The following is a 144,179-nucleotide window of genomic DNA, read 5'->3' as shown; positions in this document are numbered from 1 at the left end:
CTTTGTTTCCTGTTGCTTGCAATTGCATCAATTTATGTTTAAATTTTAATTCTATTCTCAAGAGGCCATTTATTTCCCTCTTAGTATTACCTCTATAATCTGGGTGCTCTATCAGTACATGAATCACCAGCTCTACTTAGAGTATTATGGCTCGGCCAATCTGGCTTCCTCTAAGAATGCTTCAGAAAAATCACTTGACTATAATATCCACCCAGTCTTTGCATTTTAACTCGACTATGTCAGAATCCCTGAAGACGCCTTCCCATATAACATGTGCCCATATATTATGCAACCATAGATAAACAACTCACAAACTACTGAACCAAGATGATTTTATCCACAGGTTAGGCCACCCATTAGATTTCTTTCCTTGGTATTTGAAATTTGAATACTGAGAGAGATTGAGGCATTAGTTAGCAAAACAGGGCATGGGGAGAAGCAGATACAGTAAGTACAGACAAGTGAAAATAAACTCAGAGAAACTAGGGTGAAGGTTCACAAGATCCAGTCGCGGGGCTCCTGGAACTAACCCAATTTTTGACTATCTAAGGCCTAGTTTTTCAGCATTTGCAGATTTTTGTGAGACTGTTGTAACCTCCCCCCTTATTTGAGCAAGCTTGAGTGGATGTCTGTTCCTTATCAATCAGAGATCAACTGAATGATCCCAAAGACTCTAAAATATCATTTGTTCAATTATCCTGTTGTGTTTGTGTGTATAATTTGTGTGAATTCTTCTGTTTTATATTTTTGTATATTTTGTGTGATTTTCTATATCTTTCAAAAATACAATTTATTTTATTTAATTAAATGACCAGAAATAGTATACAGTACAATCAATGTAATAAATAAATTTTGCTGTTTATTTTTTTGTGGTGGCTTTGGGGGTTTTGTTCATTTATTTTTGTGTTTTAAAAAATTTGGTGCTTTTTATTACATAGTAAAATATTTTTTAGAAAGCCTGAATTTCTCCTTAACTTGAGAGTATAAGGTTTGTTTTATATACCAATTCCTCTGTGCTTTACTTGTCTCTTAAGTAATCTACGGCTGGAAACAGCCTACCTGCACAGCCTGCACCACCCTAAACTGGCACCAGGTGATAGCTTATAATTGAAAGCACAGTAATTAGAAAAGTATTGAAAGTTACTCAATAAGGAAATGCCTTATAATCAAATCCTGAAGTCAAACATCCCCTGATGTCTAAAAGCCTTGAGCAGCTTCTCTTAAAAGAAGAATATTCTGAAGCAGATCTTTAGGTAGCATAGGAATTGTCAATTTGACTTGTTTTTAAATTATTATTTCAACATCTTGATTAGAAATACAATCTCACACACAGCAAGTTCATCTAAATAAACCGGTACCAAAGGTAAAATGTAACGTAATCAAAGTAATTGTCTATATGACATCAAATATTTGGATATTTAAGGCTAGGTATAGAAAACATCTAATTAAATAACCAACAATGTCACTTTATATTCAGAGTGTTACATAAAAGTATCTCCATGTACACTGAGATTGTAAAAAAAAAAATCACTATAAATGTAATTCTGCTGCCCAGCCCATTTACTCATATGTATATTGTTTCAATCATCAAGTGGTTCTCAATGTGTGGTTCCTGGACCAGCTGAATCAGTATCACCTAGAAACTAGTTCAAAATAAAAATTCTCTGTCTCTACCCCAAACCTAACTGAATTAGGAACTAAGGGGTCAGAGTCCAGAAATCTTCTTTTTAACAAGCCTTCCAGAGATTACAATGCAGCCAACATTTGTGAAGCATCGCTCTTGGAGAAAGATTGCTGAGTAATGCACATTGTACCAAAATGTAGAAAATCAGATAATTTACAACATAATAAATGGTCAAACTAAAAGACAATATGAAGTCATCTTCTCACAAAATAGAAGTCATTTATTTGAAGTTCATTTGATGTTTTTAGATTGAATGCTGCTCCAATTACAACTCAAAGGGAGGTCCTTCACATAATAATCTATGTGACTGGTCCCTCCTACAGATGTAGAGATGGCACAGTCCAAATGACAAAACACTGGTCCTGTTGTTAGCAGCACTTCATGAACTCTATTCTTCGCCTCTCTGTGTGAGGCACAGTATTAAAAAAAATATATCCAAACTGTGGTAAATTGTTGTGACATGATGTCAGGTCATCAATTTATTCTTATTTCAAAATTTTAACGTTAAGCCTCTTTCATTTTGAATCCATACACGTTAGTGTTCAACTATTAGGTATGTAGACTCTGTGTGTGTGTGTGTGTGTGTGTTTGTGTGTGATGTATGCATGTTCCTTATATAAGGATTTACTGAAAGTCCTTTTCTGTCAAACATTTGGTAAGATTGAGAAAAAAAAAAAATCCTTCATGTGACTCTTCCCTCTTTCTGTTTTGGGGATATTTTAAAATAATAATCAACTTAAGAGAGTGGCTATCTGAGTACAACAATCTAGCATTCAACACAAGCCTTGGAATTTCTACTTTCTCTCAATAACAGTTTGATGAGGACAGGATTTGGCTGCAGACTCCAACACTCCATATGTTTGATTTAGAATATTTTCCATGTTGTCACTATTTTTTCACAGATGCACAGATGAAAGGCAAAGTAGATTAAGCTGCCATAAAATACTAAGCTGTATTTTACAACAACCATACAATGACTACCAATGAATCTCTGCTGAAAATTGTCATGGGCAGGCCCTTCCTTTTCAGCTTTCTATTTAAGTAGCATAGAAAGAAAGGGTTGGAAGCAACCCAAAGAAGTCATTCAGCATCTTATCCTGTCTCTAATAAAGTCTATACTTTGACCTACCCCAAAAGAAAGTTAATTTTTTCTTTTGCTTTGAAGTACACAAAAAGCAAAATTTGATAACATTCTAGTTTAAAAGTACTCAATTTGCTTTCACACCTATTGTTTACCTATGCCAGGTATGTACAAAGAAACTTAAGTCATGGTCCTTGCCCTTAAAAAATCTCATAACAGTCCCAAATCATACTTAGCTAAGAATAACAAATGTCAAATGCATTACACATTAAAGAAGGCTTCACAACATTCCTGTAAGATAGGTGTTATTATTATCCTCATTTTAGAGAAGAGGAAATTGATTTTCCCAAACATACATAACTGAGTTTGCAGAGTTAAAATTTACATCCAAGTAATCTCATTCTGAAGCCCATTCTTATTCCTCTACTCCACATTTCAACTTAACTGATGCTATTACTCTTCCTGGTTTTCACAGCAGTAAAAATGAGCAGTGAGTTGGGTCTGGACACCAACATGAGGCAGAAATAGTTCTTGAATATGTCTGACTCTCCAAATGTGACTTCTGGAGTCTAAAACATTCACTGAAAATGCATACAATTATAGAATTCAAACATGATCTAATCCACTCTACCTCCTGAACTCATGGTCTTCATTGCTAATCAACCCCAGTTTAATTAGCTAGATGGGAGGACACCCTTCACAAAGAATGCATATATCAAATCATCATGATGTACACTTTAAATATCTTACCACTTTGTCAATTGTACCTCAATAAAGTTCAAAAGAAAGAGAAATTTAGCCTCAGATTCTTTATTCACAAGAAGCTGATGGTGGCCATTACCAGAGCTTCAGAATTAACATATGAAATGAAAACTCTTTGCTATGCTTAGACTAGTCTAAATCTTATTTCCCCAGGTTTATAGTTAAACTGAGTACACTACAAATCCTTAGTAAGGTATATAGTACTATATAAATATTAAGTTACAAGTCCTGTAGAGTTTATTCTCAATCAACCATCTTTTTTGCTTTGTTGTAGAAGAAAATAATAATGGTGTCATAAAATAAATTCTTCATGAGAATTTCCAATAATGACTCCTCCTCTGAGTCAAGTAACCCTCTTCCTTCCTTGTCTTAGGGGGGATAATTTCAACAGGAGATTAGAGGCAGAATTTAGCCCTCATCAGATTGAGCCACAGGTAGTGGTTTTGAGGATAGAAGTATTGAGTTGAGTATGTATTACTCTATTTAGAACCTTTAATCAAAAACTCTGTTTATTTGGAGATGCAAACCCACGCAACAGGTGTGAATTTATTCAAGAATAATCGAATGTAAGAAATGTCATATTTTGAAGCAAGTTACCCTGGCTCACAGCCCTCCGCAGGTATTTTGCAGCCATTCCCCACTGAAATCCTGCCAAATTGCAGAGTAGATTTGCATATAGGAAACTGATCTCCAACAACCCTTAATCCTCACAATCCAAGAATCTCATTCTTTGCCCAGATCAGGCTTATCCCCTCTCTCTTCTCTCTGCCTCCAACCTTCTAGTGTTGTGCTGTGCGTTACAGTGGCCATTAGCTCCATATAGATATTAAGTACACAAAATGTGTCCAGTCTGAATTAGGTGTTCTGTAAGTACAGAAAAACAAAAACAAAACAAAACCAAAAAAACTGCATTTCAAAAACCTCCTATGGAATTAAGAGTCTTAAGTATGTCATTAACAATTTTTATTTTGACTACATGTTGAAACAATAATATTTTGGATATATCAAGTTAACTGAAATCTATTATTAAAATTATGTTTACTCTTTCTTTTTACTTTTTTAAAAAGATGGTCACTAAAATATTTAAAACTGCATGTGTGGTTCACATTATATTTCTGTTTGACAGGGCTGCTCTAAGATAATTTCAGCTAAATTTGTTGATGGACTTGTACTTGTGAATAATGCCCTGGATTGTTACTTATTTTAGAGTGTTACCCCAAACAAAAAGAATCAATTATCATACATTCTCTCACCCCTAGAAGAACTCAGAAAGGCACAATTTTGGCTGTCCCAGGAGAGGAAAAGAGAGAAAAACACTTATCTCTCTTTTTCTCTTGAGGAACTGAGAGAAACACACAGTTAGCGTTTCTCAGTTAGAAGTATCTCAGAACTATCAGCACTACTGTGAGACTGAAACATGGATCCAAGGTAAGAAAAATAGTTTCTCCCTGTGTTACAATAAATTATGTGTCATAGCATTACTGTTCCTAGTTACTCTGGGTTTCAGTTTCCATATCTCAAACATAGAACAGGTCATTAAGCTGTTTCCCATCTAGATCTCCTGTACTCAATGGAAACCATGACTTTCCATGTCTTTAAACAGACAAATAACATGACTGAAGTAAAGAGAACCAGGTTTTAATCTTATAACCACATAGAAAGTTTAACTCTGTATCCTGACACAATTGACCATACCACATCTAGATATATTGGGTAAGCAGATTATGGCAAAACCAAATTACTAGACCATTAGTCATGACCCAATTATTTTCATCATTCAGAAAAAGTTTCCTTCAGTTTCACTGACATTTTAATCTCCTTCTCATAGAAGAGGGCTCTGCTTTGTACCTGACTCCCTTAGTATCATTTCAATCAAGGGATTTTTACATCTCTGGTTCTACCTGTGAATTCTGCACCCTCTTGGGTTTCATAAAATGGTATGAAGTTTGTGACTTGGGTGGTGAGAAACACAATGTTCTGATCCGGTGCCCAAGTTAAATACTATGGAAAATGACTCTTTCCTGAAGATGGGTACTTTTGTTTACAACTAAATTTGATGATAATTTTAATTGCCATTAATATAAAGTCAATACTCATTTTTGAAAAACAAATAGAAATGCTTTTCATTGAAATTAGAAATGCTTGAAAAAGTCTGATCTTAATTGATATCTATGGTCTGCTAACTTATGCCTGAAAAATATGCCAGAATCCAGTATCTTGACTGCATTTCATAAGATCTGGGTAAAGGCTTTGATTTTAATTTCTTTTTACTGCTTAATTTTCCAGAAAACATTACATTTCTAAACTGATATCTCATATTGAAAACTGTACCGGAATTGACATGACTCAGCCACAATTCAACAAAGTAAAATGCTATCCAAAAATTTCCTTCTCAGGAGCTCTACAAAAGATACATGGCTCTCTAATTCAAAAAGAGTCATGTATCACAATGTTCATTGCAGTTCTATTACAATAGCCAGGACATGGAAGCAACCTAAGTGTCCATCAACAGATGAATGGATAAAGAGGATGTGGCACATATATACAACGGAATAATTCAGCCATAAAAAGAAACGAAATTGAGTTATTTGTAGCAAGGTGGATGGACCTAGAGACTGTCATACAGAGTGAAGTAAGTCAGAAAGAGAAAAACAAATACCGTATGCTAACACATATATATGGAATCCAAAAAAAAAAAAAAAAGGTTCTGAAGAACCTAGGGGCAGGACAGGAATAAAGATGCAGATGTAGAGAATGGACCTGAGGACACAGGGAGGGTGAAGGGTAAGCTGGGATGAAGTGAGAGAGTGGCATGGACATATATACACTACCAAATGTAAAATAGATAGCTAGTGTGCATAGCACAGGGAGATCAGCTCAGTGCTTTGTGTCCACCTAGAGGGGTGGGATAGGGAGGGTGGGAGGGAGATGCAAGAGGGAGGAGATATGGGGATATATATATATATATATACATATAGCTGATTCACTTTGTTATACAGCAGAAACTAACACAACATTGTAAAGCAATTATACTCCAATAAAGATGTTAAAAAAATTAAAAAAAAAAAGATACATGGCTCTCCATTAAATTAAATTGTTGTGTTCTTTCTTTTTTCTGTCAAGTGTTTACACTGGCTAATTCCATTAGCTAGTTTATTTATGTTTTACAGATCAACTTTAATATATATTTAATTCTAATGACATTCATTTTTAGATATTGACATATTTCCATTAAAATATTAAGGTCAGTGGTTATTAATATTTCATAATAAAGAGAGGTAACACAGGAATAGTCTTCAAGTAGGCAATAATAGAATATTGAAAAAACTCTTCTATCTTGGAGTTATATTAGAGAATATGAGTGATTATACAACGGCCTTCTCCAGATATATTTAAGAATCAGGTGGGTGACTGGGTGGTTTAAGAATAATCTTGCAGAAGAATATTTTAAATCTCTCCTCTATTGCCTTCACATTCCAGAGTTGTGTTTTTAATTTCAGAAATATGAAAAAATATACTGTGCTGTATCCAAACAAAAACAACTAGCTACACAGTATTTTAATCAATTGGGTTGATGAATTGTCCAGTGTTATCTGAAATAAATACAGCAACAGTTTTTATTAACCTTCTAAATAGACTAATCTATACTAACTATCTCTACTCCAATATTTACCAACTCTATCTATTGCTTCTGCCCCTAATCCTCTGGTGAAATTATTCACAATAAGACCACCAAGTCACCAATGTTCCCCTAATGTCAAATACCAATTTCAGTTCTGCATTTATTGATGCCATTGACACATGACTGGAGTTTGGCTGCACAAGGGCTGATTAGCAGTACTTGATAAGGGCCTTTCCAGCAAGGCTGAAGAGAGTTTTCCTGGAAGTGTCTTTTCCAATAGACAAAATCTCCAGTTTGCAACGTGTGATGCTTAAGGTCTTCATCTTCTGGCGTGCACTGTGAAAAGATTGCTTTACCCAATCATGGTTATTTTTAATAGAGGCTTAGGCCTTTGCAACATTAGAGTATCTCTCCTTTTATCAGTTGTAGGTCAAAAGAAGCAGGAGCCAAGTGCATTGGAAGTCCTGTGACTGTCTCAAAGGGTGAGAATTGATGAGTCCCAGAAAGGATGGATCTGAGATTCAGAAGGACCAACAGCAATGCTTGTGGCCAAGGTATTGGAGGGCTTCTACAAACTTTTCCAATCGAGACTTTTTTTTTAAAATTAATTAATTAATTAAGTTATTTTTGGCTGCGTTGAGTCTTCGTTGCTGCCCACAGGCTTTCTCTAGTTCTGGTGAGTGGGGGCTACTCTTCGTTGCGGTGCACGGGCTTCTCATTTCGGTGGCTTCTCTTGTTGCGGAGCACGGGCTCTAGAGTGTAGGCTCAGTAGATGTGGTGCACAGGCTTAGCTGCTCCTCAGCATGTGGGATCTTCCCGGGCCAGGGTTAGAACCCATGTCCCCTGCATTGGCAGGTGGATTCTTAACCACTGCGTCACCAGGGAAGTCCCCTGAGTCTTAATAATGCCATTAATGTGTTTGACTAAAGCAGAGGATTGAGGGTGGTGAGCACAGCGAAAGTGTAAAACCAGCCAAACAGCAGAGACTTGCAGAAGCACCTGGCCAGTAAAATGAGTTCCTTAACCACTGTGAAGTTCAAGAGGAGTTTCCCAGGTAGGGATAATATCTTCCAAAGGGACTTTAGCCACAGAAGAGACAACAGCCTCTCTGAAAGGGAAGGCTTCACTCCAGTGTGAGAATATAAAGACCATGACTAAAACATATTTATACCCATTAGACAGAGGGAGTTGTATCAAATCTATTTGCCAGACTTCAAATGGTCCACTAGACAGTTTAAAGTGTTCCAGGAGTAGTAGGAACAGGCTTCCCTGACTTGTATTTTGGATAAGTAGGACAAGTGGGGTAGGTCATTGCTGTGGCCTTGTTAATGTTTCCCCACCAACAGCAATTCAAGAAAGCTATCATTTTGTCCATAAACGAATGGTTTAATGTGTGTATAATGGTGAGGAGTGGGAATTTTAGAGTCTCCAGTAGGCCTGGGTTGTTATTTAGCCTAAACCAGAGCTTTCTCTTTTTGTCAAAACAATTGTCAAGTTTTCAATCTTGTTTTTCCTTTTCTGCGGTCAATTTTTGGGCCTCTCTGGACAGTTCTTCCAAATTATTATTTGGGGAAATATCCCTTTGGACCATGACAGAGGTTTGGCTGCTCTTGGTCCCCTGAAGGGTAGTGTTCCCTGCAGAAATATCAGCAAGGTGATTTCCTCTAGCTTCCTGAGAACCAAGTTTAGAATGCCTTGGAATCTTAATAATCACTAAAGTGGCTGGAAAAGGTATTGCATCTAATCATTTCTGAGCATTGGGGCCATTTTTAATCCTATTTCTACAGAAAGTAAGAAAGCCATGTTGCTTCCACAACACTCTAAAATCATGAACTATTCTGAGGGCATATCTACTATCGGTATAAATATTGGCAGTTTTGTCCTCGGCCAAAGTACAAGCCTGTGTAAGAGTGTATAATCCAGCCTGTTGAACCAAACTAGCCACAGATAAAGATGTTGCCTCAACAACAGTGTCAAAAGTATTTATAATAGCATACCCAGCACAATATTTGCCATTGTCACCTTTTAAATAGGAACCATCAGTGAATAATGAGAAGTCAACTTTATCCAATGGAATTTCCTGTAGATCATTATGAGGAGTCAGGAGGTGGTCCACCAGATTTAAGCGGTTGTGATGGACTTTGTTGGTGACAGAGGGGAGAAAAGTAGCCAGGCTAAGGTTATTAAAATGTAAAATAGGGGACTCCCCTGGTAGCACAGTGGATAAAACTACATGCTCCCAATGCAGCGGGCCCGGGTTCAATCCCTGGCCAGGGAACTAGATCCCACGTGCTGCAACTAAAAGTTCACATGCCACTACTAAGGAGCCTGTGTGCCACAACTAAGGAGCCCACGTGCTGCAACTAAGGAGCCTGCCTGCTGCAACTAAGACCTGGTGCAACCAAATAAATAAATATTAAAATGTAAAATAGTTATCTGAGGGGCATTTAATACAAAGGACTTCATAGGAGGTGAAGTGGCTGACTGAGAAATGTTGAGTGTCATGAGAATTCACGAGAGTTTCTACTGCATGAAGCACAAAAATGATTAAAGGGAACAACAATTTTCCCACTGGCCTTAACCAAAAGGGCAGTGGCTGTAATGTCTCTAAGGCATGTGGGGTATCCCTGCACTACAGAGCCCAGTGGCTGGCTATAGGATTGATGGTGGTTCCCATGTTTTGGGGTGTTTACCCAAGGGCATTCCCTTTCTTTTCACATCTAAAAAGGGAAAAGGGAATCTAATAATTGGGATACCCAAGGACACGTGGGTTCATCAAACTCTCCTTTAAGGCCCTGAAGTCTATGTCATTCAATTCTTCCCATAAAATTGGGTCAGGCTCGTTATTGTTGAGTAAAACATATAGAGGTTTGATCATAAGAGAGAAATCTGGGATCCAATTTTGGCAATAACCTACTAGCCTGAGAAAACCTCCCAGCTGGCATTAGTTTGGGGTTTGGGGAAACAGGACACTGTGAAGTCTATCTGGATCTAGGTGTAGCCCTTGTTCTAATATCAGATGGCCTAAACATCAAACCTGGATTTGGGCAAACAGCAATTTTTCTTTTGTGACGTTACATTTTTCTAAGGCTAAAAGCTTTAGCAAGTGGATGCTGTCTTCCTGTGAGGAAGTTTGAGAAGGAAAGCAAAGAAGCAAAATCATCCACATATTGCAACAAAGTAGAACCTCTAGGGAACTTTACATCATCCAGGTTAACCTTCAGGATTTGCAAAAAAATAAGGACTCTCAGTATAACCCCGAGGCATTACTGTTTCCTTACTAGTGAAAGGAAAAGGGTATTGTCTAGCTTCATCAACCGGAATACTAAAGACGGCACTACGTAAATCATTCAAGTAAAGAATTTACTTCCAGTGGGAACGCATATTAGTAAAATATAAGGGTTAAGAACAACAGGATGTCGAGGAATAACAGTGTTGTTCATTGCTTAGAGCAGGGCCCAACCTCTGGACCTATACGGTCCGCAGCCTGTTAGGAACCCAGCCGCACAGCAGGAGGTGAGCAGCGAGCGAGCGAGTGAGCAAAGCTTCATCTGCCGCCCCCCATCGCTTGCAATACCACCTGCACCGTCCCCCCAGTACACACCCCGGTCCATAGAAAAACTGTCTTCCACGAAACCAGCCCCTGGTGCCAAGAATGTCGGGGACCGCTGGCTTACAGGTCCTGGACAAACCTCCACTCTCAGCCCTTAGGTTTTCTCACTGGTAAAATAGGAGTGTTACTGGGCTAGTACAAGAGATAATGAAGCTTTGAACCTTGTAATCTTTTATTATAGGCTTTAAGCCTTGAAGGGCTTCATGTCTTGAAGGGCTTCTTTACTTATAGAGTATTGATAAATTCTGGGGTTTTGAGGGGTCTCTGAATTTTTATGTGAATTTTGCCAACATCAGTTGGCGATTTTGCCCATAAGGAAAGTGGCAGCTGATTCAATAGTGACAAGTGATCAGTGTTTTCAGAATCTGCTCTACTACCATCAGAGACTGAACCAAAAAAAAGATGTCAAAGGGTCATTTAATTCACCTGGTGGGTTATTTTGATAACTGCTGTCAATTTCTAGAATTATTTCCATTTGGGAAAAAGAAAACCTGGCATACTTCTCTAAGAAGTCTTGGCCTAATAAGTGGATAGGGGTGGAGGAACTAAGGAGAAAATGGTGTGCACCTCTCAAAGGGCCTAAACAAAAGGGAATAGGTTCAGAGACTGGAATCACTTGAGGTTTAGTACAGACCTCCATTATTCAAACGTTTTTATTACTCTGAGACAAGGACGTTTTAGAGTAGTGGGGTTGAGCACCGAGAGGTTCATCCCCAATCTGAAGACATGTTTCTCCAAGACAATTAAGAGAGAGGATTGGGAAGGGCCCTTGCTGTTCCTTGGGCCACATGGTTGAGAATTGGGAGGACACTGGAAAGGCTGATTAGAGGTCTGGAGGCACCTAAAGCATGTACATTTGTAACAATCTCTCTTCCAATGTCCTGGCTCATTGCAATAGTAGCTGAAACTAGGAGGGTTTTGCTTTCCTTTAGGAGCCTTCATTTGTTGGGAGTTGAATATTTTGGTGGTCTTCCTTGGAGGTAACTCATCTAAAGTACCAGAGAGTTGATTTGCCAGATGAACTAAATCTGGAGCAGACACAGTTTCCCATTTTACACTGGTCCTTTTCACTAGAAGGGAGGGGTCCCAGTTCATCCCATTAACAAACATAGAGTTAAAGAGTACTTGGGTGGATTCAACATCTGAAGGAAGACCAGAATTTTCTTTAAAAAATAATCTGAAGTCAATTGCAATAATCATGAATAGGTTCATCAGATTTTTGTGTGCAGGCCTGAATTTTGTCCCAATGACCAAGCTTTGGAAAAGCTCTTGATGAAGAGCTTGATGAATTTCAATTTCATCAATTTCTTGATGAAGTCACCCAGCGATCACCCAAACCTGATTGTATAATAAGTTAGTTACTCTCAGTTGTAATTCTAGAGACCTCTCAGAACTTTCCCAATTAGTGGTTTTTATCCAGTGCTGGGCCTGGCCTACACGGACAAGCATATGAACTAGCTGATATAAATCAGAGAAACCAAGTGAATAAGTTTGAGTGACTGTGTTAAATTTCTCAGCAAATCTGTGAGAATCCTCAATTACTTTGGGAAAACCTTTGACTATGGCTTGCAGTTCAGCTTTAGTCCAGGGAATACAGTAAGTCCCTGTCTTTGGGAAGTATTCCATAGAAAACAATATTTCCATTTCAAGCCAATTTAGTTACGTGGCCCACTGGCAAAATAGATTTGTATTATATGTGTAGCAAGATATAGTTAAAGTTTCTTAAACCTTAAAATACAGTAAGTCCCCTACATACGAATGAGGTCCGTTCCGAGAGCACGTTCGTAAGTCCAATTTATTCGTTAAGTCCAACGAAGTTAGCCTAGGTACCCAACTAACAGAATCAGCTATATAGTACTGTACTGTAATAGATGTATAATACTTTTCACACAAATAATACATAAACACACACTAAAAATAAAGAAAACATTTTTAATCTCACAGTACAGTACCTTGGAAAGTACAGTAGTGCGGTACAACAGCTGGCATACGGGGGCTTGCATCAAGTGAACAGGTAAGAAGAGTTACTGACTGGAGGAGGGAGAGGAGGCGGGAGATGGTAGAGCTGAAGGCTCGTCAGCAATAGGAGACGGAGGGCAAGCTGCAATTTCACTCATGCCTGATGTTGATGGCACAGGTTCTGGTTCCTTGCTGGATTCAATTCTACCCTCTTGAAAAAACGATCCAGTGATGTCTGGGTAGTAGCTCCTTTTTTCTCATCATAGATGACACGATAGCACTGGATTGCATTCTTTTTTTAAAAAAACTTTTTATTTTATATTGGGGTACAGTCGATTATCAATGTTGTGATAGTTTCAGGTGCACAGCAAAGCAACTCAGCCATATATATACATGTAGCCATTCTCCCCCAAACTCCCCTCCCATCCAGGCTGCCACATAGCATTGAGCAGAGTTCCCTGTGCTATACAGTAGGTCCTTGTTGGTTATCCATCTTAAATATAGCAGTGTGTACACGTCAATCCCAAACTCCCTAACTATCCCTTCCCCCGACCCTGGTTTGCATTCCGAACGTCTGCTGCAACCTTCATGTACCATTCTACGTTCGGGTCCTGTGCCTCAAAAACTAACAGTGCCTCCTCAAATAAAGACAATTTCCTGTGTCATGAATCTCTTCACTTCTTCAGCTACATCACTGCTTCCTTTACGCTTGCTTCCGGACGTCCTGGACTAGAAATAAAGATACTGTACTACTGTACTCTACACAGTCCTGTACAGTAAAGTACACAAAAGCACAACCACTTGTAGAGGATGCACACATGTGACAATGTACGCCGGACACGTGAACTAACTTATGTGATTGGACATGTGAACACACGTTCGCATCTTTGAAAGTTCATATGTAGGGGACTTACTGTATTAAGAAATTAAGAGTTTAGTCTCTGGAGCCTCAGAAGGATTAAATTTAAATGGACAAGTTCTGACAAGTTCAGAGGAAAAGGGAATGGGGCAAGTTTTGAGAAAAGGGGAAGTTTGGTGTGATAATTATTGCAGGGGAATTGTGGGAACAGTGAAGGCACAGGCGGTGTAGAAGGGAAGGAAGAAGATGGGGCCAGTGACAGTTTCAGGCCAGGAAAGAGCGAAGGGAGAGAAACAAGATGGCTCTGGAGGTGGAGCCTGAGGCGAAGAAGCCAAGGAAGAAGAATCTGAGGCTTCAGGAGTTATTTTATCTTTCTTAACCATTTGTTTGCCTCAGTTAATATTAAAATCTTATTTTGCAGAGAGGCAATTTTAGACCCTGATAATGTTAGGAAGTCTCAAAATACCAACCAAAACAAGCATTCCACTCAGCTCTGAAAATTTTTGAGTTATTGTGGTCCAATTTAGTATTAAGGAAATTAAGTTTGGGGATTACAAAAGTTCCCCATAATGACCAGTGATATTCTAAATTGCCTTTGGTCGTGTTGGTCCATTTAGTTAGAAATGCACGTAAGGAAGGACCACGGTTTTTAAACATAACATTGGCCACAGTCCATGTGGGTGGGCACCCTCAAAATATTTAGATACTTGGGGTCCCATTTTCAGAGGTTTTTCCCTCTACATTAAAAACAATTTTCAAGCAGCTCAAACAGCTTACAGCGCAAATGGCTCAATTCAAACAGCTTGCAAGCCAATTCCAGCCAGTCCTAAGAAGACAGCTTGGTCCCGGAAGGGCCAAGGCAAAGGCTTTTTTTTTTTTTTTTGCCAGTCTGCAGAGGCTAGTCTTTCCAAAGGAATAGTCTGAAGGCTGAAAAACTTGGCACAGTTTCTTTTGAAGCAGTCCCTTCCTGAAGGAATTGGGCCAACAGCAATTCCAGCCACTATCAGTTGAAACAGTCTGATCTCAAGATCAGCTTGACATGCCAACCGAGTACTAGGATACGGAACAAGGTCTTAACCAGAAAGTCAAAACCCTTAATAGATCCCAAATAACCTGGAGAGCTTCAAACACAAAGACGGTGTGAGCTCAGATCCAGGAGAAAGACATACCTCCAAAGCCCAGAGTTGGTAAGAAAAGCAGTGAGCGACAAAGGGCTCAAATCTGCTCACCAGCCCCAGAGCCCTCAGGGGTCTTCTCTGGTTCCCATATGGGTGACCAAAATGTTGCCCTGAAACAAAGAAACTGCCAGATATTTCTCCAGCAAACGTGGGTTTATGCAGGATCAGCAGAGAATTGCAATTCAGGGTTTGCAACATGGCAAGCCATGTACACTTTCCAACATGGCAAGGGAAGAAGAAAGCTTTTATATAAAGGAAGTTGAGAGGGTTCTAGTAAATAAAGAGTCCATGGTTTTCACTGGCCGAGTCCTTGCCAGGAAAGAAGAGGAGTCTTTCTTCTTCCTGTTGAGCTCTGCTATCATCACAGGACATGAGAGCTCCCCCTTCTGGTCTTTTGACTCTGCTTAGTTGAGGTTTCTCTTTATTCTTTTTTTTTTTAACAGCAGACAGAAAGTCAATGATTTCTGGTTAAAATTAGCAGAATCAAACACACACACACACACACACACACACACACACACACACGACTTTACTATTCAATTATCCCTAGAAATAAAGTAGTCTCAAATTGCAAACTATGAGGAAAAAAAAAATCTACTAACATTTTGCATAGCCAAACTTTTCTAATTTGATAGGTAAAGAATGGAACTTCATGTTAATGTATATTTTGTAGTAAGGTTGAACACTGTACTTAATTTTTCCATGTGAAATATTTACTGGTTTACTTTTCCACTTTTGAGAAGAGTTGTTGGTATTCTCTCTTACTTATAAAAGCAGCTTATGATTAAATAAACTTTGTCAATTATGTTGGAAACATTTCATCCTGCCTCTTACCAGAAGCACCAACTATTAGTATTTTCTTATATATTCTTTCAGAAATTTTCTATCCATATAGAGCCAAATATATGTGTGCTGTTTTCATATAAGGGATGTATATTCTTTAACACACAGGGAAGCTTACAAAACTCTTCACTATTTGCTTACTTCATTTAAAATATATTTTTTCATTTATAATATATTTTTAGAGGATTTTTCCTTGTCAATACATATTTAAATCGCTCTTTTTAAAGGCTGATAACATTGCCTTTGTATGTATGTAATATTTTGTTTAAAAAGGTCCCTTACCCCTGATTGTTTCTGGTCTTTTAATATTGTATATATCACATTGTACATATATTTTTAATGTATACCAGCCATCTGTAGGAAATTATTGTGTTGAAAGATATGTGCAGTTAGACTCCTGAAAGTTCTTATCAAGTGGTTAATCAAAGAAAATGTGCCAATTTACATCCCATTAACAGTAAGGGAGTACCTGTGTTAACCAAACATTTTAACTTTTGCCAACAGAATAGACCAAAAATGGAACATCATCATGTTAATTTGCACGTCTTTGATTACGACTGAAGTTGGGATGTTTCAAATTTTCATAAGGCATTTGCATTTCTTTTCTTCTATAGACTATCTGTACATACGCTTTGCTGGTTTTATGTGTATTTGTGTGTAGGTATGTGTATTTATATAAAATATACCTTATGGGATTTCTTTACATCCTTTATATTTCAAAAGTTTTGTTCACTTGATCTTTTGTGGTGTGAGAAAGGTAGACAGATCAAAGGAACAGAATAGAGAGAACAGAAATAGAAGCAAATGCATATGGGGATTTAGCAAATAGCTAAATGTGGCATTTCACTTCAATAGGGAAAAGATGGATTATTTTTTTCTTAAAGTGTTTAGAATGACTGCTAGTCACTAGGAACAAATAGAGCTATATCCCAATATTATTATCTTTTACCAAAATATATGTTATAGATATCAAAGTAGAAAATGTGAAAACTAGTCTCATAGGAAATAGAAAAAAATGAGTATATTTATTCATTATTTTAGCGTTGGTAATGACTTTTTTCATGAGACATACAGCTCAGAAACTATAGAAGAAAATATTGTTAAAGTTGCATATAACAAAATTATTAAATGTCAGTCCAGAAAAAGTATTACAAAAAAGTAAAAGTAGCAAATGATAAACTAAAAATAGGGCTATGTCTCCTAAAGATATAGGGCATTTCTACACATTAGAAAAATAACTCAACAACCCAATAAAAACATGGGTAGATTATATAAAGAAGAAATATCACCAATTTATAAACCTCTCTCATCATCAACAAAATGCAATTTAAAACAAAAATCTGATACCATCATTACCTTCCAGGCTGACAAAAGTGAAAATATTTATTAATATTCATCCAAAAATCTCAAATGCTGGTGAAGACTGGCTCCACTTCTTTGGAGAACAATTTGGCGATCACATAATTTAAAAGGCACTACCAAATGTACAATAGATCGCTAGTGGGAAGCAGCCGCATAGCACAGGGAGATCAGCTCGGTGCTTTGTGACCACCTAGAGGGGTGGGATAGGGAGGGTGGGAGGGAGACGCAAGAGGGAGGAGATATGGGGATATATGTATACATATAGCTGATTCACTTTGTTATACAGCAGAAACTAACACACCATTGTAAAGTAATTATACTCCAATAAAGATGTTAAAAAAAAAAAAGAAATAAAAGGCACATATTTTCTGGTTTAGAAATTTTACTTCTTGGAATTTATTCTTATATATACATGTGCACAAAAATGGATGCACTGACATTTATTAACAATGTTGTTTTCTGTCAGTATATTGTTAGTGAGGAAAGTAAAGCACTGAACAGTAGGCTGGGAAGGCTCCTATTTGTGTTGACATGTGGGACCCAGACCTAAACTGGAATGGAAACCTCTTTTTTTATTGCACACGTGTTCAGATGAGATCGGGCGCGTTCAGGGTGGTATGGCTGTAGACTGCACACGTGTTCAAATGTTACCATTTGAATTTGTCATTTAATTAATAATAATGCAGGTGATCATAGGAGTTTTACTATCTAATATCCTGAAATTTAATATTATGGTGGGATTTCACCAATCTCAGATGGACTGGTTATCCAGGAGTACTGAAATTTTAACCTGCACTACATCACCCTTCTCATGAGACTATACACAACGAACAATATCAAATGGAAGAAGGAAGCTTTTGGCAAAAGCTATATTTGGCCTTAAACCTCAAAACTTGTAATCATTTTATGTTGGAACTTCTGAAGCTTAACCTGTCACCTTCTCTATTTCACTCAAACTCTCCTCCCACACACACCTACTCAACCTAAGGCAGGTTTTCAGTATTATCACATTTCATGGCAGGAAGAGGCAAAAAATATGCAAAGAAAGAAAAAGAAGTAAGCTTCAGGGTTGTTGAAATGGCCGAGTTTCTGAACTATAAGACTCTAGGAGGCATGAGAGAAAAATTCAAATGGAGCTAGCCATTTGATACACAGATTAATTTCACCCATTGGTTGTTACAGCCTTTTCAGTATTTGACATCCAATAAACAGATTTCTCCTTTAGGAGAAAAAAGGAGAAGCATATGAGGGTGGAATCTTCAAATCTTTCTTTCCCCCAGACACTATAAAGCTAACAATTCTTAAGTCTATATTGCAAACTCATTCCTTTATTCAGAGGCCCACCCAGACTGTATTTCTAAGTCAACTAAATTTCTTAATTTGAATATCCCACCATCATCTTAAAATTAACTTGTCCCAAACTGAACCTATAATTTTCTCCTATATCTGTTCCTCTTGCTATGATAATCCCTGTCCTGGTTAAGGACCCCCCCCCCAGGAACCTAGACACTTAAGGTAAAAATGTCATGGTGGTCCCCCAAGCATCACTGAAGCAGGCCAAGAGGAACCCTTATGCCAATCCACACCCTTTAAAAAACACTGGATCTCTGTCTCTGTCTCTCTCTCTCACACACATACACAGGCACACAAGGAGACACTATTGAGGAAGTCATGGGCACCTCTGTCCCTCTGAGTCTGGCACCCAGACTGGCACAAGGTGAACTGTGCCACCAATATCTTTCCTTTTGACAAGTACCCTTCAGTTTCCATGACGATGTTTCTCGCATCTCTTGCCCTATATTTTTGAAACAAATGGGAACTACCTCTGAATGATGGGAATGTGTGAGGACTGTGTCACTTCTGACTTCAGAAAGGGGCCTTGCTGTGGAGGAGAATGAAGATTTCAGCGGTGGATGTGCTTAGGTAAATGAAAAGACAAATTAATGAACCTATCAAATGTTCCTTCAGATGGCATAGGTACAGTGGATTCTGGCAATAACTTCTCACTAGTGAGTGCTAAGCATACATTTTCATGTTCTCTTCATGTTCCAATTTGTAGTTCCAGAGGTACTCAAGCATTAGTATCATATTACTAACTGTTCAATGGAGGCTGTGGAATATTTAGCAATATTAACAATTCATACTGATTTTAAACTTGTATCAGTAAAGGTCTAGAAGAAACAGGAATGAAGTATGACACCAATTCTTCACACTGGCAACCAGCTAGACATTAAATACTAGAATTGTCCTTTAAATATAACATTCATTATAATTTGCATTTCACATCTTAATTTTAATAGATAATTGGGTTGCTTTAGATGAAAAATCTTTCCCAAAAGTATGAAAAGTAATTTTTTAAAATTTACTTCAATTTGCCATTTTATTGAAAAAATATTAAATTACATATACTTTGAGTACAAGTACATTTTAGCTTTTAATCCCTTAAGCCATTGTTTTCATGAAAAATTCTTGACCAGAACACTCATATATGTACTATAATAATTAAATTTAGCTATTGTTGATATTTTGCCACATTGTTATATAAAAATCACAGATTAACACTATAGTGAATCTGTCATTACAGAATTATATTTTTCAAGATGGAAGGACAGAACATGTTTTAATTACTGGATTGTTAACTTAAACTTTTAAAAATTTGTGATATGTTGGTCGGCATTGACTTAGGCACTGGGACCTGAAATATGAGGGGCCAGCCCGCTCCTTCTAGCCCCCTCCTGTTCTCTCACCTCTAACACCAACCCTTCACCAAGTCCTGCTAGACCAACCCCTAACCGCTTCTTGAATCTTTCCCCTCCCTTTGTCCACATCCTCATGGATTTAACTTGGATGATAACAACAGTCCTCTAACAGGTCTCATCTCCTCTGTTCTCACTCTTATCAAATCTATTCTTCACAATACCAGAAGTAGCTTTTCTACATATCAAATAAGCAATATCACTACTTTGCTTTAAATACTTAAACACCTTGACGGCATTATGCTAAGTGAGATAAGTCAGGCAAAGAAAGACAAATATTGTATGATATCACTTATACATGGAATCTAAAAAAGCCGAACTTGTAAAAACAGAGAGCAGAATGGGTTACCAGAGGTTGGGGGGGGGTGTCAGAATTAGGGAGATGTTGTTTAAGAGTGCATACTTGCAACTAGTAGATAAAGAAGCCCTAGAGATGTACAGCATAGTGATTATAGACAACAATACTGTATTATAAACTTCGAAGTTGCTAACAGACTAGATCTTAATTGTTCCCACCACAAAAAAAGAACTGATAATTATGTGACCTGATAGAGCTATGGTGGTAATCATATTGCAATAAACAAATGTATCAAATCAACACATTATAAACTTACACAGTATGTCAATAATATCCCAATCAAAATAAATTTAAAAAAATAAATATATAAAATGAAGTTGGTAGACATTTAGAAAAAAACACCGTGATTATTAGGAATCAGCACAAATAGACATAAGAAAACAATATGTAAAACTAAGCCCATTCCCACTGCAGTAGTTGTGGTGGTTGTAATGGTGGTGGGTGATGGAAGTATCAGACTGAAAATATCTCAGTCACTCTGTGTTAGGTGAGACTTTCAGTAAAATCAGAGTCTCAAAGATGAAATACATACATACATACATATATAATCAGCCCCCAAATAACTTTATTAGTAAAATCTGAACCTGCTATCACAATATTTAAGGACACTGCATAACTTCCATGTTTAATTTTCTGTCATTTTCTCACATACCTTATTCCTCTAATACTAGATGTTTTTGTTTTTGTTTTTTTCCATAGGCTCTATTTTTTAGATCAGTTTAGTTTCACAGCAAAATTGAGCAGAAAGTACAGTTCCCATATACCCCCTGACCGCACAGATGCACAGCATAGCCTCCCTAGCTATCAACAACCCTCACCAGAGAGGTACTTTTGTTACAATCAATGAACCTACACTGATATATTATTATCAACCAAAGTCCACAGTTTACCTGAGAGTTCATTCTTGGTGTCATACATTCTATGGGTTTTACAAATGTACAGTGAGACGTATCTACCATTATAGTATCATACAGAGTAATTTCATTTCCTAAAAATCCTCTGTGCTCTGCCTATTCTTTAATCTCTCTTCCTTAATCCCTGGCTATCACTGATCTTTTTACTGTCTCCATTGGTTTGTCTTTACAGAATGTCATACAGTTGAAATCACACAGTATGTAGCCTTTTCTGATTGGCTTCTTTCACTTAGTAATATGTATTTAAGGTTCCTTCGTGTCTTTTCATGGCTTGATTGCTTATTTCTTTTTAGTGCTGAATAATATTCCATTTTACAGATTTACCATAGTTTATTTAACCACTTACTGAAGTTCATTTTGGCTGTTCCCAGGTTGTGACAATTATGAATAAAGCTGCTATAAATATCTATTTGCAAGTTTTTTGTGGGCATGTTTTCAACTCAGATGGCTATACACCAAGGGAGTGTGACTGCTGGATCATATGGTAGTAAGTTTAGTGTGAGGTTCCCCCTAAGCCTGGGTCTCCTTGATGTTTTAAACCTCAGGCTTGCCCACACTGAAACTCTAGCAATTTGTCAATTATAGTTTAGATTTCTGCTCCAGTAAATTGTGATTTTCTGTGTCCTCCTGTCTCTCTCTCTAATTTGGGGGGCAGCAATTTGCCCTGTGACCTCAATTCTCTGATGGATGTAGAAGAGTTGTGGATATTCAGTCTGTTAAGCGTTTTACTTGTTTTTAGGACAGTGACAACTTCCAAGCTCCTTGGATGCCAGACCTAAACCCCCCAAATGTTGTTGATTTTCTTAATGTGTCCTGGTATCTCTTTTACCTCCGTGCCTTTATACAAGTTTCTCTATCGACCTGGGCTCCTGTGCACTTGCTGCCACCATCTACACTCATCTGCACTGGGTGACAACAGTCGGTTTTTGTTCATTTCACTTGAAGATGGAAGCTGCATACCCAGTGTCTACACAAGGCACCAGGACACAGTTCTTTAACAAGAAACAGAAACCCAACCCAAATTATCTTAAGCTAAAAAGGAAACCTATTGGCTCATTTAATATGAAAATATATGCGGTGGTCCTTGCTTTAGGCTTGGCTAGATCCAAAGGTTCAGATGTTATCAAGATGGTACTGTCTTTTCATTCTCAAACGGACTATCCACATCTTAACAAAGATGGGGGCTCTGGGTTTGCTGTTTCCTTATACCAAAAATTCCTGCCACAAAAATATAATGATCCCTTTACTACCAACATCTATAGTAATCCCTTGAAAAGTTTTGGAGAGGTTATTGTTCCCAACAGTAAGGGCTATTCTTACAGGTCAGCCTGGATTATGTTCTTTCTTGTATAGCCAGGAATCTCACATATAGAGGACAGGAACTCACCCAAAGGAAAGAATACAGACAAGATGTAAAGGTCACAGATAAATTCCAAGATGTAAAGGTCACAGATAAATTCCATGGTAACCTAGAGAGTCTCAAAAAATGTTCATATAATGACTTTTGGCAATCAAAATAGACAACTGTAATGACCCCTAACTTCATTTTTTTCGTATTTATTTTTTGCACATAGAGTTCAAATTCACTGAAAATTTATTTTCTCAAACCTAGTTTGAAGTGTCTACAATAGCTTCTAACAAATATATATCCATTAACAGTTGCATAAATGGAATGTAAATTAACAACAGCTGCACTTGAAACAATTTCGTTTCTTTTTTTCCAAAATTATCTTTAATATGATTCTGATATTGTTTTTACAATTAAGAGGTTTTGAAGAAAAGATTTCTTGCCAAAAAGAGAATAACTTTTAAACATTTTGAAGGTTGTTTGATTGCTATAGAAACAATCACACCACCTGCTATTTAAAGAAATACTAACTTTTGCAACTGTATCTGCCTTGAATATGAATTAATACCCTTTCCATTATGTATGATATCTTGATAAGAACTGCTTGTATTTACCCAACTCTGTTCTGAAGAGTCCAGACTATTTTTGAACATTAGCTAATAAATACAACATCACCTTGAAGTGTTGTGGATATGATTATTTTCAGTAATACAGAAAAACTAAAAGAATTCCTGATCTGCCTTATTTACTTATCAAATCATAGAAAAGACTGAAAGAAGGAGATGTCTGCAGTCCTCTGCTTCCTCATAATTCCCTGACTCATTCATTCACAAAATATGTATGGGGGAACAGCCTCTCAGCCAGCACTATAGTAGATACTGCACTTCTTTGCATACTTTGCAATTGTGCTCCAGTTATTTCTCCCATGCTAAGAATATTACTGTTATCGTTCTTGCTACATGTTTCTTTTCTTTATGCTCCTATTGTGTTTATGATTTATTTTTTAAAGTTTGGCAACATGCAAAACCCTATGTAGATGATAACAGTATCCACAGAAAACCTAAAAGTTGACTGGACATTTCAGGCAGGCTCTACACTACAAAATTTCCAAAACAAAACTAGTGATGTATAGAGGTAGCTTTGATATGGAACACATCTTGATTTGTTACAAATTCTAAAATGCAACCGTTACATATCATGATTTCAAACATCAGCAAAGGATCCAAGCAGATAATTCGTGAAAGAAGAAATGAAAATAGTCAAATAAAATTAAAAAAATTCAACGTCGTTAATGATTCAATAAAAGCCAAGTAAAATAAGATGCAAGTTCTATATGTGATATTGGATTTTAAAAAGTTAATACCATATTATGTAGAGACATTGAGGAGATGGGCCCCTTATATACTGTTGATGGATACATTTTTTTGTAAAGCAATTTGGCACATGAATTGTGAAATATGGTATTTTTATAGACTTTGATTCAGAATTTTTACTTTTAAGATAAAATCCCAAGGAAATAATCAGGAATGGGTACAGATTATGTAAAGAATTCTCACTGCAGCATTATTTACAACAGTGATCAAAGAGAAGGCATTTTACACTGTAACCATGAGGGAATAGTAAATTATATTATGATACACTCGTGTACAATGGAGAATTGTATTTCCTATAAAATTTATTTAAGAGTAATTATTATTCACATGGAAAATTTTTACCATACGATGTTGTGATCAAAGTTGGACCAAATCTACACTAGAGCTATAGATACAGAAGTAAAAGGAGATACAGATTTGCAAAAAAAAGTAGCAAAATGTCATTATCATTAATAATGAGGCAATCGTTGATGGTTACTTCCTTCTTTATATGTTCCTGAGTATTACAAGTTTTCTTCAATGATTATGCATTTGTTTTTAAAATAAAATGCAATAAAATTTATTTTAAAAAGTAAGTTGGTTTCTGGTTCAGGACAGCTGACTGAACACAAAAATTTTTCTTCTCTTAACTCAAGATCCTCAAAAAGGGTCAGTAAAGAGTAAAAGGTATACATGACTATAATAAAGTGAGATAAGGGCTTTCAGCAGACAGAAGATTTATCAAACATGGACAAACAGAGGAGGACACACCCATCCTAGAATTTAAGAAGGGCCCAGAAATTGAGGAAGCTGGCTTTCTAGATACAACACCTCACTGTTAAGTTTTAGAAAAGGTTAAATATTCCCCATTTACCTTGACCCCTAAATAATGCAAACCTACCCAAAGTGTTGGGGCGAAGGGGAAGAAGACTTCTTTCTATGAAACTGAAGTGGCTCTCCGTGGGCAAACTGGGATAAGTGGATATTTGTCTCAAAAGAAAAACTGTTCAAATTCTACTATTCAGAAAAATTCCAGTTCCCTGCTCAATTATTCAAAATGAAGTCTGCCAGTTCACAGGTCCCATCCATACACCTGGCATTGCCAGTCATTCTCATTATGAAAGAAAAATGCTAGAAATTGAAGAAAAACCTGTAGCAAGAGAAAGATCAGGGTAAACAAATTTGAAAAAGTTGCTACAGTAGAAATATCAATTATCAGGGAACTGAAGAGAATTTAAAAAAAAATAAAGAACTTTAACCCTAAACATGGAATTTTGAAAAGACTTTCTAATCCCCCAAATGAGAAAAGTGTGGTACAAAGAAAAAATTGCTCGATATTCATGTATCATACAAAGACATCCATAGACAATGTCTGAAATGGATTAATCAAGACATATCAATTTAAGTTTAATGATGTAGAGTTACAAGAAGAAATAACAAACAGAAAAACAATTAGAAAACTGTAAAATGGTTCTAATGAAAGAGAAACTGAAGATAGGAGGAAATCATGTGGGAGGCTTTTTTTTTAAGCCCTTTACACTGCTAGAGTTTTAAAACCATGTCCTTGTATTACTTCGTTACAAATAAAAAATGTTAAAAATAAAAGGGAAAAAATCTGTTTCAAAATGTTCCTTCTCAAAATAACAAGATTTCCAAACAAAAGTCAGGTTTCTAAATTCACACTTGTTTTAACTCTCTTTCTGAGTAGTGAAAAGAGAAATGGAGAATCATCTCTGAAGTTTTAACAGGAATGATTTATTTCGTTGTTGTCACTGAAATTCTGTAGTCAAATATGTACTTGATGTGAGTTAAATACTGGGATGAAACTTTGGGATTTCAGTGCTTTAGATAAGCTATGTCTGTGAATGAAATTCTCCAAGCATCTTGCTAAATGTCTCCTATGCCATCGTTAAAGAGGCAATAACAAGAAAAATTAAACCTTGCTTTTAAAATGTTGACGTTTTTCAATTAATTCTCTTCTGTATTTTCTTCTCATGACCTATTTGCGTCAAAGCCATGTGTTCACACTGTAAGGCACTGGTGATTCTCTTGTCACAAGTTGGCTTCCGCAGCTTTTAGACTAATAATGCTCTTCAGCTCAATGACAGGAATTTCCTGCTGAGATCAGGTTGTTTGACAGCCAGGATCCTTCAACCAATTCAGACTACAAAACAGCCTTGAAACAAGTTGGTCCAGCTCTGAACTGCCTAGAGAACAGGCACTACAATATCCCTTCCCCAGACTAAATTGGCAAAGAGCTTGGTAGATTCAAGGATATGAAAGGAAATCAGTTGACTAGAGCATTTTGGACAAAGGGGAGAATAATGTCTCAAAAACAAACCAACTAGTGCACAAGTCTGTGAATGTTTCTCTGATGTTGTGATCCCAAAAGACTATCCAAGTGAAAAAGCTCCCTGGAAAAGGTCAAAGGAAATGACTGATTAAATGATTACATCAAAACTGAAAAAATTCACCTGTCAAAAATATCCTGAACAAATTTAAAGGGCAAAAACTAAAGTAAGAAAGCATTTGCAGCACATATGACTGAAAATAACTGGTACTTTACGATATCAAGAAGTCCTACAATTTAATAGGATGAGAATGTCAGTCGAAAAAGCAGATGAAGGAATATAATGGACAATACATATACACACATACATACAGTTGCATAATACAATATTATCTTATTTTAGAATGTCCCATACTATTAACAATCAAAGAAATGAAAATTAACATACAAATGACATGGCATTTCTTTACTTCTCAGGTTTCAATCCTGCTTTTTAAAAATGAGATTACTAAGTGGGACTCAAGTGTACTGAACTCCAAATAATGCTGAAACTGCTATGTACAACTGGTGGAAGTTGGCAAAATTTTTCTAAAAAGCACTTGTATCAATACCCATATCAATATATAACAAAAGTTTAAAAATGGTTATACCTAGCAATTTCTCGTATAAGACGCTACTTAAAAATACCAAAAGTGAAGATTCAAGATTTGTGTACAGGCTGCTTCATACAGTGTTATTTCTAATAGTAACAAATAAGGAATTTATAGGTCTAACAGAAGATAAATATTTAAATAGATTCTGGATAGGTGACTCAAATCACACAAGCTTTCCAAGCATGATAATATGAATTTAGCTAATAAAACTTTTACTTCATAAGGTAGTTAAGGGTGTCAAATAAATACACCCAAAGTCCTTAGAACAGTGCCTGGCACATAATAATAATAGGCAAGCATTATTATTTCATAATTATTAAATATTAATATTAAAAGGACTTATTCACTGACAAACTTGCAACTGAAATTTTTATCACCTTTACCACTAATTAGATAGAATGGCAGAGAGGCAAATAGTTGTAAGGGTAAAGGCTTTGAAATCAAACAAATGGAAATAATCATAAAAAGATCACGTATTTATTGGGGAAATTTAAAGAAATAATGCATTTAAAGTGCATTTAAACATCATAGTTCTCAAAATGAAAGGCGCATTGTCATTATTATTAATCACTATGATTATCAGCAAAATATACTATAAATAAGTATACTAAATGTATTTATTTTTAATTTTGGAAAATGTCAAAAACAATATATAAATACACAAATAGAAGTAATAAGAAAATGAACTCCTATGCATACAATTCTAAGTTTTAGTAGTTTTCAACAAATGGCCATTATCATTTCATTTATGCACCCACTCCCAACATACACACTGGATTATTTTGAAGCAAATTCTAGACAGCATTTTACTTAAAAATGTCTCAGGGTATATTTCTAAAATACAAGCATTCTTTTACTTTTAACATAACCAAAATATCATTACATCTAAAAAAAGTTCTTTAAAATCATCACATGTCCAGTCTAGTCAGTATTTAAATTCCCTATTGTCTCATATATTTTTTGTTTCTTTGAGTCAAGATCCAAGGAAGGTCCATATATTGCAATTATTTTGTCTGTTAAGTCTCACTTAATATATATGTTCCTTCCCACTCTCTCTTTTTTTTCCTTGCCAGTTATTTGCAGAGGAAACTGGATATATTTGTCCAAAAGTTTCGCAGTCTTGATTTTGCATACCACAGCCCCATGGTGTTGTCCAAAATGTTTCTCTGTCTCCTTATTTCTTGTAAATCGGTAGTTAGAATGATATTCAACTATGGGTTTTTTTGGCAACAGTAGTTCAGACACAGTGTTTGTACTCTCACCAGTAGGCATATATTGTCTTATTTTCTCTTTTTCTGTGATGTAAGTAGTCACTAATTACTATTGCTTAGATCCATTCTTTTAGTGGTAATATTCTAACTCTCTTTTTTCTTTACTTATTAGCTAGAAAAATATAAATGCTAAAATTTTTATTCCAATTTCTGAAATAACGAGATGGTTTCCTAATATTCTCTGAAGGGAACATTTAATTCCATTTTAGAGTTTTTCTGATTCTCACAGACAGATGCTTATTATGCTATCACAGATACCAACCAGCACAAGCCTGCTGGTTGCCCCTCATTGGAGGTCTGGATGCCAGCTCTGCCGGACTCCAAGATCAAAGATGCCAATGCCAGCCAAGCAGTGTTCCTTCTTTGGAGGTCTAAGTACCAGTTCTGTTCACCACCCTTTTTATGATTTGAAGTTCTCATAAGTGCAGCTTTTTTCCCCTTTGTTTCCCTGGCCATAGGTGTTGTTTTTCCCTCTAGTTACTACCTGTGTGACACATAAGTGTTCTCATGTTCATCTAGTTCTAAGATTTCATTTTTGAAATATTTAAATCTCAGAACAACGTGGAATCAAGCCTATGAGGAGTGCCGTAAATGGAAGCAGTGCCGTCTATTTTCCTATGGTTAACCAGCTAATCCAACGCTACTTATGAAAAAGTCCAAGTTTTCCTGGATAGTGTTTGTTCTTCCAAATAAATTGTATGATCCACAAGTCAAGCTCCAGACAAAAGCATTTAGTGTGCGCTAAAGGCAGTATTTAAGTCAGTGGGGAACAAACTCTTGCTGGAGTGAAGAAGTGTTGCTGTTGTGACACTCAAAGGAAGTGAAGGCAAAGCATCGTCTAGACCCTTCGGAAAGGCTGGCGTCCTTTCTTTCAAGTTCCAGTCTTGCTATAGTGCCCCCTGCAGGTGTAGACTTGGGGAAGCCAGGGAGCAAACAGGTGGTTAGCAGAGGCCAAGACTGCAAATCTGAGGGTGGATTTTGAAGCTGAGAAGAAAAAGAGTTCAGTAACTGGCTATTTACAGTTTTTTGCTATTTCAAAAGTGTTTCCATGAATAGCATTCTGCATATACCTTTTCATGTATTTGCCAGTGCATTCTGAGATAGATTCCTAGAAATGAGATTGCTGGGTTAAAAGATAAATGCAAAATATAGCCAAATTCTCCTTCAGAGAAATTTACCATTTTCCATTCCTAGTAGCAATCTATGAAAGTGCCTGTTTTCCCTCAACCTCATCAACATTTAGTCAAACTTTGGGATTTTTGTCAATCTGATTGGTGAGAAACAGTATCTCAGTTTAGCTGTAATTAGCACATTTCTCTTATGGAAAGTTGTGAATATTTTCATGTATATAAGAGCTATTTGCATTTCTTTTTCTGTGAACTGTCTGTTCATATCTCTTTTGCCCATTGTTCATTTACCTCTCTACTTTCAGAAGGCTTTTATATATTAGGGATAGTAACTCTTTAAATTGACATGATTTTCAAACACTTTTTCTGATTCATCACGTGTTTTTTACTTTGCTTATTGGAATTTTTGCAACGTAAAAGTTATTTCTTTATATGGTTAAATTTATCAATATTTTTTCCTCCTTGCATATGGACTTTGATTCATAATTAGGAAAACTTTCACACTCTTGCATTATAAATTCCCCCATGTTTTCTTCTTGTTTTATATTTTCTTCTTGTTTTATATTTTCATTTTTTGTATTTAGAGATCCAAACCAGTCAGAATTTATTCTGTCTTCAGTGTCAGAAATGGATACAATTTTATCTGTTTTCCTTGTGGTTGACTAGTTATCCCAACACTATCCATTAAAAGTTCATCTTCTCCCCACTGTGTAAATGCTACTGAGGCAAGAGATAGATGGGCCCCAGGGTGAGCAGCGGGAGTTCGTTCCCTGTGGACAGAAACTCCGTAACAGCAGGAGCCAGAGAGGAGGCTGGGCTCTGCCCAGATAAAAGATAGGAAACCACATATTTCTCATTCTCAAAGTCAAGGAGACCTTCCTGACTATAAAGCTTCTTGGAGGTCAAAAGGGGAGTGATGTTAAGCTACCCATAGGCCTCTTCGCTGGAATCCATCTTGGCTAAGAGATGCATGTGCACACATGGGAGGTTCCTGAGATATACCAAATATGGACTCAGAACCAGGCAAATCAAAATGATTCGCCAAAGGAGACCCGGAAGAAATGCCCTATAAAAGTGATTCAGACTACCACAAGGCTGCGACTCTCTCTCTCTGAGCCAGCCCATGTGTCTATCCACACGTACCCTTCTTCCTCCTAATAAACACTTCACTTGTTTCACTACTTTCCGTCTCTACGTGAAAATTCATTTCCACACAGTTATGGGCCAAGGCCTTGTCACTGGCTACTGGTCCCTTGTGGTCTAGCGGCTAGGATTTAGCGCTCTCACTGCCCCAGCCTGACTTCAATCTCTGGCTGGGAACCGAAACCCTCCTTCAAGCCGTGGCAGGCCGAGGCCAGCCGAGATCACTACCTTTGTCATATGTTAAATACAATAAGGTCTATTTATGGATTCCCTATTCTCTTATATTGAGCTTCCATTTGTACACGATAGCACGGGGATTTAGAAATAGACTCTGAAAAATGTTTTAATAACTAAGAGAGTCAGTCACACACTTACAGGATTTTCATGTGTCCTGATTATTTGCTCTGATAAATAAATTTTATAATTAACTTGCCAAGTCCCAAAGAAATATAGTTTATTAATACTTCCTGGAAAAGCTTTAATGTTATAATTATCTCAGGGAAGATTAAACTCTATATGACATTAAGTATCCCTGTCCAAGAACATGGTATATATTTTCATTCGTTCATATAGACACACACATATATGTTGGACATATGTCTGTATCTAGGCGTTCTATGTGCTCATTTATTTTTCCTTTTGTAAATGGAATTGCCTCATCCACATTATCCTTTCAAACGTTGATTTTATAATCTGATCCCACCCTGGAATTCTCTTATTGTTTGTAGTTACCCCATCAGTGTTTTTTGGTTTTCCACATACATAATTCTATCATCTGCAAATAGAAGTTAACTCTTTCTTTCCAATTCCTATGCCTCTAATTGCATTTTAATTTTATAAACTAATTCCTGCAATAAAAATGTTAAGTGATAACAGAAATACAGAATATATTTGCTTTGTGCTTGATATTAATCAAAAGTCTCAAATGTTTTTCCATTAGGTAAGATGCTGACTTTAGGGTCAAGGGTTGTAGGGGGTGTGTGTGTGTACGCGCTCACATACATGAATCATATTTTTGTTTTTAAAGCATAATACTTTTAAATATTGTTAAATATTGTTATGCATCTATGAACATGAGCAGATGATTTATCTCCCTAGCTCTATTAATACAATGGGTTATATAAATATTTGTTGCTATTTAACTATCACTGCACATTGCATTCCTGGAATAAATCCACATGATCATCATGTATTATTCCCATACTAATATTGAGATTGGATTGTAATTTTATTTTAGGTAAAATCTTTGTAATGTTTGGAGTCTATAATACACTCATGTCATTCCTAAAATGAATTTGGAATTTTCCTCTTTTTTTTCTGTTCTAGAATAGTTTAGATTGAAGATTTTCGTAATTTCAAAGTTTGGCAAAATTTTCAACTGGGCCTATTCAGGGGTGTTTTTTTTTTTTAAATTGGAGTCATCTCTCTACTTCCTCTGTTTGTTCTATGGTAATTGGTCTGTTTAGACTCTATATCCTTCAGGATTAATGCATTTTGATAAATTATTCATTTTATCTAGATTTTCAAATATATTTGCATAGGAATATGCAGAATAATCTGTTATATTTTTTCCTCAGTTTGAAGGAAACATTGCCATTTATATATATATAATTCATTCCAGGTGGACGAGGCTTTCTGTTTTATAATTTTGGGGTTTTTTTTTTTTTTGTTTTAATTGTAATAAGGTCATAGTATTGATATTACTTCAATCACACACACACACAACACAAACACAATCTTACTGTTTCTATAACCATACTGTTTTGGGGGAAAACAGTGAACTTATTTTGACTTGAGAGAGATGTAAATCTCCTTCCTATTATTAATGCTTCTTATTTGTCCTTGCATCTCCAGTGGCCTCTGTTGTTGCTATGGTGTTGCTTACTGCCCTGAACCATGTGCCTACACTGAACTGCTAAATCAGAGAGAAATAAATTTCAATTTTCTTGAAACTGCATTTTAGATCTCTCTCTTTAGCTCAGCCTTACTGTATCTAACCACAGACAAATTTACCAAGTTTATAAAGTTTAGCTCTGAAGAGAGATTTGGCTCAGTGACAGGGAGCTTTACAAAATGGCCAGTTCCAACTAATACAAATAATGTGTGGCATGCATTTGGGACTAATTCATAAAAGAAGATGCTTTTTGTTATTTTGCCACTCTCTTTCCCCCAGTCACTTCAAATTCTAATAATCCTATTCCACAGACTAGTTAATTATATTATATTCTGAGGAGATTTATAATGCAACCCAATAAATTATTAATTTTGAATGAGTAAAGTATTCAAAACATTTGTCTTAGTATATTCAGGCTGCTATAACAGAATCCCATAAACTGAGTGGCTTATAAACAAGAGCAATGTTATCTCTCACAGTTCTGGAGGCTGGGAAGTCCAAGATCAACCTGCTTTCAGATTCAGTGTCTGATGAGAGTCTGCTTCATTTAAAGATGCTTCTTCTGGCTATGTTCTCACATGTCCGAAGGGCAAGTGAACTCTTTGGGATCTCTTTTATAAGGGCACTAATCCCGTTCATGAGGGCTCTACCATCATGATCTAATCATCTCCCAAAGGCCCCACCTCAAATACCATCACACTGGGGATTAAGTTTCAACATGAATTTTGGAGGGATACAAACATTCACTCTATTGTAGCATTCTATTAATTAAACAACTATATAAATATGTGACATATAAGTAAAGACCAAGAAAATAATCTTGCTTAAAAATTTTATGTAATATTTCAGAAAAAGTAGTTGTAGTTGTGTGCAATATAAAATTCCCCTTCATCCAACTGTCCTGGAATCTTCCTTTTAAGTGCTATTAATAGCATTTTTGTTTCATTTTACAGAAGCAACCATCCTAAATTTCTTCACTTCTTAGGTAATAACTCAAGAATTGACTACCGAAGTTGGATAACATTTAGCAAGTAAAGAAAAGGCTATTTTTTCCTGATGGTTTGATTCTTTAATTAGCCAAATTTTAATGCTGTTTGTTCTAACAAGGTGAAGTTAAATTATTATTTTTTTAAATTTACAGAATGATTCTCATGCTCAACAAATCATTCTATGTTGTCACATTAGGAAAATAACAAGCATATTTCAAATTTATTTGTATTTCAGATATATTGTGAAAGTACATTGAAAATTAATTTTCACTCATATATGAAGTGGGTGGTTTCTTACAAGCTTAATTTATGAATAACTTTTTAAAAATAATTGTAAGGTCAGAAGTCTTATTACCCTATTCCACTGGGGATAACAGCTTTTATTGCTTTTCAGTATTCTTAGGGAGTAATTTTTACAGTTACTAGAACTGAAACAATTTCTTAATATCACAATTTAGAGAATGTATGACGCAAACAAACTTTGGCAGGGTGGCATATGATCCTAACCAGCATTCTCATTAACATCGAGTGATGTAAAAATCACATAATGTCTTTATTACTACAGTCCTAAGAGTTAAAAACTCAGGTTCACAAATTATTTAGTAGGTAGGGGAAGTAGGTATATAGAGAAAAAGAAAGAAATTGGAGTGAATTTAAGGTTTTGCTAGCATATGCCCCTCATATATATTAACATTTGAACGTGTTTCATCGAGAAAAAAAGGTGTGTGGTCAAATGTAATGCACTTGAAATTGTAACATAACTGAAAGTCTATATCTTAGCTTGAGGTAAGCAAAATTTTAAAAATATAGTTAACATACTTGAGGTAAATAAATTATAACATACTTGAGGTACATAAATTATCATACAGCTTATGAATGTTTAGTTATTTCCTTAAAAACAGTTTGAGAAATTCTATAATCAATGAAATCATGTGTGTTTAAAATACTTTATGAATATCCATGACTTCTTAACCCATAAAACATGAATGTTTCTATTGCTTTCTTTCCTTATTTTTGGAAAAATAAAATTCTGAATACAGGCATAGCAGTTTGTTGTATATCATTCAGCATGTGTTGCAGCAGAGAAAGTTTAAAAGCTGCTTAATTTTAATACTGTTTCCATGGTGATAAAGTGGAGTCACATCATATATGTATTTAATTTAATCAGATTCAACTATGTAGACTCGGAGACAAAGAGACAGGAACAGAGGAAAGGAAAATGGAAAGAGGTGTGGGGAGAAATTAAGAGACTGTGACGCAGATACAGAATGACAGAGACAAAAAAAAAAAAAAAAGGAAAACTAGTGCATACAGGGCAGAACATTCCATTTATTGTTCTGCTCCATAAGTCTGTGTATTCTTGAGTGGTTCACTTTGCTCTCACAAAAGGACATGTCCTCACACTCTGTGGGGGGTATATTGTACAATTATATTTGTCATGTGTATGTCTGGTAAACGTATACTACTGTATATATTCTTTATATAACAGAACACCACATTAAATGAATACAGAATTTTATGTGTAATTTAAGGTAATTTTGAAAATATGATTTTTACCTTACAGGCTTATTTTAGAGCCTACTCCTATAATATGATGAAGTCCCTTCCCCACCCCATTCATATGACTCAAGCTCCAAACAACCATCTTAAAAATAAATTTTTGGAGATTATTCAAATTTTGAACTAGGGATAGTCTTTGTATGATCAAAGCTAAATCACAGTCAAAGCCCTTGACAGTGACATTCCCATTTAGTCTCTTTCACCTAGAACAATACTATCTCTTAACCATTCATTAAAGGGCTGAAATCATAATCCTCAATCTCATCCTCATCTTCAGTCCATCACTCATTTAGTCATTTAACCAGATAAAAATTTATAACTGCTTATTAAGCATTTAGCTTAACTCGTTAGCAAACAGAATCTGTAAATCAGGTATTATATCCCTTAACTTTACAATTAAAAAATTGGGAGAGATGAGCCAGATAGCTAAGGGGCAGAGTTAGGCGCTGAATATAGATCTTTCTGAATTCAAAGTCCGTATGAGTTTAGAAAGTTGCCTTTAATGCAAAAATCTAGAAAGAACAATATTTAAATAGAGTGACAGAACATTGTTTTCAAAACTGTATTTTTATTTCTGTAGTTGGCATAATACTTACCATTTAAATGTTCTCATTTACGAAGCAGTTTTAAAACTCTTCTGAATGCATTATACAATAAAATATCCATATACTTTTTTTGTTGTTGTTGGTATATTTGTCAGACACCCATCAGTTATGGTTGTGTGTCTGATTGGAAGATCTTTCATTTCAAGAAAATGTGATATGTTTCCATGGAGATCAGCTTGAGATAGCCCAGTGACGAACTTCTTAGCTATAATTTCACATTGGTTTCTATGGTTTCCAGATAGGGGAAGAAAATGAAGTTGCCGATTTTTTGGTAACATAAAAGGTTATTGGAAAATAAGAGATACTGCTCAAATTAATGTCATTCCCCCAGGAAAGCAACTGCTGTTACTGCAAAACATGAAAGATTTTATGATGTATGTCGTACATCTATGCCATTTACTATACTCATAACAAATGAGGAACTAACATAATACTTAAACAATTTCCAAATTTCACAGAAATTTCTCTTAAAAGGGGGAATTCTCTATGGAAATCTGTTTTAACAACGGCTGCTAATAACTAGCTTGCTATCTCCACTTCATTTTTCTTACATCTTTGAAGATGGCACACACTGCCTCTGTTAGATCAGTTAAGGACGTGAGTGAAAACTCTGACAGAGATATCTCTTACTTTATTTTACACCTGAGACCAGAATTTATACAGTTGTTTTTGGATAGTTCTTGTCATTGTTATTAACTTATCTATAAGGTTGTGTCATGAAGCAAGAACTAGTAAATACTGGACCTCATATTCAAATCCCATTGAAGTGGCTGCACATAAATTAGGCTGATCAAACACACACCACCCTTTCAGTCCTATTCTCCAGCCTGACTCTTTAACTTACCAACCCTCCCAATAGTTGGCATGCAGCCACACCAGTTATTTATCAATTTACCATCATCACATAGGATAAGATCAGGGTTGTCTTTTCTTAGAAAGCATGAGAAATTCTAATGGAACAGTAGACCAAAAGCCAAGAGATGTGGATTCTATTTCTATCTTCATTTTTAGATGGCTTCCATGTCACTTAACCAACCCATGGCTAATCATGTGTATACATTTATTCAATAGGATACATGACTAGCTTATGTACTCTACAGGATTACTATAAATTTCAAATGAGAAAAGCATTCAATTCTTCAACAGCACATAGATATAGAAAGCTTTAATTATTCATTCTTCACTTATTATTCATACTTAAGCCCAGTACCAAAGTGTAGCCCTAGTAGCCCAGTTTTTCCAAGTAAAGGGAGAGTATGTGTCAAAATGAAGTTCTCCTCCTTTGCTGACAGCAAGCAAATGTATTCAGTAACTGCCAAGTAATATTTTCCTCATAATAATATAATTTTCCAAGAAGTGTATGAGGCACTATAAGAATTACATTATGGCTGGAAATTTGATAAATTTATTCAAAAGTTAGTTTTAAGACACATGGAGAACAACAAAACAGCTTGCATTTGATGTTTTATGTATGATCAGGTTATAATAATCCAGTGAGAAAAGTCAGAAATAGCAAAAAATTCAATATCTCAATTTTCTTATAGAAACCAGTGGTCACAAATTTTAATATAAAAATAATTTACATATTTATGTGTATATACATTCCTAAAATAATTGTTTTTTAAAATATATATGTATATGTATGTGTGTATATCTGTATAGATATATGTGTGTGTACATATCTATATCTATACAGATATACCCACGTATGCACACTCCACACACATACATACACACACTCGCACACATGTGGGCACATGCTTACACATATATATATAAACCTAAAGAGGTAGGCTTTAATCCTCACTTCAAATCAGAAAATATTCAGGGTGAAGGTAAGAAAGAAAGAAATTGCCGTTTTAAAATATAGTACTCATTGCATGCCTCATGCATTCCCTATATCTACTCCTTTGTTGATATACTCTCTTGATAATGTTTTTCACCCCCATGGCTTTCAAAACAATCTAGATAGCTCCCTATCTTCTCTAGCTCCAGCTTGAATCCTTCTCCAGAACTTTCAACCTGTAAACTTGAAGAAAGACTAACAGACAGTGTAACTTGGAAGTAAAAGAACATATTCTAAAGCTTGACTCCAGGCTCCACTGTTTACAAGTTTTGTGTTTGGGAAGGTTTCATGTCACTTCAAACCTAGGATTTGTAGGTTTGTAAACCATTTGACCAAGGAAGAAAGAATTCGGATCTGGTTCTACAAAATATGCTGGCCATACCTGAAAGCAGATAGCTTCAGTAATACAGCTTAATTCCAAATTGGCCCTGAGGAAGGGAAATCTTCCTGGTGGGCAGTACATGAAATAGTACACAGAGTTGTTGCTTGGCCAGAGGTACAACTGTATACCAAGCCATAGATGCCAGCTAATGGCTTGGCAGGCTGGGCAGGGAATTAGAAGGAACACTATTGGAAAACTGGTGACAAGCATGGGAATGGATTATGTGAACAGACTTCTCTAAATGAGCACAGAGTAGGAAGATATTCAGGTCCCATATAAATACTCACCAAAAGGATACTCAGCAGAGGAGTATCTTAATACCCCGGTGGACAAGATGACCCCTTCTTACGGCTGTCACTCTCTTTCTCAGCCACTCTGTGCTTTCACAATGGCTCAGAGACAAAGTGGTCATCACAGCAGGGATGGAGATTATGTGTGTGCTCAACAACGCGGACTTGCACTCATCGAGGTTAGTCTGGCTGTAGTCACTGTTGAGTGCCCAATCTACCGAATGTACAGACCAACACTGCACCTCCACTGGCACTATTCCGTGGAGGAAGGAAGGGAATCATCAGTGCCAGGTTGATTTCATTAGACCATTTCCATCATGGAAAAGGCAATACTTTGTTCTCACTTTAATACACACTTAGTAACAATGTAGATTTACTTTCTCTCCCTGTGACTTTCCTGTGAATACCATCATCCATGAACTTACAAAATGTCTTAATTACTACCATGGTATGCAACACAGCACTGATTCTGACCGAGAAGCTTATTTTTTATAATAAAAAGCAAATAATGTATAGTAATGGGCTTATGCTTATGGGAGTCACTGATCTTACCATGTATCCCATCACTGATAAAATGGTACAATGGCCTTGTGAAGTGTTAGTGACTGCGGCAGCTGGGTAACACCACCTTGCCAGGCTGAGGTAATGTCTTCTAAGATGTTGGACATCCTGTAAATAACCAACAGATATATAGTGCTATTTTCCCAGAGTTGAGATTTACAGGTCTGGGAATCAAGAGGTGGAGATTAGAGTGGCTTCTTCACAATTACCCCTAGCAATACACTAGAGAAGTATTTGTTTCCTGTCCCTATAACTTGGAGCTTTGCTGGTCTAGAAGTCTTAGGCTTTCATTAGCGATCACAGCAATGGTTCCATTAAACTGGAGGTTGAGAGTGCCACACTGCCATGGATAAAGGGTCTTTGTGATGTCCTCTTTTGGGGATAGGATTAGTTTTAAGAGAGAAAGTTGCATCATGTTAGGTGAAAGCCTATTTTTGCTACTGTCTTTATTTGAAATATAGGTACGGTTAGGAAAGATGTGCACTGATGTCGAGTTGACAAGGGGTGGATTACGGTGGCTTTCTAAATGTCAACTTAGCTAGGCTTGAACTACTTTTTCCAGAATTCCCTCCCCTCTATGGTTTCAGGTTAGGATTGGCCACAAGAGAGAATGCATGAGATAGGGATGGCGGACATGCGCCAGCATCCATTTTACACTTGGAAGGCTGGTGTAGACCAGCAGCCCTGCACTGCAGCAGCTCGGGTATGCTGCTACTCATCTTCTGGCTTGATTGATAAGAAACAGCACCTGGGCCTGTAGCTATTTTAACTCCTACCAGTTCTTCTCCAGCTCTTTTGAGTCCTGAGCAAGGTGACTGTGCAGTTCCGCAGTGAAGGGCACCAGCTTCTCCCATAAGTCATCCATGTCATCTTAGTTAGAGACAGTGAGAAACAGGCACAGGTTCCAGCTTGCGGTCATGCTCCCAGTGCATCCTTCTCAACTCCCATTGGCCCTGGCTCTCCCTTACTTCATGTTCAGTTTTCCTCCTTTACTGCGAACATATTTAGTACCAGATGCAAAGGCAACAGTCTTGTAAAAACTTCTCTACTAGCTCTCACAGCTACATTAGTTTTAATTCCCCAAATCAACCCTATATTCTATACTATTCACACTGCTTCTGCCTCTCTGATTAAATCCTGACTGAGATAATTAGTATAAAGAATATACAAAAAAAAATTCTACAAATGATTAAGACAAACAATTGAATAGAAAAATGGCAAAAGCAACAAATAAAAAGGTCAGGGCTTCCCTGGTGGTGCAATGGTTAAGAATCCACCTGCCAACACAGGGTCATGGGTTCGAGCCCTGCTCCGGGAGGATCCCACATGCTACAGAGCAACTAAGCCTGTGTGCCACAACTACTGAGCCTGCACTCTAGAGCCTGTGAGCCACAACTACTGAGCCCACATGCCTCAACTACTGAAGCCCGCGTGCCTAGAGCCCATGCTCCACAACAAGAGAAGCCATGGCAATGAGAAGCCCGTGCACCGCAATGAAGAGTAGCACCCACTCGCCACAACTAGAGAAAGCCCGCAAGCAGCAACGAAGACCCAATGCAGCCAAAAATAAAATAAATTAATTAAACAAAAAAAAGAATGATTAAAAAAGAAAGGTCATATACACAAAAACCCCCAAAACACAAAAAGCTAACACAAGATGTTTGACCTTATCAGTAATCAGGGAAGCATAAATTAACATATGAGCTATTATTTCATGCTCATCAAAGTAGCAAATATTAAAATGCATGAAAACTCTTAAGAGTGAGTTTGGATGTTGAACAAGAGGAGGTTGTACACATTGCTGGTGAGAAGGTAACCACTTTGGGGAATAACTTAGCAATACTGATAAAGCTGAAAATGAGCATTCCCTAAGACCTATAAATTATACACCTAGGAACATGTCTTTTATCCAGAGAATAATGATATCTATATATATTTGAGCTTGAGGAACAGTACACTTACCCTGAAGCTGATCATCTAGGAGTAGGAGGTGGTCTCCATTGCCAACTGTGATAAGTCACCCATAAGATAGTCCCAATTATCCTTGCCTTGAGGCACTCATGCTCTTGTAAAATGGGGAGTCATGGTGTTTTCAAAAGAGTAGTGATATTACTAAACTAATTTTTTAAAAAATGATCATTCTCACTGTTGTGCTTAAAAAAGATTGTGTGTGACTGGGTTGGGGGGGTTCAGGGCAGCCTTGACGGTCATCAAGTGTAAAGGAAAGGAGACTGGCTAGAGAGTTTTTATAATAATCCCAGCGAAAGTATGGTGGTTCAGATCAGGGAAGGAAGATAAAGGAGGTGAAAAATGGTCAGTTATGAATATGTTTTTAAGAAAGATTCAATAGGATTTGCCAAACAATTAAATTAATTTGTTAAGTACCTAGGCATGTATATCCACTGAAAGGTACCTAGCATAAATCATTAAGCCAGAAAAGTACATGCTTCATTAATTCTACTTTCAAATATTTATTATTCATAATCCCCTGTAATCTATACCCACTGCTACTGCCTTGCTTTCAGGCACTATAATGACTATTTTCAACGACTTTTTAATGTTTTCAAATGCATTTTATTTCTTCGATTATGCTATATTTCAATGCACAGCAGAGTATTTAAATGACAAGTTGACTTTGAGACAATTCTGTATTACAGTAACTGTGATGCTTACTCATCATTCCACTCTTTTGGGGTGGTTCTGCCAACAGGGGAGGGGTTCCATTCTATTCCAACCTGTGTGGCTGTAAACACCCACACAACAACACAGAAAGCGGTTCCGCTGGCTAGTAGAATATCACCGTATTTGTCATGAAAATCTGGTGAGTGTTTTGAGTGGCTCTGTCTTGCCCTAATTTGCTGAATGCTTCGAATCCTGAGACTACTTAGTGCATTTCTGACCAAGGGAAACATCATGAAGGTATGACAGAACTGCAGTTGCTTGAAGCTGCTGGTCTATTTCCTTGCAAAGAAACCTGCAAAAATAAAAGATAGGCGATGACATCTGATCCACATTTAGTTCTTCCCACTTTGAAGGTTTCACCCACACCACGTCTTGCAGTGTGGCCAGGCAGGTAAGTTTTGATATCATGATCTCTGGAGTTGAGTCTTAGCTCTGTCACTGATTAGCTATGTGAACTTGCACAGTTAGTTAACCCACTGATTAGAGAAATTTTCCATCTTGCTGAACTCCACATGACTTACTTCTACAGTAAATTTTGTGTTATCTAGGAGCCTTAAGCCTATCACCCAAAGAAATGAAGCTACAGATTCTAATAACCATATGAAAGCATAAAAAAGGAAAATTCAATGGCAAACTGAGACAACAATGTCCAGCTGATAAAATGGCTAAAATTCCAACATGCCCCACTAGTCCAATGACCTGTCTATGTCTACTATAAACTCTGGTTTCAGTCAGAATTACAAGGCATTCACAGGGTATGTCATACCTCCTCCTCTTCTTCTTGCTCCTTTTCTCCATTCCTTTTAACCTCCTCCCCATTTCTCATTTCTACCGGTACCTCAGGTCTTGCACTTTCCTACAGATAAAATTCTACTTGCCTTTTAAATCCCAGTCTAAAAGCCACCGTTTCTGTGAAGTCTTTTCGAAACCTCCCTAGGCTGAATAAGCCAACTCTTCTCCGGGTTTCTACACTTTTATAACCCTTCTTTCACACCATGTGACATGATGCATTCGCTTTATCATTTTTAAAAACAATTTTTTTAGAGTAGTTTTAGGTTCACAACAAAATTGAACGGAAAGCACAGAGTCTCCATATAATTCCTGACTCCATACGTGCATGCCTTCTCCATTCTGTACCAGAGTAGCACATTTATTATATTTGTTACAATCAATGAACCTAATTACAGTCCTTTATCATATATGTCTTTTGCAAATATTTTCTTCCAGCCTGTGGCTTGTCTTGTCATTCTCTTGAGGAATTATCTTTACATTCTCCTCCAATAGTCTGCAAAATCTTCAAGATCAAAAGATGTAATTTTGCATACACAATAGCTGATACAAAAGCAAAGAAAGAACATTTTTGAGCTAATCTGAAATATAAATGAATGTTGGTATCCTCATAAGAAGTTAAAACCAACTGAGAACAAGCCAAAAAAAATCATGAAATCAGATGCACATGTCCATAATAGCCCTAATAATTCTTTTTTTTAAACAGATAATTATACTGAACAAGAGATATAGAAGCAGAAACACATGAAGGAGTTCTTTCTGTCAATTTCTCTTCTCTGTGCAAGCTGTCAAACAGTGCTCAGTCTCTAGCAATGACATATGTTAACTGTGGCCCAAATGCAGGCAACATGGATACAAAAGGGCCTGAGGTCAGTACTTGTAAACTTATAACTGCTCACTGAGATTTGCTAACTCAAATGATTTTATTCCCAACTTAGAAAACAAGACCCTAAGGTTCTCTTTTATTTCCTACCAGATGGTAAAGTGGTACTTTTTGTGATTGTGACAAACAGGGCTAAAACAGAACCAAATGCATTTCCTCTAAGGTTCCAAACATTCAAAATTTTTTCTTGTTAGTCATGAATCTCTTCACCAAAAGGCACTACAGGTTTAATTTGAACTGAATTCAGAGAGTTGGTTGAAAGTGAAATGGATCAGAGTATGACAGGTGCAGCCTTAATCCAATACAAAAGCACTTGTGCCACACATAGCTTTCAGTCTTTAGGAAGGCACAGAACCAGAGAATAATTTGTGAGAATAGGGATCTCTTGTGGATCATCAACTCATGCCTGCTGCTTTATGACAAATTGGTTTCATTATTCCTATCCTTTCAACGTTAAGTTGAAGCCCAAATACTTTGTCTCCAGTGACAATGATCGCATCCTTTTGTAGATTAGTTCATCCTCTGGCTATTCCCATATCTGTGAACATTTTCTTTGCCATCTAGTCTGAATTTGCTTGTACCAATGTGTCCATTATTAAGAATTTTTTTATTAGGAATGCCTTCTGTAGTACCTTTGATCTATTTTTCTTTATAAAACACATGTAAGAGCTAGGAACCCAGTGATTAGAGAAATTTTCCATCTTGCTGTACTCCACATGACTTACTTCTACAATAAATTTTGTGTTATCTAAGAGCCTTAAGCCTATTACCCAAAGAAATGAAGCTATAGATTCTAATAACCATATGAAAGCATAAAAAAGGTAAATTCAATAATATAATGCAGGTAAAGAAAAGGCTTCTCAAAGTAGATGCTTTCTGATGAAAACAGCCTACAAAGAGAAGGAAGAAGACGGATTTCTCTAAGTAATAAGAACAAAGCAGAGGTTCTCTCATGCCTGTGGCAATAAAAGAAAAGAAATATGTTCTGAATAAATATAAATAGTTAAAGGGAGCGAAGTATCCTATGAGGATGAAAAGGAAAGACTGATCGTCTCATCTATTTTATACAGCAATGCTGAAGCTCAGTTCAGGAAAAATAATTAACACTGGACCTCAATCTAATGGCGATAGGGAGGTATACAGATTTGAAGCTTCACTGGTAACAATAATAATTTTTTTTTATATAATTTTTTTTTTCAATTTATTTTTATTTATTTATGGCTGTGTTGGGTCTTCGTTTCTGTGCGAGGGCTTTCTCTAGTTGTGGCAAGCGGGGGCCACTCTTCATCGCGGTGCGTGGGCCTCTCACTATCGCGGCCTCTCTTGTTGCGGAGCACAGGCTCCAGACGCGCAGGCTCAGTAATTGCGGCTCACGGGCCCAGTTGCTCCGCGGCATGTGGGATCTTCCCAGACCAGGGCACGAACCCGTGTCCCCTGCATTGGCAGGCAGATTCTCAACCACTGCGCCACCAGGGAAGCCCCAACAATAATAATTTTAAATCACTAAAGGCCATAAAAAGAAGTAAAGCATAATGCAGGAAGGAAACTAATATTTATTATATATGCTTGTTTGCCAAACATCATGCCAGAATTTTGCACATCTGCCAAAAGAGTGTGGGATGGTGATTATCTCCACTTTACACACAAGAACAAATGACAGGACAAGATGTGAACTCAAGTCCTATGATTCTAAATCCAGTGCATTTTTCAACTATGTCATGTTTTCTTAAAGTATATTCAATTCCAAGCATTGGAAACAAACAAACATACAAAGAAACAAAAACCAATATGGTTACCAGAGATGGGTCTTTAGTTGAAAATGTTTCACTTCAGTTTACTATATATTATATTTATGGAGTGACTACTGGCGTGGCAGGGCCTGGTCTGGGTGCTATTGGTACCACCCCTACTCTTATGGTAGCTCATGGTAGAGGGAGGGGATGGACAGAGCACTGTTATAAGGGAGGAGACAAGGCTACAGAAGAGCACAGGGTGCCCTTAATCCACATAGGAGAGGTACAACATTTCAACCTGGAGTTCTAGGAATGGTTTTAGAGGAAATCACACCTAGGTTAGATCTTGAAGGATGATTAAGAAACATAAAACACAAAACTGGTGGGAAAAAAAACGTAGACCAAGTAGCACAAGCGAAAGCACAGACAGCTGAAATAGTATGGGGGCAGGGCAGCCTGATGAGCTCAGTAACACTAAGTAGTAAGTGCTGAAGCAGCAAATGCCCACAGATGAGCCTGGAGGGATGAGAAAAGGACAGCAGCGGACACTGAGGACTTCATGTGCCTTGCTGTGGCATCTGGACTCAATTCTGTCAGTCAGTGTTTCCTGTGGTTGAGAAAACCATGCTCAAACTCAAAGCCTTTTGTGTGAGTTAACAAAGAGAATTCTTAATTCTGTGATTTTTCCCTTCACAATAATATAAAGAAATACAAGAAAATAATATTCAACTATTCTTTGTTGAATAGTTTCATTTTTAATTTGAAAATTTGTTTTGGTTTCATAGTTGTGTTAAGCTTTAAACATAAAGAGGATGAATTTGATTTTATGTTTACACATATATAAGTGATTTTATAATCAAATAATTTAAGATGATACAAGTTGAGATGAAATAATTTGTTTCCTCTTTAAAAAGATGCCATATGTATACCCAGAGAAAACCATAATTCAAAAAGACACATGAATCCCAATGTTCATTGCAGCACTATTTACAATCGCCAGGACATGGAAGCAACCTAAATGCCCATCAACAGACGAATGGATAAAGAAGATGTGGCACATATATACAATGGAATATTACTCAGCCATAAAAAGGAACGAAATTGAATCATTTGTAGAGACGTGGATGGATCTAGAGACTGTCATACAGAGTGAAGTAAGTCAGAAAGAGAAAAACAAATATCATATATTAATGCATATATGTGGAACCTAGAAAAATGGTACAGATGAACCGGTTTGCAGGGCAGAAACAGAGACACAGATGTAGAGAACAAACGTATGGACACCAAGGGGGGAAAGTGGGGGTGTGGTGGTGGGATGAATTGGGCGATTGGGATTGACATGTATGCACTGATGTGTATAAAATGGATAACTAGTAAGAACCTGCTGTATAAAAAAATAAATAAAATAAAATTCAAAAAAAAAAAGATGCCATATGTAATCCACATTTGAGAAACATTCTTATAGGTGAGGAGAAACTACTGATTGGTTTAATCAGGAAAAGGTTGAGGTGGGAAAAAATCTGGAGGAAAAAGCACTTTCCAAGATAGGTTAGGTGGAGAAATGGTAAGAAAATAGCAAAAGTGGCAGAAAAGTTAAAAGGTTAGTTAAGTGTTTATTTCAATGGTTTATTAAAAAGATGATGAGGATCTGAATTAAGTACTGATAACAGACAGAGAGGAGACAGAATTGAGAAATATTAGGAAAAGAAAATCATACTGATTTGGAAAATAAGTTGCTCTAAGTAAATTGTGTATTCTATTCACTTAGCCTCTGCATTAAGATTATGACCAAAACTCTGTCTCAATTTCTGTTAAAAATCAGCAGACACTGACACTGTAGCTTTTAGCTGATCCCAGGGAATTAGAGTTTGGGTGATTTAGATACAGAATGAAGAAAGGTCAAAGGAGACATAATTGAGGTGTGCTAGGAATGACAGGTCTAGATACCTGAGTAGAAGAAAGAGGAGGAATCCTAAAAAGATTTACTGTATGGTCCTAAGGGAAAAAAAAAGAAATTTCATCCAGTCTAAGTATAGCCTAACATGGATCAGTAAATGACATGCTTAGCTATGATATAAGGCTTTCTATCTAATTTCAGTAAGAAAATTGGAAACTGTGTCCTACTTCTCAAATGTGTCCAGATAGTACTGTTAAGTATCTCACAGGGAGATAATGCTCAAGAAGCAATCAATACCGAGGTTTCCCAACCTGGACACTATTGATATTGTGGTCCAAGTAATTCTTTGTTGTGGGTGGATGTCCTGTGCATTGCAGGGGGTTTAGTAGCATCCCTTCCTCTATACACTACATGCCAGTAGTACTTCTTTCTCTTTAGTTGTGACACCAAAAATCTATCTCCAGACATTGCCAAATGTCACTTGTGGAGCAAAATCATTCCCTGTTGTGTACAGAGAATTCCACTGTCATATACGAGTAAAGTGTCTCGTCACTTCTCCCACAGTCTTCTAAATGGCATTGTTCTATTCAATACAGAAGGCTTAAATTCTAAGAAAATACATTCCCTACTATGGGATGCATGAAGGTTGCCCAACAATATTTTTTTTCCTGAACTAATCTCAATTTTTCAAATTTTTTCTGCAGTATAACTTATATGAATCACTTAATCTATCTAGGCATCTGCTTCCTCATCCATAAAATTAAAAAGTGGAACTAATTTAGCTTTTCCCAAACCTGCTTGATCCTAAGAGTTATTTGGACTCTTTGTTACAAAATGTAGATTCCTGGGCTCCATGTCAAACGTATTGCAACAGAGTATCCAGGGGAGTAGCCTTAGACTCTATATATTTTTTAAACAAGTTCTCAGGAGAGTCTTGTCATCAGACAAGTTTATGGAACACTGAATCAGATAATCTCTAAGGCCCTATCCAGCTCTAATACTCTAGACCTTTCAAAGAGAAAAAACATTTTAGGAAGACCATTTATTCTTTTAGGCCACTGAAAGAGTACAGGAGTAATTGAATTCACCACCATGGTAATTTAGAAAGCAGTAGCCCAGTAACCTGAAAGAGCTATAGGGACCCCCCGGGGAATAAGTTAGTCAACAGAAACATTTGGTGGCATTTAAAAACATTAAAAGCACTAGTAACACTGGTGTTCTGCTGTATAACGAATGATACACTTTCAAAGCTAAGGCTCCTAGACTCCATTACTCAACTGTAACACCTTTATTTCCACCTTTTATTTCTACTCTTCTTTGACAGCTTCAGAACATCAACAGAAAACAAGAAACAGTAAAAAGGCAATCTTCTTGAAATGAAATGCACCTAACCTGCAGTGTCTTCCGTTCATTTATGTATTTCTCAGAAAAGTAGGTTGCTCAAGGAGGGATTAAGTGTACATGGAGCAGTGTCTCCCATCAGGATTACTTAAGCCTTCAGCCTTTTTGTAACAGGAAATCTGGGAACCCTGCACAAGCAATGCTGCTGGTGGAAATGCTGAAAAATGGTTCTGTTTCAGATGTGATGGTATCATCTCCTGAGTCACTGAATCAATGGACGGTACAGCCATTTGATTAAGGCTGTAGATTATGTCACTTTATTAAGCCTAAAAAGTGACATAACGGATGTTACCTCAACAAATAAACAGGCAGATTACAGCGGTGGATTATTATGCCAGGAGGGAGAAATGACAGAGTGGCCAACTTGCGAGTCGATGTCCTCAAATGGCAAATGTTGCTTGAAGAGTGAAGGGATATAAGGTATGTGCTCTCCCTCAGGTACTTCTTCCCATGGCCACCATGAACAGACTGTTTCTATCCTATATAGAATGCTGAAGGTATTCAATAATGTCCATCCTGGGAATAACCACAGTGTTCATTCAGGCAATTCCTTTTATGAACCTAATTACATTAATGTGGTTCACTCATGAACCCCATTATATTTTTTTAGTCACAAAGTGCTCTCAACTATACTCATTTTTTCCCTTTCTGATAGCTATGTGTAAGGGAACAAAACAATAACAGAGACATTGGGAGCTTTTCTCCATGCCACACTGCACATCAAAGGCATGACTGTTCTCTATTAAACTTTATTTTGTTCTCTATTAAACTTTAGTAGGCCCAGCAAATTTCCTTAGAGCCCATGTTATTTTTACATTACAGGCCATTTCAAATATTGGAAATTACAAGGATTGAATAACAAATCCTTGTTATTTCAAGCAACGTATTAAGTGTTAGAAAGTGGGCTGCTGTGCTTACTCCCAAAAGATTTTATATTAACTACATTCCATGGCTTGTAGGTTGTGATATAGTCATGTCCAGCTAGAAGAGTCTATTTCAGTGGATCTGGCAAACCAAAACGTCTGGATAAATGCATAGCATTTCTCCAACTTAATCTTGGAAAAGAAAGAGATCGTGGTTATAATAAATTCTAGAAACTTTGAAAATTTTATCCAGAAAATGATATGGAGCCATTGAAAGACATTAGGAACGTGAGTTATGGGGTCAAATTTGCAGCTTAGACATTACTCTGGAGTGGGGAAGAGTTTGCAGGGGAATAATGCAGATGTTAGTGAGTAATAGTAAGCACTTGTACAGTTCACCCAGTCAAGATCTTAAAATGTGCCAGTCCCTTATTTCTGCAGTCATTATATTTCTGCATCCGATCCTTTGTTTTGCAGAGCCAGACCACAGTTCTTTTGCACACGCACACAAAGGTGAGAGCCTCTGAGGATACACCTCGGGCCACTGGAACTCTCAGAACTTGACATATAAACTGGAATGTGAGAATTTATTTTATTAACTTTAAAAAAAGAATATTACATTCCAGTGACTGGAATACATAATTTATCTTTTAGCTTAACTGGCTTGACACTGATTCCAAATCGTAAAGTAACCTTCTATCAGTATTTCCCCAAACACGTGCCTGTTTCAGTAGTTCTGTTTGATGCTAGCGGGTGTTATTTATAAAAAGGGCTTCTGTGTCATGTAAATTTGAGAAATATGCAGGTAACAAAGTCAAATTCTTTTTTACTGAAGTACTTCCCAAACCTCTATGGTGCTAATGCATACAGCGATTCTCTGAGAGGGATACCATGTGGTGCTTTCCAAACTGAGCTGAGCATGCCATGCTTTTTTCCCTCTGGAGCATATCTCCATATTAGTGTCTTCCAGAACACACTCTGGGGAATACCAAAGGATGTCTCTGTGTTCTCAAGGCTGTTACACCATTGTACTCATTTTAAATTGTTTAATAGCTCCAGGAGGCATTTCACAAACTAAATCACTTCCTTGTGGGGACTTGTAACATATGACTCAGGGAGTACAGAGTGTGTGGTAAGCCTAGGGTATCATAACAACACCCACAGCAATTAACTCTTGCCTTCGTTATGTGAGTCTAACTTTTGCAGTTTTAGTATTTGTGCGGATGTTTTTCTCCTCTCCACATCTACCTTTATTCATTAAACGCTCTGAGCAGAAAGACTGTATGATTCTTCAGTGGCCATTAGAGTTGCATCAGTGACCCCTCGTTGCATAATTTGAAACTTTCATTTAAACCTTGAAATGAAAATGTACAAGCCATTCTTGTCTTTAAGTATGTCACTGATATAGTCATATAAAGTAAAGAAAAAAATAAAATATTTAACTTTTAGATATCAGACATTTTAATTTTGAAAGACACATTTTCCAAGTGTTTCTATTTTTCATGAAAATTGTTTTCAGTTGCTAACCAGAAATTAGGCTAGTAGGGGTCTACTCCAGAAGTTAATTCTGATCATATCCACAATGGATTGGAATATTTAGTGCTGCAAAATAATACTTTCCCTGTTGTTTCTGAAAACTCCAGATTTTTAAATTTCCTACTTAGACTATCTCTGCCCTCCTAAACTCTGTTCAAAATATATCTGTAAATAAAACCTTTATGAGTAAGGCTTTTGTTATTGCTATCACCTGGGCAACTTATGGATCATTTGCAGAGAAATTCCATTTGATGAGAAGAGCACTTCACAGCCCTGAAGTAGTAACTGTGATCACTTTGCAAGTTGTTTTACCAGGCCAGTTCTGTCTTTCAGTATAATTTATTTTTTTCTTTTCACTTCCATAAAATTTTGGAAACTTTTTGAAAACTCTTAACAAGATGTTGGCATTCTACTTTTTTTTTTCTTTTCCATTTAGAATTCATTATTTGGAAGTGAGAAAGACTTTGGCCAGAGGGGCTGACTTTAGTAAACTGATTTTTTTCTTTGTAGATCCTCGGAAGAAACAGTGAGACAGGATGCACTTTGCCAAACCTTGGGGCAGGGTGCCTGCTTTAGTGAACTGATATTTCATTTTAGTTTTTCTTTGAAATTCCTGAGGGAAAAAGGCTAAAGAAGAAAGCAAGCCTGAAGGAGGTTACCCATCTAAACACATACAACAGAAATTCAGAACAGATTCTTGTTTTGAAGTCTTAAGATTCCCAATTAGAATTCTGGTTTCAAAGAGGTTACTTTCAGTTTCTTTAATCTAATGGAGTCTAAAATTTCATAGACTAAAAAGTATGCTTAAACTAAATTGGCATAATTTAACCATTTGAACATCTGTTAATGGAGACGTGAGATTTACGTGCAAATAGGCCATAATTTTGATTACACATACAATTTATGCAGCTTAGAACGATAGCTGATGGTGGATCTGTGGGCTTCTTATATAGATTACGTATTTTATCACATTAATTGAATTGTAGATTGAACATCATATTATAATCATCATAAAAATATGTTGTTAACATTACTAAGAAATAATAGCAGATAAGCCTGAGAGACTTCATTGAGAACAAATGTAGACAATTTATAAGACTGGGTAGACACAAAATAATGAGTTAAGATTGTTAGAATCTAATTGTGTTTTGAATTAATAATATCTAAAGTGAAGCAATTTCCTGCTTTTACTTCATAGTTCATGATTTTGCAGTTTCACCTACAACTTTATAATTTATATTAAAGAGCCAGAGAGAATAACTAAGAAAATCTTGGAATTAATACTGGGAAAATAAATCATAGCCATGCTTCAGAAGCACATGCTCCCTCCAGGACTGGATTTAAGCTAAATTGTGAAAATGTTTCCTTTAAGTATGTCTTATAACCAATGTCACATATTATGTAAGAGCCTACAAATGGTATTTGCCAAAATATTGGGAAAGTCCAAAAATATTGATACAACATACACCCAGAAGCTAGATGATTCTGGGGATTCCCTACATAAAACATTCATTTATTTAACTGGAGAAAAGAGTTCCAGAACAACAACAACAAAAATACCTTAAGCCAAAAGAGCAATTTATATTATGTGAACTGTACACAACCTGAGAATGTGTAGAAGGACACTATTCCATGGAAAATGGGATCTAGTTTCAAACAACAATTAATGAACCCTGGAAAATTCCTGAGTTTCCATTTTTTCTTCTTGCACCCCATCCAGTTTCCACCTCATCATTCAACATAAACAGATATTATGAAGAGAAATAATGGCCCCTCTGTCCCTAAAATGGACATATTAAGTCACTTTTCTTGAATTTTCCACTATAATAATACCAATGACGCACTCTTCCTCTGGATACCTTCTCTTCAATTAGCTTCTATAATATTCCCTTAGTTTTCTTTCTATTTCTATTTCTATGGCTATTTCTTCTTTACAAACTCATCTTTCTGTAACAGGTCCTTAGTGAAGGATTTCTTCAAGGCTAAGACATAGGTTTTATTTTCACTTTATATGCTCTCTCTCTCTTGGTATTCCTAGGCACGCTAATAAACGTTATCATCAAAGGGCAATTAGACGACTCCCAAATTACGTCTCCACATATAAACCCTCTTCTTAGATCCAGGGCAATACATTAAGCTACCTTCTTAACATCTCTCCCAAGATAATTCAAATTCCAAAATAATTCAAACATAATTCAAAGATAATTTGATATCTAAAAAATCAACAGGCATAAGTGTACAACCATGCCCTTCCACTATCAAACTTGGTCTTTACCAATGTTCCCCAAACCACTACACATCACTTCCACACATGTAGTTGAGAAAGTTAAACTCAGAAATCCTTCGTGATACTTTCAAATCCCTTGAAACATTTAATATATCCATTGGCTTCTTGTATTTATTTACTTTTTATTTTATTTTATTTTTAACATCTTTACTGGAGTATAATTGCTTTACAATCATGTGTTACTTTCTGCTGTATAACAAAGCGAATCAGCTATACATATACTTATATCCCCATATCTCCTCCCCCTTGCGTCTCCCTCCCACCCTCCCTACCCTACCCCTCTAGGTGGACACAAAGCACAGAGCTGATCTCTCTGTGCTATGTGGCTGCTTCCCACTAGCTCTCTATTTTACATTTGGGAGTGTATGTAAGTCCATGCCACTCTCGCACTTCGTCCCAGCCTACCCTTCCCTCTTCCCGTGTCCTCAAGTCCATTCTATACGTCTGCGTCTTTATTCTGTCCTGCCCCTAGGTTCTTCAGAACGGTTTTTTTTTTTTTAATTCCATATATATGTGTTAGCATATGGTATTTGTTTTTCTCTTTCTGACTTCACTCTGTATGACAGTCTCTAGGTCCATCCACCTCATTACAAATAACTCAGTTTCTTTTCTTTTTATGGCTGAGAACTATTCCATTGTACATATGTGCCACATCTTCTTTACCTATTCATCTGTCGATAGACACTTAGGTTTCTTCAATGTCCTGGCTATTCTAAATAGAGCTGCAACGAACACTGTGGTACATGACTCCTTTTGAATTATGGTTTTCTCTGGGTATATGCCCAGTAGTGGGATTGCTGGGTCATATGGTAGTTCTATTTTTAGTTTTTTAAGGAACTTCCATACTGATCTCCATAGTGGCTGTATCAATTTACATTTGTGTAAATGTACAAGTGCAAGAGGGTTCCCTTTTATCTACACCCTCTCCAGCATTTATTGTTTGTAGACTTTTTGATGATGGCCATTCTGACAGGTGTGAGGTGATACCTCATTATAGTTTTGATTTGCATTTCTCTAATGCTTAATGATGTTGAGCATTCTTTCATGTGTTTGTTGGCAATCTGTATATCTACTTGGGAGAAATGCCTATTTAGGTCCTCTGCCCATTCTTGGATTGGGTTGTTTGTTTTTTTCACATTGAGCTGCATGAGCTGCTTGTAAATTTTGGAGATTAATCCTTTGTCAGTTGCTTCATTTGAAAATATTTTCTCCCATTCTGAGGGTTGTCTTTCATTTTGTTTATGGTTTCCTTTGCTGTGCAAAAGCTTTTGAGTTTCATTAGGTCCCATTTGTTTATTTTTGTTTTTATTTCCATTTCTCTAGGAGGTGGGTCAAAAAGGATCTTGCTGTGATTTATGTCATACAGTGTTCTGTCTATGCTTTCCTCTAAGAGTTTTACAGTGTCTGGCCTTACATTTAGGTCTTTAATCCATTTTGAGTTTATTTTTGTGTATGGTGTTAGGGAGTGTTCTAATTTCATTCTTTTACATGTAGCTGTCCAGTTTTCCCAGCACCACTTATTGAAGAGGCTGTCTTTTCTCCATTGTATATTCTTGCCCCCTTTATCAAAAATAAGGGGACCATATGTGTGTGGGTTTATCTCTGGGCTTTCTACCCTGTTCCAAAGATCTATATTTCTGTTTTTGTGCCAGTACCATACTGTATTGATTACTATAGCTTTGTAGTATAGTCTGAAGTCCAGGAGCCTGATTCCTCCAGCTCCGTTTTTCTTTCTCAAGATTGCTTTGGCTATTCGGGGCCTTTTGTGTTTCCATACAAATTGTGAAATTTTTTGTTCTAGTTCTGTGAAAAATGCCAGTGGTAGTTTGATAGGGATTGCACTGAATCGGTAGATTGCTTTGGGTAGTATGGTCAGTTTCACAATGTTGATTCTTCCAATCCAAGAACATGGTATATCTCTCCATCTGTTTGTATCATCTTTAATTTTTATCATCCATGTCTTATAGTTTTCTGCATACAGGTCTTTTGTCTCCTTAGGTAGGTTTATCCCTAGGTATTTTATTCTTTTTGTTGCAATGGTAATTGGGAGTGTTTCCTTAATTTCTCTTTCAGATTTTTCATCATTAGAGTATAGGAATGCAAGAGATTTCTGTATATTAAATTTTGTGTCCTACTACTTTACCAAATTCATTGATGAGCTCTATTAGCTTTCTGGTAGCATCTTTAGGATTCTCTATGTATAGTATCATGTCATCTGAAAACAGTGACAGTTTTACTTCTTCTTTTCCGATTTGGATTCCTTTTATTTCTTTTACTTACCTGATTGCTGTGGCTAAAACTTCCAAAACTATGTTGAATAACAGTGGTGAGAGTGGGCAACCTTGTCTTGTTCCTGATCTTAGTGAAAATGGTTTCAGTTTTTCACCATTGAGAACGATGTTGGCTGTGGGTTTGTCATATATGGCCTTTATTATGTTGAGGTAAGTTCCCTCTATGCTTACTTTCTGGAGGGTTTTTTATCATAAATGGGTGTTGAATTTTGTCGAATGCTTTTTCTGCATCTATTGAGATGATCATATGGTTTTTCTCCTTCATTTTGTTAATATGGTGTATCACATTGATTGATTTGCGTATATTGAAGAATCCTTGCATTCCTGGGATAAACCCCACTTGATCTTGGGGTTTTTTGATCCTTTTAATGTGCTGTTGGATTCTGTTTCCTAGTATTTTGTTGAGGATTTTTGCATCTATGTTTATCAGTGATATTGGCCTGTAGTTTTCTTTTTTGTGTGACATCTTTGTCTGGTTTTGTTATCAGAGTGATGGTGGCCTCATAGAATGAGTTTGGGAGTGTTCCTCCCATTTTGGAAGTGTTTGAGAAGGAGAGGTGTTAGCTCTTCTCTAAATGTTTAGTAGAATTCACCTGTGAAGCCATCTGGTCCTGGGCTTTTGTTTGTTGGAAGATTTTTAATCACAGTTTCAATTTCAGTGCTTGTAACTGGTCTGTTTATATTTTCTATTTCTTCCTGGTTCAGTCTCAGAAGGTTGTGCTTTTGTAAGAATTTGTCCATTTCTTCCAGGCTGTCCATTTTATTGGCATATAGTTGCTCGTAGTAATCTCTCACGATCCTTTGTATTTATGCAGTGTCAGTTGTTACTTCTCCTTTTTCATTTCCAATTCTATTGATTTGAGTCTTCTTACTTTATTTCTTGATGCATCTGGATAGTGGTTTATCAATTTTGTTTATCTTCTCAAAGAAATTTTCATCCTAAAGACATCTCAAATCCATTAATTTCTTTCTATCCAAAGTGTATCTATCATAGCTCAACTTTTCTTCACATGTTTTCCTTAAATGGTATTCCCACAACACCTCTGCCATCCCCCGTCTATTCTCCCAACTGCTCATAAGTGATCTCTGTCTCTTTGCTTGGGATTTTGCATTTTTGTTTCCACCCTAGTTTTACTGAGGTATAACTGACATATTACATCATGTAAATTTAAAGTGTATAATGTGGTGATCTGATGTATGTATACTTTGTGAAATGATTACAACAATAAAGTTTGTTAATCCATCACCTCACATAGTTATCGTGTGTGTGTGTGTGTGTGTGTGTGTGTGTGTGTGAGAGAGAGAGAGAGAGATGAGGGCATTTAAGATCTACTTTCTTAGTAAATTTCAAGTTTACAGTACAGTATTGTTAATACGTATAACAAGCTATCAATTAGAGTTTCAGAACTTATAACTGGAAATTTGCACCCTTTAACACACATCTCCCCATCTCCCCCACCCCCTGTCCCTGACAACCACCAATCTACTCTGTTTCTATGAGATCAGGTGTTTTTTGTGTTTTTTTTTTTTTTTGATTCCACTTATAAGTGAGATCACAGAGAATTTGTCTTTCTTTGTCTGATTTATTTCACTCAGCATAATGTCCCCTAGGTTTATCCATGTTGTCCCAAATGGCAAGATTTCATTCTTTGTTATGGCTGAATAATATTCCATTATGCATAGATACATACATACACACATAGATATAGATATACATGCCACATTTTATTTATGTATTAATTTGTCAACAGACACAGGTTGTTTCCGTATCTTGGCTATTGTAAATAATGCTGCAATAAACGTGGGGGAGTAGATATCTCTTTGAGATACTAATTTTGTTTCCTTTGGATATGTACCCAGAAATGGGATTACTGGATCATGTGGTAGTTTTATTTTTTTGAGGAACCTCCATACTGTTTTCCATAATGGCTACCCCAATTTATATTCCCACCAACAGTGCACAAGTATTCCCTTTTCTCCATGTCTTCTACAACACTTGGTATCTGTTGACTTTTTGATAGTAGCCATCCTAACAGGTGTGAGGTGCTATTTCATTGTGGTTTTGATTTGCATTTTCCTGACGATTAGCGATGTTGAACACCTTTTCATGTACCTATTGACCATCTGCACATCTTCTTTGGAGAAATGTCTATTCAGGTCCTTTGCCCATTTTCTAATTGGATTATTTGTTTGTTTGTTTGTTATTGAGTTGTAAAAGTTCTTTATATATTTTTTATATTAACCCCTTATCAGAAATATGGTTTGCAAATATTTTCTCCCATTCCATAGGTAGCCTTTTCATTTTTTGTTGGTTGTTTGTTTTGCTGTGCAGAATCTTTTCACTTTGATGTAGTTCTACTTGTTTATTTTTGTTTTTGTTGCCTGTGGTTTGGTGTCAAAATTTAAAAACACATTGCCAAGACCAAGAACTAGGAGTTTCTTCCATATGTTTTCTTATAGGTGTTTTATGATTTTAGGTTTTACATTTAAGTCTGTAATCCTTTTCAAGTTAAGTTTTATGAGTGGTGCAAGATAGGGGTCTAGTTTAATTCTTTAGCATGTGGATATCCAGTTTTCCCAATACCATTTATTGAAGAGACTATCATTTCCCCAATGTGTGTTTTTGGTGCCCTTGTCAAAATTAGATGACCACATACGTGTGGATTTATTTCTGGCCTCTCTACTCAGTTCCATTGGTCTATGTGTCTGTTTTTAATGCCAGTACATACTGTTTTGATTACTATAGCTTTGTACTATAGTTTGAAATAAGTAATTGTGATGCTTCCAGTTTTGTTCTTCTTTCTCAAGATTGCTTTGGCTAATTATGGTCCTTATGTTTCCATAAGAATGTTAAGATAATTTTTCTATTTCTTTGAAAAATGCCACTGGTATTTGGTAAGGATTGCATAGACTATATAGATCACTTTGGTAATATGGACATTTTTACAATATAAGTTCTTCCAATCCATAAACATGTGATATCTTTTCATTTATTTGTGTCTTCCTCAATTTCTTTCATCGATGCCATAGTTTTCAGTGTACTGGTCTTTCACCTCCTTGGTTAAATTTATTCCTAGGTATTTTATTGTTTTTAATGATATTGTAAATGTGATTGTCTTATTTCTTTTTCAGATAGTTCCTTATTAATGTATAGAAATGCAACTAATTTTTGCATGTTGATTTTATATCCTGTAACTTTACTGAAAATTTTTTTGGTGGATTCTATAGGATTTTCTATGTGAAGTATCATGTCATCTGGAAACAGAGACACCTTTACTTCTTCCTTTCCAACTTTCATGCCTTTTATTTACTTATTTACTTTTCTTGCCTGATTGCTCTGGCTAGGACTTCCAATACTATGTTGAATAAAAGTGGCAAGAGTGTGCACCCTTGCATTGTTCCTGATCACAGAGAAAAAACTTTCAGCTTTTCACCATTGAGTATGATGTTAGCTGTGGGCTTGTCATATATGGCCTTTATTATGTTGAGGTACATTCTTTCTATACCCAATTTTTTGAGAGTTTTTATCATGAAATGATTTTGAATTTTGTCAAATGTTTTTTCTGCACCTACTGAGATGATCATATGATTTTTATCTTTCATTCTGTTAATGTCCATATCACATTTAGTGGTTTATATATGTTGAACCCTCCTTCACCAGGGATCTAAAAGCAGAAACATGACTGTCTCACATCCACACTGACAAATCTTTGTTATGCTCTCAGATGATTTGCTTTTAAAATGTTTAAATACAAATAGTATGATATACATGTGAATAAATTAACCTCGTTTACAGTTTAGAGTTGTTAGTTAGCATTTGAAGTACACTAATCAGAAATGCACACTTCAGGAATGGTTACATATGCACCTGACATTTAACCATAGAAATATATATCAGAGGGTTTAATTAGCATGAAGAATGTTAGAAACAATTTTTCACTGATAATATGAGTTGTATTCAAGATACATGGTTCACTAGAAATGTTATATTAGGGCTAATACTCTTGCATTAATGAAGAATGAAAATCTCGCAAGCATAGTAGCCTGATAAACTGGGAACAGCCCTTTAGTTCTAGAGTTCTATTGGCCCTGAGTTTATCTACTGTATGCAGAATTCTACTATGTAATTAAACAATCCGGTTGGCTGTTCCTGCATTTAAAAAGAATATCATCGGCCTTGTTTTAATGTAAGAAGTATGCCAAAGTGTCTAAGGATAGTGCCTGAATTTCTGTTCTCATGGCTTCTTTCTATTCAATTCCATATATCTGATAGTATTAAATAGAAGAATGTCTTTCATAATAATACCATCCATGTGAACAACCTACTCAAACTATTAGTGAATACAAATATTTACCAAAAGAACCTGACAATGGTGAAAGGCCAAATTGTTTTAGGTCAGGACACAGTACCACTCAATAGTTTCTTATTACTTTTAAGATAAAGACTTACATCTTTGATATGACTATCCCAGTCTGCTTGGGCTGCCATGAAAAAATACCATGGATTGCATGACTTAAACAACAGAATTTTATTTTCTTACAGTTCTGGAGGCTGGAGATTCTAAGACCAAGGCCCAGCAGGGTTTGTTTTCTGGTGAGGGCTCTCTTCCTGACTTATAGACATCTACTTCCTTGTGTGTCCTCACATGGCAGAGACATAACAAGCTCTGCTATCTTCTTTCTCTTCTTATAAGGACACCAGCCGTATTACATTAGGGCCCCACCCTTATGACCTGACTTAACCTTGATATCCCCATAGGCCCTATCTGCAAAAACAGTCACATTGGGGGTTAGGGCTTCCACATATGGATTTTAGGGAGACACAAACATTCAGTCCATAACAATGACCTATAAGGCTTATATGATCCTTGACCATTTAGTCAGCAACATCTCACACAAATCTTCTATTCACTGCCTGCATTCCAGTTACATGTGGACTTCTTTCAGTTTTTGGAACTCCTATTCCTTCTCTCCACTGTGTTTGTTGAGTTTTCTCCTCTTACTTCATGTAGCCAATTCTAACTCATCCTTCTGTTATGAGCTCAAATTGTTCTCAGAGAGACCTTTATATTTTCTCATTGATTGTTTCAGTTACTTAAAAACAAAACAAAACAAAAACTAGGTCTATGACATGACTCATTTGGAATTTTATTGAAGCACACATATGAATTTTTTACTGTTGGTGGTGGAGTTCGTGGCATGCCATTTAGTGAGTATTTGTATGTCTACTACTTTAGGATCTACTTCTTATGCCAACATTTTCTTTTAACTTCCACTAGAAAATGTGGAAGTTAATTATTATCTTCATTTTAGAGCAGATGAAGTTGAGAAGATTTTATGCTATGCTGTTATTTGTAAATTTGCGTATTTATTGAAATACCAGTAAAAAACCAGACACATTCTCTGGCCTCTAGGAGCTTACACAGGTCACTGGGAAAGAAAGTCATTAAACAACCACAATCAGATACAACTGCAGTATGGGATAAACTCTATAAAATGCCAAGTATTAATAACTTTAAAGTTATTTTATAATCAGTGGGCAGGAAAGACCTTTCTGAGCAAAAGACATTTATGGTGAGATCAGACAATGACTAGAAATGTTCCAGTAGAAGAGAAGGAAGGAAAGTCTAAGAAGGCTCAACACACATGGAGGCCCTGAGGTAGAAACTGAAAGAAGCTCAGTGTGACTGGAGAGTTGTGAACTGGAGGGAAACCAGCACATGAAAGTTAGAAAATGCTGGTAGAAGCCAGTAATGCAGAACTTTGCAAGCCTCAAAGGGATTTTGGATTTTATTTATAAGTACAATACTTTAATTTTTATATATAACCATTAGTTACAGTATTGCTCCATAAAAACTGGGGTACTATTCAATCAGAATTCAGTGAAATTTTTCCTATAGCAATTAAGATAATCTAGTCTAGATATACTGCTGTCTAATGTTCTAAGCTGAGAGTAATAGAGCACAGATAATCTAGAGAAGTGGGTGGTTGTTAGGGCCCTTGAAGACAATCAATCTTCTCTTTCTCAAGAAAACCATTATCTCAGCCATATATTTGCCAGGAATTAGATGACAAGTCAATTCATGTCTCTGCATTCAGGTAAGTGCCTAAACATGCAGACAGTCTCTATGCGTTTTCTGATGAAACTTTAAATATATTTTCATCTCCAGAAGTGAAGGTAACAAAGCTGGTATTACATGAAGAAAAGAATAACGAGGCATTCCACCTCAGCCAAAGAAAAGGAAATTATAAAAATAGCTGTGTGTTGAGTCAAAATCTCTTTCATAGAGTGTTTTAAATTAAGATTTATATTTGCAGTAATGTGGCAGGATACACAGAATTATATCCATCTCGAAGCAGAGGCATAGTGATGGAGGAAGCCAGTCAAATAAGCACAGGAGGTTGGACAGCATTTATTCTGAGATCTTTTCCCCAAAAAGTGAATTGGAACTTCAGTTTTCATGGTTTCATTGTGTGTGGAAACTAGTATCCAAAGCCCAAACCCGTCCAAGGCAGAAATCTGTCTTCTTACAACTGAGATTCTAAAGGATTATATCTTCAGGGAAAGAGTAGGCCAGAAATTACCCACTCTGCAGAAAACTACAAGAAGACTAACTCTGTCAAACCTTGAAACTGCCTAGAGGGCACTGGTTAAAAATGGTGAGTAAGATTTTAGAACCACAAACTGGCTTTTCACAGGTTTACAGCCCAATTTCACATGGTCGTCTGAAAGCCCACAAACTGAGAATATAATTAAGAGAGCCTAGACTCACAGAAGTAAATGTAAATCCTTTCTGGAAGAACACACCTCTACCCCAGATATCAGAGGATTTTCACAATTAAAAGTCTAAGGAAAATGAGCAGCTCATAAACAAAGTACAAAACACAAAAGAAACAAGGCATCACAGGCAAGCACCAGAAGAAATAATAGAAGAAACTGACTCAAGAGTACTTTGGATGATGGAATTATCAGAGTCTCCCTGATAAACATATTTATGACATTTGAATATTTTTTTTAATCTTAAAATATATACTGTGAACAAGAAACTATATAGAATGACTAAGGAGATTTGAAAAGGAACCAAAAAGAATTTCTAAAATATAAATAAAATTAAAAACCCAATGAAAGGGTTTAATGGCAGTTAGTCACAACTAAAGAGAGAATTAGTGAACAAGAAGATAGCTATGAGGAAATTATTCAAAATTCAGCAGACAGAAACAAAGAAAAAAGTATGAAGAAAGGTTTTTGATGTGTTCAGATGCCTAGAAGAGAACTCAGACCACACTGATGAGTGTACATGGCAGCAAACTACAGTAAAATATGCCTTCCAACTGGGCCTCTCAGAGATTTCTTCCTTCTTTTGACCCTTAAAACCAATCTGGCCTTTAATTTCTCAGTCACTTGAGCTGCCTGCAAATCAAACACAGGAAAACTTCGTGGAAGGCAGGTGAGTTACTTACATAGGAAGCTAAGTATTCTCTTAGCAGGGCCTCAGCCCTTGCTCAATCAGAGGCTATTTTTTTCAGTGAGTAGAAAAAGCTTTAAAAAGAATGCTATGCCAGCAGACGTCAGAGCTCCCTGAAAAATTGCCCTTCCTTCTATGTGTACAACTTGCTTGTCAGCAGAACCAGTAGCAGGGGGCCACCTAAATGGTAGCATCTCAAGTGCAATATAGTTTCCTGCTGTTTTCATGCAGCCAAGGTATCCATTAAAGATCTGGCACAGCTTCCAGAGCCACATTAGAAATGGCCTTTACTAAATACACAGTCTCCTCTTCCTTCCACATACAGATTATACTGCTTTAATTGGTCATTCATTCCTACTGTGTTTTCCTAGTCCCAGGAGAGGAGAGAGAGATGAACTATTCCTGTATGTGTTATGGTACCACTGTTTCTTGCTGAGAAAGTATGGATAGAATTAAGGCTGAGAATGCATTTTCCAGAACTACTAGTTTCTTTTACTTTTATGTTTGAAATCTGAATGCTTGGACTCAATATCCAAGCAGTTTGAAACTCAAAGGTTCATTGCTTTGCCCCAGGGAAATACGGATCTCTGCTGGCCAAACATGATGAATTGATTTTTGTTATGCCCTTCTCAGACCTTTGGAAGCATTAGGGAATAAAAATCAAGAGAGCCCAGGAGAGATCAGAAATTCTAACTACAGGTCATAAGTTGTTGAGAAGAGTGAATTACAAAAGACCTAAAAATCCCATCATTTATTAAGGCAACTTACTGATTTCTTTAATCAGGACTGTCATATATTCATCTATTGTCTGTATTTTTTTAAACTACTTCTGAGACTGCAAATAACCACATGAACAGTATGATCCTGGGTGCAGGATCCAGGAAATTCTAGTCTCAGCTCTGCAACCTCATTAACTATGTGATCTTGGGCAGGTTGCAAAATTTCCTTGCTTCATTTTCCTTATATATAAATAAGGATAATGATAACTATTGTAGTCTAAGGGGAAATGGCTTATAAGAGGTTTAATGAGAGTAGGAATAGGTGACAATGGAATACAGTGTCCAACAGAGGAGAACAAAAGGGCTTTTAGCTCTATAATTGCATATTCTAAACTTTATTAAGAAGGCCTGCCCTCTGATTTTTTTCCCACTTAATCAAAAACATTAATAACAGAGAGTCTTTTATTCATATTTGAATTACTAGCACCTATGGAGTATCTTCCATATAAAAGTTCTCAATAAATGTTTGCTGAGTGAATAAATTCTGATAGAGTTAAATCAAGATAGGTGTCCAACTATAGCGCCATACCAGAGATGACAAGGAAATGGGGGTGTATACACCACAGTTTTCATATGTCACATCCATTAAATGGAAACATATACATATAGACATATAGATATATATAACTGCTTGCTCCAGTTTTCTTATGTCACATCAGTTAAATGGAAACATATACATATAGACATATAGATATATATAACTGCTTGCTTCAGTTTTCTTTTCTATAAAGGGTATATATAACTTCATGAACTTAAAAAAGAAATGTCCCATTTCCCCGTTTTGGTGTGTATGTGATCTTTTATGTTAAATGGTCTCAGAGTAGACCCAAGGATAGAATCCTATTCCTACCAATGGTGACTCAGGTGGTTTAGTTAGACTTCAAATTGTCTTTGATATATTTTCCATAGGACTACATTTAAATCTTCAAGCACAAAATAAGGCCTTTTATCCTGCTCCTGACCATTTCTATCAGAGTTCATGAACATATCTTAATTCAACCTAATTTCACCCTAATTTAACAGACTCTATATGTACTTCAATAATTATCTCTCCACCCCTGCCAAATCATAGGAACTTAAGAGGCAAGAGATCCAGCACAAGGCAGGTATGAAGTGTATATTCTATATAATTTCTTCAGTGGAAAATCAAAGTTTCAACTATATGAACTAAGTATGCAGCCACCAGAGAATTCAAATATCATTTATATTTGAAGTTGCATCCACATATGTGTTTATATATAAACATATATGCATATACATATACAGACAAAATAGATAAATGACTAATGACTTCGGCAACAAATTGATTCTCTGCCCAGGTTTTACTTATGTGAGTATCTGAATCTCTTCATGTAGTTCAAATGTAATTTGGCTACACAAAGAAGGTAATTCAAACTCTTGCAGTATATTAGGGAAGACAAAATAGTTTGGAGTTAAAAATATGGCCAATGACAACACACTCAGGACAGCCTCACTCAGAAGTAGGTAACCACCTACATAACTGATTTGAAGTGATCTGAAAGATTACCTTTCCAAAACTGTTTCCTTTCTCTAGCTGCTGCCATGCCTGAATTCTTTCGCATTTTTTTCTTACTATTTAGGATCTTTAAGTGTATATATTAAGACAATGAGTATTATTTAATTTCCTGTTTGCTTAGTTGGTTATCAATTTAATAACAATTATTTAGAAATTTAAAAAGAAAATATTGCCACATCAAATGTATACATTGATTGTCAGATAAACTCTGATTTCAGAAATGTTGCCATGCAAAAAATTCAAAACAATAAAATGCATTTTTTCACTTAAAGAAATGCCAAGGAGCAGAATAGTCAGCTACATTATATGCTTAAGTGGAGAGATCACAATCCAGTACCTGATCTTCATTCACACAGAAAGTCCTTTTTTTCCAACAACTTATGCAGGTTGTTTAGGTTTCAGATGTTTAAACAATACTGCCCAAACTCACGGTCTTAGACACCTGGATGATTTACTGCTAGTGCCTCCTTAGTGCAATACTCAGAGTACCTGACTCAAGGACACCGAATTACTTAAGGAGTCTGTGTGGTGAGCTTTAAGTAAGATTGTTTTTTTTAAATTTTGGATTGTTGAGAGTACAGCACAAGGCATAGACTTAAATGTCCACAGAAGCTAGAAAAAGAATGGAAAAGTAGCAAAGAGGTTAAAGGTTTTCATAAGAATTAGGTAGAAAATTTTTACATTTCAACAAAAATATAGGTATTCTGTTTTCTTGTAGCACATGAAATACAATGTCTATTTTTACACTGATTGGACTTTCCATTCTAGATAGAGATGTGGGCACAGAAAAATATTTCTATATTGTTACAAAGAAAACCCATGGTGTAAGCATGACAAAAATTGAGAACTGACACCATGCTTAATGTTGGGGAGAGATAGGATATGTTGGAAACCGTGGTAAAGTAATGAAATCATATCCTTTCCACAAAAGGAAACTGTATTTCACTGTTGCCTTGTTAGAACTTGAGCTAGGTTTCCAGATCTAATTTTTTAAGAGAAGCTGACCATCTGGATGATGAATGTGAGATATTCTGATTTTCAATAGTAGGTTTAATTTCTAAAAATAAGGGGTAAGGTAAACAAAACACATCTGGGGGCCATATTCAGTCTATGAACTGCTTCTGTAAGATCCTATCTAGAGGAATGTTGCTATGGTCTATACGCTTGTGTCCCCCCAAAATTCATATGTTGAAATCCTAACCCCCAAAAGTAATGGTATTATAAGATGGAGCCTTTGGGAGGTGCTTAGACCATGAAGGTGGAGCCCTCATGAATGGAATTAGTACCTTATAAAAGAGGCTCCAGGGAGATCCCTAGCCCCTTTCACTATGTGAGGACATAGTAAGAAGTTGGTAGCCTACAACCCAGAAGAGGGTCCTTACCCGACCATGCTGGCACCCTAATCTCAGACTTCCAACCTCTAGAACTGTGAAAAATAAATCTCAGAACTTCCAGCCTCCAGAACTGTTGTTTATAAGCTACTCCACATGTAGTATTTTGTTTTGGCAGCCCAAATGGACTGAGAAGGATGTTTCAGCCAGACAATCACTAAACTTGATTTCATGATCCAGAGAAGGCTATACTTCCTATAGTAACTGGAAACATGCACCCTCCTAATTCCCTCATCCCATTTTTCTCTTTGGACTGACCTGGATATTTGCTCTCAGGCTCTGGTTTTCAGGAATCCAGCCCATTAACAGTTTCTAAAAAGTCTGGTAAAGATTTGGTTAGGTTATGCTTTTCATGGTTACTTTTCAGTCAAAACATTCACCTTTTAATGTTTTCAATAGCTCAAATAGCCATTAATCCCTTCTTGAAAGGTGCTTCCAATTTTTGCAGATGGTTCTCTTTGAAGACGCCACCTTCCTTACTTGCGTTGGCTCGCCATACAATTATAACTCATTATCTGAAGACTTGATTCTTCTCTTAATGGCTACTTTCAAAGATTCTGTGCAGGAATTTAAATTTGCCTGACCTTGTCCTCATATCCAGAGAAATTGTACTAACTCCCCATCTCCCTATACTCAGTACTGCTCCAGTACTCTAGTTTTAATTTTTCATGCCTATCACCAATTTTCCACTCTAAATCTTTTGTGGATAGTCTATGTTGGCACAAAGTGGAATACTTGACTTTAAAAGGAAAGTGATATCTGTCTTACCCTTTTTCTGTCTTACCCTTTTCTATCGGTAGACTATTGTCTGTTTCCCCTAATTCCGTGTAAACTATCATTTGCTGGATTGATGGCTATAGATAGTTTACCCATTACTTCTCTTTCCTCCTTCTCTGTTACACACCCTACTCTTCTTTCATATCTCCATCTATTTTGAAAGTTCAATTTTTACCTGGACTTCTCCTCCCCTCAAATCGTATTGCTGGTGGGTAAAAATGGTAGCTGACAATAAACCCTCTTGGGAGTAGTGAAGGCACTATTTTTCCTAGGGTTGATCCTGACTCCAAAAGGAAAACAATTTAAATGTATCAGAGATTTGACAAAATGTAAAATTTACACTTTCACTATTCAATTCACACAGCACGTCATTCACTCAGAAACATATGGCATTATATAAGAAGACACGTTATGTTTACTTTGAAATATAAATAAAAGGTACCATTTAATCAACAAATAGACAACTGATATTTCTATATCTTTGAAATAAAATTAGGCTTCTGTAAGTTTTAATATTCTGATTAGTTACCTCAACTACATAATTACCCCTACTCTAGATATTACATGCGGTACTGCTTGATACTTAAAAATACACTATAAATATACATGGTTTGCTAGTCATTATTTAGTACTATTAAAGATAATGACTTAGAAAAGACAAGCTATATTCTTTATAGGAAAGCACAAATAGGACTTCCAGTATGTTATGAAAAGCCTATTTTATAAGACTATATTTTACAAACCAGAGTATCAGGATTTCTGGAGCCAAATTTTAGCACTACAGTCAAATATTGTTAATGGAATCATGTCTATTCAGTTTGGTGTTCTAATACAATTGCAAAAAGTCACTGTACTTTAGGATGACTTTAAATCTTTCATCATGGAAAGCATAATATCCAGTCTTTAGAATTTTACATTTCCCCGAAGTATACTGAACATAACTATGCACTACTTTTATTAGCATAATCTCTCACTGTTCAGTGATACATATGTCATTTAAATGCTTTTGTCTAATTGGGTCATATTGCAATGAACAGCCTCCTCCATTAAGTATTGATGTATAATAGGAAGCTCCTGAATAATATCTTTTTCTCCACATACAAAGTAAAATCTGTTACAGCAGCAAGATACATAGAGAGCCAAAACCTTCCATTATTTATGATGTCTGCAAGAACAATAGATGGGGTTTAATGGGGCAAAAGTAAGACAAATTAGAACAGAACTTTAGAGGTAGATTTTGGCTCAATATGAAGAAGAGGATTATAAATATTAAAGCTATCTTATAAGGAAACAGGGATCTTGGGAGGTAGTGAGATCCCTGTTATTTGAGGTGTTCAAAGAAGGCTGAAAGTGATGGAAAATTCAAATACTAACCAGGGCAATGGCCACCATTGTTTCCAAGTCATTGTCAAAAGATGAGATGCCAATAACTGGCAATTTTAGAAAAGATAGTAGAATATTTATTTTAACTGGAGAAAATTTATCTAACACATATTTATTTTGTGTTAGGAATTTTTCTATGCCCTGGAGATAAAACAGCAAAAAAGGCATATTTCCTGATTTCATAAAGTTTATAGTCCATTGGAGAAAACTGTCAACAGACAATTACAGACAGGTTGAAAAGCATATGCCCCACAGGTTCTATGACTAGGGGCAGTGAAGGACTATCTAGTAGACAAAGCTCTAGCTTGCAGCATCAGGAAAGCAGGGGACCAAAATTAAAAAAAAAAAAAAGATGCTTTTAAAGGAATCTGCACGTGATATAAAACAGCAAAGCTGTCAGGATAGGATGGCAAAACATAGCTTTTTTTGGACTGACTTTACCATTTCCAGGTAAGGTGTTTGGACTAGATCTTGATGGCCATAAAGGGCCACTGAAGAATTTTAAGCTGGAGAGTAGTCTCATGATATTATAAATTACAGAAAGACAACTACATTCACAAAGTGGAAAGGGGCAGACCCAGAAGCAAGATGAGCACTGGTGTAATAAACTCAGCGGGAAATGATTCAGAGCTTAAGGTGGTGGCAATGGGAACGCAGAGAAGAAGAGCTGATCAAGAAATGTTAGCCTCTCCTGAATTTGGTGACTGACTTATTATAAAGAAGGCAAATAAAAGAGGAGTAATAATGTGTCTTGGATTTCTGTCTCCTTCCTTCAGCAGCTGGAGACGAAGCAATAAAATAAGGCCTTGGACTTCTCCATGTACCCAGGAGGAGCTCAGTAAAGATTGTGAACCACATCCCTTACCTGCACCCTACAAAAGCAAGAGAGGCTCTCCAAGAATCCTATCTCACATATTCAGGGTTACTCTTGATTACCATACAATAGCTAGTTTAAAATTTAAGTACCATAGACTTTTCCTTCTTTTAACCTACATGTTAACAAGTAATCTGCAACAGGTGGCAGTAAGGTGGTCCTAGTCAACCTTATTTTTAAGGCAACATCCCAATTTCTTCTTACCATTTATGCCCTTCCTCTGGATGCATATTAAATACAAACATGTTACAGATACAGAAAGACTTTTGCATTACTCAGAGTAAATACAATGTGTATGTGAATTAGTAAGCTTAAGTGATGGAGAAAAGCTAGTCCAAATGGAACTAAGAATACTAAGCTGTTTTAAAGATGTATTTTCTGACTCTGAGAACTATACTTTTTGAAAATTTTACTCCTTGGGAGAAAAAACATGAATCTTGAATACAATTACCCTACTGTTAACAGACTCTTGATCCCGTGCACATGGAAATCCAACTGCTAGGTTGAAAGACAAAGTCATATAGTAGCTCACTTAATATCTACATAATTGAAAATTAAGAGTTTTTAGAAAATCTTGGTTCGATGTGTCAAAATCCACTGATGTAGAGTGACCCTTTCCTAAAATTCATCCCCTTGCAAGGTAAGAATAAAGCCTGAGGAATTATTTTGGCAACTTAGAAGACCATAGTTTCATTAGAATTCAAGAGGATATATATCTTATGTCAGCTTGGACTGCTATAACAAAATACCATAAGAAGGTGGATTAAATAACAGACATTTATTTCTTATAATTCTAGAGGCTGGAAAGTCAAAGATCAAGGTGCTGACCAGTTCAGTTCCTGGTGGGAGCCCTCTTCCTGGCCTGCAGATTGCTGCCTTCTCACTGTGCCCTCTCATTTCACAGAGAGAGCTCTGGTCCTCCTCCTTGTAAGGACATTAATCCCATCAAGGAAGCCACACCTTCATGATCTCATCTAAATATAATTACCAATCCTCAACAAAATACTAGCAAACAGAATCCAACAGCACATTAAAAGGATCATACACCATGATCAAGTGGGGTTTATCCCAGGAATGCAAGGATTCCTCAATATATACAAATCAATCAATGTGATACACCATATTAACAAACTGAAGAATAAAAACCATATGATCATCTCAATAGATGCAGAAAAAGCTTTTGACAATATTCAATACCCATTTATGATAAAAATCCTCCAGAAAGTAGGCACAGAGGGTACTTACCTCAACATAATAAAGGCCATATATAACAAACCCACAGCCAACATCGTCTTCAGTGGTGAAAAACTGAAACCATTTTCACTAAAATCAGGAACAAGACAAGGTTGCCGACTCTCACCACTGTTACTCATCATTGTTTTGGAAGTTTTAGCCACAGCAATCAGAGAAGAAAAAGAAGTAAAAGGAATCCAAATTGGAAAAGAAGAAGTAAACCTGTGACTGTTTGCAGATGACATGATACTATACATAGAGAATCCAAAAGATGCCCCCAGAAAACTACTAGAGCTAATCAATGAATTTGGTAAAGTATCAGGATACAAAATTAATGCACAGAAATCTCTTGCATTCCTATACACTAATGATGAAAAATCTGAAAGTGAAATTAAGGAAACACACCCATTTACCACTGCAACAAAAAGGATAAAATACCTAGGAATAAACCTACCTAAGGAGACAAAAGACCTGTATGCAGAATACTATAAGACATTGATGAAAGAAATTAAAGATGATACAAACAGATGGAGAGATATACCATGCTCTTGGATTGGAAGAATCAACATTGTGAAAATGACCATACTACCCAAAGCAATCCACAGATTCAATGCAATCCTATCAAACTACCACTGGCATTTTTCACGAACTAGAACAAAAAATTTCACAATCTGTATGGAAACACAAAAGACCCCAAATAGCCAAAGCAATATTGAGAAAGAAAAACGGAGCTGGAGGAATCAGGCTCCTGGACTTCAGACTATACTACAAAGCTACAGTAATCAAGACAGTATGGTACTGGCACAAAAACAGAAATAGAGGTCTTTGGAACAGGGTAGAAAGCCCAGAGATAAACCCACGCACATATGGTCACCTTATTTTTGATAAAGGGGGCAAGAATATACAATGGAGAAAAGACAGCCTCTTCAATAAGTGGTGCTGGGAAAACTGGACAGCTACATGTAAAAGAATGAAATTAGAACACTCCCTAACACCATACACAAAAATAAACTCAAAATGGATTAAAGATCTAAATGTAAGGCCAGACACTATAAAACTCTTAAAGGAAAACATAGGCAGAACACTGTATGACATAAATCACAGCAAGATCCTTTTTGACCCACCTCCTAGAGAAATGGAAATAAAAACAAAAATAAACAAATGGGACCTAATGAAACTCAAAAGCTTTTGCACAGCAAAGTAAACCATAAACAAAACGAAAAGACAACACTCAGAATGGGAGGAAATATTTGCAAATGAAGCAACTGACAAAGGATTAATCTCCAAAATTCACAAGCAGCTCATGCAGCTCAATATCAAAAAAACAAACAAGCCAATCCAAAAATGGGCAGAAGACCTAAATAGACAATCCTCCAAAGAAGATATACAGATTGCCAACAAACACATGAAAGAATGCTCAACATCATTAATCATTAGAGAAATGTAAATCAAAACTATAATGAGGTATCACCTCACACCAGTCAGAATGGCCATTGCCAAAAAATCTACAAATAATAAATGCTGGAGAGGGTGTGGAGAAAAGGGAACCCTCTTGCACTGTTGGTGGGAATGTAAATTGATACAGCCACTATGGAGAACAGTATGGAGGTTCCTTAAAAATTAAAAATAGAACTACCATATGACCCAGCAATCCCACCACTGTGCATATACCCTGAGAAAACCATAATTCAAAAAGAGTCATGTACCACAATGTTCATTGCAGCTCTATTTACAATAGCCAGGGGGCTTCCCTGGTGGCGCAGTGGTTGAGAGTCTGCCTGCCAATGCAGGGAACACGGGTTCGAGCCCTGGTCTGGGAAGATCCCACATGCCGCGGAGCAACTAGGCCCGTGAGCCACAATAACTGAGCCTGCGCGTCTGGAGCTTGTGCTCCGCAACAAGAGAGGCCGCGATAGTGAGAGGCCTGCGCACCGTGATGAAGAGTGGCCCCCACTTGCCGCAACTAGAGAAAGCCCTCGCACAGAAACGAAGACCCAACACAGCCAAAAATAAATAAATAAATTAATTAAAAAAAAAAAAAAATTACAATAGCCAGGACATGGAAGCAACCTAAGTGTCCATCGACAGATGAATGGATAAAGAAGATGTGGCACATATGTACAATGAAATAGTACTCAGCCATAAAAAGAAATGAAATTGAGTTATTTGTAGTGAGGTGGATGGATCTAGAGTCTGTCATACAGAGTGAAGTAAGTCAGAAAGAGAAAAACAAATACCGTATGCTAACACATATATATGGAATCTAAAAAAAAAAAAAATGGTCATGAAGAACCTAGGGGCAGGACGGGAATAAAGACACAGACCTACTAGAGAATGGACTTGAGGACACGGGGAGGGGGAAGGGTAAGCTGGGACAAAAAGAGAGTGGCATGGACATATATACACTATGAAATGTAAAACTGATAGCTAGTGGGAAGCAGGCCGCATAGCACAGGGAGATCAGCTCGGTGCTTTGTGACCACCTAGAGGGGTGGGATAGGGAGGGTGGGAGGGAGGGAGATGCAAGAGGGAAGAGATATGGGGATATATGTGTATGTACAGCTGATTCACTTTGTTATAAAGCAGAAACTAACACACCATTGTAAAGCAATTATACTCCAATAAAGATGTTAAAAATAAATAAATAAATAAATATTATTACCTCCCAAAGGCCCTACCTCCAAACATCATCACGTCAGGGGTTAAGGCTTTAGCATAAGAATTTCGGGTAAATGTAGACATTCAGTCTGTTCTGCCCCTGGCCTCCCAAAGTTCATGTCATTTTCACATACAATACGCTTTCCTTCCATCCCAACAGTCCCCAAAGTCTTAACTCGTTCCAGCATCAACTCGAAAATCTGAAGTCCAAAGTTTCATTTTAGTATCATCTAAATCAAATATGGATGAAACTTGAGGTATTATTTACCCTGAGGCAAAATTTCTCTCCAGCTGTGAACCTGTGAAACCACAGAAAGTTATGTACTTCCAAAATACAACTGTGGGACAGACAAAGGATAGACATTCTCATTCCAAAAGAAAGCAAAAGGAAAGAAGGAAAAGGTGATGGGTCCCAAGAAAGTGCAAAATCTAGCAAGGTGAATTCCAACAGATCTTAAGGCTTGAGAATAATCCTCTTTGGTTTGATGCTCTGCCCTCCAGGCTCACTGGGGTGGTAGTCCTGTCTCCATGGCACTGCCCCAAAGTTCTGCAGGGTGGTCCTGGCCCCAAGGCTTCAAATGGAGGTCATTTGGTCTATTGACACCAAGGCAGTGTCCCATCTCTAAATCACTTTCAGGGTAATTTTTTCCTCTTTTTGAAGAATAGCGCACGTTCACAGCTGAATAACTCTATATTCTCAACCTTGTCAAATCCAGAGTCCAACAGTCTTCCTTCATTTCATCCCATCTCTGCCCCCTTCAGTTCAAATTGGCAGAGCTTCTGCACGTGTAATTCCATAAGCTGTCTCTGTCACTTTATCAAGTGATAGTCCAGCCACACCCTTGGTTCTCTTCAGAACATGATTTCTCAGTCTTGCAACAAAATTAGGCTGAGAATTTTCCAGTCTTCAAGTTCTGGTTCCTATTGCTTAACAATCCCTTGTTCAATTCATTTCTCTTTCTTTGCAGTTTACCAAGTTGCTCCTTTAACACCTTGCTTAGAAATCTCCTCAGCTAAATATCCAATTTCATCACTCACAAGTTTCATCTTCCATAACACACTAGAACACAGTTCAGGGAAGTTCCTTGCCACTTGATAACAAGGATCACCTTTCCTCCTGTGTCCAATAACATATTCCTCATTTCCATCTCAAAACTCACCAGAATTGCCCTTAACATCCAAATTTCTAGTATGTACCTCAAAACTCTTCCAACCTCTACCCAATTCCAAAGCTGCTTCCGTACAGTCAACTATTTGTTACAGCAGCTCCCCACTCCTAATACCAAAATCTGTCTTAGTCAGCTTGGGCTGCTATAACAATATACCATATACTGAGTGGAAAAAATTTATTTCTTAACAATAGACATTTATTTCTTACAATTCTGGAGGCTGGGAAGTCTAAGATCAAGGTGCTGGACAATTTGGTTCATGGTGAGAGCCCCCTTCCTGGCTGGCAGACTGCTGCCTTCTCACTGTGTCCTCACATGTGGAGAGAGAGTGAGACCTGGTCTCTTCTTTTTTATCAGGACACTTCTTTTTATCAGGACACTCATTCTTCATGGGGGCTCTATGCTCATGACCTTCTATAAATGTAATTATGTCCCAAAGGCTCCACCCCCTAATACCAATAACCTCAATAATATTGAGGGTTAAAGCTTCAACAGATGAATTTTCGGGAGACACAAACATTCAATCTATAACAGCATATGTGGGAGTATCAAGAAAGACCTCAAAATATTCATTTAACAAATATTTATTGTGCCTATTATATGCCCAGGTATTGTGTATACAGAAGTGAACAAACAAAACAAAATTTTCTGCAGTGTTATAGCATACATTCAAATGGGGGAGGAGAAAACAACCAACAAAATATGTCCTCTCATATAACAGAGATGGAAAATGCTATGGAGAAAAACAAGAGGGATGGGCACAGGGACTACAGGTAGTGTAATGTGGAACTGGGTGCTGAAGAAAAGCCTCACTGAAAAGACAGGATTTGAGCAAAGGCCTAACAGGAAGTGAGAGAGTAAACAATGTGGCTAACTGGATGAAAAAGGTTCACGATAGAGGCAAAAGCAGGTAAAAATCCTCACAGCACAGTGATCTTCACATATTCCAAAAACAACAGAGGCCAGTGTGGCTGAATGGAAGTAAACAAGTGAGAGAGAGAGTAGGTAGACTTTAGAAAGGAAATAAGAGACAAGATTAGGTATGGGCTTACAAGCCATTTTAAGGATTTTGGTCTACCTCTAAATGAGTTGGGAGCTAATGAAAAGTAATGAGCAAAAGAATGACATTTCAATTGTCATTTCAAAATATGACTGCCGTGTGAAAATAGGCTATGGAGGAGTAAAGGTGGAGGCAGGGAGGTTCTTTTAAGTCCACCCATTAAATAACTGTGGTTTAGACTAGGATAGGAGCGATGTAGGAAATAACAAGTGTCAGGATTATGGATATACTTTTGAAGTAGAGCTAATAGGACTTCCTGATTGGAATGTGGGGATAATGATAAAGAGAAGAATCAAGGATGATTCCATGTTTTTAGCCAGAGCAAATGAAAGGGTGGCACTCATAGGGAAGCATCAGGAGTATTTGGGGAAAGAATAGGGATTTCGTTTTGGAAATGTTAGGTTTGAGATGTCTGCTAGTCATCCAATTAAAAATATTGAGCAAACACTCAGATATGTAGGTTGGGAGTACAAGGAAAGATTGGGCTAGATATAGAAATTAGGGAGTCCTTAGCACACAGGTGGTATTTTAGTCAGCTCTGCAGCAGTTGCAACCCCTTCTCCAAATCTCTTTGGGTTAAAACAACACATATTTATTTCTCATTCACATTACTTCTTGGTAGCTATATGGGCTTCATGCTGCACTTCTGTTTCTGTCTTCTTATTCCAGCACCCTGGCTGAAGAAGAACCTATTTCTGAGACATATTAGTTTTATTTCTTATGGGAAAAACAAGAGAGCAAGAGTGCGGACAGGTAAAGCTTCCGGTTGGAACTGGCATACTATTACTTCCACTCACATTTCATTGGCCTAACACAATCACATGATCAAGCCAGAGAGAGGAGTAGTGATACATACTGTACTTACAGGAGGCACTATTCAATGCTAGCCAGGCTACAAGAGAAAAGAATGTGACATCTTGTTGCAGGGACACAGGGAATGAGTGACTGAGTGCAATGGTATAGTGTATCACAGATTATATATTTGTATTTAAAACCTCAAGACTAGATGAGATCACCAAATAAGTGAGTATAGCAAAAGAAGCAAAATTATCAAGGACTGAGCCCAGGCTCATTCTATCATTAGAAGGATGACTAGATGAAAAACCGATAAAAGAGACTGAGAAAAAGCTACCGCTAAAATAACAAAGCAGAAGAGTGTGGTCAACTGGAAAGCAAGTATAGAGGGAATTTCAAGGAAAAGAGCATTATTATTTGTGTCAAAAGTCAATGACAAGTTAATGGGAACTGACAAATGACCACTGGATTTAGGAATTTGGAAGACTTTGGACTTAAACAAGGAAATTTCAGTGTAGTGAAAGGGAGTGATAGCCTGAATGCAATGGTTTTAAGAAAAAATGGAAGAAGTACAAATGAGTATAGCCAGCATGGATTATTCGTGAGAAATTCTGCTTTTAACAAAGAACAAATAAATGAGTCAGTAACTGAAAGGTAAAGTGAGGTAAAGGGAAAATGCATGTATACATGTGTGTGTGGGTGTTTTAAATAATAGAGAATAATAGCATTTATGTCTTCTGATTGGGAATGATCCAGCAGAGAGAGAGAGGGAAAAAAACGAATGCAGAAAAGAAAGGAGAAAATTGCTAGAACAAGGTCCTTAACTAGATAAGAGCAAAGGGATCCTGGGTACAAATGGAGGGGCTGGTTTCAGAGTGGCACTTAGAAAAGTCATCCATATCATAAGAATGCAGGCAGAATATGTGGGTACAGATGCTGGCAGGTAAACTTCAATTTTCTCAAGAAATGCACAGGGCTGTAAAGGAAGAATCAGTAGACTAGGAAAAGCAGAATATCATGGTAGAGCAAGACACTGCATGGCTTTAGTTAGTGGTTCAGTCCTTAAATAGCCATTTGCCTAAAAGCAAATTACCAAACTTCTCTATGCCTCGATTTCTTCAGTGGTAGATGGAGATAATACTGACACCAAATGAATAAATTTGAAAAGGATTAAATGACACAATGTATCTATTTTCCAATATATTTCCCAATAAAATATAACCTCCATGAGGACAGGAATTTCCATCTTTTTTTTTTTTCCTTTTTTATGTTATATCCCTAGTGTTCGTGTCCAAGACTTAGTAGGCATACATAACACTTGAAAAGTACTTACATGGTACCTGACATACAGTAAGTGTTCAAAAAGTGTGACCTATTATTATTACCACCAGTTACTAATTTTAACAGCATCTTCATTGATTCAGAGTGAAATGATTCATTCCATGATAAAGACAAGGGACCTTTCCCTGTGGTTAATGTGTGTGTGAGATTGGGGGAGAGTGGGTGTGAAAGATGTGATCTAAAAATCAAGCTCTGTAATAGATTGAAAACTTCCAGATTCTTTCTCAGGAGTATCCATGAACAAGGCTAAAACCTTTCCTATCACTATCCTTATTACTGTTTATATTTCTCCTAAAGGGAGTTATAGTATCTGCTATTCTCATTAATTTTTCTTTTTCAATACATAGTAACCATTACAATAACATGCATTCGGCAAACCGAGCTATCTTCTGAATTGTCTAGGCTATCAGTATTTTCTCCTGGTAGTACTGTAGTTACAGGTAAATGCATGCAGATCTTGAGTTTCATTGTTTTTCATGACTACCCAACCAAAATGTTTGTTGACTAGTAAAACAAGAAAAATAAACACCGTATATCAAATTCAATTATGAATGACCTACTTAAACAGTCTCCCACTGTTACACTCGAATTTAAAAATGTGCATTTGGTGTTAATGTGGGAGATGATTAAGCATATAGAATCAGTAGACATTTTTAAACGTAGCTTATATCTTGCATATTTAATCACATCAACTGATGATCCATTGAATAATTTGATATATCAATTAGCTCCATCAGCATTAAAATATTTGCTAGTATTTTTAGCATTTGTTAATTCAGCTAGTAGAATAATCAATGAAATTAAACTTTCACTGCAGAAATTCAAGAGTCCATCTGCCTATTTTATTCAACTGCAAGACCCATCTTCTCAAATAACAATATTTTATATAGCAGGCACATGTTCTTATTCAATAACACCGAGTTTTCATAACTGCATACATTCAAAAATACTATATTAAACACAGATATTACTCTTGCATTGTAGATACTGGAAACGTTTACATTCATTGATATAATTCTTTTGACAAAAAACATGGCTTTTACCAAGAAGAATTAGGTAGTCATTCACTTAAGAAGCCACAAATGTTTATTGAATAACCAATGCTACTAGATATACTTCATCCAAAACTTATCTGCCAAAACTGTGATTAGAAATTTACTTACATTATCACATCTAATTCTCACACTACCCAAAGAGGCAATGTTATTCCCAAATCACATATAAAAATATAATAAGTTGATTAGATTCAATGACTTACCCATGGTTACATGGCTAGAATATGGTAAATCCAATAATCAAACTCAGCTGTCACTGAAGCCTTGTTCTAAGTCTGTGACTATCATGTCCCCAACTAAAGAGGAGATTATGAGATATAGAAATGAATGACACAGTCCCTGCCTCACAGTGTGATAGGCGGACGAAGAACATAAAACCAAAACTTTCAGAACTAATATAATAAATTACTCTAAGGAAAAAGTACGGAATGATGCAGGCATACAACCTCTGAGAGAATTTGGCTGGTTCCCTAAGAACTTAAAACATCAATCTGTGATTACATACACCTGAAACATAAATACAACGCTAATTGCTTTGGCTTTTTTCTTTGTCCTCGGGTTGGCGTGCCTATATATCTATGTGTTATACGAAGACCCTCTTTTGCTCCCATTTATTACCTATTTGAACAACAGCAAAATCTTCGTTTTTACATTATACCATAAGTAACATGTGGACTTAGTCCATACTCATTTTCTCTATAAAATTAATGAAATTATTCCAGAACACTATATCATTTTTATGATGTGAAGCCAATGTCTTCATTTATTGCACTTAAGAAAACATTAAACTTATTGAACATAAGAAAATATTTTCCATTATAATTATCCCTGCAAAGGAGATTTTATAGCTGATGATGAATTTCAATATGACAGACATAGGATGACAATTATCATTTTGAAATTAGGAACAGTCACCCCAGTAACAGCCAGATATGCTTATCAACAGTTCAGATCATATGTTCAACCCTATAGCTAGGAGAATAGATTTTCTATTAAATGGTGGGCATTAGGGATAAGAGGGAGGCACACAGGAAACATACTGAGAAAGCAAAAGTAGTAGCTACTACAGTCCAGTCCTTGGATGCCTAATATTTAATATACTTCTTTCTTCTGATAATGGACTCCTCCCCACCCTGATCATAGGAGTGATCACAGACCCAAACTAAGCCAACCAGATTCTCTCCTCCAGAAATGTTAAGTCTCGGGAAATACACACACACACACACACACAGACAGAGAGAAACCAAAATTAGTTAGAGCTTAGTTTCTGATGACAATGCCTTAGAGATTCATTCAGCATCATCTACTGTAGACAAAAACAGAGCTGCCCTAGTTTCTGACCATCTCAAGGCTTGGTTTTCAAATCTTCTCGTCAATCCTTTCCTACATATTCTGTTTGACAGTTCTTTTTTCACTACTAAAATAGTTATAAATTCTAACCTGGTACCTCAAGTGGGGTACATGAAAAGACTAGGGAACCCACCGGCATTGGTCCACCACATTCCTTGTTCCACTGTGAAGTGAGATAGAAGACGAGAGATGATGTGTGTGGAATATTCTGACAATATTTAGAACATTCAGTTAACCTATGAGTAATGGATCTGACAGAAACATTATAGGTAGGATCTGACAGAAACATTGCCTATAACCAGGTAGCTGGCTGAGTTCTTAGAAATACCATTTCATATTAGGGCCCTGATGCTTATCAATGATTTAGGAAAATTAGGCACTCTCAGTAGCCGTAGCCAGGTCAGTCTTGGTAAGAGGAAGTCCATATTATTGAACATACCATCATTTCCGTACTCACCCTATTTTTCCATTTTGTAAATGACCCCACTGAATAAACCTTGGGTTGACAAAGGAAGGAGAATGACTGCACCTACAAAATATGTCATCCTATTTACCTTTCTTTGGAGCAGGGTCTTACTAATGAAAACTCACATATATTGGGCCTATTTAATGAGGTCAACTCACATTTTGTGTGCAAATGATATGAAGCAAACTAAAAAAACATGACCAATTTACTTAACTGGGAAGGTTAGAGATGGTACCTATATCAGACATAGAGTAATCAGACAACATTGCCAAGTCTCTGAATTTGTCAGCTTGGCTCCTCTCCTTAGTTTCCTCATCTTTTCTACTAATGGTGGGAGTCCTCTCTTTGGTAGAGAACATGACAGATAATATCATAAACTTATCTTCTATTTCCCGGTGTCTGTATATAATATTTCATTAAATGTTAAATATGTGCTCATCCCAATCACAGCCAGATCTCAGTTACATTACAAGCCTCCTACACAACCCAATGACTTCTGTGAATAGCAGTCCCATCAGAACCTCATGGGGTAGAAGAGTGGCAAAGTATGAAGAAGATGGTACCAGTATTAGCAAAACTGATACTGGGTAGACAAAAATCAAACTGTGCATTAAAAAATACTACATTGCAAAATATAAAGTATCATACAAATTTAGCATTAGATAGTAAAGATTGAACAGGCTTAGAGAAATAAAACAAGTTATGTGAATCAAGTGAATGATCTATTTCTATATTATTAAAAACCAACTGGAGTAAATTCTCAGCCCCAAGATCTATGTCAGACATAGAAGGATCAGTTCTTCCATGACAGTCTGTAATTCTCATAATTCAATGGTGTCTTATCAATAAGTGTTGACTACTTAGCTTTACCTTTACTACCATCTAGAAGAGCTGCTCATACACAGTATCATGTTTGTAAAGTATTAAAGATCATCAATTATTAACTCCCTGATCCTGACAGGATTGTTATCATCTTTCAATTCACACAAGTTAATTTCTTATTTATTTATTTATCAGGTAAAAGTGTTTATTAAGGAGAACAATTACACAGTAATATAATATGCTTAAGATACATGAAAAGAATTTGGCATGAAATTGTAAAAATAAAAAATTAAAGTATCCCAATAAACTTTCAGAATCTATTTTATTACTCTGAGTTCTAAAACTATATTTCAGTAGCATTAAAAATCATCAGATAAGGCACATATTTTATCACTTTATGTCTCATTGCTTGTGCAGTTGTCTGATTCTCAAATCAGTAGAGCTTCACTCACATGCCCATTAAATGAGCGGATGATACCCTGTTAAGGAAAGTTATACCATCACTGAGGTGGAACATACTGCCAAAGGTTTAGACCTAACACAATGCTGCTTTCCTGAGAAATCTCTCCTCTTGCTGGGAAATGAACACAAAAGAATTCCAGAAAATCTAATCCAGCAATTTGTGTGGAAATTTCTCAACAGTGATCTTTTTAAAAATCAGGTTTCTTCTCATTCTCATGCTTAAAGTCCATTTGCTCTCCCTTCATCACTACATTCTACCCAAATTAACAGCAATGGCAAGCATGCTAAGACATTAATCAAAGAGAAAGGAAAAAAGAAAGCCTTGGTTTGAGGGATCTTCTTCACCTAACCACACGGATGGAGTGCAAGAGGGGCTACCCGTGAGAGAAGAGCCTGTAACCACATGGCAATCCTGCCCAGAAGGAAACACGGCTCTTCCATCTACCAATCTTATTAACACTTCCTTCTCTAGGAACAAATAAGGGAAATAAACAGAAAAAAAATTCCATTTTATACCAATGTTTCTGGACTGGTGAGAAAAACAGAAATAATGTATGTAAAGTGCCTACCAAAGTGACTACACACAGCAAACACTTAGTAGTAGATAGAAGCAACTAGATCTTTTTGAAATTCAAAATCGTTCTTTTTAGTTTTATTTTCATGGTGAAAAGAAAATACACATTCCTTGGAAAAAAACTTAAAAATGCAAGTGAACAAAAAGAATAAAGCTGAAAACTCTTGAATTCCCACTAAAAGGACTACTTAGTCATAACCACTGGTAACAAACTTGGGTATGTATCTTGTCAATCATATTCTTTGTAAACTATATTTTGCATCTAAATATATATTGTGAACATTTTCTAATGTCAATATCAACATCATTTTAATGCCCATGTACCCATGTAGTACATCCTTGTACTCATGCAACTTTATTTGACCACTTTATTTGACTACTCTCCCATTGCTGAGCACTAATGCTGATTCTTTTTTTTTTTTCTAGTAAGTGATTCTGTGATAGGCATAAACGTAGCTAAATACTAGTGTGCTTGACTGTTTGGGATAAATAAATCCTCTAGGTGTATTTGGTAGCTATAACTACAATTATTTTTCTCATCTATAATAGTTACTTGTTCAATATCTGCCTGGCAAGTAAATTTTTGAGACCTTTAGATACATTGTTTTTCTTTTCCCTTCCTCCATTTTACTGAGATAATATGGCTTTGTACTTCTTCCCCTCAGGGTTTACAGCCTGGTAGAAAGTGGAAGCAGCCTAAGAGGCCTGTCCTTTATAAAAAGCCTAAAATCACTGAGAAGACTATGTCAGGTATCCTAGGGTGGAAAACAGTAAGGTAAGGATGCCTGCTTGTAGAAAAAGATGTCTATAGGTCCCTTTGGTATTATAGACTATAGTTGGTCTCCAAGGTGGCCAGACCTAAGAGGGTATAGTGGCAGGAGAGCACATATTAGAAACTTGAATCCTAGCAAAAATGTAGGAAAATAGATAAAGTTCCTGAACTTCAAGTGTCTGCTGTGGGCTTGGAAAAGATGATCATACTAACAATCATGACAAAGAGATCAGTCAGGGGTCTTCCTCCATTTTCTAATCATTGCAAATTCTCCTTTTGTGGTGTTAAGAGAGAATGGGAGACCAAGAAAGACTGACAAGCAATTTCCTAGCAGAATGCCTGAAACATTGCAGCCACTCAATATTTATTAAATTGAATTAGAAAGTAAAAATACAATGGGAATATTGGTGGACACTGAGGGGACATATTAACTGTAGCTTGAGGGATACCGAAGAGACTTTATTGAAGAGAAAACATCTGGGATGAGAATCCTAGAAGACAGTGTCTGGCAGAGCCTTGATATACGTAGACCTCAGCGCCTGCTCAGCAGGACTTCACTAAGCTGTAAGGAAACTGGAAATGAATTCTGAAATTACTTTCATACCCTGCCTTGGCTCTATGTACTCAAGTATTCTCCCTATTTTCTTTCCTGGGATTTTAGTCTACTCTAGTTTTAGTGACTTCTGCCTATCCAGTTCCTGACCACCCATGTAATCCCACCACTTGAAGTGTATCTTCCTCACTCCAAGTCTCTTGAATGGCTTTTAGTTCTGATGTGTATGGCCTATGATCCCCAATTCCTTTTTTTTTTAAATCTCTCCCTCCTGCTTTTTTAAAAAAAATTATTATGCTAAGAATATTTAACATGAGATCTACCCTCTTAATACATCTTTATGTGTACCATACAATATTGTTAAATGATACCAATTCTTCAGCCTATAGCTATCTCTCTTGTAGCTTGGGACTTCAGCGACAAGGCTTTCAACAAACTGAGCTGGGTACCTGGACTTAGAATATTTCCAAATTGAGAAAATAGCACAAGGAAAAACCCAGGAAAGAAAAGTAAAGAGAAAAGTTGTAGAACAGCATTGTAGAACAAAGTATCAGATAGGAGAGAAGCCCCAAATTCCATAGTTTAACATGTTCAATATTCTTGGTCATATATATTCAGTCCAGTTATATTTAAATCAATATAAATGAAACCAGGCAAGGCTGGATATTACATAATACTTAAAAACTGCATTGAAAAACCAATTTTATTCCTATGGCAGACAATAAAAACATTATACATAGCAGGATAACAAAAGGCAAAAGTTGCCTTTTGAGAGTTTTGATGACATTAATGTGTCCTTGAAAAGATTTATTTTGTTAAACCCATGCTATTTTTTAAATACCTAGGGGTCACTTCTCAGTTAAAAAATCCATATCAAGTGAAATGGCTATTTTTAAGGAGTCAGAAAGCTAAAATAAGGAGTTAGAAATTCAAAAAGAATTTCTAACCAGCACACTTTGACCTAAATGATAATTTTTAGAATCCTTAGAAGCACCAGGATTGATTCTTGCCATGTTAAAAAATATATATATGTGTGTGTGTGTGTGTGTGTATATATATATATATATATATAAATAATAAATAAAGCTTAAAAAGTCACAAAAGGAGTAGTCTAATTAAAGCAATACTAGTAGTAAATTCATATTGTTCCAGGTTAAAGAAATGCTACAGAAAACAAAAAATGAGAAGTTCATGGAAAACATGATTTTGCCTATCTTAGTGAAAAGCAGAGAAAAGTGTTGACCTAAGCCAGCCCCTGAATGATCCATGGAACAAACTACTTTATCTTCAGGATTGTAGAAACTTAGGTGTGGAGGCTACCATTTCTAATAAGCATTGTGCTGACTCAGTTAGTTTCCCAAAATATCTGCTTTTCTGTTTTCTGCTTTGGGCCCTAAGTCACCTCTGGTGTGTTCAAACTTAGTTATTTGGTTTCTGAACTTCACAAAGTTTTTTACTGGGAAGCAAAAATAAGTTGAAGTTTAGTAAGAAAAACTTTACAGGACTCCATTTCATGGCCTGTGAATCCAATCAACGCTCAAAAATTAGGTGGATGATTAGCTAGTGTACGGATTATGGAGGCCATTTACTTCTCTTCTCAAAGTCCAAAATAAGTAAACGAGATAACTGAATCATAGAACAGATCAATATTGTGCCTCTCCTACTCGTTATGTTACTACTGGCTAAAAACAACCATTACAAAAAATAAAATCTCAAAACAGAAAATAGATTTAAAAAGTTGTATTCTTCAGGAATGTTGAAATTGTTTATTGAATAAAAAGACCCTTTTGAGTTATCTGTCAATTTCATTGATCTACCACTGTTTACCATTACTCTGAAAATTCTAGAATGAGCTATTTCTGGTGGGCATATTACTGTTCACGGCATTAATAATGTCATAATCCTGGAGCACTGGAAAAAACTACATAAAATGAAATAAGACGATATTTCATTCAATCCAAGGGGAAAAAAAATATGAATTGTCATCCAAATGAATCACTGAAACTTCATCCCTCAGTTTTTCCTCTAAACAGTAAGCTGGGCAAAGGAAGACTTGTAGTTTTTCAGTGGTTTTTTTTTTCCTCTCTCTGTAAACCCTGAATTGGTTTCTGTAAACTGGTTGGAGCTATACTCTTTGGAGAATTGCTTTTATAGATCCAACTAAAGTGTATCCTACTAGTATTCTGAAAGTTCAGGTTCAGCAAACATTTCTAATATAGGTGACACATCTTGGAATTTTAAAAACAACATGAGAAAAGTAACACCCTCTGTGGAATTGCCACTTAGTAACTAAAGGAAACAAAGGTTATCATACATTTTTCATCAAAAAACTATTTTTGTAGGTTTGTTTTAAAAAGGTAGCAAAAAATATATTGGTTTGGACATGCTATATCTTAAAATCAAGTATACTTTCTGTGAAAAGGTATAATGTCTTTAATTTTTATGTCTGTCATCTAAGCACATCTTTATACAATGTCTACTTACAATCAGGAAACATTGGGACATTTGAGGCAGAAACAGAGTAAGCAATTTATCTGTCTCAGGTGTGTTCTTTATGATTCTATTAACTTACTCAGCAAGTATTTATTAAGCCCTGACCTAAGGCTAAGCTCTATAGATGACTCATAGTTTATACCTTAAATGTATGGGTTTTATTTCATTTGGAGGCGGCCAGCTAAATAGCCCCTGAAAAGCCAAACTCCTGAGTCTTTTAGGCATACATATAACATTTGTAGTGTTTTGAATAATATTTTTTGATCAATAGTTTGGTCACTTCATTTTCAAAACTCAAATTATGTATATAGGTAATTTATTATTTTATTATTGCTATGCTTGTCTTATTGTTGTGCCTCTTTCATTGTCACCGCTCCATCCCAGATCAAGACTGTGCCATTCAGACAAAGACAATCAGGGTCACCCCAAACTATATTCCCTGTCTTTGGTACCCTACCTTCCAATATATTTTAATTATTTTCAGCCCATACCTGTTCTAGTTTCCTATATCCTCCTGGAATTTCTAAAAAGCTCAGGCTCTTACTATTCCTGACAAATCTGTCCAAAGAAAGCAATACATATCAGTCTCACTGGGGTCTGCTAAGGTAAACACTACTAGATGAGCTCTGGGCACATGCCTGACCATCATTTGGAGCCATCTATTATACCCCTACTCTGTTGATAAGACACCCCATTCTTGTTGCTTATGAATGAAGCCCTACCCTATTCTCACTTTTCTGATTTTTTCTCCAAAATGTCCTCCCTCAGTGAGAGTAGAATTCCATTGTAAGCTTCAGTTTGTTTCATAAGGGTACTTCGTTTTACCCTCAGTCAATGCCTGAAGTCCTAATACTATGTACTAATTACCCAGGTTTTTTTGAGTAGAAATAGTATAAGGGAATACATACAACATTTTATAATTCTATTTTTAACAAAATAATATTATTTTGAACAAAAGTGGTGGGTTTTAAATAGATTTGTAGGTGAATCGACTAACTTTCAGATATCCATTTGTCTCTTTTACTTCTCATTGGATAGGATTATCTAGTGAATGACATTGGGAGGTTCCTCTAGACTGCTTTGCAGTTAGTTAGCTAGGACCAAGTAGCTCTCCTTCTTCCAAACTAAACTCCCAAAGGGACCAGGAGCTTCCAAGATCTCAAAGTGCTAGGTATCTGGCTTTCTAACACTCAATTAAGTGCCTAGCACCTAAGCCCAAACTGTCCATTTCTTCCCATGCAAAGCTGTTCTCACATTTGCCCTATTTAAAGAAAACAATAGCTGTTAGAATCCAAACCCATGGAACATACAGCTGCACTCTTATCCAAGCATTCCTTTCCACAGGACTCTGAAAGAACAGGGGACCTCTCTATCTGCTGACTCCCCCACCTATAAATTACAGCTTGCACCCAGTGATGCGTATTGGTACACACCCAAGTCTTTAGACACTACAAGAAAAGACGCCATTATAATTAACAGCTATTTTCAATTCTGACTTTAGTATATACCAGTGAAATGAGATAACATTGTTCAAATGGGTACAGAGCCAAAGAGCACCTCAAATTCCCCCAATATTTCAGTTATCACAAAGATCCAATGAAACATGCCTGATTAACTTCCAGAAGTAGGTTTCAACGTCTGCAGTAAGAATCCCTATTGTCTATCTAACCCTTGATAGATCAGGAATCCTTTAGGATAGCAAATACTTTAATTAGAATCTTTCAGATTCTCAATCAGATTGCCTAAGACCATGACCTTTAGATGCTTAAACAAGACTCTAACAAGGGTCGTGAGTCTATACTGACCCAGAGGAGATGCCATTGAAATTACTTCTATATTGCTTGAGCCAGGTATTTTTGCAAGATATTCTCAAGATCAATTACTGCCATTCCAGATTCCAAGAAGCCAAAGAGAATACGATTTATTAGGCACTGGCAACCTTTAATATATTGCATAACCCAAATGAAACATTTGGCATTGCGATCACCCAAATCAGATTTTTTTTTTTTTTTTGGACGCTACGGGGGCATGTGGGATCTTAGTTCCCTGACCAGGGATTGAACCCATGCCCCCTGCAGTGGAAGTGAAGAGTCTTAATCACTGGACCACCAGGGAAGTTCCCCAAATCAGATTTTAAGTGCTCTATCATTCATTGCTCTACCAGATATCAATGACTTAGATTCACCTTGGCAGTCTAGTTTAGTGAATTTTCTAACCCCCACCATCCCATCTGAAACAGTCGATTGAGAAGGCTGAGGAACAACCCAGGCCCCAAATTAAGTACTTAGTACTTCTGTTGCCTATGAGTTCCCCATTTGTTTTCTTAACATAGAAGGGGCCTTTGCCAGGAAGATCAAGGAACTCATACAAAATATGCCTCAGAAAGCTCTGAATGTATCCCTTGTATGCAGAGGTCTTTAGAGCTTAGAGCAGATATTATTCTCAGCACTGTGAGCTCCATACACAATGTCAATAGAGACAGCCCTTTCTTGGATATAGTTCTTTCCTACTTTAAGAGGACCTCCTGATAGACAACAACCAGCATAGAAGTTACCTCTGTATGAGAGTTCAGTCTGAGATGATTTCCACTTGTTCGGTTAGAACAAACCAGGCAGATGTGTCAGTCTAAAGGGCCAGTGCTTAGATGAGGAGCAGAGGAGCCCAGATGATTGTCAGGGATATATTAAGTGGTTGTGGCTACATGTTATGTGGGTAAGTCTATTAGTTTAAAGGAGATATGCAGGACTAGACAAGGCAATTAGGTTGAATGTGTATGAACCATCTTGGAAGGTACCCTTCAATGTGACAAAAACTTGCTTATTTAGCGAATTTCTATGGCTTCTTTCATGGAATAAATAAAATGGACACTGGTTTTATGGAAGTGCTGATGTTGAGAAAATCATGCATACTAGAAAAATTTGCAGGCTATTTTATTTTATTTATTTATTTTTTAACATCTTTATTGGAGTATAATTGCTTTACAATGGTGTGTTAGTTTCTGCTTTATAACAAAGTGAGTCAGTTATACATATACATATGTTCCCATATCTCTTCCCTCTTGCGTCTCCCTCCCTCCCACCCTCCCTATCCCACCCCTCTAGGTGGTCACAAAGCACCGAGCTGATCTCCCTGTGCTATGCGGCTGCTTCCCACTAGCTAGCTATTTTACGTTTGGTAGTGTATATATGTCCATGCCACTCTCTCACTTTGTCACAGCTTACCCTTCCCTCTCCCTATATCCTCAAGTCCATTCTCTAGTAGGTCTGCGTCTATATTCCTGTCTTACCCCTAGGTTCTTCTTTTTTTTTTCTTAGATTCCATATATATGTGTTAGCATACGGTATTTGTTTTTCTCTTTCTGACTTACTTCACTCTGTATGACAGATTCTAGGTCCATCCACCTTACTACAAATAACTCAATTTCATTTCTTTTTATGGCTGAGTAATATTCCATTGTATATATGTGCCACATCTTCTTTATCCATTCATCCGATGATGGACACTTAGGTTGCTTCCATGTCCTGCCTATTGTAAATAGAGCTGCAATGAACATTTTGGTACATGACTCTTTTTGAATTATGGTTTTCTCAGGGTATATGCCCAGTAGTGGGATTGCTGGGTCATATGGTAGTTCTATTTTTAGTTTTTTAAGGAACCTCCATACTGTTCTCCATAGTGGCTGTATCAATTTACATTCCCACCAACAGTGCAAGAGGGTTCCCTTTTCTCCACACCCTCTCCAGCATTTATTGCAGGCTATTTTCAAATGCCCTTTTCTTGGCACACGGTTCTAGTTGTAAGTCAGGTATTCACCCCACCACCCACCCCCAGCAACATTACTATCATTTCACATAAATTATTCAAGGAACAAAGAATGAATTACAGTATCACAATCTATTTAAGGGATTTCTATTTTGAGTTAGTTCTCCAAAGGTTAGCCACAAGAGCTTCTAACTACAGGAGAGGCTGAAAACTAGGCTGCCACATTTACAAAATGTCATGCTTGGTTATCTTGTAGAGGAGTTGTGGAAAAGGAAATTGGAGGGATATGGGACTTGCTAAAATTATCCCCACAACTATCTGTAGTGAAGTTACTGGAGCTTCAGGGACTGATGAGCTGAAAAACTTAGTCCTATAAAACTGTGAAGGGATTATACCTGAGGGGAATTCTGGTTAGGCTTAAAAATAGGCTTCCAGAGCCAAAAGGTACCTGGAGAAGTTTATCTTCCACTCCCACAAGCACAGGAAGGATGAATTTTAGATGGTTTTGAATCATCTACAATAAAGGAGATTCCATAAACTCTCTTAGCAACCAATAACTGTGGCAAACAACTTTCTATATCATGTTCTATCTTAGAGAAGCCAAATCATTCATTTTCCTCTTAAAATTAAGGAATTTCCCAGACGTCACACAGGGGTTCCTTTCAGTCTTGTGATTCCATGGATTCTAGCACTTATAAATCTTGACAAAACCCCTGAAGTCAGGTCTATGAGTAGTTTTCGGCTGTGCTGGCAAACTCTTTATTCTCTATTCCTTACATCCTCAGAGAAGGGGAAAAATTGAGCCAGAGAATCAGTGGAAAAAAATGTCTAGAAGAAGCACTGCTGGATAAAATATTTGGTATATACTTATACTAAAAACTTATTCATTGTTTATCTAAAATTCAAATTTAACCAGGTGTCCTGTATTTTTGTTAAATTTGGCAACTCTGCTCTAGAAATAAACAGACCCTAATCCCAACTAGAACTGCAGAATCTTAGCACTGGTAGGGAATTTAGAATTACTCCAACTTAAGTTCCACTCAGTAATAATATTAACAATATGACCTTTACTTGAGTACTTCTAGAAATGGAAGTTTCACTACCTCTTAGGCTAGACCATCAGATTTTCAGTTACTGAAAATTTATAGCATGTCCCACCTTTCATGGTGGCTCTTTTGGGGTAACTTTTTCTACTTGTTCTAAATATGCTATGTGGAGGTAACAGGTTCTATGTTTCAACCACTTCCTACTTATTGGAGAAGATGGAATTCAAATAACACCATGGTATTCTGACTTCTTGCTTCATGTGTTAACATCATTACATCTATACATAGCTAGGATCCTGTCCAACTTTTCTTATTACACATAAATTCCCTGCTTCTCATATTTAGCACTTTTCTCAAATTGTAGCTCATTCTGAGCTCTGTTTGCTCTTCCTTCATCATGCTGTGTGGTTAACTGATGCTCCTTTCATCGTTTCTCTGGATCTTTACAAAAAATCTGAGCTCAATTAGTGTTCCCTGTCCAATTACCATGCTTCTGACTTCTTCAACAAATATTTTATTTCATTAGAGTCAATATTTTTAAGATTCTCATCTGTCTTGAGCCAACGTTCATTTAAGAGTCTCAGACCATGAAATCATATCTTTACATTTTCTTCCACTTCCTCCCCCACCCTAAATATGTTTAGCACTTATAAATACAGTACATATCTTTATTCTCAGGTGACTTGGACACTTTCTTTCCACTTTCTTTCTTTTCCCAGTGCTTTCATATCACAACTGTTCTTGCTCTTTGGCCAAAAATTAAACCTAATTTACTTGACTGCTTTTTCTACTTTCCAATATATAAAGCTGTCCACAAAGAAAGTCAAATATTCATTATAGTTTACACCCTCCTCATTTAAAAAAAAATCAGAATGAGACTTTCTAAAGCGATCTTGCCTAGTGAATCTTGCCTTTGTGCTACCTTTGAGGTCTCTGTTAGGAAAATATCAATATACTCCTTCCAAAAAAACTCAAAATGCTACATATTAATTAAAGAATATATTCCAAAAACTATGTGTGTGTAAGACTATGTTACAGGTTATAAAGTTCTTTCATACCCATTATCTTATTTCATCTTCATTATAATCCTGCAAGATAAATATATCAAGAATTTTTGTTCCTTTTTCACAGATGGGACTACTAAAAGTAAGAATGGTGAAATTGAAGGTTACATGGCCAACAAATGGGAGATACAGGGGCTAAACCTAGATTTCTTAAGACTTCAAATCTTACAATGGAATATTACTCAGCCATAAAAAAGAATGAAATAATACCATTTGCAGCAACATGGATGGACCTAGAGATTATCATACTAAGTGAATTAAACCAGACAGAGAAAGACAAATATCATATGATTTAGTTAATATGCGGAATCTAAAAAAATAATACAAATGAACTTATTTACAAAACAGAAATAGACTCACAGACATAGAAAACAAACTTATGGTTACCAAAGGGGAAGGGGGGATAAATTAGAAGTTTGGGATTAAAATAGACACACTACTATATATAAAATAGATGAAAACCAACAAGGACCTACTGTATAGCACAGGGAACTACACTCAATATCTTGTAATAACCTGCAATGGAAGAGAATGTAAAAAAAGAATATACATATATATAAATATGTATAACTGAATTACTTTGGTGTACACCTGAAACTAACACATTGTAAATCAACTATATTTCAGTAAAATTTTTTTAAAAAAATTTTTTAAAAAAACTTCAAATCTAATGTTTTAATGATGTTTTTGTTTCCTTCTCCTTTTTGGTTGGTTTGGCTCTCTTCATTTATCTTCATGCAATGTCCTCCTTTCCCCTCATATTTTCAGCCACTTTGTGGACTTTCATAGGTAAATGAGATCTCTGATATGTTTTTACTCTTTTCTGCTTCTATTAGATGTTGTTTTAAAAAAAATAAAATAAAAAGAATACCCTTCCATGTCTTCAGGTAACCTTTAAATATTTGAAGGAATGGGAAGATACAAGCTCTTTACCAGATGTCTTGAATACCTTTATAATTTGATCACCTGGGGTCCAGGTCTTTTTCTTCCTCTTCCTTTTTCTTCCTAACTCTTGGCAGAGCATGTATGCTTAATCAATATGGACAGGCATGCACAAGTGTGCACATGTACACAAATACACACATGCACACACACATCTCAGATGCACTGTCTGTGCCTTTGTAATTTACCTCATAAGAAATGCTTGTTTGGTTCAAATTCAATCTTCTTGTCATTGTGCATTCATCTTATCTCTTTGCTGCTATTCTATGTTACATGGATTCACACTGGCCCTTAATGTACTGGCCCTAATTATGCCCTTGCAATCTTCCTCCTTCTATTCATCTCTATGGTAACAGGTAACAAGGTATCTATATCTTGATACCCCATTTTAATATTTCATGTTCTAATAACCAACAAAGTCAAATGACAAGAAGCATGGCTTAGGGCCTCTAAATGGAAAAATAAAATCACAATGCTAATGACTGACTTTCCATATCATGAAAATTAAAAGATAAAATAAAAGGAATGGTTACATAAATATTTTCCATAAAATGGTTACATAAATATTTTCATGTAACCATTATGAGTTAGTTCTGTTCTTGTTCTTTTTGTTCTTTTTAATAAATGTGGACCTAAACTGTATGACTTCCCTATTTTTAGTACTGAATCAGAATAGCATTCTGTTTAATTACTATAATAAATATTTATATGAGTTAGAGAGTCATTTGTAATGACTATAACAAATACACTCCATAATACAGTATGAGTGAAACATATTAGAAATTTATTTCTTGCTCACTTAAAAGCATTAGACAGGTAAACAGTAGGACTGACCTCCCATGGAAAAATGCAGTCTCAATTCCAGGCTGCTGAAAGGGGCAATAAGCAGGGAGGCACCTACATGAGATATTTTATTTCATTTTCAAGCCTGTAAGTGGCATGTTTTACTTTTGCTCCCATTCCACTTTCTGACACTGTCACATGGCCATGCCTATTCACAAGAAAGCTTGGCAAATGCTACCAGTGTGACTAGGAAAAAGATTAAAACATGGATTTTGGTCAGCAACCAGCAATGTCTATAACAATATCATTAGCTGCATCTGAATTTTGAGGTCAATTTGATGATAACTCTTTAGTCGTATGACAAACGTTTTTTTTCTTTTAACATCTTTATTGGAGTATAATTGCTTTACAATGGTGTGTTACTTTCTGCTGTATAACAAAGTGAATCAGCTATACATATACATATATCCCCATATCCCCTTCCTCTTGCATCTCTCTCCCATCCTCCCTATCCCACCCCTCTAGGTGGTCACAAAGCACTGAGCTGATCTCCCTGTGCTATGCGGCCTCTTCCTAGCTATCTATTTTACGTTTGGTAGTGTATATATGTCCATGCCACTCTCTCACTTTGTCACAGCTTACCCTTCCCCCTCCCCGTGTCCTCAAGTCCATTCTCTACGTCTGCATCTTTATTCCTGTCCTGCCCCTAGGTTCTTCAGAACCAAATACTTATTTGCCTAATTATTGGTCTGTCATCGGATACCAAACTTGTAGCACTGCAGATTTCAGAAGCAGACTTCCATTTTGTTTTCTGTAGTTCACCAGAGAAATTGCCTTGTGCAAAGTAATATATCATCTGATTTCCTTTAGGTGGATCAACCTGGGAAAAGTGATCTGTAATACACCTATTTAAGTGTATCCTTCCTGGATGTAATCATCTTCCTACTGAAAACTTACTACTAAAAATGCATAGTTGATTTGAGCGCAAACTATAGAATATATATAAAATAAAATGTTTCATTTAGGGAATGAACTAAGCCTACAGTTATTTTTTAATAAAATCACCTTAGAAAAGCTTCCTTCTTTAAAGGCATGTATATGTAAAGTAAGAGTTACAACTCATACTAATGAATGATGATATGTTATAAAATTGTTGGCAATGAATGATTTCAAAGATTATATTGCATCATCATTTTTTATGGCTGTGTACTACTGATGAGTTGACTGTCATTTGACACTTTGGTTGAAGAGACATCAGCATTAGTTATGATTTCCTAAAGTAGTTATATTTGAGATGTTAGGGAATTTGTATGTGTTGGTAAAAAACAATGCTAGCAATCTTATCGTTGTTTTATTTGTTAATATATAGATGTGGTTTAAAAAAATGTCATTCAGAGGCATACGAATTGTTCAGATAGTAAATAAAAGTTATCTCCAGTTGGGGTTGAAGCTAGACTCTTCTTTTAAATAATCAATAAATTATCAATTAATGTTGTAGAATAAGTATGAACAAATTTATGTCTATTAACTTCACACTGCATTGACTCTATTTAGATAGAAATCATGATAGTTATATTATGTCCTGTAATGTGATCATTAACTATCCTATTTGTTAATAATTCTAATATATCCTTTCCCTATTTATATTGTACCTTTTGTGCATCTTAGATCTGTCTTCCCCATACCTTTCCTTAGTGCTAACCAAGAAAATTCCAGAGCTTAACCTTGGAAATTAAAGACTGCCCTGACTCTAGTAAACAAAATCTCAGCAAATTAAGAAGGAGGACATGTTCTGCCTTCACCTACAACTGCAGAAATGCAGATTCAATTCTGCTCAAATAGTGAATTAAAAACTTAAAATTTTTACTTTCTTGTTCAGGTGGGAGGAAATATACAATCCTTTTATTTTCTATTGTTAAAGCTGTCCTTGGAAGTGTTATTTCAACAAACAGTATTTGTGATATCAGGACTTCTAAGAATGCTGCAATGCCCTGTGAAAGTAAGTTTTAACCTCTAAAATGTCTGTAATACAGATTAGTTGTCTTAGTAGATAACACTTTGTTTCCCTGGTAATAGTTAAATTGCCATTTCTACTTTGGAAAGGTACCAAATAAATACTTGTAAGATTTGTCAAACTACAAGATCAGTGACACTGTCCTATCCTGTCTCATGCATGGGAGTAAAGTGAGACTTGTGACTGTCAGATTTTTAATATAAATAAAAAGTCTGAGAGTCTATCAAAATAAAAACTTGATGACATTAGGAGAAACAGATATGTAGATCCCCTTATATCCTCCATGAATGTTGACTACCCTCAGTCAGTCCACTGGACAATAAAATATATATAAAATATATATAGTGAATACTAGACTGGGATTACATCCTGTAATTGCAATAGCAAGTAAAATTGCTGTATCCATGAATATATGTGAAGGAAACGAATTGTAGCTTGTTATTCAATGCCCTTAATGATATAGTCAAACCTTAACTCATATTCTCTCTTTAGGCCTCATGCATATTAGATTTCTTTGCCATTGTTAATACACATTTCATCTTCTCTGGCCTCCAGTTATTTGCTTAGGTTGTTCCCTTGCCTAGATGCTCTTTCTTTTTTCTAAATCTTCTATACTTTAATGGACATCTAAAATGCCGCCATTTTTCAAAATATTCCACCCTTCTTTAAACCTAAACTGAAGTAATCATGTTCTTCTCTGAATTCTCACAGTATGTTATTAAAAACTTTTAAAATTATTTACTCTGTATTATAATTATTTAAATAGTTATCCTATCTGTTAGTATACTGTAATCACCTGAAAGTCATGATTGGTGTCTGAATCTTTTTTAATCCTCTACAAAATATCTTGTACATAGCAGAAACACAAATCAAATGTTGAAAATATTATTTAATTTCAAAAAATATTTAATTTAAAAATAATATCTTGTTTGCATTAGGATGATTTTCCACAACCAGAAAAAAAGAGTCTACTGCATAATAATAAAAAATTCATAAAATAGCATAGTATTCACTTGCAGCAGAATATTACATATCTCACTGATTCGTTTTCACCATCACCCTGGCTATGTGCGGACTAGAAGTGGACCTACATAAGAGGCATCTAGCTGGTGAGTATTTGCTGTTCTCTCTCAATTTATTTATTTTTTTTTAAATTTTTTTTTAAGGGAGGTTAGATTCAGGATTTTGCTTCACTTTGCCTTTTAGATTTAGTGTGTGGAGAGAGAGAGTGATTCAACCTTACCTCAGTATTTTCAGGCAACAGCTCGTAAGTGGGAAGTTAAAATAAGAGACAGACAAGAAGAAAGGGGATAGAGGGGAAAGCAAGTGAATTTTAAACCTCAAATATACAGATTAAGTGCTTAACTGATAACACACCATCGTTCTTTGCTAGAGTCTATTTGTGTATGGAAGGAAGAGAGGAAAAGGAAGAATCAGAAAGAAGCTAACACATTAGATGTTAACAAGAGCCAGGCATTCTGCTAAGTGATTTACATGAATTATTTTATTCTATTCTAACAACAGGTAGAATCATGTTCCCCCTTCTTATTGATGAAGAGGCTGAGGCTCTGGGGATTTAAGTACAGCTACAAGGTCAACAGACAAGCCAGGTGAACAGTTCATCCCATCAGTTCTTCAAGTTTATGACCTCTCCACTATAACATACTGAATAAACTCAGGTACGATCTGAATACTGACACTTTCACTGTCACTGTGCTTTTTAAAAATTTTTTTCTTACTTCTCCCTAACATTCTTTAATTGGGCAACTTTAATTCACTGTCTAACTACGGGCTCTAAACATTCTGAATAATTACATAATCAAGGCATAATCCTAGGTCACAGAGTAAACAGCACTTTCTGAAATACTTTCCCCTCTTGAGGAAACATGATGAAGTTAAAGCAAAAATAGCACAAAGAGGCTTAGACTCTGGTTGCAGAGTCAGGCTCAATGAAATTTAAAGAAAACCAGGAGATGGGGAAAACTGGGGCAGCTGAAAGAAGGCCAGACACTCTAATCATTTCAGTAGCTTAGAGTTTTGGTACTGAGAAGAGTTGGAAGTTCACCCTATTGAGACCCTCTTCAAACACGTTTTCTCCCTTGACTTCAAAACTTGCTTTGTACATGAGATGTCTGAATAACTCTTTGAACCTACGCATTTCTCAGCAGAACATAGAAAAAGAACTGATTAGAAATTTAAATTTCAGAGACATTCAAAATTGCAAAAGAGAGATTGATTCCCAAAATATTGTGCAGTGGCTTCTTATTATGCCCCTTACAAATGGTAACTGCACTGGCATCCATGCCAGAATGGACTGTTTGAAATCATCCAGAATGGCTGTACAAGTGAGAATGAGTAAAGAGAAAAATTATGTCAATTCTCAATTATTCAATTCTCCTGTATGTACTCGGTAACCTTTATTGAATTTACTGTCTTATTAATCCTGACTTTAAGGTAGGAAGGATCAGCTTGTTGGTTTTTTTTTTTTTTTTTTTTTTTTTTTTAGCTTGTTGGTTTTTTTTTTTTTTTTTAATTGGAGGTCCACTCTGTTCCGTGTATTGCAGTGAACTTTGAAAAGAATATATGAGCATAAAAGACAGACTCCTAGACTTTAAGCATCTTTCAATATAATGGAAAAACAAATAAGCGCACAAAAATGCGCTCAATACTATGAACAGTGCTCTTAGACATGGCACACACATGTGTATGCACACTTCTGTATGAAGTGCACCACAGATGGCATATCTGTCTTATCTGTGCCATAAACATGGAGCCTCTATTCTGTGATATTTCAGATATTCCAATGTTGCAGAAAGCTCCCACTTTGCTTTAACCACTCATTTGGCTGTCTTTCTTCCCCCAAACACTGTAAGCTTCAAAAATGGAAGTGACCATTATTTCTACCTATTAATGTATATGTGGTGCTTTATATAAGTGCTAAATAACTATTTTTTCAATGAATGACTGAATAAATGAATACAATGTTTTCAGAGTCACTCTGACATGTTTACAATCACCTCAAATTTTGCCCTTTTTAAAACAAAGTCTTTCTTTCACAGCATGTTAGCTTCTCTGGGCTGACAAGTAATAGAGTTCCTCGTATAACAGGGATTATTAAATGAGTGCTTCTCACAGAAAAAAATTGCAAAATGAGGACAAATTTGATTTGGAGAACTTCTTGATTCACCTTTCCGTCAAAAACCCCTTTTCTGGTACCATTTCAGGATCACACCTCATTCATTCTTTCTACATATGGAATTAAAGCTCCCATGCTAAGGGCTGAAAGCAGAAGAGCAACTAATACGTCACTCTCAGGAATCTTACAGTCCACAGGTAAAGAAATCAATAAAAGCAACAAATAAAAATTACAAACCATGATTAAATGCTAAAGCAAAGCAGAGTAGTGACAGGAAATGCTGATCTAGTCCCAGATAGAAACTAGGAGAGCAGGACGAAATCCCAGACCTTTCAACTAACTGTCTTCATTTCAAAAGGTAACTGTACCATTTCTGCAAGGTTGATTGCTAGGTATTCAGATTAAAATAACTCTCTAATCTGATGACTTGCTTTTTACTTACACAGAACAGTAAGTTAGGCAGTGCATCTCAAAAAATAGTCCAATCTAAGGTAAAAGTTAAAAATTTAGATACAATAGCCCATCACAGAAAGCCAACCAGAATTACTACAGTTGAAGACTAGGAATTTGAATTTTAACAGGTTCATCAATTAAGTTTTCTGCATACTGAAATTAGATCCACTACCTTATGCTGACTTTGCTTACTTAAAAACCACCTCTGAGTTTCATACCTGGTTGTTTTTGTTGAAACTCTTCTGCTCTGAATGCAACTCAAATATAAACTTTTAATTATTTTTTTAACAAGGTGTCATAAATTCAACAGGAAAATATGAGGTAAAAGCCATGAGAGGAACTTTGAAAACTGCACCAGAGCGAATTCAGTCATTCTTATCAAAGAAAATAATATTAGATAGCATAGATAATTCCTTCTGACAGAAACTACTTTTCCAGAAGAAAATATGAACTCTATTTGGCAGCAACATTCTTTGAAGTTTTCAGTGAATCCTTAAGTATTTTTGACTCTATGTGTTACAGCCTGTGTGTAAATGGACACATATTAACACACAACATAATAAGCAAAGAAGGGTGATCACACACAGCAGTTTTTTTAGCAATACAAGGACTGGATTTGGAATATGCAGACCTGGTGGTTGCTCTACCATTTACTTTTTTGTATTAAACAGATCATTTAATCCCTCTGAGCATCAAATTCTCTAACCTTGGATATGTGAACAACAGTACCTTATACCATACTTGCAGAAAAGAGAATCAAATTGAATGAACATAAGCAGTATAAACTCTGAAATGTTATTCAAATGTAGAAGTTGAATAATAATCACTGTCACAAATATTTATCATCCATGTCAAATACTTGGGATTATAATGGAATATGGAGGAATCTCTGTTGATTAACCATATTATATTATAAACTAAGCCTAGGAAACAGAAATCGTGAAGTATGTCTCCATTACATTACCAAAATAGCTGTCAAGTGTTTAATATACTTTAAGAACTCAGTTTATTCAGTTGTTTTTAACAGAAAATATGGGAGCTTCTGTTTCTCAAGAATGACCACTAACATGAACTAGATCTCTTCCACAAAACCAACATGGGATATGCTTCAAAAGTGAGAAGGAACGACTAAAAGAGCCCAGAATACAGCATAAAAAACTACAAGAAACCCCTGGGGAGACAAAAGATACATAAAGGAGATACAGGCAGGGAAAGGGCTATGGGGCATAGGATAGGGAGAAATATCTACTTATGTATTATTTTTCTTCCTCATGATGAATTTTTTGCCCAACCATTGTCATAGGCAGGAAAAGAGAAGCACTGTGCCAAATTGGCACAAAAATAGAAAAAAATAAACAAAATGAAATTTTATTAAAAGAAACGCCTTCCCTTACCAAAACATTAAAAAATCCTAGATGTTTTCAACAATCACAGTGTTTTTAAAAACAGATGATATCTATGTCATATAAACTCCTACAGAAAAACTGAAATGATGCTACCAACTTATTTTATGGGCCTAGTAAAATCCAGACTCTAAAACTGGATAAGGAGAGTGTTCATGAAGGCAAATATAAATTATTAGATAACAATACACTAATGTATTAAAAAATAATAGCTTAGTGATAAAAAAAACTAGAAAGTACCTCACTCCTACCTTTACATAACAAAAACAAAAACTAGACAAAAAGCAAAATAACAATTTTCTTTAACCCACCAGAGAACTGAGATCTCAATACAAACAGTAACAGGCATACCTCAAAGATATTGCTGGTTCAGTTCCAGACCACCACAATAAAATAAATAATGCAGTAAAGCAAGTCACATCAATTTTTTGGTTTCCTACTGCATATAAAAGTTATGTTTATACTACACTGTAGTCTATTAAGTGTGCGATAGCATTATGACTAAAAAACCAATGTAGGGACTTCCCTGGTGCTCCACTGGTAAAGAATCCGCCTTCCAATGCAGGGGACATGGGTTCGATCCCTGGTTGGGGAACTAAGATCCCACATACTGCGGGGCAACTAAGCCTGTGCACCACAACTACTGAGCTCACATGCCTCAATGAGAGAGCCCACACGCTGCAAACTACAGAGCCCACATGCCCTGGAGCCCATGCACAACAACTAGAGAGAGAAAACCTGCACGCCACAACTAGAGAGAAGGCTGAGCGCCACAACGAAAGATCCCACATGCTGCAACTAAGTACCGACGCAGCCAAAAAAAAACAAAGAAAATAAATAAATAAAAACCAGTGTACATACCTTAACTTAAAAATATTTTATTACTAAAATATGCTAACCAAAATTTGACAATGCAAGTTTGCCACAAATCTTCAATTTGTTAAAAACAAACAAAAAAATGCAATATCTCCAAAGTATAGTAAAATGCAATAAAATGAAGTATGCCTGTAACCCAAAATCTGGAGTAAAATAGGTACCTACAAGGAGAAAAAAGGCCATCATTTGCTTACCTGGTACAGATACTACCATATGCCATTTAAGCTAGTAAGAAGATTTAGCTAGAAATACTTAACAAATTTTTAAAGGTTATGTGTGGGTCACTGTTCTAGTGTGAAGTCCCTGACGCCTATAGGCATGGGGCGTTCCAAGCTTTTATAGGCTTTTCCTCCAGGAAACTCACCTGTTAACTGGGAAAATCCTAGAAGAATTTTTACCATGGTGCTGGCTGGAGGAGAACAGCATTCTGCTTCCAAAATTCTATCCAGACATATCACCATTGTTTCTCCTATAGAACAAAAGCCTTAATTTGCTGGGGGAAGATTAAAACAACAACAGAAAAAACAAAATAAAAAACAAACAAAAAAAAAACCCAAAAACAAAAAACCTGTAGCCTGAGTGAACTGGTGGAAAGCCACTACAGCTAAAGAAGAGAACAGCAGCCAACACCAAAACTCCATCACATGCCTTATGTCTCTTCAGGAACAAAAGCCTTAATATATAAGGGGAAGGGCAATAAAACTAAAGCCTCAGGCACTGGTGGAAAGACACTGAAGCTGGGGAAGGGCAACAGGAAAGAAAAAAAGCTCTGTCCCTGGGGTCTGGGGTGAGACAAAAATACGTGCTATCTCCAGGATTACAACTGTAGAAGGGGCAAGAAGAATTGTGAAGACCACAATCCAGAGAATTAGGTTCACAGTGCCAGCCTATAGCAGGCTTAATTAAAACATGACAAAATCATCAGTTCCCCTAATCCTCACCACCGTGCTAATAAGTATAGAGTAAAATAACACTGGAATACAGCACAAATCTTGACTAGATTAACACAAACTCCATACTACAGGCTTAGCAGAAGGAAGGGTGTGTTAATTTCTATGCATACAAAAAAGTCCAAGAAACAAACCAAACAAAAAACAACATCAAAGAAGCTTATTTCAGTATCTACTGTCCTTTATAGCATATTAGGTCTTCAACAACAACGACAAAAATCACAAGACATGTGAAAAGGCAAAGGAGGAAAAAAAAAGTTTAAGAAATAAAACAATCATCAGAATAAGATCCAAATCAGATATGACATAGATGGGACTATCTAACAAGAAATTTAAAATGATTGTAATTAATGCATTAAAGACTATAATGGAAAATATAGAAAAATGCAAGGATAATAGGTAATTTGAGTAGAAAGATGGAAATTATAAGAAAGAAACAAATGGAAATGAAAAGAATGAGACATACAGCAAAAGAAAGAAAGAAAGAAAGAAAGAAAGAGAGAGAAAGGAAAGGGAAAGAAAAAAGTTAGTTTAGTTAGGAAGGAAGGAAGGAAGCCAGGCTTTGCCTGATGTATAAATAAACTTTAAACAGCCAAAGAATCTGTGAGGTGAAAGATAGGTCAGTAGAAATTAACTTAAGGCAAAACGAAAAAAGAGTAACAGTACAAAACAAATCAAGAACCTACCACAACAGAACTGAGCTGTGACATAAGAGCTGTTAACAATATCAAACATATTAACATATGTGTAATTGGAATCTCTAAAGTGAGAATAAGGTAAAAAAAAGGAAGAAAATGGCTGAGAAATTTCAAAAATTACTGAAACACACCAAATTACAGATCCAAAAAGCTTGAAGGACACCTAATAAGAAAAATACAAAAACATGTATTTATTTCAAACTGCTAAAAACAAAAGATAAAGAGAAAATCTTAAAGAAAGCCAGAGAAATAAAATATATTACAGAGGAACACGGACAAGAATTACAGCAGACTTCCCATCAGAAACCAGACAGGCAAGAAGACAAGAGAGTGATATCTTTAAAGTGTTAAGAGAAAACAAAACAAACAGAGAAAAACTTGCCAACATAGAATTCTATAACAAAAATATCCTTCAGAAAGGAAAATGGGGAGGAGAGAAAGACTTTTTCAACCTAACAAAAACTGACATTCATTACCAGCAGATATCTATAAGAAATGTTAAAGAAAGTTCTTAAAGTAGAAGAAATATGATAGGGCTCATAAACTTGGATTTACACAAAGACATGAAGAGCACTGGAAATGGAATAATGGTAAAATTTTATCATGTTTTTATTTGCTTTAAAAACACTGTTTAGGGCTTCCCTGGTGGCGCAGTGGTTGGGAATCTGCCTGCCAATGCGGGTGACACGGGTTCGAGCCCTGGTCTGGGAAGATCCCACATGCCACGGAGCAACTGGGCCCGTGAGCCACAATTACTGAGCCTGCGCATCTTGAGCCTGTGCTCCGCAACAAGAGAGACCGCGATGGTGAGAGGCCCACGCACCGCGATGAAGAGTGGTCCCCACTTGCCGCAACTAGAGAAAGCCCTCGCACAGAAACGAAGACTCAACACAGTCATAAATAAATAAATAAATAAAAGAATGTGAATTTCTTTAAAAAAAAAAAACACTTTAAATCAACAAGTGTAACAATACAGTTTGTATTTAATAACATATGTACAAGTGAAATGTTTGATAAAAATAGCTCAAGGGATGGAAGAGAGGAGCTGGAAATATACTATTATAAAGTACTCACATTACATCTGAAGTGGCATACTGTATCTGAAGGTAGGCATAAATTATTTTGAAATGTGTATTGTAAAAACTAGGACTAAAGAAATAAAGAAGGAAAGAAAGAAGAAAAGAAAGAAAGAGGGAAGGAGAGAGGGAGAAAGGAGAAGGAGAAGAAATAATAATAATTAAGAGGCAAAAAGAAACAAAGAACAAATGTAATGAGTAGAAAACAGCTAGCATGACGGTAGATTTTAATCCAAACATATGGAAAGTCACTTGAAATATGAGTGGTCAAAACAAACCAGTTTAATGACAGAATTTATCAGACTGGATAAAAGAGCAAGACCCAACTGTATGTTGTCTACAAGAAAGCCACTTTAAGTATAAAGTCTTAGGTAGGATAAAACTAAAAGGATGCAGAGATGCATACCATGAAAGCAGAAATTAAAAGAAAGCTGTTGTAGTCTTATTAGTTTTATACAAAGTAGCCTTAAGAACAAGAAAGGTTATCTGGTATAAAGAGGGACAATACATAATTATAAAGCAGTCAATTCTATGAGAAGGTAAAAGAATTTTAAATGTGCATGAACCTAACAAAAGAACTTCAAAATAGATTAATTGACCATAAGTGAGTGGGTTTATTTCTGGGCTTTTTATCCTGTTCCATTGATCTATATGTCTGTTTTTGTGCCAGTACCATACTGTTTTGATTACTGTAGCTTTCTAGTATAGTCTGAAGTCAGGGAGTGTGATTCCTCCAGATCCATTCTTTTTTCTCAAGATTGTTTTGACTATTCGGGGTCTTTTGTGTTTCCATACAAATTTAAAAATTTTTTGTTCCAGTTCTGTGAAAAATGCCTTTAGTAATTTGATAGGGATTGCATTGAATCTATAGATTGCCTTGGGTAGTATAGTCATTTTAACAATATTGATTCTTCCAATCTAAGAACATGGTATATCTTTCCATCTGTTTGTGTCATCTTCAATTTCTTTCATCAGCACCTTATAGTTTTCATAGTACAGGTATTTTGCCTCCTTAGGTAGGTTAATCTACAACAAAGGAGGCAAGAATACACAACAGAGAAAAGACAGTCTCTTCAATAAGTAGTGCTGGGAAAACTGGACAGCTACTTGTAAAAGAATGAAATTAGAACATTCTCTAATACCATATACAAAAATAAACTCAAAATGGATTAAAGACCTGAATGTAAGACCGGATACTAAAAAACTCCTAGAGGAAAACAGAGGCAGAACACTCTTTGACATAAATTGCAGCAATATCGTTTTGGATCCACCTCCTAAGTAATGAAAATAAAAATAAAAATAAACTAATGGGACCTAATTAAACCTAAAAGCTTTTGCACAGAAAAAGGAAACCACAAACAAAACTATATTCAATATCTTATAATAACCTACAATGGAAAAGAATTTGAAAAACAATATATAATATAATATATTATATATATTATATATACATATAACTGAATCACTTTGCTCTACACTTGAAACTAACATAACATTGTAAATTAACTATACTTCAATTTTAAAAATGGTTTCCAAATGGGAGAGGAAAAAAAAGAACTTCAAAATATATGAGTCAAAGACTGATAGATCTGAAAGGAAAAAATTACAAATCCACAATAATAGTTGAAAACTTCATCATTCTTCTCTCAGTAACTGATAGAAAAATTAAGCAAGGAATCTTTAAGTATGTAAATAATTTAAATAGCACTATGAACCACCTTGCCCTAATTGACATTCATAAATCAATCCACCCAACAATAGCAGAATATACATTTTTCTCAAGTGTACAAGAAACTTTCAAAGAAATATACCATATCCTGGGCCATATATTAAACTTTAACACATTTAAAAGAATAGAAAGAAAGCAAAGGACATTTTTAGACCATAAAGGAATTAAACTTAAACTAAATAACAGAAAGATATCTGGAAAACCCCCAAATATTTGGAAATTAAACAACATATTTCTAAATAACACATGAACCAAGAAGGAATTCTCAAGGGAAGTTTTTTAAATGACAAGCTAAAACATAATTAAAATACAACATATGGAAATATGTGTATGCAGCAAGTGCTGTGATTAGAGGGAAATACATAGAATTAAATGCTTATATTAAAAAAATGTAAAATCAGCAACCTAAGCTTTCAGTTTAAAACATTAAAGAAAGAGGAGCAAATTAAGTGCAAAAACCAGCAGAAGATAAGGAATGTATAAAGATCAGAGTAGAAATCAATGAAATTAAAGCAGAAAACAATAGATAAAAATCAAAGAACCAAACACAGGTTCTTTGGAAAATTAGTAAAATCAACAAATCTATAGCAAGACTGACAAATAAAAAAAGAGAGAAGACACAAACTACCAATATCAGGAATGAAAGAAGTGGCATCACGACTGATAACACAGGCATCCAAAAGACAAGAAGGAAATCCTATAAAACAGATAACCTGATTAATCCTATATCTATTTTAAAAAAAAGAAATTTATAGGGAAAAAAAGATCTTCCTAAAAAAAAACTTTGAGAGATTAACCAAGATGGCGGAGTAGAAGGACGTGCTCTCACTCCCTCTTGCGAGAGCACCAGAATCACCACTGGCTGCTGGACAATCATTGACAGGAAGACCCTGGACTTCACCAAGGAGGATACCCCGCGTCCAAGGACAGAGGAGAAGCCACAGTGAGACGGTAGGAGGGGCGCAATCAGAGTAAAATCAAATCCCATAACTGCTGGGTGGGTGACTCACAGACTGGCGAACACTTATACCACAGAATTCCACCCACTGGAGTGAAGGTTCTGAGCCCCACGTCAGGCTTCCCAACCTGGGGGTCCGGCAACGGGAGGAGGAATTCCTAGAGAATCAGACTTTGAAGCCTAGTGGGAATTGATTGCAGGACTTTGACAGGACTGGGGGAAACAGAGACTCAACTCTTGGAGGGCACACACAAAGTAGTGTGCACATCAGGACCCAGGGGAAGGAGCAGTAATCCCGTAGGAGACTGACCAGACCTACCTGATAGTTTTAGAGGGTCTCCTGCAGAGGCAGGTGTGGCTGGCTGTGGCTCACCGTGAGGACAACGACACTGGCAGCAGAAGTTCTGGGAAATACTCCTTGGTGTGAGCCCTCCCAGAGTCTGCCATTAGCCCCACCAAGAGCAAGGTAGGCTCCAGTGCTGGGTCACCTCAGGCCAAACAACCAACAGGGAGGGAACCCAGCCCCATGCATCAGCAGACAAGCGGATTAAACTTTTTATTAAAGTTTTATTTAATCTGCAGACAAGCAGATTAAAGCTTTGCCCACCAAAGCAACACCCAGCTCTACCCACCACCAGTCCCTCCCATCAGGAAGCTTGCACAAGCCTCTAAGATAGACTCATCCACTGGAGAGCAGACAGCAGAAGCAAGAAGAACTACAATTCTGCAGCCTGTGGAAGGAAAACCACATTCACAGAAAGATAGACAAAATGAAAAGGCAGAGGACTTTATACCAGATTAAGGAACAAGATAAAACCCTAGGAAAAAAAACGAAATGAGGTGGAGATAGGGAACCTTCCAGAAAAAGAATTCAGAATAATGATAGTGAAGATGATCCAAGACCTTGGAAAAAGAATGGAGGCAAAGATCGAGAAGATGCAAGAAATGCTTAACAAAGACCTAGAAGAATTAAGGAACAAACACCTAGAAGAATTAAAGAACAAACAAACAGAGGTGAACAATATAATAACTGAAATGAAAAATACACTAGAAGGAATCAGTAGCAGAATAACTGTGGCAGAAGAACGGATAAGTGACCTGGAAGACAGAAAGGTGGAAATCACTGCCATGGAACAGAATAAAGAAAAAGAATGAAAATAAATGAAGACACCCTAAGAGTCCTCTGGGACAACATTAAACGCAACAACATTCACATTATAGGGGTCCCAGAAGGAGAAGAGAGAGAGAAAGGACCCGAGAATATATTTGAAGAGATTATAGTCGAAAACTTCCCTAGCATGGGAAAAGAAATAGCCACCCAAGTCCAGGAAGTGCAGAGAGTCCCAGGCAGGATAAATCAAAGGAGAAAAATGCCAAGACACATAGTAACCAAATTGACAAAAATTAAAGACAAAGAAAAATTATTGAAAGCAACAAGGGAAAAATGACAAATAACATACAAGGGAACTCCCATAAGGTAACAGCTGATTTCTCAGCAGAAAATCTACAAGCCAGAAGGGAGTGGCATGATAAATTTAAAGTGATGAAAGGGAAGAACCTACAACCAAGAGTACTCCACCCAGCAAGGATCTCATTCAGATTTGACAGAGAAATCAAAAGCCTACAGACAAGCAAAAGCTAAGAGAATTCAGCACCATGAAACCAGCTCTACACCAAATGCTAAAGGAACTTCTCTAAGTGGGAAACACAAGAGAAGAAAAGGACCCACCAAGACAAACCCATAACAATTAAGAAAATAGTAATAGGAACATACATATCAATAATTACCTTAAACGTGAATGGACTAAATGTTCCAACCAAAAGACACAGGCTCTCTGAATGGATACAAAAACAAGACCATATATATGCTGTCTACAAGAGACCCATTTCAGACCTAGGGACACATACAGACTGAAAGTGAGGCGATGGAAAAATATATTCTATGCAAATGAAAATCAAAAGAAAGCTGGAGTAGCAATACTCATATCAGATAAAATAGACTTTAAAATAAAGAATGTTACAAGAGACAAGGAAAGACACTACATAATGGTCAAGGGATCAATCCAAGAAGAAGATATAACAATTATAAATATATATGTACCCAACATAGGAGCACCTCAATATATAAGGCAACTGCTAACAGCTATAAAAGAGGAAATCGACAGTAACACAATAATAGCGGGGGACTTTAACAGCTCACTTACACCAGTGGAGATCATCCAGACAGAAAATTAATAAGGAAACACAAGCTTTAAATGACACAATAGACCAGATAGAGTTAATTGATATTTATAGGACATTCCATCCAAAAACAGCAGATTACACGTTCTTCTCAACTGCACACGGAACATTCTCCAGGATAGATCACATCTTGGGTCACAAATAAAGCCTCAGTAAATTTAAGAAAACTGAAATCATATCAAGCAGCTGTTCCGACCACAATGCTATGAGATTAGAAATCAATTACAGGGACAAAACCGTAAAAAACACAAACACATGGAGGCTAAACAATACGTTACTAAATAACCAAGAGATCACTGAAGAAATAAAAGAGGAAATCAAAAACTACCTAGAGACAAATGACAACAAAAACACGATGATCCAAAACCTATGGGATGCAGCAAAAGCAGTTCTAAGAGGGAAGTTTATAGCAATACAAGCCTACCTCAAGAAACAAGAAAAATCTCAAATAAACAATCTAACCTTACACCTAGAGGAACTAGAGAAAGAAGAACAAAACCCAAAGTTAGTAGAAGGAAAGAAATCATAAAGATCAGAGCAGAAATAAATGAAATAGAAGCAAAGAAAACGAAAGCAAAGATCAATAAAACTAAAAGCTGGTTCTTTGAGAAGATAAACAAAAATGATAAACCTTTAGCCAGACTCAAGAAAAAGAGGGAGAGGACTCAAATCAACAAAATTAGAAGTGAAAAAGGAGAAGTTACAACAGACACCACAGGAATACAAAGCATCCTAAGAGACTACTACAAGCAACTCTATGCCAATAAAATGGACAACCTGGAAGAAATGGACAAATTCTTAGAAAGGGATAACCTTCCAAGACTGAACCAGGAAGAAATAGAAAATATGAACAAACCTATCACAAGCAATGAAATTGAAACTGTGATTAAAAATCTTCCAACAAACAAAAGTCCAGAACCAGATGGCATCACAGGTGAATTCTATCAAACATTTAGAGAAGAGCTAACACCCAACCTTCTCAAATTCTTCAAAACAATTGCAGGGGAAGGAACACTCCCAAACTCATTCTATGAGACCACCATCACCCTGATACCAAAACCAGACAAAGATACTACAAGGAAAGAAAATTATAGACCAATATCACTGATGAATATAGATGTAAAAATCCTCAACAAAATACTAGCAAACAGAATCGAACAACACATTAAAAGGATCATACACCATGATCAAGTGGGGTTTATCCCAGGGATGCAAGGATTCTTCAATATACACAAATCAATGTGATACACCATATTAACAAATTGTAGAATAAAACCATATGATCATCTCAATAGATGCAGGAAAAGATTTTGAGAAAATTCAACACCCATTTATGATAAAAACTCTGCAGAGTGTGGGCATAGAGGGAAACTACCTCAACATAATAAAGGCCATATATGACAAACCCACAGCAAACAGCATTCTCAATGGTGAAAAACTGAAAGCGTTTCCTCTAAGATCAGGAACAAGACGAGGATGTCCACTCTCACCACTACTATTCAACATAGTTTTGGAAGTCCTAGCCATGGCAATCAGAGAAGAAAAAGAAATAAAAGGAATACAAAAAGGAAAAGAAGAAGTAAAATTGTCACTGTTTGCAGATGACATCATATCATAGATAGAGAATCCTAAAGATGCCACCAGAAAACCACTGGAGCTAATCAATGAATTTGGTAAAGTTGCAGGATACAAAATTAATGCACAGAAATTGCTTGCATTCCTATACACTAACAATGAAAGAACAGAAAGAGAAATTAAGGAAACAATCCCATTACCACTGCAACAAAAAGAATAAACTACCTAGGAATAAACCTACCTAAGGAAGTAAAAGACCTGTACTCAGAAAACTATAAGACACTGATGAAAGAAATCAAAGATGATATAAACAGATGGAGACATATACCATGTTCTTGGATTAGAAGAATCAATATTGTGAAAATGACTATACTACCCAAAGCAATCTACAGATTCAATGCAATCCCTATCAAAATACCTTTGGCATTTTCTACAGAACTAGAAAAAAAAATCTTAAAATTTGTAGGGAGACACAAAAGACCCCGGATAGCCAAAGCAGCCTTGAGGGGGAAAAAAAAGAGCTGGAGGAATCAGACTTCCAGACTTCAGACTATATTACAAAGCTACAGTAATCAAGATGATATGGTTCTGACACAAAAACAGAAATATAGATCAATAGAACAGGATAGAAAGCACAGAGATAAACCCACGTACCTATGGTTAACTAATCTATGACAAAGGAGGCAAGGGTATACAATGGAGAAAAGACAGTGTCTTCAGTAGGTGGTGCTGGGAAAACTGGACAGCTACATGTAAAAGAATGAAATTAGAACACTCCCTAACACCATACACAAAAATAAACTCAAAATGGATTAGAGACCTAAATGTAAGACCAGCCACTATAAAACTCTTAGAGGAAAACATAAGCAGAACAGTCTATGACATAAATCACAGCAAGATCCTTTTTGACCCACCTCCTAGGGAAATGGAAATAAAAACAAAAATAAAAAAATGGGACCTAATGAAAAAAAAAAAAAAAAAAAAAAAAAACTTTACACCCAGGAAGTTCCATTTGTACATTCTACCAAACATTTAAGGATGAAATAGTAGCAATTATACACAATCTTTTCCAGAAAATAAGAGGAAGCACTTTCTAATTCAATCTATAAGGCCAGCATTATCCAAAACAAGATAAAGATATTTCAAGAAAATGAAATCATACTCCAATATCCCTCATAAACATAGATGCAAATATGATCGACAAATATTAGTACATCAAATCAAGCAATATATATATTGTGTTCATTCTATGAATTCAAGGCTGATTCAATTCTCAAATATGAATCACTGCAGTTTACCATCTTAATAGGCTAAATAAGTAAAAATATATGATCATCTCTTTAGATACCAAAAAGCAATCAACCAAATTCAATATCCATCCTTGATAAAAGTGAACAAACAAAACTTTTAGCAAACCAGAAATAGAAGGAGACTTCCTTAATTTAATGAAAAATATATGAAAAACTGGCAGTTAACATAATACAAAATAATGAGAGACTGAATTTTTTCTCCCTAAAGTCAGAAAAAAGACAAATAACCTCCCTTACCAATCTTATTCCTTGTTGTATTGGAAGCAAGTGCAATAAGTCAGGAAAAAGAGATAAAAGGCATACAGATTGAAAAGGAGAAATAAAATTGCCTCGCTTTATAGATGACACACATACCTATGGAGAAAACCTCAAAGAATCTAAAAAAAAAAAAAAATAAACCTAGTACTTTTAGGTGAGTTTAGCAAGGTTGCAGGGTAAATGCCAATAAACAAAAGTGAATCTAATATCTTTAAGGCATCAATCAACAATTGAAATTTTAAAAAGAAAATTCCATTTGAAATAGCATCAAAAATATTTACATATAAATTAACCAAATACATATAAGTTCCATGCATTAGTCCAGTTCTCCAGAGTAACAGACCAGTTGTGTGTGTGTGTGTGTGTGTGTATGGAAGGCAATCTGCTTTAGTCAAAGTCTAATGATTTAAATGTTAATATCATCTAAAAAATACCTTCACAGTGAAATACAGACTGGTGTTGATTACGTACCTGTATACCATGGCACAGCCAAGTTCACATAAAATTAGCCATCACATTTCTATATTGAGGACTACACAACACTAATAAAATATATTAAAGAAGATCTAAATAAATGGAGAAATACACCATGTAAGTGGCTTGACAGACTCAACAGATATAAGACAATAGATATAACTTCTAAAAAAATTAATCTACAAATTCAGTGCAATCGTAATTGAAAACACAGCAAACATTTTGGTAGATTTTGCCAAGCTGATTCTAAAATTCACACGGAAAGACAAAGGAACTACACTAACCAAACAATCCTGAAAAAGAACAAGGTTAGAAGAGTCACACTCCCCATTTCAAGACTTACTATAAAGCCAAAGCAATTATGACAGTGTGGTATTGGTGAAAGAACAGGCATATGTTAGTGGAGTAGAATAGAAAGTCTAGAAATAGACCAAGATGAATACAGTCAATAGATTTTTGCAAAGGCAAATTAATAAAAAGGGATAGTCTTTTCAACAATTATTGCTGGAACTGCTGGACATCCTTATTTTAAAAAAATGAATCTCCACCTACAACTCATATCTTATTCAAAAAAATTAACTCGTAATAGATCATAGATGTAAATGCAAAATGTCAGACTAAAATTTCTAGAAAAAAACATGAAAAATAAAATGATATCTGTAAGATTTGGGGTTTGGTAATAAGTATTTGTATGATACCAAAAGTAACATACATAAAAGGAAAAATAAAACTTGCTAATTAGGACCTCAACAAAATTTAAAACTTAACTTTTGCAAAGGATACTGTTAATGAAAAGACAAGCTACAGACTGAAAGAAAATATTTGCAAATCACATAGATGATTAAACATTTGTATGTACAATATATTAAGACCTTTTAAAACTCAATAATAGAGATATGGGGATATATGTATATGTATGGCTGATTCACTTTGTTATAAAGCAGAAACTAACACACTGTTGTAAAGCAACTATACTCCAATAAAGATGTTAAAAAAAAAAAACCTCAATAATATGGGGAAAACTCCACAATAACAAATAACTATTTTAAAAAGATATAAAAGATATAAACAGACATTTCACCCGAGTATATATACAGGTGGTAAATAAGCATAGAAAAAGAGTCTCAACATCCTTAGGCATTAGGAAAATAAATTTAAACTACAATGAGGTATTACTATATACCTATTAAAACGGCTAAAATTAAAACAAATGAACAAATCCTGACCGATCAAAATCTGCTGAAGATGTGAAGCAATAAGAACTCTCATTCACTGAGGGTGGGAATTCAAAATGATATAGCCACTTTGGAAAATGGTTTGGCAGGTTCTCATAAAGTTAAACATATATTTACCATATGACCCCATAAGCGTTAGACTAAATAAATAGAATATTACTAAGGAAATAAAAGATTTGAATGACTCTATTAATCAACCTGATCTAATTGACATTTATGGAACTCTCCACCCAATCATTTAAAAATAAATCATACATTGGACCATAAAACTAGTCACAGTAAATTTAAAGTGCTCATATCACAAAGATTACATTTCATGACTACAATACAGTTAACTTAAAAATTATAGTAAAACTAAGTAGCCCTATATATACTAGGGAAATTGCACTTGTAACTTAACAACTCCCCACAAAGGCTACTGTAGGACAAACTGGTTTACTGATAATTTTACCGAACTTATAAAAAAGAAACAATACCAACCCTGCCAGAACAATTTTACAATGAGAGGAAGAAATACATCACAGCTCATTCTTTGAGTCCAGAATTACCCTGAAATCAAAACTAGACTAAGACATTATTAGAGAAAAAAAGCTACATAAAAATCAACATTAAAACTTTGACAATATATTACAGTCAAATCTAGAAATACATCAAAAGGAAAATAAATCATATGTAAGTAGGTCAGAATCAGGGCTTTTGCATTTGAAAACCAACCAATGTAGTGCACAATTACAAGATAATAAAGTAGAAAAAATTATGTCAATCACTGAAGAAAAAGCTAATAGACTGGATGAGCCTCAGAATCTGAATATAAACTCTGCACATAAAATTCTTGATTAATTACTAAATTGCAGACTCAGGTAAGAGCTGGGAGGCTAGACAAAAGAGGAAAAAGAAAAACGAAGAAAGATAAACAGAGGAGAAGGAAGAAGAACAGGAGAGAAGAGGAGGAGGACAAAGAGGCAGTAACAGCAACTGGAAGCTGAAAAAAAGTATCAGCTGCTGAACACTGCAGGAGAAATAGATTTCAAAATTTGATTCCAAACAAGTTAACTTATAAGGACCTTCTCCTCTTTTTTTTGGAAGAACAAAATCATCATCATCATCACCGAAAGAAAAAAGGAGTTTCTAAATTATTAAAGTATATTACTTACGATGTCTACATTTCCACCAAAAATTATTAGGCAAGCAACAAAACAAGAATAAACGCAAGAAACTGTGACCCCTATTCATGAAATAATCATTCAATAGAATCTGACTCTGAATGGGCACAGATGCTAGACATACCAGGCAAATAATTCAAGGAAGTTATTATAAATATGTTCAAAGAATTAAAGGGAGACATTCAAAACTTAAAGGAAAATATACTTCAATCTATGAACAGATATAGAATCTTAGCAGAGAAATAGAAACTATAAAAAAGAATGAAATGGAAATTCTGGGTCTGAAAAGTACAACTGAAATTTACTAAATGGGGTCAACACCAGTTGAGGAAGAAAGAATCAGTGAATTTGAAAATAGATCAATGGAATGAATAAAATCTGAACAACAGAGACAAAAAAAATGTAGAAAATAAACAAAGGCTCAGAGACTCTGGGGTAACATCAAATGATTCAATGTACATTTCACTGGAGTACCAGGAGAGTACAGACAAAAAGTGAAAGAAAAATATTTCAAGAAATAAGGGCTGTAATAATCTTCACAAATTTAGTATAAAGGAGAAAAAGAAAGAAAGAAAAAAGTAATATTAACTTACATATCCAAGAAGTTTAACCAACTCCCAGTGGGATAAACACAAAGAAAATCACACTCAGGTACTTCATAGTCAACTTCTGAAAGCTACAGATAAAGAGAAAACCCCGGAAGCAGGGGGAAAATTGATACATTACATAGATGTTGACAGTGATGCAATCAATGATGGGCTTTATATCACAAACAGTGGATGCCAGAAGACAACAGAATGGCATGTCCAAAGTACAAAAGGAAAAACAATTCAGCTAAGACCTAATCTATATCCAGTGAAACTACTCTTCCAAAATGAAGTTGAAATACACTTTTTTTAAAATGAGTTAGCAGCAGATCTTTACTAAAAGAAATGCTAAAGGAAGTCTGGAGGACGGAAGAGAAATGATACCAAATAGCAACTTGGATATATAGGAAGAAAAGTAAACTGTACATATACGTATAGTATGTATACATCTATCTCTGTGTATGCATATACACATATACATGTATACATGCGTATATATGTATGTGTGTATGTATATATATAAATTTTCTTTTAATTCTTTAAAAACATTATGTTGAGTATAAATAGAAGTGAAAAAGAATGTTCACACTGCATGATCCCATTTATATGACATTCTAGAGGACACAAAACTAATCTTTAGTGACAGAAAACAGATCATTAGTTGTCTGGGGCTGGGGATGAAAGGCAGAAATTGACTGCAAAGGGTCATAAGGGAAGTTTTTGGTGTGATGGGAATTTTCTATATCTTCATTGTGATGGTGAGCACACAGATGCATATACTTATCAAAATTCTTCATACTGTACTCTCAGCATGGGTATATTTTACTGTATGTAAATTATACCTTACTAAATTTGATCAAGAAATACATAAAGCAAAAACTACTGATTTGACAAAACATAAAGAATTTCTGTTCAATGAAGAATACTATAAGCAAAGTTATATATACTACCAAATGTAAAATAGACAGCTAGTGGGAAGCAGCTGCATAGCACAGGGAGATCAGCTCGGTGCTTTGTGACCACCTAGAGGGGTGGGATAGGGAGGGTGGGAGGGAGACACAAGAGAGAGGAGATATGGGGATACATGTATATGTGTAGCTGATTCACTTTGTTATAAAGCAGAAACTAACACACCATTGTAAAGCAATTATACTCCAATAAAGATGTAAAAAAAATTTTTAATTAAAGAAAAAAAGATATTAGAGACTAGGAGAGATGCTTGCAAAGTATTAATTGAGAATGTACAAGGAACTGCTAAAAATTAACCAGGGAAAGACAAGAAACCCAAAAGAAGGAATGAACTAATAAGGCTGCATATATGAAAAAGAGGCTCATCTTCACTACTAAGGTAATACAAATTTCAAAATACCAGTTTTCAAAGTGACAAAAATCAGGAAGTTGGATAGTACAAATGTTAGAAAGTATAAGGGTGAAATTAAGCTGCCAGGTTTTGCTGTTAGACCTGTAAATTGTTTCAGGAAAGCAATCAGGAAGTACTTAGTAAAATTACATGTACATGCGACCTACAAAATCCTCTTCTGGTAATACTAAGTGTCAATCATAGGAGATAAGATGAATAAAATGTGGTATATGCATGAGATGAAAGTCAAGGTAACAATCAAAAGAATTAATTTAGATGCACAGTAGAATTAATAAATCACAAGAAAAAATAGTGTTGAGTAGAAAACCTATTAAACAGAATATGATGATTAATAATAATTTATGTAAACTAAAAACACATGAACACATACATATAGAGTAAGCCTATATAATTTTAAAGGTTACATTCAACTCAAAGACTAATATGTGTATGAGTGGAGAGGAATGCCAGTGGAGATGAGGAATCAAGTAAAGGCAGTGATTATGAAAAAATAAAAGGAGAGAGGCCTTGCACAGATTGATATCAGAGCAGTATAATTAATTTTCTGAATAAAGGAAAAAATGTATTTGTTACATTCATGCTTCTCAACACTTATGTAATGTTGTGTCCATATCCTTATATCTGAGCTATTACTCCTTTCTCAAGTGATAGCCTAAACTATGAAGACAACAGTAGTATTCTAAGCATGTGCTTTGGATTACTGTCTTTCTACATATCAAAATGGATACAGCATTCTTTGGGGAACATCAAAGGATCATTTCATCACTACTTATTCCTCTCTAAAGAGAATATATTTATTTATAATGGTATATGACATACTGCCAAGACTCATCTCATTTTACATTGAAAAATATGCCAAGAATCATGATTCAGTTTAGATGAACATTATGAAGTAACAGTATCCCTCATTTCACAACAATTATTTGGTGACTGGGAGTAAGTGTATCTTATGTTGTCTAAGAATAATCTACAAGTCCACTGGAGACCTATTTTCTACCTCAGCTTGTACCCACTTTTACTCTGTTACAAAAATATGTGATCTCTTTATTTCCATGTGCAATTTTTTTCAGGTAAAATTCTATTAATAATAGTTTTATTAAAGTATGTCACCATGAAGTTCTTTCTCTAGTGGAAGAGATTAGACATACAAGAATAACTATAAGAAAAGCAATGTGTAATAAATGATACCCTTTCCTTTAAGGAATGAAGAAATTATTAAAGAAGAGGATCAGAGAAGCTTTGTGGAAGAAATATCATTTAAGTTGGACCTTGATGTAATGGAGAATTCACATATTCTGAGATGGAGGAGCAAGATATTCCAAGTAAAGAGAACAAAGGGAGGTAAGAAAATAAAGAGTATGTAAAGGAACTGCAAGTGTTTCAGTTCACACAATATACGGTACCATATGGGGAGCCATATGAAATAAGATAGCAAAATTAAGTCAAAAGGCAGATCACAGATAAAGAATTTGAACTTTATTACATACAATTTGGGTAAAAGGTCCTGGTATATCAGAAACAAGTTAGGGATATTAATCAGTTCCATGGGAAGAGCTTGTAGAAGAAATGAAATGAAATGAAATACTGGTTAGAAAGTTATGACAATTGTCCTACCAAGAGATAAAGAGAGCTTGAATTAGGGGAGATGTTATGCAAATAGAGACAAGAGGAACAATGTACATAGAAATTTTTTTCTAGGAAATGGAAAGCCATTGGGTAAGGGAGATAAGAAGTAAGTTAAAATGACTTTTTTTCTCTAGTCTAAGTGACTGGTAGTACACTTAATTCATTACTAGGAAGAAAAAAAAGGTGGAAGACCAGGTGTGAAATAATAGTAAATATAAATATTTGAATATATATATATACATATATATATATTTGCCCCTGGTTCCTGCTACTATTTAGTCTTTTACCCCAGTTTCTAACACAGAGCTCCCAAAACACTTATAATTTCCTGAGTGATGGAAACACCTTTTGTTCTAATGAGGTGACTCCTGATGGGCACCTGGATGGGGGCTGGTCATGAGAAAGCAAGTCATGATTAGAAGCTAGGAACTTTCAACCCCACCCCACCCCCATTCGCTAGAGAAGGCAGAGGGGTTGGAAATTGAGTTAATAATTGATCATGCCCACATGATAAAGCCTCCATATGAATCTCAAAAGTACAGGGTTCAGAGAGCTTCTAGGTTGGTGAATATATACACGTGCCAGGAGGATGGCACACCCAACTCCACAGAGACAGAAGCTCTTGCACTTGGGACTCTTCTAGGCTCAACTTATGTATCTCTTCACCTGGCTGTTCATTTGTATTCCTTAAAATATCCTTTATAATAAATTGGGAAGAGTAACTAAACTGTTTTCTTGGGTTCTATCAGCCACTCCAGTAAATTATCGAACATGAGGAGGGTATCATGGGAACCTCTAATTTGTAGTCAAGTTTCAGGAAGCCTGGGGACCTACAACTTGCACTTGACTTCTGAAGTGAGGGGCAGTCTTGTGGAACTGAGCCCTTAATCTGTGGAATTTTTACTAACTTTGGTTAGTGTCAGAATTTAATTGAACTGCATCTACATCATCCGACATGTTGGAGAACTGGTTACTGTGGGAAAGAAACACACACACATTTGATGGCCAGAGCAGTAGTAGAGTTGTGAGGAAATATGGGACTTTTTCCTTTCTGGGCATTGGGTTTAGCAGAAGATAAGAAAATGTACTCTGGACTTAATGAGTTTTAAGTGCCTAAAGCAACTTTAACAGGAAATGTTCAACGGGTGATTGTATTAGTTAAGGTAATGGAAGCTGCTGTAACAGAAAAACCTTGACATTTAATGGCTTAACACAGTAAATATTTATTTATTGTGCGCATAGTCTAGTAAGGGTGTAGGAGAGGGTAGGGAGTCTGTTTCACAGATATTCAGCAACTTTGGCTTAAAAGTTTCTACCGTCTTTAACAAAGGGCTTTCACTGTTTCTCTGGGTAATGGAAGGCATATTGTTAAATTAAAGTAGAATTCATCAGAAATGATGCACCATGCTGTTTATTGCTACATTGTTTATAATATCAAAGTTAGCAACCAAATGTTCTTCTAGTTTCCTAATGAAAATGGATTGTTTTCAGAATCAGAACAAATGAAATAACTGTTTTGAGATACACCAATACATCTCTCTCTCACACACACACACACACACACACACACACACACAAACACCCACACACTCATACATACACACACGTAAACTCTCACTTACACTCAGAGGGCAGACCACTGGAGAAGGGCAATGGAAGAATGGCCCGTTAGCTGCATTTGAGACAGTAAGCATGCCTAGTCCTCTTATTGATTTAGAAGAAGTGAAAGAAATGGCTTTTACTAGGAAAAAAAAAAAAAACTCACTGAATAGGATATAGCTTCTTAAAGAAAACTCAACTACTAACCCAGCCTATAAGTGCATTAGGTAGTGTAAGTCCGCTTATGTCTTAGGCCATAAGACATATACATGAAATACCTAGAATAGGCAAATTCTTAACAATGCAAAGTAGATTAGAGATTACCAGGGTCTGGGCAGAATGAGGAGTTATTGCTTAATGGGTACTGAGTTTCTCTTTGGAGCAACGAAAAAATTTTGGAAATAGACAGTGGTGATGGTTGTACAATATTGTGAACGTAATTAAAGCCATAAAATTGTACACTTAAAAATGGAAAATTTTATGTTATATATATATGTCACCACAATTTAAAAAAATGTTTTAAAATGAGTGTATAGAAGTTGGCTTATAACTACTGACTGCTATTTTAAAGTTAATTAATTTATACTTACCTAATTGATGAATTCGCTTCTTTTCTACCTGATTCTAAAGCATCCTAGAATGGCTCTGACAGTTTGTATTTTAAGCACTTCGTTTCTTTTTTTTAACTCATAAAATTATTTTACTATTTTTTTACATTTTAAACCTCATATTTATAAGAGCATATTCTTTAAAAAATCAAGGGTTTTTAACAGGTTTATGAGATAAAACACAAGCCTCCTGCTGTTCCTGCCCTGTTCCTGATTCTTACTCCCGTGAGGACACTATTTTAATAATTTTAGTGCTTCTTCTTTTATATCTTCCACATTTTTATTTTAGCACTTATTTCTGAGAGTTCAATTAAGTTTTAATTTTATTTCCTCAAGTTTTAGAACAAGCTTAACTAACAACAACAATAATAAATATGTTCTACTTGATAATAAAATAGAACAATTTTGTTTGCTATTGCTCTGAACACTCACACCCACATACCCACAAACACACAAACTCATGTTAATTTCACAAATATATTAATTTTCCTAGGTTGTTACAGAAATTAGACTATATATATTATATAGCAATGAGATTTTATATCTGTATGCATGTGTATGTACACATTTAACTCAATGCCCAGCACAGAATAAGTACTTAGTACTGCGCAGTGGTATGACATAAACTATAGATAGAGCTCTGTTTTGACCTACATTAATTTCAAAAAGTAGTGTGCAGAATCAGTTGTGCTTTAAATAGTGTGCTTTAAATAGTTTATTTTAGATTATATCTATCTCCTAAGTCCTCTCTCACAAAATTCTTTAGATTAATGACTATTATGATGAAAGTGTCAATCTCTTCATTATAAATTCAACTATTGAAAAATACTTTTAAGAGTTAAGATTTGAAACAGTTTTTTTTTTCAATAAAACCATTAACTTGAAACTTTATCTGGAATTCTCTATATTCCATTAGTAACATAAGGTGGCAAATCACACAAAACTAATATTAGAGAGTCCCATTACAAACGAAGCCTATGCATTCTTCATCTTTATCCCTCCATCGTACTACAGAATGAGAAATATGCTTCAGGGTAAAGTTTCCAAATGCAAAAAAAAAGATTCAGTTCTGATTACATTAAGGGAGAAGAGCTAGGATAGCATTTTACTGATGATAAAGAAAGTTGTCAATAACAACTGAGTCACAAAGGACATTCAGCTCAAATTTTATCAAAGATCCAATTAAATTAGAACACTGTTCTCTAGGCATTCTGTTTAACCAAGTTTTTCCATATTTCAATTTAGTTATAGAAAATATCTGCACTACATTTTCCAAACATTCTATTTCCTGATAGATCATCTTTTCAGTAATGCCCACTATTGGTCATTTGGCTGCCATTCTTTATTGATACTTGAAGGCAGCTGTGCGTTTAGTAGCCAACTTTAGTTAATTAGAAAAAGACTTGAGGGACTTCCCTGGTGGCGCAGTGGGTAAGACTCCGCACTTCCAATGCAGGGGGCCCAGGTTCGATCCCTGGTCAGGGAACTAGATCCCACATGCATGCCGCAACTAAGAGTTCACATGCCACAACTAAGGAGCCCACCTGCCGCAACTAAAGAGCCCACGTGCTGCAACTAAGAAGCTGGCGAGCCACAACTAAGGAGCCCACCGGCCACAACTAAGACCCAGTGCTACCAAACAAATATATAAATACATATTTTTTTTTTTTTAAAAAGAAAGAAAAAGATTTGAAATTTTTCAAACTGTTCCTGGCTTCCAATGCATACCGTATTAATCTGTTCAGGCCACTGTAACAAAAAACCATAGACTTGGTTGCTTAAACAACAGAATTTCTCACAGTTCTGGAGGCTGTAAAGTCCGAGATCAAAGTGCTGGCAAATTTGGTTCCTGGTGAGAGCTTTCTTCCTGGCTTGCAGTGTGTCCTAGCTCACTGTGTCCTCACATAGAGCTCTAGTCTCTTCCTCTTCTTATAATAATTATACTGATAATCCTTATACCTCTAATACTAATCCCACTATGGGGGCTCCACTCTCATGACTTCATCTAAACTTAATAAGCTCCCAAAGTCCCCACCTTTAATACCATCACATTAGAAGTTAAGGTTTCAACAAATGAATTCTGGGGGAACACAAATATTCAGTCCGCAACATATACTTTGCAATTATATTTAATTTGAAGTCAACACAGAACCTTAAACATATTTCTAAGTATCTTCTCTTTATAATAACTGTCTCTCTTCATAAGTTTATTGAATATTTTAGAATGTTCTCATATATTGGTATGCATCAGACTCACCTGTGGGAGCCTGCACAACATAAAAATGAGATCCAACCCAAACATACAAATATAGGCACAAATTAATGAAAACATTAACTTGGGTTGTCTATAGATGAAAACTCCTGGCATAAAAAAATCTCTTCCTATATAAATAATCTAAAGAGGATATTGGGAAGCTAAAAAAACACCTCTTTAAATCAAACTCCTTTGCAAATTCATAAGTAATTCCTGATTATTATATGTCCTTGATCTCTTTTGGAAATCTAATGCAATCTTCAAGTCATATTCATCAAATATTAATGGCTCACTATAATCACACACTTGTTTATAAAAATCAGGAATATATAATTTTGGGAATAGGTTTCATCAACAGGATGAGACAGTGCTCTCAGAAAAGTAATGATGATTAATCCACAAAGAGTTTTTTATAACATTCTGTTTTATGTGTTCCTATGCAGCCTCATGCTGTTTGCTGCCACATTTCAGAAATACCAAAGAGCAAGGTAAGGTCTGGAGAAGGACAATAATAATAATAAACCACAGAACAGATTTATAAGTGAAAAAGATACCAAAGGTCAGAACTCCTCATTCCAAAAGACTGAGGTTGAAATAACTGAAATTACTGTAAACAGAGAAGACATGGATAAAGTGAACATGGGTATTTACTGAATTCTGGATGCGTAGAATGTAAATCTAGAAAACAGTATACTCTTTGAAAGCACATTACTGTTTCACAGATGAGGCAAAGCAAGCAAAACAGTTTCTAGGAAAATTTAGGTGAATTCGCATATTCCAGATCACCAGCAAATTATGAAGGAAAGTTAAAAGTTATTTAGGTCAAATCCCTATTCTATGACATTTGACATCATGCAAAATAATCATGCTTCCTCAGAGGCAGCACTTTAAAAGTAAAAAAAAAATCATCATGAATGAACTACCTAAATGTCTTACATTAGAAATAATTTAGATAATTTGTAATATTATAAGTGATTTAATGTAGTTCAGATATAAAAATACATAAAATGCAAACACGTCTCATATATATGACATATATATATCTCAGAAAACCACTCTTGATCAAATTTCATTAGAACAGGTAATTAGTATCCCTCATTAGATTAAAAGTGCAGATGGAGGGCTTCCCTGGTGGCGCAGTGGTTGAGAATCTGCCTGCTAATGCAGGGGACACGGGTTCGAGCCCTGGTCTGGGAAGATCCCACATGCCACGGAGCAGCTGGGCCCGTGAGCCACAACTACTGAGCCTGCGCGTCTGGAGCCTGTGCCCCGCGGCGGGAGGGGCCGCGATAGTGAAAGGCCCGCGCACCGCGATGAAGAGAGGCCCCCGCACCGCGATGAAGAGTGGCCCCCACTTGCCGTAACTAGAGAAAGCCCTCGCACGAACCGAAGACCCAACACAGCCAAAAATAAATAAATAAATAAATAAATAAAGTAGCTACAAAATTTAAAAAAAAAAAAAAAAAAAAGTGCAGATGGAATATGATCACAGAAGCCAAAATACCTGTTACCTATGTTAGTTGTCCCCTGTTTTCTCTGGAAGCTTGGACTTATGCCCTAGAAGAGTATCTATAATTTTCTATCAGACCCTGGTGGTCATGCATTAATGGACCAAGCATAACTTGGTCCATGAATCCTGAGTAGAGTAAAAGTATGGAGTATTCTGTGATCACACAACATGTCTTGATGCCTTATTGGTATTCACAGCTTCTCTCAAGTGTGTGGTAGACTGCAGATGGTCAGTCCTTATTATTCAAACCGGGATCACTGGCAGCTTTCCTCTCATTCATCTTCTGGGAAAACCCTGTGTCACAGTTAGAATAAATGGTAAGGTGCTCAGTTCTGTAGCTTATCCCAAGACCTGAGAATTCTGAATGGCATTTGGCCCAATCCCAGAAATTTTATTCCACATTGATTTTGCCTTTCCTGAGCTTTTTTTCATTTCAAAATCTGTACCAAAAAAAAATCACCTCAAGATCAAGCACTGAAATCAATGCCAATGTCCCTGGACTCTCTTTTTGAATCAGGTTCTTTGAGTGTTTAGTGTCTTTTCAAAACATTGACTATTAAAATTTCTATGCTTTATTTTGAGACCATTTTCTCATTTTAACTCCTTTGAGCTGCTGTGATTTTATAAATAGTGTCCTTATTATGATCTGCTTCTGGCCTTCCTCACAGACTTCAGCGAGAGTCCCGGAGTCCTGGAGCCTATTTTTGTGCTCTCTTGAGGAGGCTTGTTCCCTAGCTCTCCCTCATTGTGAGTTTGTTCCGGGCTGTTGGCTGCCTGATGCTTTGATGTCTCTCTCCATTAACTAACTCTTGCCTTTCAACAACTGAGCTTCGGTTTCTTGCTTACTGCCATCCTTGTCACAGCTCTTGGCTTACTACTCTGTGTGCCAGTAGAATCCTTGGCAACTTCCGGTGTCACTTCTTGCCCCTCCTTCTCCACAAATTGCTTTTCACCAGTTTGGCTTTCCAAAGACAGCCTGTCAGCAATTCAAAGCGTGGATTTTATCTCTGGTCTCCTAGACCGTGCTCTTTTAATTATTAGTAAGAGGCAGACGGCTGACACATAAAGATAAGTAACCACCTACACTGTCACTAAAAAGGCACAAGGATTAAGTCCTGTTCAGGGTGCCTGGAATCCCAGATGAGAGATTCATTTCTCTGATTTTAAAAATTTTGAATTTATTTTTAGGAGAGCTTGATCAAATTGTAAATACTCTCTTCTGTTTACCTTCAGGCTTTTCTACATATACTGCTGTGGCATTTGCCATATTATATATTCTATCTCATATTGTCATAATTAATCATAGTTAATATACAATATCATAATTAATTTTGTTTCTATGCACCCATGAGACTGTAAGCCATTTGCATAGGCATGGTGTTCCAGTCATTATATCTTACTGTCTAGGGTAGTACATACATGGTGACAGTAGGTCTAAATACATGGTTGTTGAGTTAACAGATATAAAACATAGGTGGAGAGGTGAAAAACTTATACCACTAACTTCTAATGCATTTATTTTAAATGTAAGAAGTATCAGTTTGGGAATTGAGTCAGTTGACGCAACAGAAAACTCAAATAACAATGGCTTAAACACAAAACAGTAAATTTTTCTCATATAATGATAATTCCAAGAGAAGGAAATTACTGTTATTGATTTGAAAGTTCAAGTATGTCATGGCTAAAATCTCAGTAATATTCCTAACCTTTCAAGGTAGCAAAGTGGCTGCTCCAGTTCCAGTCATCATGTGTACCTTCCAGGAACGAGGAAGAAAGAAAGGGCCAGAAGGAAGACAAGATACCATCAACAGCAAGAACACAGAAATTTCCCAGAAATTCCATCAGATTTCTGTTTATATTTCATTGGACAGAATTATGGCACGTTGTCTCCCATAGCAAAAAGGAGAAGGAGATAATGGGGGGCTTGTGGGGGTTTTTTTCTCTTGACACCACAAGTAAAAAGAAGAGAATGAATATTAAGTCACAAAAAATCGCTGTCACAGAGGGGTACTGAGGCGTATATGAGCGCTGGGAAAAAGTCAATTTAAGTGAAAATGTAAAAGATTCAATGTAAATGAAAGTCAACTGACGGCTGCTTCATCATCTTGCCCAGTAATGGCTGACAGAAGTCAGACACTTTGATCTATAAGCTTGAAAGCCTGACTGAGGCATGGGATCTTCGTGGGAATCCTAACACAGTATCCTTCTATTCTTCATTAAGCCTCTCATGGGCTTCATAAATAAAGTTGTCCTGAGCATTTTCTAAATATCTGGCTCTGTGGTACATTGAATAATATACCATAATTCAATTCAGTTCACAGAATTGTTGTGTTGCCTTCAAGCTGCCCGCCTTAATCTAAACTTTGTAACAACAGAAGTGAGCATAAGATCTTGCAATTTCCCTGAAGAAGCACTTAGACTGAGTGTGTGCTCGTGGGGTGAGAATTTTGTCAGGGAAGGATTGTCAAAGAAGGAGAAAGTGGAGCCCGCCAAATGAAGTGCAGAAGGGTGTTACTGGCATAAAGGCATATGCATTAGTGCATAAAGGCACAGGAAGGTAAAGAAAGTGAAAAGCATTCTGGGATTTGTAATTTTTCAGTGGTGCAAAGCACAGAATTCAGAGGGTAAAGACAATGGTAGGGAGACAAATTAGAAGAGAGTAAGCGAGAACCAAAGGCTCTTTCTGAACAATGAGACAATGAATAATTTTAAGCTGTTATGAGTTCGATGTTTTAGGAAAATTATTCTGGTGTTACTAGGGACAGTTTACTGGAGACATGTAACGCTGGAGACAGAGAATTCAGTTAAAGGAGTATTCCAATTGTTCAAATGAAAAATATGAGGGCTTAACCCAAAACAATATCAGAGGATTTGGAAAAAAAAGACTGGATTCCACAAACATTAAACAAGTCCAAGAACAAACTCACCAAATGCTGTGTGTGCGCATGTGTGTGGTAGGCAGGCAGAGGAATAAGTGCAGAGGTGAGGCAGAAATGAGGGTAGAAAACTAAAACAACTCCCATTTCTTCACTCATTCATGGATTCAATAATGATGATTGAGCTGATTTTTCCTAGTGGCAGTGTGTGTTTGGCATAATGTGCAACCTCAGTAAGACATAATAATATACACAGCTGTTCATATTAATGCCTATACATCTGACCCAAGCACAACATGCGGCAGCTTCAACAAGAAAACTGTCACTCAGCCACTGAGAAACCCAACAATGTGCTCTTGAATCATGGTTGAGCAGCCTACTTCCTAGAGCAAATCTCAAGGACCAAAGGAATACTATGAAACACTAGATTTTATTAAGCAGAGAACAAGCCTGTTCACACCATGTTTCCATGGTGAGTTACTTAGCAGCCTTCAAAATAACTTATTAGCGAAACCAGAAACTTATTATATTAGCCTCTGTAGCAATTAATGAATAAAATCTGATATCTAAAATATGAGGAAAAATTCTTAAACCATAAGGAAAATGATGCAGTCTTCAAAAAGCCAATCCAAGTAATTAGATACTTAAATAAGAACAGCAAGGCAAAAAGGAATAGATTGTGGTCCCAGCTCCAGAGAAAACCAGCAGAAATGGTGAGGTGGAAGCATGCAACAGTTCCTAAAATTAGCATTCTATTATCCTGCCTTTATATTCTGCATGAAGGTGCCTTAAGGTTCACCAACCCAATAGTCCTTGTCACTGCTATTAGCTCAACGAAAATAATAACAAAGGATCTCTTAGTGCACTGCCTGGTTTGAAAAAAACTGTATAGAAGAATAAATTCTCAAAATAATTCTGGTTTTTGGACAAGAAGAGCATCCATGTTAAAAGATCCAGCTCTTCCTTTTTCAAAAGATTGGATTCCTGTATGTTTGTGCATTGGGAGATAATCTGACCTTAAGGACAACAAAATCAATAAATTAGCAGAAATGAGTAAGTATGATTAAAACATATACAAAGCATAGTGTTTATAAGCTCATTTTAAGTCAAAAAGACCTCGATTGGAATCTTGGCCTTTGCACTTACCAGGTTTCTTAGCCTCTCTAAGCCTCACCAGAAATACAGAAATAAAAGCACCTAGTTCACAGAATTGTTGTGAGAACTAAATGCTCATGAGGCATCCAGCCTTAAATCTGGCAGACAGTAAATCTCAAATACATATTAACATAAAAGATGAATTAACAACATTCTGCAAAGTACTGATTTGCATTCCCCTTTTACAGGAGAAGAGATTAAGGCTCTGAGAGGCTCACTGACTTATCCAAGGTCACGAAGCTAATAAATTTGCAAACCAGATTCAAACACAGGTCTACTAGGGTAGGTTCGTTGTTCTGATATTTTTTTATTCTATATTTTAGAAAATTTCCTTTTAACAGGCCAGGACATAATATAAATACTGTGTTAAGGTTATGGCTTCAGAATTCAATTGAAAGAGGGACCATACAGAAGAAAATGAAAGTAAAAGCAGTCTATTCCAAACAGCTCAGTGTGATAGCCCTGTAAATGATCAAGTTTAGAACATAGAACCTATGAGAAATGGTTAAAACAATCACGACACTCTAAGTTTGGAGAAAACGCAGTAAGGGGAAATATAATTGCAGTTATCAAATTTACAGAAATGTAGTTTAGAATATTATGCACACTTTCACTTTGCAAGGATGGTTTAATTATTCCCAAAGGACTAAATACTAAATGCAAGGAAAAATGACAGTTATAAAATAGGCACCCTGCTGCCAAGTTTGAATGAGAATTTACAGGAGTGGGGGTGATTTTAGGGGATGGATGAGAGGTCTATTGTGATTCAGGGATGAATTATTATGTTTACATTTGCAAGTTCCGTGGTTATAGGGGGGCTGCTGGATTGTAAGAAAATCTTAAAACTTGGATTAATTTTTTCACACAATGAATATTTCAAAATCAAAATGCAATGTCTGAATTCTCATGTTTAATTACTAAAATGCCCATGAGTTTACCAAAAAGAAACTGTCCACAGAAATTTGCCATTTAACAAGGTTATTACCACCAAGGAATTTGATTATCCTATAAAATTTTATCTCAGTATATAATTTCACATTTACCAAAGGATATATTATTGGTCATTAACTTTAACTGAAGAAGTTTAGGGATTACTATTACCAAATTCTACTTTCAAGCTAACCACTGATTCCAGATATAAACACAGATAACGGCAAGGAAAAAATTAAATTCGTATTTCTAATAGTTACATACCATACTGGTCAGGTCAGCAGAGTATAAAAAGAAGGTCTATCACCATCTAATAGCAAAATGAAGTTTTAAAAACAGTGTCTAATATAGATAAGCAACAAGGATATACTGTACAGCACAGGGAATTACAGCCATTATCTTGTAATAACTTAAAATGGAGTATAATCTGCAAAGATATTGAATCACTATACTGTATACCTGAAACTAATATAATATTGTAAATCAATTATGCTTCAATAAAAAAAGAAAAGAATTCAATAAAAATTTTAAAATTAAAAAAAAATAGTGCCTAAGTTTCTCATAAACATAATTATACAATCACACCAGGGGGCGCTCTTAACACTGAAATGATGGATGACATTTTAAAACATGTGGTGGTCTTAGCTGGCCAAAGTAAAGATTCTTCTAAGCATGTATAGTACTTGCAACAAGTGCTTATCTCTCCAAAATGTTTGCTGGCAATACACATATTTTATTTTTTATCCAACTGATTGCATTTGTTAAGACTATCAAGTTAGTCAATCAAGTAAAACTTTTTCGACGGATAGCAAATATCTTATTTTGGAAACATTTGTCTATTTAGACTGGCATATGTCTCTTATACTTTCTGTGGTTGGGCTAATTCTGAATAATAAATAGAGTGCTTAAGAGTACATACAACTTTTTAAAATGGTTTTGTGGTCAATTTTATTTTTTTACAAAATTTCTTACCAGAACTTTAACTTTTTTTCTTTCTTTCATAAAAAAGGAGAGATCCTCAAAATTATCTAAAATTGACACTCATAGTGAAATTCTAATCTCAGTACCATGGGCCTTTTCCATATTTTGTCATTACCTGATAGGAACTCTGAAGCTCAGATGCTCTCCTCAGAAAGTTCAAGATTCAGATTCCTAAAAATATAATTAGAAAATTAGTGTGAGGTTTCAAGGAAACAGAAAAAGGCAAAAGGTAAGGGTGGGCTATATTACCCAGAGAAAATCACCATAGACTACTCCACCAACAGTAAATATTTTTATACGAGTGACACCTGATTAAATAAACTTTAAGAAATAACTTAAAGTACAAAGGAAAGAATTGCAAAGCATGTGAAAGGAAGAGGACATAGTTACCTGTCTTCCTATAGTGATACAGGAGTTTGTAAATTTTTCTCAGCCCATGTAGTTGAGATCACCCCCTTTCATCTGTCAGCTGCCTCCATGAGTTACTATCTACCTGTGTCCAAGCTCAAATAGGGAGAGCTCTGATCAAGGTTCACCTTATGTGTATGGAGAATAGGCAGCTCCCTTTTCCATGTGAGTTCAGGGAAACAAGCATGAACCTCTCTACTGTTTGTGCCATAAATCAAATTCACCATCACACTAATGTCTCAAACTCTAGTGATAGGAACAATTTTTTTCATTCTATAAAGTAAAAATACACCTGGAGAAAATGATACATTTATTTATTACTTTAGACCAAAGTATATGTGGATGATAGGAAGCCCTACCTACCCAGAAACAGATATTAACACAGTTTTCCAAAATGTGGGTGAGGGACTTCCCTGGTGGCGCAGTGGTTAAGAACCCGCCTGCCAATGCAGGGGACACGGGGTCAAGCCCTGGTCCAGGAAGATCCCACATGCAGTGGAGCAACTAAGCCCCTGCGCCACAACTACTGAGCCTGCGCTCTAGAGCCCGCAAGCCATAACTACTGAGCCTGTGTGCCACAACTACTGAAGGCCATGCACCTAGAGCCCGTGCTCCACAACAGGAGAAGCCACTGCAATGAGAAGCTGGCACACCACAACAAAGAGTAGTCCCGGCTCGCCACAACTAGAGAAAGCCTGCGCACAGCAATGAAGACCCAACGCAGCCAAAAAATTAATTAATTAATTAAAAACAAACAAAAAAATGTGGGCAATAAGGAAAGAAAAAAAGAACATTGGATGAAAAGAGGACAGGCCCCAGAGGCGAAAACCCTGCAGAGAGAGTATGTTAGGAGGAGTTAGGTGACTACCATTATCGGCATTACTCCTTAATCTTTGTACGGAGAGGTTCATTAAGGCAAATGCAGCCTTGTTTGGTGAGAGGCAACATCTGACATGAGCCAATCTGGCATGTTGCAAAGCCACAAGAGTTTCCATCAATAGCAAAGTCAGAGAGCGGTGGTGTTGGAGTTTCATGTGGTCCATCCTGTTAGAAGCAGGCCCGGAGCCAGCTGGTAGAAAATGGAGATAGAGGTTACTTCTTCCCATTAGGACTCCAGTTGCCAGAGAGCCACCAAGTGCCCTGTATTTTAGATCAGGTCCTAGTGTTACCTGAAGATAAGTATACTAACAAAGAGATGGCAAATTAAAAATAGAGATTTAACAAATTGGATGTTGGATATGAAAGAACAGGAATTCCAAGTCAGGATGACACAAAAGTTTTTGATCTCAGCAACTGAAAGAACAGAGCTGCCATTTAGTGGGACTGGGAAACCATGGGAAAAGCAGGTTATTTTTACTTTTAGGGGAAATAATTATTTTGACTTTGGATATATGAATTTTGAGATGTCTATCAGAAGAGGAACAATATAAAGAAAGCAGTGGCTGTATCAGTGTGGAGTTTAGAGAAGGATATCAAGCTTTAAATATAAAACAGGGTTGTCCAATCACTGACAGTATTTAAAGGCATGAGATACAAGAGGAAGTGAGTACAGACAGAGAAGACGGATGACAGAGACTAGCCCTGGGGTGGGCAGACTCTTAGGTGCCTCGATCATCCCTGCCTCCTGGTGGTCATGCTCTTGTATGATTCCCATTCCCTAGAGTGTGGGCAGGACCTGTAACTTGCTTCTAACCAACAGAATATATGACAGCATGCAGGTGATTGACACTGTGTGACCACATTATTATAGTGCCCATCGTGCTGGAGTTTTTCCCTCACTAGCTGACTTTTGTGAAGCAAGCAGCCATACTGGGGAACCTCAACCTTTGCTGGGCAAAGAACTGAGGGTAGCCTCTTGAAACTGAGGGCAGCCTCTAGCTGGCATCTTGTAACGTCTCCAGCCTCCAGCCAACAAGAAATGAAGCCCTCACTCCTATAGCCTTAAGAAAATAAATTCTGCCAACAACCTGTTTAAGCTTGGAAATAAATCCTTCTCTAGTCAAGCATTCAGATGATACGCCAACGCCAGCTGACACCTTGACTGCTGTCTTACAGAAGACCTAGTTAAGCTACACTAGACTTCTGACCCAAAGAAACTGTGAGATAATATATATCTGTTGTTTAAAACCACTGAGTTTTAGGTAATTTGTTATGCACCAATAGAAAAGTAATGCAAGACCCGAGTTACTACAAAATTTAGAGGTGAGGGAGCTATGAAAGAGCCAGGAAAAGACCAAGGAAGAGAGGCTGGTGAGGTAGGAGGAAAACCAAGAGAAAAGCATTTCTCCAAGAGACTTATTGCCAGCTTCCTCAGAGAAATCTGACACAGATAAAAAGCAAAGAGAAAGCTGAGTGCCCTGACCTGCTAGAGGCTCATGTGTGATCACCACTTAAAGGTACACGGGAAGCCAGGTGCAGCCACCTCCACTCCAGCCATGGGGTCCTCTTACTTTACCCCTTCCTGGGAGAAAGTGGTAAGAGTCGGTGATTCTACGTGGGTACTGGTAGAAGCCAGAAAGCATTCAGTTCTTTCTGCTCTAGGTGGTCATTCACTAAGGATATTAGTCCTTCCACTGAAGCATTTACAGCTGTTCTGTAGCAATGATGAGTTTCCCTACAGATGTTTCTGAGGGGTGAGTTCTAGTAGTCTAGCCAGCTCACAGGTGATCACCATTGAAAGGGACATGAGAAGCCAAGTCCGAGCCACCTTCACTTCAGCCTCCTTCCGAGGAGAAAGTGGTAATTGGCACTGCTAAGTAAAAGACATGCAGCCTTATTAGGCTCCCTGGAAGACCCAAGTAGTGCCAGAGTTGTGCTACTTCACTGTTTATAAGGCTTTGAAAGTTGGTATTTCAAAACTGGCTAACACTTAATACTAATCAAAGTCAGTTCATTTTAATTACTAAGTAGCTAACATAACCTATTTTTAAACTTTTGTTTTTAGATATGCTTAGATTGGCTTTTAATGTGCGTGTTTTTTTAAAAATCAATACAACCAAATCTAATGAGCATGTATTATGTGAAAGGCCCTGAATTAACTAGGTATAGCTCAGTGAAAGAAGCTGCCCTGCCGCTTTTTGTATATCTATAATTCATATGCAAACTTATACTATTTATAAAGCACTGTCACACAATCAAAGACTATGTTGTGCCCTAATGTGACTAGTATTCAGCTTTTATCTAGGTTTATCTACAGTGAGCATCCTATTTCCCTATAATGCTTTGAAAGCAATTTCTTTCCTATTCATTCATTCAGTGAAGATATACTGAGCACTCACTTAGTTACATTAAGGGGCAAATTGGATAAAAAATGCACAAGTATTCAACGTTCCTGTTCTATAAGAACAATGCTATCCAAAATGTGCCAAACATCTCCCTTTTCATTTATGTCCTCAATATACTTTATCAATGTATGTGTGTATACATATGTGTTGTGTGTGTGTATAAATATACACACACTCACACATTTGACTCTTAAACAACACAGGGGTCAGGGGTGTCAACCCTCAGTGCAATTGAAAATTCTCCTATGCCTTTATAGTCAGCCTTCTATATCCATGGTTCCTCCATATTCTCAGTTCCACATCTGTGGATCCAACCAACCTCGAATCATGTAGTATTGTAGCATTTATTATTGAAAGAAATCTGCCTATTAAGTGGACCTCTGCAATTTAAATCTGTGTTGTCCAAGGGTCAATTATATATATAAACATATACATATACATATACATTTACTCTGCCTAACATATATAGTGTATATACATATATATGTATATATGTGTGTATATATATATATTTATTGTATATTTATCTGTAGATACTCTGCTAACCTAGCAATACAACCCTTGCATCATCAGCTTTTCCCCAAGTTTTGCTCCATCATCAAGGCTAAAAGTTAAATCAATTGCTGATATACTTCACTTGGTTCAGGTTAGCAGGCTTCATTATTCTCAGTAATGTCCTCGGCACCATGAAACAAAGGGAAGTATAAGACTAGATCATGGCAAGGAGGAGTTTTCAACTTATTTTATTACTAATGGCTTTCCTAATCTTTTTTGTCACTTGAATGTATGCCCTTCCATAGAATTTACTCCTATTAGCTTTCCATTGAAACACTTTTTAGTACACAGTATGTTCTCAATAAGCATTACCTGACTGAAAAGCTACTTTCCAAAATGACTGAGGTGGCTTGCATGAAAATGGAAATATGCACTTAGACAAGCAAATGGAAATACACCATTAGATAAACATATACAAACTAAAGCTAAATAAAAAGGGCCTACAAAATGTTTAACCCATAGTTTTCACTCAACAATTTGTTTAATGAATTGAAGACAATAACTGTTTTTAAAACTATGTCCATATAGCTATATTTGAAAATTAAATCTGGCCCTGTGCTTTCTCACAGCTATTACAAAGAACAAAATACAGATTGTGTAATCTTATTTCCAACAAAAAGAAGTATTTCATTTTATGAAAGAAAACATTTTTTTCCTGGGTGATGAATTCTAAGAATTTATTGCAAAGATAATTAGATCAAACCAAAAATCAGAGCATATATCTTCCTTAATGATCTAAAGAAAGATGGATAAATTGACATAGAATTGCTAAAATGAATGTGTTGGATTGAGTGAGATATACAGCTCTTTCCAGAATTTCTGTTGTGATTCTATCAACTATCATTCTTTGTGTTATTTATGCCTATACCCAAGGATAATTATTATTTATTAGAACAAGTTGGTGAGCATTTTCAAGAACAGAAGAAAAAGAACACCAGATTGCTAAATGAGCATACATGTCTTATATGCTTTCCCAAATGCACAATATATTTGTACAGTATAGGTTATCTTGCATGAAAAAACATACCTCAATATTAATATCTATTTTCTACTCCCCTAAAGAGCAAGACTTGGGAGATTCAAGATGGCGGAGGAGTAGGTGGATGTGGAGTTCATTTCTCTCCATGGATGCATCAGGAATACATTTATAGATGCAACAATTCTCACAGAACACTGGCTGTAAACTAGCAGAAAACCTTGAACACTGGAAAGACTATAAAGATCCCTGCATAACTGGGTAGGATGGAAAAAAAGAAGGGAGAAGGAGGAGGAGAGGAAACGGGATGGGACCTGCACCCCAGGATGGGGGAGATGAAGCAGAGGAGAGATTCCCAAATTTGGGGAAACCCCCTCTCCGACAGGGAAATCAATTGGGACAGAAGGGAAGCATTTGAGGCTGTCAGAAGAAGGCGAAGTGGCCGATCTGTGGCAGACGGGACAGAGTGAGAAATACACATATGGTCCGGACCACGGCTCTATGTGCCCCAGACTGGGATGTGTGTTCACAGGTGTGCAAGAGGGCTGGGAGCTGATGCATGGGGATTGGAGAACAGGCCCAGAAAGAAAACTGCTGTTGGCTGTGGGGAGACAGACTGAGGGGATGGGAGGGAGGAAATCTGCAGCATGGAATGCCTATGGAGGAAGACTGCACTGCCACTGGGTGCTACTGCTGAGTCACACACAAGGGGAGGAGCCACTAATGTAACCTCTCTCTCCCCACATGCTGGCACCTGCTGACGACAATAAAAGAAGCTGGCTCAGGGCTGGCTCTTGTGTGCCAGCTGCCGAGCAATAAAAAGAAAAGCCCTCTCAGAGCTAGCCCTTATGTGCCTTATGCCAGGCACCAGAAAAGGCCCTCACTAGGGCCATATCTCTTGCGCCCATGGCCACTGGCTTCCCTGTGCATTTGGTGCCACTGGGGCTCCCAATATCCAAGCAGTCATACCACCTCTGCACTCGGTCCTCACAGGGGCAGACCCAAGAGCTCCAAGGCAGCCTCAGGACCAGACTCCTGTAGGTGGACCACACGCAGAGGTAGGGATAAAACCAAACCTTAACCCCAGAGACAGGGTGACTAAAGAAGAAGAACAAAAATCTTTCCATCAGCTGTACAAGCTACAGATTAAATCCTCACGATCAGCTGGGTAGACCCTGCTTCTATGGAATATGTAAGTACACAATGAGTGTTCCCACAAATGAAAACGGTGAAGCTCAGGCAGCTGCGGACTTTGGGGGTAGCACACGCAGGAAGTGGGCCAGATCACAGTCTGAGTGGTGCCCACAGGGCCCACAGCAGGTCCAGACACCAGCCCAGAGGCAGAGGAGAGCCTCTTGGGGAGGCAGAGGTGGGCTGTGGCTCACGGCGTGGGCAAGGACACGTATAGCGGAGACCCCAAGGAAACATAATTATTACTATTATTTTTATTATGTTTTGATTCATTCTGTTGTTGGTTCTAGTTTTTTTTTGTTCGTTGTTGTTGTTTTTTCTTTTTTTTTAGTCTTTTGGGATCTCCATGTTTTATAACATTTTTATTATTTTTTTAATTTCTATTTTTACTTTGCTTTCTTGTTGTCCCTTGTTTTTGCCCTTTTTATCATTATTTTTTTAATCACCTTTATCAGTTTGTTCTGTTTCCTTGCTTTATTCTTCAGTTAACACACTGCTTTGGTTTTGTTTTTAGGTTATGTGTTTTTGTCAGTTTTAATCTTAATTGTTTGATTTTATTTTTGAGTTCTATTTGTCTGTTCTCTTGCTTTTTGATTTGTTTGGCTCAGTTTTTGTTTCTTTTACCTGTGTGTGTGTGTTTCCTTGTTTCTGGTTTTGTTTGTTTGATTTTGCTTTTACCATTTCTCTGGAGTTTTATCTTTTTTTTTTCTTAAATATATTTTCTGTTTTTTTGTATATTTCTGTTTCTATGTTGAATTTCTGTTGTTCTCCCTTCTTTCCCCTTTCTCATTTTCTTTTTTTTTTAATATCATTTTTGTCAGTTTGCTTGGTTTCTTTGCTTCACTTTTCAGTTGGCACTCTGCATTGGTTTTGTTTTGTGGTTTAGGGTTTTTCTCAGCTTTCTTCTTAATTGTTTGATTTCATTCTTGGGTTCTTTTGTTTGTTTGGTTGTTCTTTTTTTCTTTTTTTTAAAAATTTATTTATTTATTTATTTATTTATTTTTGGCTGTGTTGGGTCTTCGTTTCTGTGCGAGGGCTTTCTCTAGTTGCGGCAAGCGGGGGCCACTCTTCATCGCGATGCGCGGGCCTCTCACTGTTGCGGCCTCTCTTGTTGCGGAGCACAGGCTCCAGACGCGCAGGCTCAGTAGTTGTGGCTCACGGGCGTAGTTGCTCCACGGCATGTGGGATCTTCCCAGACCAGGGCTCAAACCCGTGTCCCCTGCATTAGCAGGCAGATTCTCAACCACTGCGCCACCAGGGAAGCCCTCTCTTTCTATTTGACTTATTTGGTTCTGTTTTTGTTTCTCTTGTCTGTGTGTGTTTCCTTGTTTCTGTTTCTGTTTGTTGATTTTACTTTTTACCATTTGTCTGGGGTTTTGTTAGTCTTTTCTTTTTTTTTTCAAATCCCCTTTATTGCTGGGACAAGTGACTTGCGGAGTCTTGGTCCCTCGACCAGAAGTTGGGCCTGAGGCTCTGGAGTTGGAGCACCGAGTCCAGGATGCTGGACACGAGAAAATTCTGGCCCCAGGGAAGATTAATCGCTAAGAGCTCTCATGGAGGCCGCTGTCTGAATCCAAGCTCCACCCAACTGACAGCACCTCCCAGCACTGGACGCCTCACACCAAACAACAAACAAGACAGGAACACAAACCGACCAACCAATACACAGACTACCTAAAGTAATACTAAGCTCACAGACAACCCAAAACACACCACCTGACACGGCCCTGCTCATCAGAGGGAAAAGACTCAGCTCCACACACCAGAACACAGGCACCATTCCCTCCCATCAAGAAGCCTACACAAGACACTGGACCAACCCCAGCACTGGGGGCAGAGAACAGAAGCAAGAGAAACTATGACCTTGCAGCCTAGGGAAAGGAGACTTCAAATACAGTAAATCAGACAAAATGAGAAGACAGGGAAAATATCATACAGGCAAAGGAGCAAGATAAAAACTCACAAGACCAAATAAATGAAGAGGAAATAGGCAAACTACTTGAAAAAGACTTCAGAGTAATGATAGTAAAGATGATGCAAAATCTTGGAAATAGAATAGAGAAAATACAAGAAAGATTTAACAAGGACATAGAAAACTAAAGAGAAGACAAACAGTAATTAACAACACAATAACTGAAATTAAAATTACTCTAGAACAAATCAATAACAGAATAACTGACGCAGAAGAATGGAAAAGTGACCTGGAAGATAGAATGGTGGAAATAGCTGCTGCAGAGCAGAATGAAGAAAACAGAATGAAAAGAATGGAGGACAGTCTCAGAGACCTTTGGGACAACATTAACTAAACCAAGATTCGAATTATGGGTGTCCCAGAAGAAGAAGAAAAAAAGAAAGGGTCTGAGAAAATATTTGAAGAGATTATACTTGAAAACCTCCCCAACATGGGAAAGGAAATAGTCACCCAAGTCCAGGAAGCACAGAGAGTCCCATACAGGATAAACCTAAGGAGAAACATGCTGAGGCACATATTAATCAAACTAACAAAAATTAAACCCAAAGAAAAAATACTAAAAACAGCAAGAGAAAAGCAACAAATAACTTACAAGTTAATCCCTATAAGGTTAACAACCGATCTCCCAGCAGAAACTCTACAGGCTAGAAAGGAGTGGCAAGATATATTTAAAGTGATGAATGGGAAAAACCTACAACCAAGATTACTCTACACAGCAAGGATCTCATTCAGATTTGATGGAGAAATCGAAAGACTTACAGACAAGCAAAAGTTAAGAGAATACAGCACCACCAAACCAGCTTTACAACAAATGTTAAAGGAGCTTCTTTAGGCAGGAAACACAAGAGAAGGAAAAGACTTCCAAAAACAAACCCAAAACAATTAAGAAAATGGTAATAGAAACATACATATCAATAATTACCTTAAATGTAAATAGATTAAATGCCCCAACCAAAAGACATAGACTGGTTGAAAGGATACAAAAACAAGACCTGTATATAGGCTGTCTACAAGAGACCCACTTCAGACCTAGGGACACATACAGACTGAAAGGGAGGGGATGGAAAAATATATACCATGCAAAAGGAAATCTAAAGAAAGGTGGAGTAGCAATACTCATATCAGACAAAATAGACTTTCAAAACAAGACTACTAAAAGACACAAGGAACTACACTGTACAATAATAAAGGGATCAATCCTGGAAGAAGATATAACAATTGTAAATATTTATGCACCCAACATAGGATCACCTCAATACATAAGGCAAATGCTAACAGCCATAAAAGGGGAAATCGACAGTAACACAATAATAGTAGATAACTTTAACACTCCACTTACACCAATGGAGAGATAATCCAAACAGAAAATAAATAAGGAAAAACAAGCTTTACATGGCACATTAGACCAGATGTACTTAATTGATATTTATAGGACATCCCATCCAAAAACAACAGAATACACTTTCTTCTCAAGTGCACACGGAACACTCTCCAGAATAGATCACATCTTGGGTCACAAATCAATCCTTGGTAAATTTAAGAAAATTGAAATTGTATCAAGCATTTTTTCCGACCACAATGCTATGAGATGAGATATCAATTACAGGAAAAAAACTGTAAAAAATACAAACACATGGAGGCTAAACAATACGCTACTAAACAACCAAGAGATCACTGAAGAAATCAAAGAGGAAATCAAAAAATACCTAGAAACAAATGACAATGAAAACACGATGCCCTAAAACCTGTGGGATGCAGCAAAAGCAGTTCTAAGAGGGAAGTTTATAGCAATTCAATCTCACCTCAAGAAACAAGAAAAATCTCAAATAAAAAACCTAACCTTACAAGTAAAGCAATTAAAGAAAGAACAACAACAAAAAACCCCCCAAAGTTAGCAGAAAGAAAGAAATCATACACATCAGATCAGAAATAAATGAAAAAGAAATGAAGAAAACATAGCAAAGATCAACAGCAAAGAACTAAAAGCTGGTTCTCTAAGAAAATAGACAAAATAGATAAACCATTAGCCAGACTCATCATGAAAAAAGGGAGAAGATTCAAATCAACAGAATTAGAAATGAAAAAGAAGTAACAACTAACATTGCAGAAATACAGAGGATCGTGAGAGACTACTACAAGCAGCTGTATGCCAATAAAGTGGATAACCTGGAAAAAAAGGACTAATTCTTAGAAAAGCACAAACTTCCAAGATGGAATGAGGAAAAAATAGAAAACATGAACAGACCAATCACAAGCACTGAAATTGAAACTGTGATTAAAATTCCTCCAACAAACAAAAGCCCAGGGCCAGATGTCTTCACAGGAGAATTATATCAAACATTTAGAGAAGAGCTAATACCTATCCTTCTCAAACTCTTCCAAAATATAGCAAAGGGAAGAACAGACCCAAACTCATTCTATGAGGCCACCATCACCCTGATACCAAAACCAGACAAAAATACTACAAAAAAAGGAAAATACAGGCCAATATCATTGATGAACATAGATGCAAAAATCCTCAACAAAATTCTAGCAAACAGAATCCAACAGCACATTAAAAGGATCATACACCATGATCAAGTGGGGTTTATCCCAGGAATACAAGGACTCTTCAATATACGCAAATCAATCAATGTGATATACCATATTAACAAACTGATGGATAAAAACCATATGATCATCTCAATAGATGCAGAAAAAGCTTTGGAGAAAATTCAACACCCATTTATGATAAAAACTCTCCAGAAAGTGGACATAGAGGGAACCTACCTCAACATAATAAAGGCCATATCCAACAAACCCACAGCGAACAACATTCTCAATAGTGAAAAACTGAAAGCATTTTCTCTAAGATCAGGAACAACACAAAGATGTCCACTCTCACCACTATTATTCAACATACTTTTGGAAGTCCTAGCCATGGCAGTCACAGAAGAAAAAGAAATAAAAAGAATACAATCTGGAAAAGAAGAAGTAAAACTGCCACTGTTTGCAGATGACATGATACTATACAAAGAAAATCCTAAAGATGCCACCAGAAAACTACTAGAGCTAATCAATGAATTTGGTAAAGTTGCAGGATACAAAATTAATGCATAGAAAACTCCTGCATTCCTATACACTAACAACGAAAAATCAGAAAGAGAAATTAAGGAAACACTTTCATTCACCACTGCAACAAAATGAAAAAAAATACTTAGGAATAAACCTACCTAAGGAGACAAAAGACCTGTATGCAGAAAACCATAAGACACTGATGAAAGAAATTAAAGATGATACCAACAGATGGAGAGATATACCATGTCCTTGGATTGGAAGAATCAACATTGTGAAAATGACTCTACTACCTAAAGCAATCTACAGATTCAATGCAATCCCTGTCAAACTACCAATGTCATTTTTTACAGAACTAGAACAAAAAATCTTAAAATTTGTATGGAGACACAAAAGACCCCGAATAGGCAAAGCAATCTTGAGGGGAAAAAACTGAGCTGGAGGAATCAGATTCCCTGGCTTCAGACTATACTACAAAGCTACAGTCAACAAGACAATATGATACTGGCACAGAAACAGAAATTTTGATCAATGGTACAGGATAGAATGCCCAGAGATAAACCCACAGACATATGGGCACCTAATTTACGACAAAGGAGGCAAGGACATACAATGTAGAAAAGACAGCCTCTTCAATAAGTGGTAGTGGGAAAACTGGACAGCTACATGTAAAAGAATGAAATTATAACACTCCCTAACACCAAACACAAAAATAAACTCCAAATGGATTAAAGGCTTATATGTTAAGACCAGACACTATAAAACTCTTAGAGGAAAACATAGGAAAAACACTCTTTGACATAAATCACAGCAAGATCTTTTTTGACCTACCTCCTAGAGTAATGGAAATAAAAACAAAAATAAACAAATGGGACCTAATGAAAATTAAAAGCTTTGGCACAACAAAGGAAACCATAAACAAGATGAAAAGGCAGCCCTCAGAATGGGAGAAAATATTTGCAAACGAAGCAAGTGACAATGGATTAATCTCCAAAATATACAAGCAGTTCATGCAGCTCAATATCAAAAAAACAAACAACCCAATCCAAAAATGGGCAGAAGACCTAAATAAACAATTCTCCAAAGAAGATATATAGATTGCCAAAAAACACATGAAAGGATGCTCAACATCACTAATAAGTAGAGAAATGCAAATCAAAACTACAATGAGGTATCACCTCACACCAGTCAGAATGGCCATCATCAAAACATCTACAAAGAATAAATGCTGGAGAGGGTGTGGAGAAAGGGAACCCTCTTGCACTGTTGGTGGGAATGTAAATTGATACAGCCACTATGGAGAACAGTATGGAGGTTCCTTAAAAATCTTAAAATAGAACTAGCATATGACCCAGCAATCCCACTACTGGGCATATACCCTGAGAAAACCATAATTCAAAAAGATACATGTACCACAGTGTTCACTGCAGCAGTATTTACAATTTCCAGGACATGGAAGCAACCTAAATGTCCATTGACAGATGAATGGATAAAGAAGATGTGGCACATACATACAATGGAATATTACTCCGCCATAAAAAGGAACGAAATTGAGTTATTTGTAATGAAGTGGATGGACCTAGAGTCTGTCATACACAGTGAAGTCAGAAAAAGAAAAACAAATACCGTATGCTAATGCACATATATGGAATCTAAAAAAACAGTACTGATGAACCTAGCGGCAGGGCAGGAATAAAGATGCAGACATACAGAACGGACTTGAGGACACAGAGGGGGAAGGGGAAGCTGGGATGAAGTGAGAGAGTAGCATTGACAGATATACACTACCAAATGTAAAATGCATGGCTAGTGGGAAGCTACTGCATAGTACAGGGAGATCAGCTTGATGCTTTGTGACCACCTAGAGGGGTGGGATAGGGAGGATAGGAGGGAGATGCAAGAGGGAGGGGATATGGGGATATAGGTATATGTATAGCTGATTCTCTTTGTTGTACAATAGAAACTAACACAACATTGTAAAGCAATTATACTCCAATAAAGATATTTAAAAAATTTTAAAGAGTAAGACTTTATTTTAATATGAAGTATCACATGAAGTTACGTAAGTGAACACAATTTTAGCTTATAAGGCACTGCAAAAATGTAAATTAATGACTAACATTGTAAAAAAGTATAGTTATTTATCAGTGTTATATTAGCGAGAACAAACTGCTACTCTGCATAGGCCAAATGCATTGCCTGCCACTACCACAGCAAGCCGCTGAAGCCATTATCCCTGATGAATGCAATCATTAGGCAGCCAGGCTTTGTACCGTGTGTCCATGCCCCCACAGGACCAGAAGTCAGTGTTCCTGGGCTAGGCATCTAATCCAAGGGCAGTGAATCTATTGGGTTGGTTTGTGCCATTAAATGAGAACTGGTTCAATTTAAAAAAAATGCTGGGGCCAATGT

The 144,179-nt window shown here is 36.3% G+C and overlaps 1 protein-coding gene across 1 annotated transcript; it reads right to left on the bottom strand.

Annotated features, from left to right (window-relative positions):
- Positions 1-40,863: 40,863 nt before the first annotated feature.
- On the bottom strand, positions 40,864-130,502 carry LOC118896060 (cytochrome c oxidase subunit 7B2, mitochondrial). Its single transcript, XM_036853783.1, has 2 exons — positions 130,443-130,502; positions 40,864-41,276 (listed from the first exon to the last, which is right to left on the bottom strand). The coding sequence occupies exon 2, from the start codon at positions 41,215-41,217 to the stop codon at positions 40,972-40,974; it is 246 nt and encodes an 81-aa protein (XP_036709678.1). The 5' UTR covers positions 41,218-41,276; positions 130,443-130,502; the 3' UTR covers positions 40,864-40,971.
- Between the last annotated feature and the right edge of the window lie 13,677 nt (positions 130,503-144,179).

Source organism: Balaenoptera musculus, chromosome 5 (assembly GCF_009873245.2).
Source record: "Balaenoptera musculus isolate JJ_BM4_2016_0621 chromosome 5, mBalMus1.pri.v3, whole genome shotgun sequence".
In the NCBI taxonomy this organism is placed as follows: Eukaryota; Metazoa; Chordata; class Mammalia; order Artiodactyla; family Balaenopteridae; genus Balaenoptera; species Balaenoptera musculus.
Note: the sequence above shows the minus strand (reverse complement) of the source record. Positions and strands in the feature narration are given on the sequence as shown.

Bases quoted from the DNA above. Each gene is read 5' to 3' on its own strand.
- LOC118896060 (XM_036853783.1), bottom strand. From the start codon at position 41,217: ATGATGTTTCCCTTGGTCAGAAATGCACTAAGTAGTCTCAGGATTCGA.